This window comes from Vipera berus (genome assembly GCF_964194415.1).
Source record: "Vipera berus genome assembly, chromosome: 7".
NCBI classification, from domain to species: Eukaryota; Metazoa; Chordata; class Lepidosauria; order Squamata; family Viperidae; genus Vipera; species Vipera berus.
In genome coordinates, this window is record NC_138209.1 from 46,275,354 (window position 1) to 46,397,249 (window position 121,896).

The 121,896-nt window shown below is 39.3% G+C and overlaps 2 protein-coding genes across 4 annotated transcripts; both read left to right on the plus strand.

Annotated features, from left to right (window-relative positions):
* The first annotated feature begins 44,494 nt into the window (after window positions 1-44,494).
* On the plus strand, window positions 44,495-82,579 carry ACSL1 (acyl-CoA synthetase long chain family member 1). 3 transcript variants are annotated; one of them, XM_081333085.1, is made up of 21 exons: window positions 44,495-44,714; window positions 52,902-53,130; window positions 57,097-57,211; window positions 57,548-57,612; window positions 58,852-58,953; window positions 62,498-62,597; window positions 63,288-63,466; window positions 64,305-64,337; window positions 64,430-64,481; window positions 65,194-65,267; window positions 67,493-67,570; window positions 71,069-71,203; window positions 71,637-71,771; window positions 73,831-73,926; window positions 74,716-74,788; window positions 76,631-76,719; window positions 77,461-77,577; window positions 78,937-79,080; window positions 79,362-79,463; window positions 80,919-80,990; window positions 81,404-82,579. In XM_081333085.1, the coding sequence occupies exons 2-21, from the start codon at window positions 52,921-52,923 to the stop codon at window positions 81,542-81,544; spliced, it is 2,112 nt and encodes a 703-aa protein (XP_081189211.1). In that variant the 5' UTR covers window positions 44,495-44,714; window positions 52,902-52,920; the 3' UTR covers window positions 81,545-82,579. The 3 variants fall into 3 exon arrangements, with proteins under 3 accessions (XP_081189211.1, XP_081189209.1, XP_081189210.1); XM_081333083.1 differs by lacking the exon at window positions 67,493-67,570 and adding an exon at window positions 67,622-67,699; XM_081333084.1 differs by lacking the exons at window positions 44,495-44,714; window positions 67,493-67,570 and adding exons at window positions 44,790-45,525; window positions 67,622-67,699.
* An 18,730-nt stretch (window positions 82,580-101,309) lies between these two features.
* CENPU (centromere protein U) lies at window positions 101,310-121,677 on the plus strand. Its single transcript, XM_081333171.1, has 12 exons — window positions 101,310-101,387; window positions 102,133-102,184; window positions 103,628-103,745; window positions 104,231-104,372; window positions 107,576-107,639; window positions 111,414-111,483; window positions 112,057-112,156; window positions 112,794-112,872; window positions 113,420-113,467; window positions 117,238-117,299; window positions 118,093-118,243; window positions 120,953-121,677. The coding sequence occupies exons 2-12, from the start codon at window positions 102,140-102,142 to the stop codon at window positions 121,073-121,075; spliced, it is 1,002 nt and encodes a 333-aa protein (XP_081189297.1). The 5' UTR covers window positions 101,310-101,387; window positions 102,133-102,139; the 3' UTR covers window positions 121,076-121,677.
* Window positions 121,678-121,896: the final 219 nt, after the last annotated feature.

Sequence of the window (121,896 nt, forward strand, 5' to 3'; positions counted from 1 at the left end):
AGAACATTCTGCAAATGGATACATTGTATCCATTGATGGGAAGCAAAACTGCAAGACTGTAAAAAGAAGTGTCTTCCACACTTTAGACTGGCTGAATCGACAGGCTTAAACTAAATAAACACAAAACCCCACAAGATTTGCATTCTCCTCCTTCCCCAGGACTAGGCTTGACCCTGTCCACCACCCAGAAAACCAGATAGGGACAATCAGAATACAAAAAGACATATTATTAAACTAATCAAATTCCCCACCAGGCATCTCAATCACAAAGGTCCAGAAGGGTATAAAAATAATTTTACTCACTCTTCTGATCAGCCAGCTGACCTGGAACCAACGCTGTTGTCACTGCAGTTTTCTGGCTTCTGAAAAAAACCTCCTTTCCGGCAGCTTCCCAGTTTCTCGTTTCCTTCATCAGCACCAATTGCATTGTCCCGGCTGGAAGGAATGAACCAGAGATTTTTTTTCCTTCCTACAATTTGGCAACCACGAAGGGACTCACACCTAAGCCAGCCAATTGACCAGGAACGGTTGAGTCACTATTCTGCCAGCAACAGACCCCTTTTGTCTGTGGGTGAGCTTCCTAGACCCTGCCCAGGTGATATAGGGTAGTAAAGGGAGTTTTTGAGGCTTGTGCTTGACAGCTGCTCGGAAAGGAGGTGAGTGCCACTGAATTTAAAATTCTGGAAACCCCGGGGGGAGTGAGAGGATATGTGTGTGAGAGTGAGTGAGAAGGCTCTCCCCTCCCAATTGCAGCTGGATCCTACAGCCTCTGTGCCATTCCTAGCAGCATCCAGACCTGTTGCTAGTCCCACAGGACTGACAGGCACTGGAAAGCAAGGGGGTTTGGTCGGAGCATGGGTCGGAGCAAAGTCAGGAGCCAAGTGAGTGATGGAAGGAGAAAGAGTGTGGGGTATTTTTAACAGGGGTCCTGGCTGAGGTTGCTAGGCAAAGTCCTATCCAAGGAGGTGCCCGTACACTAGGAGAGCAGAGATCCTCACAAACCCCATTTTGGTCTATAAACCAATAGCCAGGATGTTGTCTAGGAAGGAAGTGCCCTTACTCTGAGAGGGAACCAGAGTCCTCCCAGAGTTCCTTTTTTTTTGGTCTGAAAACTGACATGCAGGGTGGGAAGCTTATAAAGAAGTTTGGCCACAAGGGAGACCCAGCAGAGCCAATTGAATCTCTATATCAGAATTAGGGAGACATGGCAAGCTTGAGGGTCTTGCCAGGATTCCCACGAGGAGACTTGCTCAATGCTTGGGATGAGAGGTGATTGCTAGTCCTGGCTGGTATGATGAAGAAATGAGCAAGGAAATTATGCTGGGAATGGACTTTGCTTAGAGACGAAACTAGAAAAAACATTTGGCCTGAAAACGGTACTTTCAAATATCAAACACTGAAGACACTTAGACCCAAGTTAAAACCCATCCAGATACCATACTGGTACTGCTGAGCTAAGCTTTCTGAACCTAGGGACCCTAACCCAAGTGAACCATGAATTAGCACCGACACTCTCTCCCAACCTGATAGTATAGAGCCAAAACGTATGGCCTCCTTGTTAAGCAAACCTGTGCCTGGGTGAGGGAGGGACCAACTCGAGTACATCCTGATCCATATGCCCTTCTCCCCATCCAATTTAGTGATTTGGAAGAAAGACACACACACCCCTTTTAAATCAGATCCCCAATCACTAATACCCTAAAAATCGGTCATAGATAGTCATAACCCGTCGTGGGGAGATATGACCCAATTACTCCATGTCTTTCTCACAATGGATGAGCTTTCAAAATTATTTGAGAAAACTGAGGAAATTGCTAGGTAACCAATAATAATGCCAGGGCAGGTAGCCCCCATAAGAGTCGCTGGCCTCTAAACTGCCCAGATTGGGACCACAACAATACCAATCACTGGTATACCAATAATTGTGCCAAGGATAATTTATCAGCAGCTTTATAGGAGATAGGGTGGAAACCCCTCAATTGGTCTGAGTTTCAATGAATGACACAGAGGGGAAAAAATGCCTGATGCTTTCTGGATTCATCTCCTGGAAGCAGGAGTGGTGTATGCCCATCTAGACTTAAATTGCCCCAAGGACCAGAGGACTTAGCCTCTCCTTTTGTTGACCAGTCAGCCAGCAATATCAGACAGCATTTCCATAGGATCATCTCAAATTGGTCCACTTTGGAGATTTTGGAGTTGTGCAGGATTGCAATCTTCGTCTTCGACCAAAGATAGAAACTGAGAGAAGAAGAGAAGGAAAGAAAAGAGAGAGAAAGAGAGAGTGGGGGGAGGATGGCAGACAGAAAAGACTTGCAGGCATTCGCAGTCCTACATAGTGAAAGGAGACAGCCAAGCCACTGGTCTTTTGACAGGTGGCCGAAATGCCGGTGATGTGAGGAAGAGCGATGCCTGAAACAAGATGCTGGCATTGCCACAGGTGCTGCAGGGAGGGACACTTTAGATGGCAATATAAAGTAAATCTCTCAGGATTTCGAGATCCCAGCAACCCAAGAGCCCCATTTCCAAGAGAGTGCCCTGCCCCATAGAGGGCTAGGAGAGACCATAAAAGACCCTAGTGGCTGCCGTTTGAAGATGAATTTCAGATATCCTGACTAGAAAGGGAGCCAGCAGAATTTCAAGCCAAGCCACCTTCACTGGCCTTGACATTCCCTTGAGGAATGGCCTTGAAGGCAAACCCCTTCTCATGCTCACTACAGGTGGGAGAACATATGAGTGCCTATATATTATATATTAATATTAGTATTTTATGATTCAATACATTTATCGTGTGTTGCAACGGATGTACTATATGCATCTATCTGGCTGACGATCTTAATTGGGGCTTATTTTGGGGGTAGGACCTATATTACGAGCATCCTGAAAAATCATGCTAGGGCTTATTGTCTGGTTAGGTCTTATTTTGGGGAAAATACAGTAGGAGTGCCAGGGCTCACAGCACACAATTCTAGGAATATAAACAGCCTGCCATGCACCCTGGCTAAGAGTCTGAACTCTACCTCCCAAGCATTGGATGCCCTAAACCAGACATGTCAAACACAAGGCCCGGGGGCCGGATCCGGCCCGTGAAGTGGTTTCATGTGGCCCGCAAAGCCATCCTGGAAACAGTGAGGGAACGGCCCCCAGTGCCTTGGCCCTGGCCCAGAGACCCTCCTTCTGCCAGAGACCCTCAGATCTGTCCCACTCCTGCCCAGGCCCCCATAGGCACCCTTGATGCGAACGATGTAGAGCTGGCCACGCCCACCCAGTAGGCCATACGCACTCTAGCCACGCCCACCCTGGCCATATCCACCCGGCCCCATGAGGGCAACCGCAATGCTGATGCAGCCCTCAATGAAATTGAGTTTGACACCCCTGCCCTAAACAGAGAACTGAGACAGGTCAGAGAAACAACACTCAAAAATTGAGTAGCCATCAATTGCTTGTTACTGAGACATAATCACGGCTGTGAATTTCACAGTATCTGTTGTTTTGACTGAAAACTTGGAACTCGTAGAAAACAGCATCAGACATCTAAAAGACCTAGCACAGGATATCAGGTATGGCAAATTTCCCTTTGATTTATCTTGACTCTTCTCTTGGCTACCAAAGCTCCATTGGTTAAAAATTCTTATCTTAGGGGCAGTCATAGCAATCCTTTGGGGACTTTTCCTCTGCTGCCTTTGTCAATGTATTCCCCTGTGCCTCAGCTGTCAAAGAACTTGCCTCTCGACCATGTCAAAACCTAAGAAGAAGGCAAACCAGGTCTCTTTAATGATGAGCCAAATAGATAGCAGGTACCAAATCTATTCAGATGCAGCCTACGTTGTGCAAAATACACATATTTTTGGAGAATATATGTATTTGCACACAATGGGGGAATTGTAGAAAGAATTTTAAGAGACAGCCCCCCAATTCCATAGTCCTAGAAAAATAAGAAGGAAAAAGAATCATTCACAAAGGCTAAAGCCCTGCTCATAGCCAAGCGGAATAGCCTCAGTCAACCCAATAAGAACATTCTGCAAATGGATGTGTTGTGTCCATTGATGGGGATCAAAACTGCAAGAATGTAACAAGAAGTGGCTTTGGCACTTTAGACTGTGGCAGGCTGAACTGACAGGATAAACAGAAAACCCCATAAGATTTGCATCCTCCTCCTTCCCCAAGACTAGGCTTGACCCTGTCGACCACCCAGAAAACCAGATAGGGACAATCAGAATATCAAAAGACACATTGTTAAACTAATCAAATTCCCCACCAGGCATCTCAATCACAAAGGTCCAGAAGGGTATGAAATCATTCTACTCACTCTTCCGATTAGCCAGCAGACCCAGAACCCAATGCTGTTGTCACTGCAGTTTTCTGGCTTCCAAAAAAATCCCTCCTTTCTTGTAGTTTGCTTCCCAGGTTCTCATTTCGTTCATCAGCGCTGATTGCATTGTCTTAGCTGGAAGGAACAAACCAGAGTTTTTTTTTCTTCCTACACTTTGCTGTCCTCCAACACAACATGACATATGTGTCAGTTGAATAATAGTAGCAGACACAAGTCAAATTAACTTGGCTGGAGGTGGATTGATTTTAGCAAGTTATGGCAGCCTAATTATTTGTGATTTATACAATAAGCTACAATTGAAGCCATAGTTTCAACTAAAACCCAATTACAGGGTGCTTTTATACTAAAGTTGAAGTATAATCAAGGTAGTCTGATAAAGTGAGCAGATTCAAGTGATGTTAAATAAACAAAACTTTCTGTAGACTTTTTATGGATTCATTTCAAACAGGTTGAAAAATGACATGTCTGCTGGCATTTTTTTATGAGCAAGCAGGGCTGCATTAAAGTCTGTCCTTGCATTAAAACTCCCAATTGAATTGCATGGAGATCAAGTAAACATTCAGTGGAATTGTTAATTCACCCAAATACCTGGAGATCTGCACAGTCAGACTTTTATTGAATATACATTTGGAGATTTTTTTTCTCAACTTCTTCTTGTGGTATTATATTAGTATAGATATACAGGTAGCCCTCAACTTATAACCATTTGTTTAGTGATCATTCAAAGTTACAATGGCAGTGAAAAAAGTGACTTATGCCCATTTTTCACACTTATGACTGTTGCAGCATCCCAATGGTCACATGATCAAAATTCAGACACTTGGCAACTGGCTCATATCTATGACTGTTGCAATGTTTCAGGGTCATGTGATTACCTTTTGAAAACTTCTGACAAAGTCAATGGGGAAGACAGATTCACTTAACACAGACATGTCAAACACAAGGCTCGGGGGCCGGATGTGGCCTGCGAAATGGTTTCATGTGGCCCACGAAGCCATCCTGGAACCAGTGAGGGAATGGCCCCCGCTGCCTTGGCCCAGGCTGGCCGGGACCCAATGTACAATTTTGTGGTGGTCATCTATGCTGAAAAACATTCAGTCTTAGCTCCACAAGGCCGTCTGGAAACAGTGAGGGACTGGCTCCTGCCACATCGGCACTGCCCCCTGGGTGCACGCTGGGGAGGTATCACCCCTTGTGAGGAATGAAGAAATGCACCATTGCCTGGAAGTGGCCAGCACATGGCCCTGCCTACTTCGGGCAGGCTAGGACCTGGGCAGAATTGTGCTTCTCTTCAGATTTGTGCCACCCGGCTCAGCCTCTCGGCACTGTGAGGAGAGTGCCCCACTGCATGCCAAAACCGGGCAGGCTGGGAGCTGGGCAGCATTGCACAGGTAACATTGACTCACACTGCTCATGGCATCTCCTCCCCGAGAGCCCACCAAGTTGGATATGTGAAGTAGGCAAGGGCCATGTGCTGGCCACTTCCAGGCAATGGTGCATTTCTTCATTCCTCACAAAGGATGACACTTCCTCAGCTGCGTTTCTTGCCTATTTTTCTCCCTCCTTTTTCTGAAATATTTTCCCACCACTCTGTTCTAGGAAGGAAGGAAGGAAGGAAGGAAGGAAGGAAGGAAGGAAGGAAGGAAGGAAGGAAGGAAGGAAGGGAGGGAGGGAGGGTGGGTCTGAGGGAAAGTCCTTCCACAGTCCTGCCCTGCTGCCCTTTCACCATCCCCATGCCCCCTCCTCCTGGCCTATCCTGGGTGGGTCTCCCATCCTATTGCTAAGGAAGCTTTGGATACAAAGCCAGGTCTCCTCACATGGAGAGGGAGTGGGCCGCCCTCTTGACTTTGCCCTTGTACCCATCATGAGCAACCTGGCTTAGGAGAGCAAGCATAGCAGCAGCAGCCTTGAGGAGGAAGCAAGTGCAGCTGGGTGCCCCCTTGGGGAAGTGGGGCTGGGCTTAGTGCTGCGGGTGCTTGAGGGCTGGGCTGGGCATTTAACCTCTGCACCACCGTCCAGCCCCCTACCGCATGGCCTGAGAGGAACAGTGAGGCTCCTCCAGTGGACCATGCCTTGGCACTTGCCCCAGTCCGATCTCCTTCTGCCAGAGACCTTCAGATCTGTCTCACTCCTGCCCAAGCCCCCATAGGCACCCTTGATGCGAACAATGTAGAGCTGGCCATGCCCACCCAGTAGGCCACATGCACTCCAGCCACGCCCACTCAGTAGGCCATGCCCACCCCGGCCACACCCATCCGCCCCCCCAAGGGCAACCACAATGCTGATGCAGCCCTCAATGAAACTGAGTTTGACACCCCTGACTTAACAAGTATGTTACTAACTTAACAACTGCAGTGATTCACTTAACAACTGTGGTAAGAAAGATTGTAAAATGGAGTAAAACTTAATAATTGGCTTAGCAACAGAAATTTTGGGCTCAGTTGTGGTTGTAAGTTGAGGATTACCTGTACTATAAGCAGAGCACCCAAAAATGAACAGAAGAGTGTCATCTTGCCATTTCAGTTGCGGCATATTAATAATGACCCCAAATAGCAGACCCTGAAATTACAGATTATAAACAGAATTATACCGAGTTTATACTTAACAGTCAGCACTGTTCTCTTCTGAGAGTTGATTCCACAAATATACCTAGCCAGTGGTGGGATTCAGCTGATTCGCACCACTTTGGCAGAACTGGTAGCTTTGTTGCCCAGGCCCAGAATGGACTTCCGGAAGTGGCATCCTCACAGAGAACCGGTTGTTCACATATTTGAATCCCACCACTGTACCTAGCCCTTCAAGAAGTCTGAATCTTGTGTACTGTATCTTTAGACCATCTAGGGGTGACATGATAGCAGTGTTCCAGTATCTACGGAGCTGCCACAATCTATTTTCCAAAGCACTTGACGGCAGGACAAGAAGAAATGGATGGAAACTAAGCAACCTAGAACTAAGGAGAAATTTCCTGACAGTTAGAACAATTAATCAGTGGAATGACTTGCCTCCAGAAGTTGTGGGTGCTCCAACACTGGAGGTTTTTAAGAAGAGATTGGACAACAATTTGTCTGAAATGGTATAGGGCAGGGGTGTCAAACTCAATTTCATTGAGGGCTGCATCAGCATTGCGGTTGCCCTCAAGGGGCTGGGTGGGTATGGCCTGGGTGGGCGTGGCCTACTGGGTGGGCGTGGCTAGAGTGCGTATGGCCTATTGGGTGGGCATGGCCAGCTCTACATTGTTCGCATCAAGGGTGCCTATGGGGGTCTGGGCAGGAGTGGGACAGATCTGAGGGTCTCTGGCAGGAGGAGGGTCTCTGGGCCAGGGCCAAGGCAGTGGGGGCCGTTCCCTCACTGTTTCCAGGATGGCTTCGCGGGCCACATGAAACCACTTCACGGGCCGGATCCGGCCCCCGGGCCTTGTGTTTGACATGTCTGGTATAGGGTTTTCTGCCTGAATAGCGGACTGAAGTAGGAAACCTCCAAGGTCCCTTCCAACTCTGTTATTCTGTTATCTTCTCCAGCCAATCCACCCAATTCATTTATCCCCAGAGAAACTTCTGATGGCCTCCCATTTCTGTGACATGCACAGAAACCAGAGGTGCTAAATTACTATGGCAACAGCTTTACCTTGGAATAGTGTCCTGCTTGAAATGAAATAGGCACCTACAGACATTATTGAAAACATACTTTTTCCACAGGATTTATAATAATGAATGTGCTATGATTTGGGGTTTTTTATGACTTTATAGTTATGGGATTTTAATATTTTATCATGGGTATTTTATTGTTTATGTTACTTTAAACTGCTGACAGTTTACCTGTTTAAGGCAAGTAATACATCTAATAAATAAAAAAGCAAATAAAGTAATATAATGCTTGCTATGAAATAATTCAACCTATTTATTGCTTTTCATAATATGAAGGTGTTCTAATTTGTTTGGACAGAATTCCCAACTTACATTGTTAGGAATGGCAAGGTTCTTGTTTAAACATTGTTCTTTTCATCAGTGGGATAAAATAACTTGAAGCTTTGACTCATAACTATAAAGAGAACAAGAATGAATCTGGATATGCTGGTACTTGAAGGAAGAGTGTGATACCTATAGTATATGGGATTCTCTATCTATAAAAAATCAAGACTACTTAAACACATACAGCACATTCAAAGCAATATAATTTAATGTAAAGACTACAAGCATTGGAAGAAACTTTAGAGCAATTTCTCTCATACCCCTAAGTGTTAATTTTTTTTGTTTAATTGCATAATTAAGTATATTAATGCAGTTAGTTTATAATAGATGAAACAAAGCTATGATAATAAGCTTGCTGATAAAATACATAAAGGAATCCACGGTAGAAGGCCTTTTATCTGTTTGTTTCAACTGAGTTATAAAACCCACATTCATCTTTAATCCTCAGAAAGTTGCACAACCTCTTGCTACATAACAGAAGATTAACTTAGAAGAGTGGCAACGGTTATGCAAACTCTCCTACTGTTGTTGAAATACATGCCAGTTAAAAGAGTAGGTTGCTCGTAATACTTGCTTCTCAAAGCCGTAGTGGAAGTCTAGGATGCCATAGATCAGGCTGAACATAGTATTTTGGTGTTCCAATGCATTGCTATAATTTGCACAGGCAAATTAAAACTAGGTTTCTAAGTTATAGAGGCCTCCTGTTCAACATTTATGTTACAAAAATTGGGGGTTTGCTTCTCTGTGAAAGAACCATCATGAACCATCATGCTGTCATTTTTTTTATTAAAGAGTTTTACAAAAACAAGATTTTACAATATATCCCCAAATCCCCCCCACCCCAAACCCGCCCACTTCCCCCCCCCCACTTCCCAGAGCTAAATACAGGATTATAGTTATAATAATCATATTCTAAATAAGAATTATACATAATATACAATTAACAAAATTCATAATGTGCTTTAACTCCCCTTTAACATAAATACATACAAAGTACCAACAATCAATAACAATATCCCTCTAAAATCTACTCATAAGCTAAATGGAACTTTTTAGTCCCATATTTATTCTGAATATAATCTATCCATCTCCTCCAAACTAAAATATATCTTTCCTGTGAATGATCTTTCAAGTAAGCAGAAATCTTAGACATTTCTGCAAGATTCGAAACTTTAAGCACCCATTCTTCTATAGTAGGCAAACTATCCTTCTTCCAATATCGTCCCACCAGTAACCGTGCTGTTGTTATCATATTCAACATCAAATTGGTTTCTTTAACATCACAATCTACAACAATACCTAATAAAAACAATTGCGGAGAAAACTTTATCTTTCTCTTAAAAATCTTTTCAATGTTCCACCAAATTTTAATCCAAAAAGCTTTTATATTTCTACAAGTCCACCACATATGAAAATAGGTGGCTTCTAAACTACCACATCTCCAACATTTAGACTGTAATTTAGGATACATGTTAGACAACTTCTTGGGATCCAGATGCCATCTATAAAACATTTTATAAAAATTTTCTCTTAAGTTTTGAGCCTGAGTAAATTTAACATTTCTGACCCAAATTATCTCCCAAGTGTCCAGCGAAATTGGTTCCTGAATATTTTGTGCCCACTTTATCATACAATCTTTAACTAATTCCGTTTCCGAATCCAATTCAATTAAAGCATTATATATCCTCTTTATATGTGCACAATTTAAGTCTCTAATTTGCTTTACTAAATTTTGATCTATAATTGTGATGCCAACCTTTTGATCTAACTTCCACCTAGCTTTCAATTGGGTATATTGAAACCAAGAGTGACATGTTTTCTTGTCTTAACTCATCTAATGATTTAAGTTGCCAATCATTCCCTTCCAATCTAAGTAATTCCTTATAAGAAACCATATCCAAACTCACTCCCATAGATACGCCCTCTATCGCGTGTCCAGGAATTCCCCAAATCGGTATTTTATAATTTAACTTATAATAATACTTTCATTTTTCATTTTTAATACAAGTGCTTATATGCAACTGCAAACAGCAAACATCAGCTTTAAAAAGGCATCACCTCTTCTATCTCACACTGGAGAAATGCTTTTTCTAAGAAAAAAATCCTATGAAATATATTTTTATCATCAGACAGCCAAGAAAATATGGTTCTTTCATTAGATAATACTGCCTTAAAGGTTTTTCCCACCAGAAATATACTGGTAGTCTTTGACTGACAACCATAACTGAGCCCAGAATGAAAGCAGGACTTCCTATAGAATCCTGAAGGTGAAATGACAAAAAGGTTTTAGACTGAGAAGCTTTTTCTCCTGAAAACTGTGTAACAAGGTAATATATGTAGTGAACATATTGAATTGTTTCAAAGTTAAGGTTGATGTTTGTACAATACCAATTAGCTCTGAGCAACTGAATAATTATAATTATTTTTGTTTCTATGTACATCAGGCTAATTCTGCTGATTGCCGATTGCCAGCAATTTGGCACTTTGAATCTCACCAGGCTCAAGGTTGACTCAGCCTTCCATCCTTCCAAGGTCGGTAAAATGAGGAACGAGATTATTGGGGGCAACAGGCTGACTCTGTAAACCAGTTAGAGAAGGCTGCAAAGCACTGTGAAGCGGTATACAAGTCTAAGTGCTATTGCTATCGCTATCTGACATATGAATTGAGCAATCAATTAAAACACTTCTAATTCATTTAGAAAGTACAGTGGGTCGAAGTTCAGAAAGTAATCCAACTCTTATGACAGCACTATAAAGGAGATAAATTTTGACAACTTACTTATAGGATAAAACTTTTATATTTATTGAAGTTATGCTTGGGTTTTCCCCATTCACAATAGGTACAAAAATCCCAGAGATTCAGGCCGGAATCCGAGAGTTTAGGGTGACACCCAGCTTGATAGGCTGTTCCGTACTGGCATATAAGGCCAACTGCAATCCTGGTATGGAGTTGGTAAGAGGAAGCTTCTTGCTTATCCTTGTGCAGTTATTAAGAACTTTGCCTTTTGCCTGTTTACAGATGATTACTTTTTGCACCAAAAAATTTATTTTAAGCCATATCCTAAGGTGGAGAGTCCAGCCATCCAATCACCATTGACATTGTCTTGACTTTAACATTTATTACCAAGTATGTACCCCTTATCAGCCCAGTAGAGCATGTGCTTTATTTTATAATCCCATGTAATTTGATCTGAATCAAACAAGAAACAGCATTTCTGAAGGTGTTGAGACCCTTCAAGTACTAGTTACAGACTCTGACCTCCACATATCGTAAGTACAATTTCCAAGGTTTCTAGGAAGGGTAAGGAACAGGAGTAAATTAAAACCTGTAATTCTGCCTTTTATTCTAGAGTGACTCACACTCATGTTTAGACTTACCACGCAGATGACATCACTATCACACCCTCAGCATGGTAAAGGACAATGTTTTTAGTCTTTTCTTCAGATATTAGGGAATTGGATTATATTCTACAAATATGTACATTAAGCTCAATACACTACTTTTATAGCCTAACTTTTTTTATTTGAACTCCAGGAAAAACTAGCAAGATTGTTATGGTTTCAACGCTGATAAAGATTTGGGAGTTTATTAGGGAAACAACCGGTTGTAATTCCTTTATTATCAGGGAAAAGGCTTAGCCAGTTTGCCACTGCCCAGGAAAGCAGTTAAAAAGAAACTGAAGAATTTTCTGTCAAATATACATTGGGATATATTAGTTTAAAGAGGAAATAGCGAATTTGCTGAAATTCCTGTAACTCCATCTTCATTTTCTTCTCTATAAATGTTGTGGAATCTTGAAACTCTGTGGAAATTATATTTGGAAAAGAATCATTTTTAAGTTGAGTGGCTGCCAGTTACCCAGGGGGCTAAAAAAAACAGGTCGGGCTGTATCGGGACCTTTAGGGATCCGTCTTGCTTCCCTAAACAATCTGCCATATTTTCCTGAGACAGTAATATATGGCATGAAGGAAGTAGCACTGTAATTTGAAGCTGTTTCTTTACAGATAATTTCAGGCCAACATCCTGAAAAGTTCAGATGTTTATTCTATCCCCAACTGGAATTCCTCCTTCCACTCATCCTGAAGCTGCTAATATTCTTAGTGAGAAAAAAATAAAGGTGCTATTTTTACCCCAATATAAATGTGGATTTTTAAAATGTAATGATACTCTTAGCAGTTTGTGTTAGGGAACATTTAAAAGAGAAAATATCCTAAGGGGAAAAAAAGATGTGCTAGCATCACATCTGTAATTAAGGTCAATCCTCTGCAACCAGTTTATCTTTTTAATTGGTTGAAAATGCTGAAGGGAAATTCCAGTTTGGTTACAACTTACTTTTGTGGTAAATAGAAACAAATGATCATAAATGTATTGGTCACGGCTTGGGCACACTTTATAGAAAAGCTAACAAAGAGCAACTGTAGGTGAAGAAGTACGGAGAGAAATGTAAATTGTCTCAGCTGGGAACAATCCAGCCAAAGTGATTTTTGTAGCTTCCATTGAACAATGGCAGTCTGTTTAAAATTTACCCACATTTCGAATTTTCTCCCAGAGTTTTCAAGAAGCTATCTATTTAGGCAATGTTTGACATGAAAAATAAGAGGTTTTTCCCCCCTAATAATTTATAAAATAAGATAGGTTAGAGCTAGAAGGCCTATAATCTGATCTGTAAATTCTGAGTCTCTCTATGCTGGCAATTAGCACAGAATGTGGTTACTCACTGAAATAGAGCAGGCAATTTTATATATCATCTCAGGCAATCTTGTTTCCAACCATAAGCTGAAGAACTTGACTTTCCAGCAATGTCAAGTCATTTTTCAACCAGGGAGATTAAATGAAATTAGACGTCCATTTGCTTAGTACAATGTCAGCCATTTGGAATTGTTATTATTGACACAGAGTCCTCAAGAAAGAAAGAGAAATGGAAACCTGAAGACACAATATTCAGCTTCTCAAAGCAGATAATTAGATAACTGATTGAAATTTGGAAACTTTTTGGGGTACAGTTAAATAAAATTGTGAGAATCATATTTGACATTGCAGGAAAGTCATGTAAAATAGTTTTGTTTGCAGGTATTTATTGGTAAATGTATATTTTCTATACTAAAATGTTATCAGTTGATGATTCTGCAGGCTTTTCTGGGTAGAACATCAATTAGTCTAACTTGATCTGGTGTCACTGAGCACTATTATGATCCCTTTGATGCCCATTGGCTGAGCTAAGGGGAGACTGGCATTGTGGCACTATTGTGCTACCTTTCCTGAAGAGATCTTCTGCAGTTGAGCTGATTAACGTCTATTTCTGCTATTGCTATAACACAGATCACAACATTTCCCTTTTGAAAGGTACATTGCTGATGATCTGCACCCTTACTCATCATTTCCTAGATTCTTGTTTTATCTCATCTCCCTCAACTGGTAGAATGCTGCTTCAATTTTTGTGAATCCTTTGAATTGCCAGTATTTCTATATATAACATGATCTGTTCTCCATATAAGATTAGATAAAAAGAATCCATTTAAACAAAGGAGTCAAAAACTTTGTAGTTCTTCATTGATTGAGGAAAATGACTCAAGGTTACATATTTGGGAATGGCAAAATATGTAAAACTCTAGTATTATCCATTCATTTGAAAGGAAAATTAAGAATCAGGTGCTTCATCAATGGGATGATAATCAGGTGTGAGTGTGGGAGGTCCTTTTCTATTAAAAGAACAGAATTTTATTCAATACCAGATTGTGATCCTTCACCACAAAGGTATGTGGAAATGTGCATTAGTTTGAACAGATTTCTGAGGACTCTGAAAAACAGTTGTTGATGTTCACCAGGCTGGTAAAGGTTACAAAATTATTTCTAAAGATTTTAGACTCCACCAGACTATTGTAAGGCATATCATGTACTTTAAAAAAAAATCTTCCATTCAATCATGTTTGATCACTGGAGACTATCTGAATAGGTCCCTGCCATTTTTTTGGCAAGGTTTTTCAGAAGTGGTTTGTCATTGCCTCTTTCCTAGGGCTGAGAGAAAGTGACTGGCCCAAGGTCACACTGCTGGGTTTGTGCTCACAGCAGTACTAGAACTCATAGTCTCCTGGTTTCTAGCATGCTATCTTAACCACTACAACCAACTGGCTCCCAGTTCACAGACAAATGGAGGCAAATCAACACCTTTGTTACTCTCCTCAAGAGTGGTTGACCAACCAAGATCATATCGCGAAGAAGGCATGTAATGTTCTGGGGGTGCCAAAAAAACCCTGAGATTAAAGAGCTAAAGGCCTCTGTTGCATTGGCTAATGTCAGTGTCCATGAGACCACCATCAAGAGAATCCTGAACAACAATGGTATGAATGGCAGGATTGCAAGAAGGCCACTACTCTCCAAACGAACACTGATGCCCATCTATATTCTATGAAAGGTATTGGAAGGCTATTGGAAGTGGATGGATGAGAGCAAAATAGAACTTTTGGGTTTTAATGAAAAGCATTATGTCTGGCAAAAGGCCAGCAATGAATTCCAATATAACAACCTTATCCCATCTGTGAAACATGGTGTTTGCATGGTTTCAGCCTGCTTTGCTCTTTCTAGACAAAGAAAGCTTGCCATTATTTATTGAAATATGAATTCTGAATTTAACCAGTAAATTCTACAGGTTAGAATGTCAGGGTATCTATCCATGAACTAAAGCTCAAAAGAAAATGGGTTCTTCGGTAAGACAATGACTCCAAAACACAAGTTGTGCAACCGAAGAATGGATAAAGCAAAAGGAAGTCAATGGTTTGGAATGACCAAATTTATGTCCTAACTTTAATCCTATAGAAATGTTGTGGAAGGAACTGAAGCAGGCAAGGAATGAGTTGAGGCTCTTCTGTAAGAAGGAATGAGCTAAAAGTATCCCAAGCCAATGTGCCCAATGGATCAATAGTTATCGGAAATAGATGCAGTTATTGCTGCCCAAAGGAGACAAACCAGTTCCTGAAAAAAAAGATTTTATATATTTTTGTCACACAGAGATAAGAAGCTTTGAATCATTTTCTTCAATCAATCAACAAGCATAATGTTTTGATTCATTTGTTTAATTGGGTTCTCATTATCTAATTTTAGGATGTGTAGAGAATAGATTAGGTTTTAGGTCATATTTATATAGAAGTATTGAAGTATGAGCAGTGCGGTGGCCTAGAGGTGAAGATGCTTGCCTCCTACTTGGAAGGTGAAAGTTCAATCCTAGGCAGCGACAGATGTTTATCGGGGCCCAAAGAGAAAATATCTGCTGCGAATTCGTAGGCATCAGGAAGGACATCCAACTCAGGTCGATTCAGTTACCCCAACTCCACCCCAAAGCAAAGGATTACAGGGTCATAAAAAGAAAAAAAAATGAAGATTCAAAGTGGTTCATAAACTTTTATGCAGCACTGTGGATTAGAACATACAGTAAATAAACCTAAATGGAAGACCATTTTGGCATCTATATTTCTATATCTCAAAATGTTTCAATTACAATTGATTCAACAGTTATGAATCAATGTCAAGGAAACAACCACATGGATTTTTTCAGGGAGAAATTGATGGATTCGCTAATTGGTGTTATTGTTGGAGATCTAGTACTCAGGGTGAAACTTTTCTTCATGAGGAAAGAAGAGGAGGAGGAGGAGGAGGAGGAGGAGGAGGAGGAGGAGGAGGAGGAGGAGGAGGAAGAAAACATTCTTCCACACAAAAAAATGCAGTTGTGTAATCACCCTCTCTTATTGATAAAATTTTATGTAGGGTAAAATAATGTCTTCTTCCAACTGCAGCTCATGCATATTTTCTCATTTTCGTCTTTTTCATATTACAAACACACACATTAAAAAGGGAAAGCGGAAGCACCACCCGCCTTTTTCTTAATGTTACTAGTAGCTCCCATCTGGAGGCAAATTTTCTCAACCATTCCACAAAGTAAAGGAGAGACAAAAGTGAACTTTTAATTGGACAGAAAAATAAAGCAAATTAAAAACTGTTCCAGGAAACAGATGCAGTTGGAAGATATTTTAAATGCTGTGTTTTCTTTTAACTTTACATATAAACATAAGCACATATTCAGAAACACAACTTCACTGTGAAATGTTTGATCTGATCCTATTGTAACCCAGAAATGCACAGACTTTTTCAGCTGAGAACCTCACTTGGTCTCCGAATAGCAACCCAGGAGGAATGCACTCCAAAAAGGGAGAGTGGCCAAGATATACATAAGGGAAGAAATAGTACAAATGTGAGTTAATTAAATTAAAATCAAAGTAAATATGCTAATATGATTTATCCCTGTCTAAATATTTTCCATTTTCATCTTAACAAGGAAGCTATATTGGGAAGGCACAGGCATCTTTTGAACACTCAAATTACATACAGATAGTCTTTGACATGGCCATAATTGGGACCAGAATTTCTTAGCAAAGGGACCGTTTAATGAGTTGTGCATGATTTTATAACCTTTTTTGCCATGGTTGTTAGGTGAATATTGTAAGCATTGTAAATATTGTTAAGTGCATAATGTTAAGCAGTGCTTTTTTTGTAAAAGAAAAAGGTGCCGGAACTCACACATGTCATACAACCCGCCTTGCCTACCCTACAAGGTTCCATCCAAAAAAGGTGGCGGAACTCCGTTCTGGGTGTTCTATGAGAAAAAAAGCCCTGATGTTAAGTGAATTATGCAGTCATTAAACAAATCTGGCTTCCCCTATTGACTTTCCTTGTTAGAAGCTGGCTGGGAAGTTTGCAAATGAAAATCACATGACCCCAGGATGGTACAGCCATCATAAATATATGCTGGTTGACAAACACCTAAATTTTGATAATGTGATCATGGGGATGCTGCCATTGTCATAAGTGCAAGGATCCGTTGTAAGTAACTTTTTCAGTGCCACTGTAATTTTGAATAAATGGTTGTAAGTCAAGGGCTATTTGTACTTCTTTGCAAAGAGGTTATTAATTGATCAAGGAACCACCTGATTCCTACATCCAGTTACTCTAGAACTTATCTAAAAATTGCTTTGCTTCATATTTTACCTTTCTTCTGATTTGACTTCTTTCTTGCTTCTCCATCTTACCAAAGATGGGATGTTCTCACAAAATAGCTGGTATGATGGGTATGATCTGTTACAAAACACCTGTTCCCCAGTGGGCAGGCTGTTAAAATTATACCCTGCTCTGCTTTTTATCCACTCCAACTCACATGTATTTGATACATACTGTAGATCAGTGGCTCCCAACCTTTCCTATACCCCGCACCCCTAGAACGCTTCTGATATATTCTCGCATTCCTTACAAAAGTTCAAAATAACGGCAACGAATTATGCATATACACTATAATTTTGAAAACCCAAGTTTTCGCACTCCCTGGAACATTGTCTCGCACCCCCAGTTGGGAACCTCTGCCATTGGTGTATGTAAATATAATATTTTATATATATATTTCCAAACAAAGTACTGAAATCTTGGCATTCAATCATTTTTATTTTCTAGAATTATCTGTTGTTTCCTATGTAGAGTCCAAATCATTATTTAAAAAATTATGCTAGAGGCTGGCCTGGTATCTTAATTCCTTCCTTAATTCCTTATTCTGTGTGGGTAGTAAGATAAAGAGGGGAAAGGGGCATTAGCCTGAAACAAAAGTAAAAAATAAAGACCTCAAGATGCAAGAAGGGAGTAAGCTAATAGAAGAGTTGCAAACACTGAAATTGCAACAAAACCTTTGGTCAAAATTCAGAAATGTTGTAACTTATCTGGAAAAGAAAATGTAATGTTGCTGAGTTGAGGGGAGAGAATGGAGGGGAGAGAAACATTTTCCAGAAAGGATTCCTATAAAATCCCAAAGGTGCTTTTTCAAAAGGCAAGTGAACTGTTTTTTCCTTGAAGATGTTTCACTTCTCATCCATGAAGCTTCTTCAGTTCTGAATGAATGGTGGAGAATGGAAGGATTTATATTCCTTGCAGTTATCTGATCGTTAGTCTTTCTGAAACTTGTTGAGGCCACTTGGAAGTTTATCTGTGCCCTCAATGTCACCTGAATAGTGCAAATGGGTGTGGAGCCTTTTTGGAACTGCTGAAAGGACTGTGTTGTAAACAGGAAATAGGTGGTGTCCTATCCCTACCCCTCTGCTGAGAAAGGGCAGTCTTAATGTAGATGGCCTCTTTGATTCCACTTTCAAACCAGTGGTCTCTGCCTTTTGCTGCCTTCAGAACCTCCAAGGATATGATTTTCTGACTGAAAATGCCCTATCCCAATCCATTTCCATTCGCTAATGCCTAAGATGTCAATTTACAGCTGTCTCCTTTTATCTTTCATCATATTGTGTTCATGATTCTTTCATTGCTAGTATAATTCTGTCTTTGTAGCTTCAGATTTTATTCTCCCGTATGGCAACACCAGCAACTATATATCTGAAGGCTTTAATCTAGCGATGTCATGGACACCATTAGTACTCAGCTGTTCCTCAATAGCAAGTTGAGTGCATCTGACCTGAGGGATCCTTCATCTGGCACTATATTGTCACTCATTTTATATTTTTTACATACAAGAGTGGTTTACCATTGGCTACTACTACACAGTATGAACTGATGCCTTTGCCATTGTCACTAAAATGATCTGCCTCTGGCCTCTTTCTATATTGCTGCTTTGCAGTATAAGTGCCTGCTTGCTTTAGCTGGACAGCTAGAATCACCTTCACACCTTGGGTGACCCTGCTGGATTATATATTTTTGGCATATGCTCTGGACATTCTATACACACACACACACACACACACACACACCCTGCTACAATGAAGCATCACAGAATGATGTGGAGAATAATTCCATAACATATCAATAAAAAATACAAATCTTTTTTAATATAGTTGCTGATGGCTGCAAAGACAAACTAAGAAAAAAGGGGGGAAAGACATAATACCAACAATAACTGATTCTAAATTTAAACTTGTAGAATATGCAGTAATGGTGCATTTTAGCAGCAGGCATAAATAGTAGAATTTTAACTAAATTTAAGCAAGAATGGCTTCCATATATTTTATATATTATGTATAAGCTTTCAAAACCATATGATGAATTTTTGTATATATCTTACTGCACAATTACTTCAGTTAAGTGAATCATATGGCTCTTAAGTGAACCTGCCTTCCCCCATTAACTTTGTTGATGGGAAGCCAGCTCGGAGGGTTACAAATGGCAATCACATGGCCCCAGAACAGTGCAGTTGTCATAAATACACATTAGTTGTCAAGCACCCAAATTTTGATCACCTGACTATGCTGCAGTGGTGTGAAAAACAGTGCCATTATAACTTTGAACAGTCTCTTAACAAATGGTTGTAAGTTGAGACAAGCTGTATTTATTTACATTGTTTTTAGGACTGCTTTTCTCTTTTTGCTTATCTTTTCTGCTATTTTTACAGTTATAAATAATATAGTGGACATGTTGCATTAAGTTCAAAATTTCACATTCCTTTTTGTCTTTGATATCATGAAAACAATTCAATCTGCTTGGTGTCTCTTATTTATTTTATATTAAGCATTAATTAGATAAACTCAGTCATTATTGTCCATCTATGAATTCTGTCTTTTTGGAAACATATTTCTACGTTTAAATTTTAAAAGTACATTAAAAAAGAGTGGACCATTTAGATAACCTCTCTACAAAGAAAAGTTATATCATCAGAAAATTAATACGAAAAGAACGTCCAAAATACTGAATAGTTAAAAATGGTCCTGATAAGGCCATCAATTCATTCCCCATTTCCTCTTTCATGTGACAGACTCTATCACCATCTGCATGTTTATTCTTAAAAAAAATGCAAATTCACATGCAAATCAGCTCTATTGATATAAGTGGCAGAAGCATAGAGGTGTGAACTTGTGTCATTGTACAAATCATCTTCCAGTTAATTCCTTACCCACAGCTTTAGAAGGTATGACTTCTATAAACGATGTTAGGATCCCAGTGTGATCATTCTTCCCACTAACACTGATCTATTTCTGAAGTATGGTGCATATGATTGTGTTCAGATAGACACTCAAAATCAGAATGGAATAATTTCAGAAAGAGAAGTTTTGGTCTTGTGGCTAAGGCACCAGAATAAAACCAGGAGACTTTGAGTTCTAGTCCCATTTTAGGCATGAAAACTGGCTGGGTAATTTTGGGCCAGTGACACTCTTTCAGCCCAACTCACAGAGGAAAGCAGAAGGAAGAAGGAGTATCAGGTATATTAGCCATCTAATTATTTATAAAAAATAATAAAGGCAGGATTAAAAGAAATCAAAACTAAAAAGAAGGCACTTTCAGAAAGCCACTTTGTGCTGCTGCTCCAGGATCAGCACATATCTTTCCCTCCCATGTCTCCTTCTCACTACTGTTCTTTGACAGCCTGTCAATTAACTCTCTGCTTACTGTATTGCTGCACCAAAAGTTTTTGCAATGGTAACAAGGCTGATGGAGAGCTTCCCTTTCAGGGAATTCTCACTATGTTGTTATTTGGGTTCCCATAGTATCATAGTATCTTAATATATCCCATATATTAGGACTGCTTTGAAACCACTGACTGGAGTGTATTTGAAGAACAAGATCTAAATTCATATACAGATGCCGTACTCTCTTATATTAGAACATGCACTGATAGTGTAACAATGGATAAGTGCATTAGAGTTTACGGGAACTGTAAACCCTGGATGACTGCAGAGATACGAACACTCCTGAGAGCCCGGGATTCTGCCTTTAAGGCAGGGGACAGGGATAGATACAGAGAGGCCAGGACAAATCTCAGAAGAGGCATTAGGATGGCATAACAACAATACAAACAAAAGGTGGAGAACCATTTAGTGAACAACGATCCGAGGCAAGTATGGAAGGGACTGCAGCACTTAACCAACTATAAGGGCAGCACGAGGAGCATGGCGAACACCGATGCCTCATTGGCTGCGGAGCTGAATATCTTCTTCGCCCGCTACGAGGTTAAAAGACCAGACCCCATAGCCTTTGCTGGCTGGCCTTCTGACTCTCAGCCACTCACCCTGTGTGAACACCAAGTGAGAGCTGTATTGAAGGCTGTGAATCCCAGCAAAGCCACAGGCCCAGATGGGGTGCTGGGGATAGTGGTCAGGAATTGTGCCGATCAATTAGCAGGGGTCCTGACAAGGATTTTTAACATCTCCTTGCAAACGGCATGTGTACCATCATGCTTGAAAGCAGCTACCATTGTCCCAGTCCCCAAGAAAACTGCAGTTGAGTGCCTGAATGACTACAGACCTATTGCATTAACGTCTGTAGTCGTGAAATGCTTCGAAAGATTGGTTCTCCAACATCTCAGGACATGCCTCCCACTGGACTTTGATAAACATCAATTTGCCTACAGGGGAAATAGGTTGACAGACGATGCCATAGCTACTGCTTTACACTCTGTAGCAAGTCATCTCGAGAAACCTGGAAGTTACGTCAGGATGCTTTTTGTTGACTACAGCTTGGCTTTCAACACCATTTTGCCGAGCATTCTCATCGAGAAGCTGACTGACTTGAAATTCTCCCCCACCATCTGCGATTGGATTCAAGACTTTCTTAGGGATCGGTTACAAACAGTGAGGGTTGGGTCTGCTTTGTCCACCCCCCTGAAGCTTTGCACCGGCACGCCACAGGGCTGTGTGCTTAGCCCCTACCTGTACTCTTTATACACTTATGATTGTGTATCATCTAACCCATCCACTGCGATAATCAAGTTCGCAGATGATACAACTGTGGTGGGTCTTATTACAGGTGGGGATGAGACAGCATATAGGGCGGAGGTACAAAAACTATCCATATGGTGTAGTAACAACAACTTGCACCTAAACATCGGCAAGACGAAAGAGATGGTGTTAGACTTCCGGAGAAAAAAGGAGGAACCTGCCCCACTTTACATCGGGGAGGAATGTGTAGAGAGAGTTTCCTCCTTTAAATTTCTGGGAGTCTACCTCTGTGAAGATCTGACCTGGAAAGTTAACACAACCCAGGTGGCTAGAAAGGCCCAACAGAGGCTTCACTTTCTTAGGGTCTTGCGGAAGAACAGGGTAGAACAACAGCTAATGACCCTCTTTTACCGGTCTACTATAGAGAGCGTCCTCTCATATGGTATTGTGGTTTGGTATGCTGGTCTGACAGCCGCGGATAGGAAAGTATTACAGAGGGTAGTGAGCACAGCACAAGACATTGTGGGCTGTTCCCTGACACCACTGGATGACATCGCCAGGGCTCATTGCCTTGGAAGAGTGAGGAAGATTCTCAGGGATGACTCACACCCATCCGGTAGGAGATATAGGAATATAGCCAACAGGCTAAAAAATAGCTTTTATCCGTGGGCTGTTAGGCTTTTAAATGAGACATAATCTTATGCAGAATTAACTTGGGAGGCCGGTGTGTGGTGTAGTTGGTTCACATGGTGTGGTAGGATGGAGGGTTTGTTGTCACTGTGTGTTGGGGGGAGAGAGCACGGGGGGAGGCTCAGCTAATCTCAATGTACACATGTTATACTTTGACAATAAAGGTTTATTATTACAGATTCCCCTCTTGAGGCTAACAGACCAAAATGCTGCATGATCTTTTCATCTCTTTTTAAAATGGAGCACTAATAACCTGTGGTTTGTTGTTCTTCCGTACAAGTGTTTCAAATCCCAGAAAAGCAAATATAGGGCATGTCAAGGGTGAAATTTGGAACTGGGACGTTCACTGGATGTTGATTTATGTGCATGTCTATTGGCCAGCTGGGAAGCAGCCCTGATCAACTCAGCTGAAGATCTCAGAGTTTTGAGTGGGTTGACACTGAGGAAAGTTTAATATGAATAAGGGTTCATAGAGGGTTCAAGAGACAATTGTGGCTGACCCCTCTTTGCTTCAGTGACATTCCCCTGGCCACGATTTTTAAGCCTGGACACAGTATTATGCTCAAATAGCAGGCAGTAGACATTACTTTGCTTCTTCTCTCTTAAATACAGTATTCCAAAGACTGCAAGTTTTCAGTCTTCTTACAACTATCACAGGTAGTCCTTGACTTACAACCACAATTAAGCCCAAAATTTTTGTTGCTAAGCAAGACAGTTGTCACGTTTTGCCCCATTTTACAACTTTTCTTGCTACAGTTGTTAAGTGAATCACTGCAGTTGTTAAGTTAGTAACACGGTTAAGTGAATCTGGCTTCCCATTGACTTTGTCAGAAGGTTGCCAAAGGTGATCACATGATCCCGGGACACTGCAACCGTCATAAGTATGAACCAGTTGCAGTGGCGTAGCGTGGGTTGTCAGCACCCGGGGCAAGGCAAGTAATTTGCACCCCCCCCTCCACAGTGGGCGGCGACACAGCGGCTCGGATCGGATTCGCACAGCCAGCACTGCAGTGAGAGAGAGTGAGTGAGCCAGGCAGGGGCAGAGAGCTGCGAGTGCGAGCGCGCCCCCCCAGATGTTGCGCCCAGTGCGGCCGGCCCCCCCTGCACCCCCCACGCTACACCACTGACCAGTTGTGAAGCGTCTGAATTTTGATCATGTGACCATGGGGAAATTGCAACAGTCATAAGTTTCAAAAACTGTTATAATTATTATTAATATTAATAATTATTCATAAGTCACTTTTTTCAGTGCTGTTGTAACTTCAAACTGTCACTAAATGAATGATTGAGTATTACCTGTGTTAGCTAGAACAATGAATGGATTGATTTCATGGGATGGCTGGAATATATTTCAAAAACATTTTTTTTTACCTGCACATGGTCTTAAACATATATTTAATATTTATTTATTTCTATTAAGTGCATAATCAGATCAAATCCAAGAGTCCAGTAAAGAGACATTTAATTGAATTGTTAGTCAATTCCTACTTTTTTAGTGCACTGATATCTTGAGCAGATAAGCAAAATTATTTTTCTGAGAGGAAGATACTGGGAGTCGTAGAAAAACAGGTATTGACAAATATTCTTGAATAGTGAACACAGAGACAGAAATATAAAAAGTCGGTGCTGTATGCAATCACCAATTGTACAGTCTGCTTTAAAAGTCTCATATTTTCAAAGGGTATATTTATGGTCATCTCAAAGGATACCATGGTCGATGGTATCGAAAGCTGCCGAGAGGTCTAATAGGACTAGGACAGAGGAATATCCCCTGTCCCGGGCCCTCCAGAGATCATACATCAGAGCGACCAATGCCGTCTCCGTGCTGTACCCGGGCCTGAAACCCGATTGGCACGGGTCTAGATAATCCGCTTCATCCAGGACCAGAGGGAGCTGATGCGCCACCACACTCTCAACAACCTTCGCAAGAAAGCGAAGGTTGGAGACCGGACGAAAGTTATTTAATACAGCTGGGTCCAAGGCCGGCTTCTTGAGGAGAGGTCTCACCACCGCCTCCTTCAAGGCGGCGGGGAAGTGACCCTCACTCAAAGAAGCAGATATAACCGCTTGGAACCAGCCTCGTGTCCCCTCCCAAGCTGCATAAACCAGCCAGGAAGGGCACGGGTCCAATAAACATGTTGTGGAGCTCAATCTCCCCATAATCCTGTCCACTTCCTTCGGAGTCACAGGATCAAACTCCTCCCCGATGACATTGACAAGACCGCCCGTGTCCTGTTCGTCAGACTCTGCCCAGTTGGAGTCCAGGCCGGTCCGAATCCGAGCGACTTGACTTTTCCTCCAAGCCCAAGTTGTGTGTCTTGCTAAGGTTAAAGTTACTTAACTTTTTAGATATCAGGGTAACAGCTGATGTAGTCCAAAAAGTACAAAATGGGGAAGAAGCAAAGAATCTTTGAGATTAAAAAGATAAAGACTTGCTTCATGAATCCATCCATAGGGAAGGATTGTTTGCAACAATTCAGAACAGTTCTACTGACCTCATTCAGCTTTTCCCCCCCAATTTTCCTGTCTACCCTGTAGCTCTGGGAATTCCTTCTAGTCTCTTTCTAAGATTTTACCTTTTTTAGTTTTTTTAAGATCAGCCAAAGTTGGCTATATATTGTCATTTAGCTAGGCTACATATTTAAATTAAGTTACTTATAGCATTATCAGAAACAGAACTTGTTAAAGATTGTATGATAAAATGGGCCCAGAATATTCAAGAATCAATAACGATGGATACTTGGGAAACAATCTGGGTCAGAAATGTAAAATTTACACAGGCACAAAATTTAAGAGAGAATTTTTATAAGATGTTTTATAGATGGCATTTAGATACTAAGAAATTGGCATGTATGTATCCAAATTATCAGCCTAAATGCTGGAGGTGTGGTTGTGATGATGCAACGTATTATCATATATGGTGGAGTTGTAAAAAAGTTAAAGCTTTTTGGATTAAAATTTGGTGGAATATGCAGAAGATATTTAAGAAAAAGATAAAGTTTTCTCCACAATTATTTTTTCTGGGTATTACTATAGACTGTACTGCTATAGAAACTAAATTGATGCTGAATTTAATAACGGCAGCAAGACTTTTGGTAGCGCAATATTGGAAGAAGGAGGATTTGCCTACTATAGAAGAATGGACTTTAAAAGTTTCAAACCTGGCAGAAATGGCAAAAATTTCAGCGTATTTGAAAGATCATTCGCAACAAAGATATATCTTGGAATGGAGAAGATGGATTATTATATTCCAAATAAATATGGGACTAAAAAGTTTCATTTAGCATTTGAATAAGTATTAGATTTATTATTTAGTTACTTTTAAGGAGAGTTAAAGTGCAATAGGATTTAAAGTGTTATTATAGCTAGTTAGCATATTATGGTTTAAGATTGTTAGGGTCAATACCCTGTATTATGCTCTGGGAAGTCATGAGGGGAGGGAGGGGAAACTGGGTGGGGGTGGGGGAGGGTTGGGTTTTATGTTTAAAATGTATCTGTAAAACTTTTTAATAAAAAAAGTTACTTATAGCATTACATGGTGAAGAGGCATTAAAAGACTATTTCAAATTTACAACATATCTAGTTCATCCTGCATTGCCTGCACAAAGCATATTGCTTTGTTTATTTTATCATTATGAGAGAAAATTGACAAAACCCAAACTATCTAGTTAGTAAACAGATGGTCTTGCTCTCCAAGCTGAGTTTGCTAACCTTTCAGTAACATTCTGCGTAAGAAGGATGGAATGTTGCTGCATGTTTGAGGATTCAAAAATAGATCTGCATGTGTGCTCGACTTTCAAAGACAGGTTAAGGAAATTTAGGGAATGAAAAAGAACTCCAGGAAGATCTCTAGAGTTTGATCCACTTTTAGGTTTGATTCCTGGCTTTGGTTAACACAAAGGAAGATAGTTCAAAAAATATTTGTGTTTGCAAATAAATCCTGGATTTTTTGTATAACAATATTCAGAAGAGTCAAGGTCATTTTTAATCATCTCGCAGAAAATTGTTGTAGCTTGTTGGAAAATAATCTCCATTTTCCTTGCAGTATACTTAGCTGATTCTAGTTATTTTTATACTGCATTTTGCTTGTTTCAATGTTTATGACTAAAAGGTAAAGAAGAAGGCATTTAGTTTGTCCATCCATCCCATTCAGCTGGAAGAGTTTCAACTGAAGACCTATCTCCTCTCCTAAAGTCTCCTCCTTTGAAAGCTGTTCCTCTAATTCCTCCAAATGCCTTTCTCTTTGGCTGGTGATGAAACTGTTCTCTATTAGAACAACCTTCAGGAACTGGTTGTTCCCTCTGTGTCAAAAGAAAAATATGCAGGATAGGAAAAGCCAACGGAGCATCTGAAGTTGCTTCAGGTAGGAAGTGCCTTCAAGTGTCAGGTGCTCAATATTTAGCTAAACAGCCAATTCTTTCCCACCTGGGGAAGGTGCAAGATAGGTGAAGCCAAAAATCAATTTGAAAATACATTTCCCTTCTTTTCAAGCACTGTTGCTTAGTTCTTAACCTACCCCAAATCTTTCTTCTTTTGAAAAAAAACAGGTAAATTGTTTAGTTACCTTTAATAAATGTGCACTTACATTATAAAAGGACTATACAGTGGTTTTATCTAGACCACAGGTCTGCAACCCGCGGCTCCAGAGCCGCATGCGGCTCTTTCAGCCGACTCCTGCGGCTCCCAGTCCTCTGCCATGTGCAGTCCAAAAAAAAAAAGTGGGACTAAAAAAGTTCAACCAATCAATTCAAATATGCAGGGTAGGTGCATATCTCGCCTTGGCTCCACTCTTCAAACCCTGTTCTGCGCATGCGCACATGTACGTGCATGCACACACATTTTTTGCGGCTCCCAGTTTTTCCTTTTGTGAGGGAACCGGTTCCAAGTGGCTCTTTCACTGTTTCAGGTTGCTGACCCCTGATCTAGACCAATAGTTTTCTCTAGGAGAAAAGGGGGTGATTTCAAGAAGTTTATTCAAGGGGAAAAAATTAGCACATTTGCTTATTTAGAATTACTACAGGGGATAAAATTTGAGATTTGCCACAGAGGAAGTCTGCAAGCAATTGAGCTTGCTTATGCACACGCAATAATATCAACTTTGAGTGCAGAAAAAAACTACAAGGAAAGAGAATAGAAAGAAATGGATAAAGGCAGTTGTCTAACTAAAACTGGCAACTTAAAATTTGTGGACTTTAACTCCTAGAATTCCTGACCAACATGTGAATTGAAGTCTACACATCTTAAAGTTGCCAAGTTTAGAAAACGCTGTTCTAGATGCAGGCTGCATTAGTCTTTTGCTGGAGCTCCTATTTCTACCACCAAATATTCATAGTCCATGTATTTATACAGTAGTTATTCAGCAATCATTAAGGATTTAGATTCAGTTAATTCTTAAAGTTAGCAAAGAAGCTAGTCTGCCCTTTAATATCGATTATGAAATTTGAAGTAACTTCACTTCATTTTAAACAAAAGCAACAAAAATGGATAGGCACCAATTTCAAAATGTTGATGTGTTTTTTTATTTATATACAGAAAGTCTCATTTGGACAAGCAGTGTGTGGGTCATCCAAAGTTCACAGAAGTTTTCGTGAAAATGGAATTGAAAGATTGAGCTGAATTTGGGGAAAGAGAGGAAACTTGAACTGAATTAAGGGTATATAAATGTTTCATAGAAAAGGGATCCCTGAAAGAACACACCTATCCCTCTGATACATCAATATCTCTGGATTCTGAGGCACCAAGTTTACATACGTACAATTTTGTGTGCGGCTCCAAGAATCATCAAAAATTCACTGCCAAATTTTAATGGAAAGAATAAATACATGAAGAGGAATAAAAGTAACAGTATTTATTATAAAAATAATATACGTTTAATTCTTGTCCTAGCTGACAAGTTCAGGTTTTGGTGCTACTACTCCAAAGTCAAGCATGGTCCTCGACTGAAAAATATTGACCTAAACAACAACAAGAAGATTTCATTTTGATGTATGCCAATTGGTGTACATTCAAAGTGACAAAGTTGTTGTTGTTATTGTTATTATTAAGAAGAAAGCAACAACAGATGAAATTGCCTGATTCCATTGCTTCACAAAGTGCAGTATTTTCTGCAATTTCTGCCAGCATCTGCCAGAAGAGAAGAAAGAAATATATTAAGAATAACGTAAATACTTGATTTCTGACTTCTGCCATCTTTGGTCTCCAACCGTTTTCAGTTTGAATGTGATCTTTAAGATACTCTGTATGGTGCTATGTCTTTTCAATAATTTTATGATTTTTTGCATAAACACACACACACACACACAAACACACAGAGTATAGATACATACACATACGTGATCTAATAGGTAGTTTTGATTCTGTATAAGCATTTCAAATTTTTAATTTTTTTTAATATCCCTTCTTTGTTTTCAGGTCAGATCTTATGCTTCCAATAATTTGTAGGTACATCAGTCATGGAATGTTCTGTCTTTATTAAATAGTTCTGGGATTCAGTGGTGGGATTCAGCTGGTTTGCACCACTTCGGCAGAACTGGTAGCTAATTTTTTGTTGCCCTGGCCCAGAATGGACTTCCAGAAGCGGCATCCACACAGAGAACCGGTTGTTCACATATTTGAATCCCACCACTGTTCATAGGATCTGAGTGGACAATATTTGTACATGTAATTATAATCTTACTATAATTATCTCCAATATGAAAATCATGTCACCAACTAGAACCAAGATACAGAGTACATTTGAGTTACATTACCTGCATTAGTGAAGTTCCTAACAACCTCTCATAGGCTCTCTCTGTTTGCTTCCTTTTTAAGCAAATGTTCCTTTCTGTAGGCTTTACAATAAAGGTCTATTTCTGGCTCATTATATGGAAACTTCTTTGGGATGAAATGTATTATTTGATTATGCCATGGAGATAGCAGTGTGGCTACAGTGCTGTTTGCACTGTCACCTGAATGGCAAGAAAAAGATAACCAATTGTTGTATAACCTTAACACCAGCAGCACACTTTTGCTTTAGTAACCCTTAGCAAGATAAAGTTGCAACTAACACACTTTGTCTTCTCCAGAATGATGCAAATCTTATCCACCCTAATTTTTGTGCCCTATACTTTTGGGACAACCTGTTTGCACAGCACTTGTCTACCAAGCTTCTTTAGCAAGGACATTTCTATGTAGCTTTGTCAACTTGAGAGTTATTTAGGATTGCATGCCCATCTTACCAATTAAATATAGAACATAATGTTGGAATAGAATGTGGAGCAAGAAGTACAGCCTAAAAAAGCTTTTAACTTCTGTCATTGGTTTCCAAAGTTATATTATTGTGTCTTTGCTGGTGGTTGACCTTACCTGGGCTCAGCAGCTAAGCAGGCTGGGGCCTGGTTAGTACTTGGGTAGGAGACCTCCAAAGAACATTATTAGGTAGGGAAAAAAGTTGAAAAAGCATGCCAGAAGGCCAAGAGAAATAATTTCCCTGTTGCTGCCAAGAAAACTACATGGCCACGCAGAAGTGAAGTTTAACTTGAAGGAGATTTTAGCTTTATCTGTAGCATTTTTTTATACCGTGGGACAGCAAACCTGCAATTTAATTCCTCTTGCTATAACTACCTCAGGTATGAAGAACGAAGTTTGGGTCTGAATACCACACCAAAATAATAAAGTCTACTAAATCTGAAGTTATCTGAGTGATTCATGTATATATTATTTGCATCAACTTATGTCATTTCTGTATTTACCTAAATTGACTTAAGCATGAAAAATTCAAATTTAATGAACATCCAGCATTAATGCTCACTCCTTATCCCAACTGTTTACTAAGCTTTTATTGTTATTTTTCACTGTCATAATTTTATATATTTTATTTCATAGTTAAAACATAGTCTACATGGTAAACAATTTGGGGGTTATATTGAATGTTCTTTACTTCGCTTTACAAAATAAGGAACAAAGAGAGATCACGATAAAATTAATATAACTTAATTTGTTAGGAACTTTTGAGAAAATAATTTTGTAACAAATGATGTAAAATATCATATTTTAATAATAATAATAATAATAATAATAATAATAATAATAATAATAATAATAATAATAATAAGAAGAAGAAGAAGAAGAAGAAGAAGTAGTAGTAGTAGTAGTAGTAGTAGTAGTTGGAAGGGACCTTGGAGGTCATCTAGTCCAACCCCCTGCTCAGGCAGGAAACCCTATACCATTTCAGGCAAATGGCTGTCCAGTCTCTTCTTAAAAACTTCCATTGTTGGAGCATTCACCACTTCTGGAGGCAGGCTGTTCCACTGGTTAATTGTTCTAACTGTCAGGAAGTTTCTCCTTAGTTCTAGGTTGCTTCTCTCCTTGACTAGTTTCCATCCGTTGCTTCTTGTCCTGCTTTCAGGTGCTTTGGAGAATAGCTTGACTCCCTCTTCTTTGTGGCAGCCCCTGAGATATTGGAACACTGCTATCATGTCACCCCTCACCCTTCTCTTCGTTAAACTACACATACCCAATTCCAGCAACCGTTCCCTATATGTTCTAGCCGCCAGTCTTCCAATGAAGCTCATTTTCAGTAGCAAGTATTTTCACATGTCATGAAGATCATTTATTTATTTACTTAGTAATTCAATTTAGGCTCCATCTAGTTCCAACAGACTCTGGGCAGCTCACAATATATTACCATAAAAAAATCTAATTCAAACCAAAACAAATTGCGATCTGGTCGTTAAACAGAGACATAGACAACATGTCAACACAACACAGATATAGTGCATCCAATAGGGGCTGCACAACTGATCCTCTGAACAGACTTCCAATTCAGGAAGACATGCAAGTGAAAAGCCAAAAGGAGCTGTGCAAAGGCCCCCTTGACCACAGCTGCCATGTGCTCTTCGAGCAGAAGTGAGCCCAAGAAGACTCCCACACTGCACACCACTTTTGAATGCCAAAATGCTACCCCATCCAAGAGGATCGCCCAAAGCAATTATGTAACGTAGAACTGAAAATGGGGAAAATGAAAAAAGCAAATGACGATCGTCTGAAACTACCTATTTTGTTCCCATTAGTTTTGCCAGTGTGATTTATTTATTTTTGAACATTTTTGCTGCATTTGGATTGTTCTTTTGGAAATGACATTGAGGGTGGAAGTCAGACTAAACTTTTAAGATAGGTTTGTAAGACTTGGGGAAGTTACCAAATTGCTTCTATTCCATTTGTTTCACTTTACTGCTGTACAATATATCTTCTGATTTTATGTCATAGGGCATAATTCAGAGAACAGTTATAAAAAACTTCCGCTCTTGTTCACATGGATTTATTTTCTTGAAAATATACTCAGGATTGGAATTTGCAACTGTAACATCTAAAACAGAGGTGTCCAACCTGTGGCCCACAAGCTGTGTGCGGCTCTAGACAGCTAATAACATGGCCACACAAGACAATACAAATATTTAAAAATAAAAAAGGTTGTCATTTATATAACCTAATTATATTATATATTTTATATGTGGCCCAAAACAATTCTTCACTCAGTGCAACTCAGGCAACTGTGATCTAAATAAAGGGGTTATATTTTTTTTCCTCTGGTAAGCACATTTTGCATTGTCAGCTTTTTGGTGTTAATTTTCTGCATATGAAACAAATTTTTGTAGTGAGACCTTAGCAGAACTAAAGTTTTCTCCATCATACTCAACAGGCTGCCTACAGCAAAGTCTTCTTGGGGTAAGCAAAGCAACAATCAATCAACAGAACCAAAACTAACAAGTATGCCTATCTCTGTTTTGCTGTAGATTTCTAATGCATGTTAACTATCTTTTCACACTACAGTCTATATGCAGTTTTCAATTTTTGAAACTCATGCCTCATATTTTATCTATCATCCATCTATCTATCTATCTATCTATCTATCTATCTATCTATCTATCTATCTATCTATCTATCTATCTATCTACCTACCTAATTTCTTAACCACCCATTTCTGTCACAGAGGGACTATATTACAATAAATATATAAAAGCAACTCAGTTTTCAATAACAAATAAAACCTTTCATATATAGAATCATATTAATTAATCAGTACTGTATTTCTATTGGATCATTTAACAGGCAGCAATGAGCACATAATATCAGTCCCATGAACATCAGTCTCTTTCTTTTCCCCAAAGCACAACCATCTCCTTGGCTGTGTTTTCAGTCTCTCCCCTAATCCCATAAGTATATAAAATGTAGCCTAAAAATAATACAGAAACAAGCCCAGGGCTTTCCCTGAATCCTAAGCAGAAACTAGCAATTAAAAAACTGCATGTTTGTAACTCCATGATGGAGTAGTTCCAAGGTATGGAAGTCAGTGGAATTTAAGCAGCCTAATGTTATAAGCAATTTGGCAATTCCTGACTATCCATCCATGCAATTGATCAAATGATAAACAAAGGGTTCACCCATATTTCATTTGAAATGTGATGACATTCTTTGAGCTTGAAGGTGCACAGGCATGTTTGGTTCTCAAACATCTTTCTGATACTTTTTCCTTTGGTTGTTCTGATATTATACTATAGAACAAGTAGGGATTCTAATAAAAGAATGATGGTAATATACAAAGAAATGTGCAATATTGGAAAGAGAAATATTTTGTATTAGTATGCATAAGGACCAGCTCTAGACATTTTGGCGCGCTAGGCAAAGTCATGTTAGGGTGCCCCATATGGTTTGGCTCATCTTCCATTTTTTTGAGGAATTTCAAAAAGATGCCCTCTTTTCTTTCTTTTTTTCTTTCTTCTTTCTTTCTTTCTTTCTTTCTCTTTCTTTCTTTCTTTCTTTTTCTTTCTTTCTTTCTTTCTTTCTTTCTTTCTTTCTTTCTTTCTTTCTTTCTTTCTTTCTTTCTTTCTTTCTCTTTCTCTCTCTCTCTCTCTCTCTCTCTCTCTCTCTCTCTTTCTTTCTTCATTGATTTTTTGAGCCTTAAGCTTTTGATTTTTAGTCTCGGACATATTCACCCCATTTACAGCGAATCACAGGAATGTTAATAACATCAGCACCCATTGTTGTCATATGGCAACAATTCTGTGAAATTTTATTTAACCCTTGAATGTTTCATTGTGGCACAGAGTGTGCCACAACTACTTTTCTTTGTACAACTTTAATAAGTTGATAATCACACAACTCATTTACTCAGGATCTGCCTAGCAGACTTTGTATTGATTCAGTACAATTATCAATTTTCTGAGGCCCAGAATAATAGTTTCTTTTTTGTGACTTGCAATATCTGGCTAGTGTACTGCTCACAACCACTCCACCAACTTTGTGGATTACCTCTTTTGAAAAATATAGAAAGAAAAGTTTCTAGAGCAACAAGAAAAGTTTAACAAATTTTATACATGCATTGTGTGTTTCTGAAGTTTTATTTATTTATTTATTTATTTTTAATTCAATTTATATCCCGCCCTTCTCCGAAGACTCAGGGCGGCTTACAAGCTATACATGCATTGTGTGTTTCTGAAGTCTTTTCCATTTTGGCACCCCCTAGAATTTGGCATCCTGACTAATTGCCTGGGATCCCCAGGTCTATAACTAGCCCTGTAGGCATCCTTTCCTAATACCACCATTTGTTCAGATAATCACGAATCATGGATGTACGTCCATAACACCTTAAATTACCAGCATTTAACACAGTAGAGAAATCAAAGTTATAAACACAAATACTGTATGCTGACTAATGGCTAACTCAACCTGTGATGTATTAAATGAAGTCAGGTACTTAGGTGATGTATTATAGTTCCATACTGAACTATAAAGAAAGCCTTCTGGCTTGGTTCACACACCATGCATTAAACTACAAACTAGCTGGTAACATTTTAGTCTGGCATGTATCTGGCCCAAAAAATCAACTGAACAAGGAGAGGAATGGGAGTGCCTTTTAACTACCATAAGAATCCTTCAGGAAAGGCTCAGGTATAGAATAGAATAATAACTTTATTGTCACTTTGAATGTACACTAATCAGCGTACATTAAAATGAAGTTTCATTGCATTCAGTTCTCAAAACCTCCAATATACACTACATAAATATAACAAAAATAGATAAATACAGAATTGTGTACATACCCACATATATAGCAGGGATAACGATGAACCATAATTCTTATATATGAACATATATCAGAAATAGTTTTCTGGAGAAATTTAATTTGCTATTTATTGAAATATATTATATTTACTATTAGTTAGAATGTTAGAGCAGAATAGATAGTAGAGGGTGCAAATCTGCACAAGTTCTTATTATTTTTATTAAAGCAACTGTATTATCTTGGTTCTTGTTATCCTAGCTGCTTTGCAAGCTAGTCCCACTCATACCTCCACAGAATTCTGTTTTAGCAATCCAAACCAAGAATTTCTGCTTTGCTTGCATGTTCTGAGTTAGTTTTTCTGAAGGAGCCTTGCATACCCTTAATAAATAAGGTGGGAAACTTAAGGGAAGGAAGAGACTCTTCATCTTTTGTAATGGGGCAAAAGAAGAATGTTGGGGGGGGGGGGGAAGAGAAGCAGCTTGCCTACTTTTGCTGTACATGACTTTAAGCCAGTCATGTTTCTGCTTAACTTACCAAACAAGATTATTTTGAGAAGAAAATGGGCAGTTCAGCTGCCTTAGAGAAAAGGAAGCACTGAAATAAAAATACAACACACATCCACATACACCCATCTTCATGTTGTGAGAATTATGCATTCATATAGGAGCAAGTCCCATTGGATGTAAAAATTCTAATACATTATGTCAACCTCTAAAAAAAGGGAACCTTCTGAATGTTGTTTAATGACAATAAATGTTTATTTTTCTCTTGGAAATTGCATTTTATTAACAGGAAGTTATGATGAGAATGTTTACTTTTGCTTTTGGCATGTGACCCTTTTTCTAAATTCTTTGTTATTGATACCTTAGTAACCACTGTCTTGTTTGGTTTGGCAAGCAGAAATAAACTTTGATTGGTTACGGTGTAATTGTTTAAATGAAGTGGTCATTTAGTCCTTAAGGAAGTAAGAGAGAATTTTATTATTAATGTTTGAAGCAGAAAGTTTACCTTCATGTGGAACTAGAAGCACTGCAGCAAAAAGTGGGGGGAGAGGTGTTTCCTCCCGTTGATCGGGCGCGCAACTTAGGCGTCCTCCTGGATGCACGACTCAGTTTAGAAGATCATGTTGGAGTCGGGGCCAGGGGGGCATTTGCACAGGTTCGCCTGGTCCGCCAGTTGCGACCCTATCTGGACCAAGATGCTTTACGTATGGTCACTCATGCGCTCGTCACCTCCCAGGTAGATTACTGCAATGCTCTCTACATGGGGCTGCCCTTGAAGACCACCTGGAGGCTTCAGCTGGTGCAGAATGCGGCCGCGCGGGTTGTGATGGGAGCATCCCAATACTCCCATATTACACCCCTCCTGCGTGAGCTGCATTGGCTACCGGTTGCCCTCCAGGTAAGATTCAAGGTGCCGGTTCTTACCTATAAAGCCCTACATGGCTTAGGCCCGGGATATTTGCAGGACCGTCTGCGGCCAGGAACGTTTTCCCATCATCCTGTGCGCTCACACAGAGAGGGCCTGCTCAGGGTGCCGTCGGCCAATGTCGGCTGGCGACTCCCAGGGGGAGGGCTTTCTCTGTTGGGGCACCTGCTTGGTGGAATCAACTCCCCTGGGAGCTCCGGATGGCCCCAGACCTTTGGTCCTTTCGCTGTGACCTTAAGACATATCTTTTCCAACAGGCCAACCTGGACTGATGATAATGGGGTTTTTAATTATGATTTTAAATGTTTTTTATTGGTTTTAGTGGGACTTTGACACAATTTAATTCTTTTTTAATATTTGTATTTATTTGTATTTTATTGTTGTTAGCTGCCCTGAGTCCTTCGGGAGATAGGGCGGCATACAAGTCTCATTATAAATAAATAAATAAATAAATAAATAAATAAATAAATAAATAAATAAATAAATAGGACCATATGCAAAACAAGATGGCTGTTATGCCAGTAAGACCCATCTGTTTTATACATGCACTGACATTGCATTAACATGTCCAAAGGATGGTCTTCAGTTCTACTTCCACAAACATCACCTTGGCACAACTGACCTAGGATCACATTGCCAACATGCAATGGATAATATAAAATATAAGTCATCCTTTGTAAGTTCACAACTTGGTTATTACAACAAATAAATTGGGCAAAATTTGAGAATAAGGGCTTTCCACACCTTCAAATCAGTGCCATCAAGGGTGGGGCAGGGGTTTCTGCAAGGAATCATGGGAGATCTTTTAAATTTGGGGCGAATATTTGACTCCCTTGGAAAAAAATATTAAATAAAAATATCACACTGTGAGCATAGTGGCTAGTAAGAATGTGGAGAGAATGCCAAGTTAGAAACTGCTTGCAGAAGACTGGTTTGGTCCACAGGAGTGAAAGAATTAAGGAAGGGGGCTCACCCAAGAAATGCTGTTGGGAGAGTACATGACGAACCTCTGAGGAAGAGAAGGCTCGTGCAATGTTGCCTCGTGACATTAATTGTTCCTGTATCTCTGGATCCCTTGCTTGCTGCAACTATTAGGAAAGAGAAGGTGAAAGAATCAGGATGTTTTTGTTTCTGTGGACCATAAAGCAAAGGGTTTTTTTGTTTTTGTCTTCCCCTCCTCCACCTTCTGTTACTAGAGAGCCTCCATTAACAAACTGGCAGAACACTTTGGATTTGAGGAGACTTGAACAAAGAAAATCATGCACTTGTGTAGTACTGTACAAGATTGTGTGGATATGCTTTAGGCTGCTTAGAGTTTTGGCAAAACAGGTATGACAACATTATCAAGCAAGGGCAGCATGAACTGTTCTAGTTGTCATAAATTCCCCGAGTAGACTTTGGGAAAAGTAAATAATAGAGAAGTCTGAAACTAGAGAAAAGTAAGCCTTTAAGAAGAAAATTACTAACAGGTGGCTCAGTGGGTTAGGACGCTGAGCTTGTCGATCAGAAGATCGGCAGTTTGGTGGGTCAAATCCCAAGTGCCACGTAGCAGAGTGAGCGCCTGTTACTCGTCCCAGCTTCTGCCAACCTAGCAGTTCGAAAGCACGTAAAAATGCAAGTAGAAAAATAGGGACCACTACGGTGGGAAGGTAACAGCGTTCCGTGCCCCTTTGGTGTCTAGTCATGCCAGCCACATGACCACGGAGACATCCTCGGACAAGTGCTGGCTTTTCGGCTTGGAAACGGAGATGAGCACCGGCCCCTAGAGTTGGAAACGACTAGCACGCATATGTGGGGTAACCTTTACCTTTACCTTATAAGCCAAAAGGAAAGAACATGTATTGTCACATTGGTATTAGTGTCATTGCAACCCTTTTAAAATTATGTACGAGAACTCTGAATAGTGATGTAATAAATCCTCTAACCTATTTCATAACTTGTGCTCTAGCAGAAAGTTGCAACTGGAAACATTTCATTTTCATGTCCATATCATGCAATAATTACACTATTTTTAAAAAAGGCAGTAAGATTTTCCACTAAGATATCAGGTTGTGGATCTGTATCTGGCTCTATCACCTGGTCAGGAAATCAGGGAAATCTGCAGGGATTTGTGTACATATGTGTATATACATTTATCATTATGATAAATGTCCACAAATTCATTTCCTTTTGGTTCATAGGTATGAAGTTGGGAGTCTCATGGGTGTGGCATGATTCTTTAATATAAGAACAGACACTGATTTGGGAAACAAATGTTATTCCTGAGCTATGTATGCTACTTTATGAGTTCACAAAGCACAGTTGGCTGTATGTCTATCACATGCATGTTACTGCAATTCGTTGTTAGACAATTATGGACAACACACAAAATAGATGAATGGTGGGTGGAAAGAGAGAGAGAGAGAGAGGATGAGACCAGAAACAATTGGCAAACTATACGTTAAATGAAGCATAAGGAAGACTGAACACTGTCCTTTCCTGAAGCTGTTGCTCAAACAGCAAGTTGTGGCTCTTGTTTTTTTTTTGGTCAATGAATGGGGCCAGAACTTTTGTGAATGGTCAGAGATCTTTACCCTTCAACTTTCCAATAGCACAGTAACTGTTAGAAGAAGTTGAATATTTTTCTATCTCTCCAGGATGGTTGAAACAAGCTTGTGCAGGCACTCCATTTCTTTACCAAGATTTATGATGCATCATCAGATGCCAGCCCCAGTAGGTAGACCAGACAATTAAATAAACTCCACAAGATATCTACAACTTTTATTGAGATTGGCTATAATCAGATTGCAAGTCTGATTTTGCTGTACTTCCTTCTCCTTCAGTGTGCTTCCTTCCTTCAGTGAATTAAGGAAGTATCTGTTTGTTTCTGAATGTTATGTGGACATTCTGGATTTTTTAAAAAAATGCTTCATTGCCTTAGCAATGGAATCTGCATATCTCCATCAAGATCATCTTCCTTATTCTCTACATCAGGTTACATCAGCTTCTACCATACTAGGATTGAACCTGGCTGTCTGATGAGAGAACACCTTGGGGACGTTTCTTAAGAGCCCCTTTTTTCTCTGACATGGGTGACAGGCCATCCCTGTAACTATCCCCTACTTTGGAACCGATTACACTAGAAGACTGTAAAGCTCCCTGCTTTGCAGTTTTTAGAAGAGCTTTAAAGGCATCTTTATTTCACTGGGCCTTTAACCCTAGATAAGATTTATTGGTGTCTTTCTTGGGGAATGTTTATTTTTAGCGTGGGTTTTTTAAAAGTAATTTTGATGTGTTTTATTGTTGCTTTTATTCATCTTTTGTAATCCACCAGGATTCTTTTGAGTTGAGCAAGTATTAAATCCTATAAAATAAGGGAAGAAAAGGAGGGAGGGAAGAGGTTACATTAATTCCAGCAACTGAACTACTTTCCTTCTAAAATTCTAAAATAAATCAATATATCCCCAAAATGTATTTGGTGTGGAAACATTTGTTTTCTTTATACCGGTAATTGCCTTCCTATGAACCTGCCAAACCAATCAATCTCTTCACCGATAATGGAAGAGCTTAAAACTAGTTGTTTACAAAGCAGAGTCCTGAACCTTGACCAGTCTGGGAGCCAGCAATTATACATCTTTCACTGGGCACATAAGAACCCAGAATGGTCTCTTTAATATTAAATATTCTCACAAACTATAACTGCATGTGAGGATCTCGGAGACAGGAGGGAAATCAGCAGACTGGACAACTGGCATATAAAATATGTCTCAACTCACAGAAGGGGGATGGAGCCCGTAATGGAATGTATGTCTGGCCTTGGGGAACAAGGGGAAGAGATGCTGACAATCAGCATCAACAATCAGATAAGAGACAGGAGCCCCCAGTGGCTTAATGATCAGAGAAAGAAACTTAGGAAGGACCTGCCCTAATGGATCAGGCAGTTAAAAGTGGTGGTGGGAAGTTTGTAAGTTCAGATGTGCAAGATTCTGTTAACATATCCTTACAATTAATAGAATTAGCTCATCTAGTCGTATTTCCTGTCTGGTTTACTTGGGAGGTTGAAAGAGTAGGAAACATTTCAGAAGACACTCTCCCTAGTTTTCCACACAGTAAAAAGAAAGGAGAAGACAAATGCTTTTAGTCTTGCTTGCAAGACTGTTAATGTAACCTTAACAATAAAGACAGGTAGTACTCTTGGTTGTGCATCTTGTATGGACTATCTTGCAGTGTTAACATTAGTAGGCATCAATAGACTTTTGAGAGCATATTATGGGTACTCTCACAAAGTGACCATGTAACTACAACCAGAGAGCATTCATTAATGGCTTCATTTTAGTGCAGCGAGAAGCATTCAAGTGGTTTTCAGTGGCAATTCATATTTGACCGCCTTGCAATAATTCATATACTAGGTCATCCAGGCATAAGTAATTGTAACAAAATGACTCTTAGTTCAGGAAAGTATTAGCAGATGGATATCTGAGGCGGCTTTCCTGCCCATACTGCTACCTCTTCTTCAAGCAGGAGCTGTGAGTCGAGGAAGATACTCCAATTGCTCACCAGTTTTCCATGGGAAAGAAAGCATGAGCATCTCTGGCACCACAAAAAGCTACGAGGTCATAGCCACTTGGTCTTTTCAGGCTTTAGTTTAAATTTGTTCTTCCTCCTTCAGATATAAACAGACTCTAGGCACAGCATACTGATGATATCTGACCCACTGTTGACTGATGACCATATAGATGTTAAACAGGAGCAATGAGACTGTAAAACCCTGAGGCACCTCTAAAACCAGAGATTTTAAACTGGACTTTTCTGCACCTGACAACTGTGGCAGGAATCATCTGTAGAAAAGAGATACACCACAACAGGGTCTGTGGAGATTCTCTGTCATCCAGATCATGCTTGTCCCAAAGGTGCTTTTTGGGGAGGTAACTGGACTTTCTTGGGGTTTTTTTTTCTTTGAAGATATTTCACTTCTCATTCAAAAAGCTTCTTCAGCTCTGACTGGATGGTGGGGAATGGAAGGATTTATATTCCTTGCAGACAGCTGGTCATTTGCATTCTTTTAGAGAGTCGTTGAGGCCATTTGGAAGTTTACCTGTGTCCACAGGGTCACCTGAGTAGTGCAAATGTGTGTGGAGCCTTCTTGGCTGCAGGATGTTTTCTGCCCTGTGTCCCTTCACTGTTGAAGACAGGCGCAGGCTGTTGGGGATGAGTCTATGTTGTCTGCATCTCAAACTGAAGCGCAAATGATTCCTGTAGTCTGCAAGAAAGTCCAGTTGACTCCCGAAGAAGTACCTTTGGGGCACCACAACATTGTTCCACCAAACCCACGGCTGGTCCATAAAACAATCATGATAAAGTATCAAAAGTCACCAAGAGATGAAGAAGATAGTCGTCACACCACCCCCAGCCCAGCTTTGCTGTCATCAAGTAATTATCAAATGTCACTCAACTCCAAACAGTGCAACTGTGGCTTTTTGAGGAGGGAGTGTACTTCCTTCTCATTTAAAGTATTTATTTATTTTATTTATTTATTTGACTTGTATACCGCCCTTCTCCCTAAGGACTCAGGGCGGTGAACAGTGACATAAATAACAGAATGCACAAATAGTTATCTTAAAACAATAATTAAAACAGAACCCGTCAGACCAGACCAGATTGCTTAAACAGATATGTTTTTAGGTCACATCGGAAGGAGCGAAGGTCGGGAGCCATCCGGAGCTCAACCAGTAAACGGTTCCATAGGTCAGGCGCGCTCACAGAGAACGCCCTCCCTCTGGGAGCCACCAGACGGCATTCTCCGAACGGCGGCACCCTTAGGAGGCCCTCTCTGTGGGAGCGCACTGGACGGAGGGACGTTGACGCTGGCAGCAGGTGATTCCTAAGGTACTCCGGACCCATGCAGGCAGTAGGCAGAAACACCCCTCTTTTAAGGATGAAATTGCTCCAATCACCTACCAAGGGGGTGTCTTGGAAGGGACAAAGCGTTAGGAGGGACAAAGATCCCATAAACAAGTGGCCAGATCCTGTATGTATGTCCCTTTGAGTTAATTTTGGATTCTTGATTGCTGACTGGACAAGTCTCATCAGTTTCTTGACAAGGTATTTCAGAAGCGGTTTGCATTTCTTTTTTTCTAGGGCTGAGAGTGACTAGCCCAAGGTCATCCAGTTGATTTTGTGCCTAAGGCAGGACTGTAATTCTAGCCTGGTGCCTCAACCACTACACTGGCTTTCCATGTGCATCCTATCCACTTCCTAAAAAGTCCCAGAATCAAACATGAGGTAACAGGATTAAACCATTTTTGGCCAGGTTGACAGTATCTGCCCAGTCAAGGTCTGAGTTAGGGTGGATCTGAGCAAGTTTATCTGCAAAATGCCCAGAATATTTCTAACAGTAGCTAGTAGCTGTAGATATTCTTGTAACTCCTCCCTCCTCCCCAGCAAGAAACAGGCCACTTTAAACAGAGCCTCCAATTGGCTACCTGCAAATGCAAGAATAATTGCACTTTGTGCCTCTGTTGCCAAATATAACCCCTAATATGGGTTCATGTACATGCTCAGTTGAGTTTGCTCTTCACTTTTTTCCAGCAATGCTCTAGCTGTCATCTCCCAAATCGCCTAAAAAAAGTATCAGAGAGCTCCCAAGGATTGATAACATATAAAATTAAAAATAATTCAAGTCAAGGTTCTCATCAGACAGCTAGTCCAGGCAGAGACTAAGGCCTCAGATGACCTGTCTAGCTGAACAGCCTAACAAATCACTGGGGGAAAAAAAAATCTCACATTCCCTCTGAAACCCAGTCCGGTCCATTAGCCACCTGGGATGGACCGATGGAATAGGTTCTACCTCCATACAGGGTGGGAGTGGGGAATGGAGCAAGGTGAAAACCATGAGAAACGACTGATGGTAATATTCTATACCTTCAGATCAAGTCACTCTGTCCTGAAATTAAAAAACAGGTCTACCGTGTGACCACTTATGTCTGTTGGCCCTTAATAACTTGGTCAGGTCCATGGTTGCTATTGTAGTCATGAATCCCAACCCTATCTTAAACATCTATGCATATGAAGTCTGCAGCCCTTCCTTTTCTGGTATCTATCAACAGTGTCCTTTGCTTTGTATTTTATCACTCAGGATGAAGGGTCAGCCTGGAGTCACAATACTTGATGTTGGGTTATTAGCTGAAAAAGAATCTCTGACTAAGAAATGTAAAGAATTCTAGAAGTTAGAAATAACAAAAAAAAATCTGGATACATATGAGAGGCCCTAGGCAGAATATACAGGAATTACTCCTACTCCTATCTGATTAAACTTGTAACTCAGTCTCAATGTCAAAACATCTCAAAACTGCAGGATTTTAAAATCTACCCGATATACATTTCACAGGAAATCACCTTCTAGAGCAGTAAATACCCACATCTTTTAAACTGTTTTCATATAAAATGTTAAAAACGAAATAGTTCAAGCATTCTTGCAAACCTTTGCAACTTACTTTTCTGCAACTTTCATTGATTTCCACTACTCTTACTTTCCTAACAGCCAGCTGTTAGAATGTGTGCACGTGCAAATATGTGGGAAGGCAAACTCTGTTAAATTCAATGAGACCTGCTTCTAAATAAATGTCTCTATTGAGGAAATGGAGTAACCAGCACAACAGGGTTGCACGCTGTAAAGAAAACGTTGTGTTCTCCCCCGGGGCAGGCTGAGACTGAATGCATCTTTTCAGTATGCTTTGAAATAAGAATAATCTTGCTTGTTAGTATTTGTCCCCTCTATTTATAAGCCTGTATCTTAACATAAGAGGAACTTCAGGGATGTATTTAGGATTGCCTTGCCCATCTTTCCCGAGCCTATGTGCAAAAAAAAGAGGGGTTGCGATGACCGGGGTACCCTCACTTCCAGGCTTTGAATTCAGCCAAAGCATATAATTCTGCAACTTGCTTTTTTCGACCGAATTCATTCACGAGAACAAGCGATGCGATAGGACAGATCCAAGAAGGGAACGGATTGATTTCTGGCGTCGTCATGCACTTCCTATGCACGACAGCGTGCGCTTCCCTCAATTGCCAGACCAGTTCATTGGTCCGAGGCCGTCAAAACTACCGTGCGGCCCCGAGCACGTTCCGAGCGCTCGCCAACTCAGAGATCACGTGCGGTGCCCCTCGCTTCTCGGACTGAGACCGCCCGGACCGACTTCCGACGTTCCGCCGCGTCGCGCGATTATCTGCCCTTGGCATTGCGTGGTTTTCGCCCTCCTCCTCCCCTCCTATTGGTGCGAACGCCGAGGAGCGCACGCCAACCGGCTCGCTTGGCTTTTAACTGGTCCTAGTGTCTCTCTCGTGTCCCTGCGCTTACTGGAAAGGCGGGCCTGGCGCTACGCAAGACACTCAGCCGCGCCGCCTCCGCTCCGTGCGCTGTTTTCTTTCCCACTCTTGGTGTTGTTGGTTTTTTTTTTGCCCTCCCTTTACGGGCGACTTAAATAGGAGTGCCGGACGCTCCCGCAGCAGACCGCTTGGGCTGCATAAGTGGTGGCTGCCCGCTGACTTGAGCCCAGGGAAAGGTGCCCGGGAGGAGACAGGACGAAGAGGAAAGCAGGTGGGTGAGCCAGCCAGACTGTCATGACACCACCACCACCACCCGGCTTCTGGAGGGCAGCGGGGATTTTCCCGCTTCTTCACTAGCTGCTGCCCGCCTTGCCTGCCCGGGCAGACTGTAATCTTTCCTCCCTTCTTCCGACCAGCCTAACCTGCCTGGCCGGCGCCGCAGTTGCACCGCTGCATCTGTCTGCGCCCGGAAAAGGGGGCGGGGAGCCGGGAGAGTAAAGGAAAGGAGCCGCACGTCAGGGAGCCGGGAGCATAAAGGTGGGGCCTCCCACTTCCCTAGGCCGCTTTGGAGAGGCGCTTTCTCTCTCTGGCCCCTCGGATCAGACAAGGGCTGCGATAGGATCTTTTCTAGGTCCGTATTGGCTGGATGCAGCCTATCAGCGAGGGCAGGAAATGCGTTCTTTGGCAGCGATGGTTTCCTTTGGGTTCAACTGAGCCCCCCTTTTGGGGCTGGGGGGGATTGTCTGGGACAATTGGATTTCGGAGAGATAAAAGGCACAAAGGTTTGCAATGGGGAGGTGGAAGTGCTTTGGTTTTTGTTTTGGTGAACGCACCTATGGCTGCATGGGGACCCTGGATTACAGGAGAATTGTTAGATGGGATCGGTGTTTCCTCCGCGGCATTTGGAAGGAACATTATTTGTCTTTCACTCAAAAACTTGATATTTAGGCCTGTAACAAGGACTGAGTCAAATGTGCTCACCTCTGCTCTAAATTCGTTCTATCTGAATTTGTCAAGGGAATTATATTGCTTTGGCTGGCTTAAATCACCTCTGTTTGATGGAGCAGTTCTGCAATGACAAGGTAATTTGCAGTTATGGCACTTTGCCTATGAACTCCTAGGCAAGACCTCCACTATTGTCTTGTAATGTCTCTCTGTTTTCCACTGCTTTTTCCATCCCTTTTGAAGCTTCTGGAAGTACCTGGTGCTTTTAATAAAGTTGCAGTTTAAATGATGGTGCTTTTTTTTGTCTATATGTCTCCAGAAGTTAAATTGCTCCAGAAATTATCCCAATCTCTGGAGCAGATTGCAGAACCTATTTAAATTGTTGTTGCTGCTGCTGCTGCTACTAATGTGGCTGTAATTAACCAAGCCTGTTGCTTCTTCTGCAGCTATCAACATTGGCATTTTCTTCTTCAGGAGAAAAGGTTGGAGTTTTATTCCATTGCTCAAAATATCACCGTATTGGATGCTACTGTTCAGGATCAGCCAGATCACATTTAACATTTATTAATGATGCCTGGTCTTGGCTATGGTTTTAGCATATCATTTTAGTTTGAGGGCCAGATTCTAGTCATGGAATTAAAAACAGAGAAAGCTCCTCTTCTGGAGTAGTAGCTGGACAAAGAAAAGGAAACAAGGAGTAGAAATACATGGTGAATTCTTCCAGTGGCAGATTAAACCAATAACTTTTCTATTAATGCTTCATAAATCAAGAGGAACTCTCTAATTCTGAGAACCGGGATTCAGATTGCAAACATTGTAAGGTTCAGTTTAATGAAGCATGTACAAATGCTCACTGGAGCAAAAATTAATCTCCTTTCACATAAAGCTTCTGAATTAGTGACAAGCATCCAGAAAAAAGATCTTAAATTTATGGTTGAGCACTACAGTATGCATTTGCTGTGGATAAAAATGCTATCACGACCTCTTTATGCCAAAACATGATGTAAAGGCTTGCTTTAAACATAAGATGCAAGTATGTAAAGGCAGAGTTTTTGTCATTGTACATATGTCATCATTTTGATGCAGTCTTGGTTTGCTGGAGATGTTTGTGCTTCTGCATGGGGTATCATTAAATAGGAATATAAATACATTTACCAATACTTGCTGATATAATCATACCCAGAATGTGTGTGTGTGAGAGAGAGAGGGGGGCGAGAGGGAGAGAGAGAAAAGACCCATCAAAAGTGCAGAAGACAACCACATTTCATCTAGGAATTTAAAAAGGCTGAATAGAGACAGGACAGTAATGGGTATAACTATGCATGATGTGGAAGGGTTTTTTTTGGTAATACTAAAACCCATGGTCCTCCAAAGTTGAGAGTTTGAAAAGGAAATACTTTTCACACAGCTACATTTGATTTATGGAATTTCCTATCCCAAAGTAAAGTGACAGTCACCCAAATTTTAATTTATTTTATTCATGGAGAAAACTGCTATCGAAGGATACTAACAATGAGTACTAACTATACATTAACTCTAGTTTTGGATAAAACATATACTAATACACCATGTAAAGTTCTAATGTCTGGCTCAGGATTGCCTTTACAGGCAAGTCTATTTGGTCATACTAATGGCCTTTTTGTGGTTTCCAATATACCAATTTCTCAAGGTTTTGACATTAACACTCTGAAACTCATGTTTGTTTGCCTTTTATGAAGTGCTGGTTAAATAGTGGCTTCTGAGAACAGAATTTGTGGCCTAATTATCTGTTGTTCTGAAGCAGTGCAGAGCCAGCAATTAATTGTGATGTTTGCTCAACCACTTAAACCTCCTTATTAAGGTGCAACATGTTAGACTTACTATTACATTTGGAAGTGTCATTAAAAACAAATAATGGGTTAGATCTAGGTTATGAATCGGTAGGAAGATGAGACAATGTAAATTATACCTTGTCTGTCAAGCCTACCTCAAAGAAATAAAACTTGCTTCCAGGAAGGCAAAATCTTAGAAAGAAAAGCTTGTTTATAGGTGGATTTTATAGTTACGTGGTATTTATAAAATCATATTGTTTGAAGGGGCAGTTAAACCATTAGTCCATCCAAGTCTAAATAAAGAATTTATGACAGATGGTCATCCATCCTCTGCTTAAATACATCCAGAAGATAAGAACTTGTCATCTATCTAAGTATGAATATGGCTGTCCCATCATCAAATTATTCCTACTGTTTGGAAGTTTTCCAAAAGGTTCAAGAAGAATCTGTCTTCCGCTTTGTATGGATCCAGAAAAGAAATCCATAGAGAAAATAACTTCTCTGAATGCAACTATAGCAATGTTTTATTTCTCAAATGAAGCCATCATAATGCTCTTCTCATAGGCTAAGATGCTATTTTAATAATTATTTTCAATTACAAAGGAATACAAATGTGCAACGTGTTTCATTAATTTTTTTTGCTGTTGTAGAATGCCCCCTGATTAAAATATGGTTAATGCTTCTTAGAAACTACCTAGTCTGTTGTATATTGATTAATAAGTGGACCCATGTTTGTCTAATTCAAGCAACAACATAATTATAATAATGCTCAGTGCGCCGTTGAAAGAATTTAAAAAGAAGTGCAAGAATGCAGATGTTTCTGTTTAAACCTTCTTTGAAAAGTTAAGTAGGATTTCATAAAAAATTTGCTGGAGTTGGTGATGTGAAATGTTGTTCAGGTATATGTTAGCAACACATTCAAAATAACCCATATTGTGATTTTGGCTTTTCTGAATGGTTTTCTTTTAGAGGTTTCAGGAGTTAAAAATATGATGCCAACAGAGTGACACAGCAGAGTGTCTTTTAACTCTAAAATTTAGTTCAGTGCCTCCTCAGGAAGTTACATAGCAGACATCTGATCACATGGAGGGCATATTTTGTATTTCCTATATTTAACAAGAGGAACTAATGGTCAACTCTGATATGTGCCTCTGCCCGGCCACTAAAAATTTCGTGCAGTATCAAACTCTTTTTTTTAATGTTTCTAGATTCATTCCTGCTTGATGCTGTGCATGAAAAGGGGCAGGGAGGCCTTTCTCTTACTATTGCTAACTGATAGTATGTCAGTGAATTTAAACAATTTAAGCAGTCACCAACGCCTAGCAATATTTAACCGATCAATTGACTCCCTACTTTAATTATATTATGGCAACCTCAACAAAGTAACTTTTTAGTCACATAAATATTTTTTTAAAAATCTCCTCACACTGGGGCAACTGCAAAAAATGTCTCTGCTAATCAAACAAAAAGTGGCCAATGTCCATGAGACCTCCAGGCTGAGGGACCGAAGAACCTGGTAGGTTGTTTTGCCCCATGTTGGCATGAATTGAACATCACCTTTGATTGACTTGGCAGTACTTTTAAAATAACATTTGATAGCTTTCCTCATCTATGTCCCAGTTTGAGCTATTAAGCAAAACTGCCCCAGGATTGGGCTGTTAAGTAATTGTCTTGCAGTATGCCATTTAAGAATAATGGAAAAGTTTCCTCTTTCAGCTGACGTGTCCCTAAATTAGCTTGATATCTGTCAACTCCTCCACAAAACCTAATTTAAGATAGATTTTTCAGATATTGACATCTCCACTTTTTTAAAAAATGGAGAGGAATTAATGCAATGCTATGTATTAACTTGAATGGCATATCTTTCACCCCAACCGGAAAGTAATGAATGAATAGCGTGGTTGCTAAAACCGTCATACTTAGCATGGGGCGGAGCTGATTTCTAGAACAATGCTCCTGATTAAACAAGCCCTTATAGATTTTTCCCCCCTTCAACTTGATCAGCAGAGCAAGAAGGAGAAAAGCCATTGGCTCCTCTGGGGTAGCACTATACTGAAGAAGTTGGCAGTTGCCCTCGAATGATGTCTGCCTACTGCCAGACAATAGAAGAGCATTCTGCCCTCTGTAAATAGATGATTGTACTTGGCAAAGGAGGAGGAGGAGCTTGGAATGGGTACACTGAGTCAACTTGGATGAGGGTTGTTAAGCTGAGCGCAGCTGAAAAGACCACATCTTGGCTGATTCAGTATTTTGCTTAGGCGTGTGTCAAGGGGCTTTTTTTGGCTAGAAGCATGGTATTCACTGAACTAGCTGAGCAAGATATACGAGACAGGATCAGAGCTCCCTGTACATAGCTCTTTCACCAACAGTTTTCTGAAGTTAAAAGTTTGGGTAAACCGATAATGATTTATTTGCTGAATTCAAGTTATAGCTATGAATGTATAATCAAAAGTTTATCTCACTCAGCATTTAGGAATTTGCTGCTTGGACAACAGTATTAAAAGGTATTGATCTGGTTCACATATAATGCTAAACCATACTATGCCCTTGGTTTTGACTTAGACACATGAATCCACATCTCTGTGGTGGAATTTTAAGTGGTTGCGAATAAAAACACTGCATCATAATGCCTTTAGAACAGCCATATAATAGCTATTGACTCAATATCTAATGTGAGCTTCTCTTATGTACTATGTGTTTGTGTTTTTGATGTTTGTGTGAAAGTAAGAGGTTAGATTAGATTACCCAGTTTTTCACAATCTGTTGCCCACTGGATTTTTGGATCCTGGCTGTGCTGGCTGCATACTCTGGGAAAAGAAGTTTGGCCACTCAATCATAGAAAAATTAAGAGCCATGTCTGTTCACATTAAAACATGATGTTCTTTAAACCATTCCTGTTGGATAACATTTAGGGTTTTTTTATTCTTTTCCTACCAATTTAATGGCCTCGCTTGCAGAAATAATCGTAAGGTACAACTACTTGGCATGACTGGAAAAGCGCTGAATAAATTTGACTGAGCAAAATGTTATCTTTTATTATCACATTTTTAAGTGGTTCACAGGCAGGTTTATGCTTTAATGTATGGAAATATGTACTGAAACAGTAAACAGCATTAGTGCAAATAGGATTTTGTTACAGTGAGGAACATATAAATTACTCAGAAAATTTATTGCAGTGGAGTTTAAGTTAACTGGTCTAGCAAAAATGGTGTAACTTGGGTATGATTTAGCCTGAAGGCTAAGAAGAAAGATATTTTACCCAGAACATTAAAGACAAAGGGAAATGGAAAGAACCAAAATTTACATGTCATATTACTAATCATCGATAACTAGAGATAAGACTTTAAAAAGTTGAAACAAGGGTATGGTTATGCGCCTTTAAATATTAACTAAAGGTTCATTTTCAGCCCCAGGTCTGATAGAGCTAACATTAATTGATATATATAGCAAGGGGGAACTCAAGCCTATGGGATAAGATCAAGCAGTGGTGGTTCTTAAGCAAAGGATCCTTGATAAAGAATCACAGTCAGAATATAGTAAACTTTTGCTTAGCTTACAATTTTGTAAAGCGGCATTGTATCTAGATCAACTCTCAACAAATTTCTAAGAGGATTTACATAACAATAGTTCAATATTGCTAAGCACATTGGTTTGTGCTTAAATTGTACGCCTCCCTGAGTCTTCGGAGAAGGGCGGGATATAAATGGGATTAAAATAAAATAAAAAATAAAATATTATACCATCAGAGCTGGAGGGAAAATTTCATAAAACTCCATATTTGGAAAGGCTTTGCTCTTGCAGTGATGGTAATCCTGAAACACAAACTCATTGTTTTATTCTATTTTCTTATTGAGACATATGCAAAGAGTTCCTGAGACCTGTTGTAATCCAATTTTGGGATGGACTGAAACATTTTAAATACAATTTCTACTAGCAGACCCAAAGATAACTCTTGCCCCTGCAGTGCATAGCTTGTAAAACGTGTATATTGCTGATAACAAGGACAATTGCAGATCTTCTATCTTGTATGCTTTATTTTAGTCTGTATGTTCTATCTTGTAGCTTGTAGCTCCACAGTGTAGGGTTTTTTAATAGGTTTCATTCAGTCTGAGTCACTGACCTGAAATAAAGAATTGGTAACGATTTGGTAATCATTGGCATATATGTCATGCTTTTGAATGATAAAAGGATGGCGGTCTGTAATCCTCACCAACAATTCCAAAGCAGATCAGTTTTTTCCCTGTGTTGCAGAGGAGGAAGGATCTCAGTTTTGTGAGAAGATTCTGAAAGGTTGTTCCAGGAGAACTGGGTAAATTCTAGTTGCAATCACTCTCATGGATTAATATGGTGATACATAGGTGGTCTGCTCCCCAGCTTAAACTCAGGACCCAATCCAGAGAAAGAGGCTGCAAGATTTTAGAGGCTGTAAGCATGTAGGTAACTATGGAAAATAGATAGATATTATCCTTTTTACAGTTGTTTTCAAAACATCTTCTGCCTTAGTAGATCAAAACTGTCTATATCTGATCTTTCCAAATTTTGTTTGGGAATAGGAATAAGCTGTTGATGGACAGTAATGAATGTTGCTGCCAGTTGTGTGTTTCTGAGGTGAACATTGTTTCTTTGCACGCCATGTTCTGTGGGGCATGCAGTGGGATGGCCTCAGACTCTTGTTTCCATTGGCCCACCTTGTCTCAAAGCTAAGTATGCATTTTGTCTGCTGGTAAACTTTGGCCTAGTGGGCAACAAATGTAAGGGTGAGCATGTGACGGATGTTCTGAGAGATCTTGGCAGCAGAGCGAAACATAAGCTGAACAGACGCACCAGGTCTTTAAAAAGAATTTTTAAAAATCTTTGCTCTTTTTTTTCTCCTTATCTCAGTTGGAGATTTAAAGAGACAAGTAGAAGAAATTCCTTCAGTGTTCTGTTGTCAGGGTGTCAAGTCATGTATAAAGACATCTTTTTATATATTGGATTGCAGGCGAAGTATCATTGGATTCCTTTAAGCTCATAATTTAAAGAAAATGCATTGCTACTTTCAAGGAGCTTGAGAGAACTTTTTTTTACTATTTTAAGGCAATATGTCCTTCAGCCTACAACTAGATACAAAAATTGCAAACAAATATATGTTCAAAACACAGGAGGGTATATCTATTAAAGTATGTCATTTGGCAATCTGTTTTTAAAAGTTTTGCCATAGAAAGATACTTTTCACTGTTAGATAGAATATACAGGCAGTCGTTGACTTAAGATCATAATTGAGCCTGGATTAATGGCTATAAATTGTGTCAGTAGTTAAGTGGGTCACACGTGATCATACTCAATTTTATGATCTTTTTGCAGCAATCATTAAATGAAAATGTTATACCCAATGGGTATTTTTTAATACCAAAAAAGCTGCTTTTTGACAAAAAACATAAATTATAGTCATGTGACCCCAGGACATTGCAAATAGCTGTAAATGTGTACCGGTTATTAAATGCCTCAAATGTGACCACGTGACTGGGGGGGAGGACGTCTCTCGGAACTTTGAAAGTGGGTTGTAAGTAGTTCTGGGGAGGTCCATTGTAACTTCAAATGGTCAGTAAGTGACTGGGCATAAGTCAAGGATTACCTGTAGATGTTTCTAACCTGGTATGGTGTTGGAAGATAGATCCTTCCCCTCAGGGATTGGGCTCACCTCTTGTCTTTTCTTTCAACAGATTACAGGAGACTGAATAAATGCAGCCTATCACAATGCAAGCCCATGAATTGTTTCGGCATCTGCGAATGCCAGAATTCGGCGATGTAAGACAATATGTACGTACTCTTCCAACAAACACACTGATGGGGTTTGGTGCTTTTGCAGCCCTGACAACTTACTGGTATGCTACAAGACCTAAAGCACTGAAACCACCATGTGACTTAGCTATGCAGTCTGTAGAAATAGAGGTAAGCAGCCATGTATTTCTATTTCTTTGATTACTTATTTCATAAAAAGTTCTGCCTTGGTAGTTTTAGGAACAGTTATCCTTTACAAAAAAAGAGCTTTAGATTAAGTTTTTAAGATAAATGAATCTATTTATTTATAAAATGTTATTTTGAAACTGATTAAAGAGCGCAGTTTACTGCAATACTTTACATCAACCTTTAAAGAAACAGCATGGCTGGCTGGGGAATTCTAGGGAGTTGAAAGCTCTGAGACTGAGAAACAGTGTTTTGTATCTTGTGTTTAGCGTGAGTAACAGAACCTGAATCTTCTTAGCCGACTGTAAGAGATTACAGTGTAAAATCTTGTAGAATATGGACAGTAGAGTTTGTAGGAGGATAGACCTAACTGTGGGAGAACCCTGATTCAAAGTGCATCTTGTTTGAAGCTTAAACCATCTACTCCCAAACTCCTTAGGCCAGGCATGTAAAACTCGTGATGTCGTGTGACGTATCATGACTTTTTCCCCATTGCTGGCAATGGGGTGGTGGGTGCGGTTTCAGTACGATGCATCCGGCCCGTGGGCCGGCAGTTTGACATGCCTGCCTTAGGCAGTCTTAGAGGTTGCAAACATTTTTTTCTCCTAAAGCATAACTAGATTTGGGGGAAAAAGGTCAAGCTGATAAAGAATGGCTAAACTACAGTTCCCCCTGCCCTCTTCAGACTATTGCAGACATGAGCTATGATTAAACTTTGCATTATTTTCTTCGTTTGAGTAGAATTCTAGGACTCTAGATATGTCATTTAAATTCTTACAACCAGGCAAAATACAATCCCACTTACTATCTTCTGTCTTGCCATGTAATGAAGAACATTTGCTGATTAACTCAGACAAACATTGGCCATTATAAGAAATAAATGACATGTAGTGAATAGCATATAGTTGGATATTCTACAACCACATTCATAGTGAGTTGTAGCTGGTAACTTAACTGAACCCTCATGAGATTTAATGATGCATCTGTTATACATGTGGAAGCCTCCTTCATAAAGTCTTTTTCAATGAAGGATATTTGCATGTAAAAGTGTCCAGATTGCACATTGAAGCTCATGAAAAAATACAGTATTTGATCCAAGTTTCTATTTTTGCACAAATAAGCAAATAACATTAAGCTAATTATTTCACATGCACAACATTAAAAATTATTGAGAAATATATTAGTGGACAGCTGTCATAAGATCAACCATTAATTAGTACTATTCCAACAATGCATTCAAGCCTAAGTAACTATTTTTTTGGTCAGGCAAAAAAGATATTTGTATTTGTTGTGATAAAGTAGTTAGCAGTTCTTTCTGGAAATCCCTTGGTGCTCAGTTTTCAAATAATTGATCTGGCCTTATATTGATTTGCAAGTGCAGAGTTCAAAGTAGATATTGCTTAATTTCACAACATTCTTCATGACCCCACAGATTTGGCTGACCTTGGGTAAATTTGCACTTCCCATCTCTCTGAGCCAGAGGATTTGAACTTCACAAATGACTGCAGAGGCTGTGGGGGGAGGGGGGGGTGTCTTCAAAAATTGTGTTTCTAGAACAACAGCTAACCTTTATTATAAATTAGGCCGCCTTTTAAATTTATGAGATAGACAACAACAGAATTCTCTCATGCAGGTACTCATAGAACACACATGCACACATAATATCTTGCCTTCAAGACAGCGAGAATACCCTGGAAATGGAGATTTCCTAACATGTTTTCCTCTGGCGTTAAGAAGGGACCAAACCTTTCCATTTTGGTGTCCACAGTCTCAGCTTCATGTGATGCTTAGCTCATGAACTGTCATTGATTCCTAGCTTGTATATTTTTTCCAAAGTGGCTAAAAGACACTAGGATCTGCTTATTAAATATAATAGTGCTGCAGGTATATGAACTACAAATTTAAAACTATTGCTTTATAAATGTAGGTTGTTTATAGCTAAACTTATAAGCCAATATATATAATTGGAATGTTTGTTTGGAAAATATTTCATAGATAAAAATAAGTTGGGGTTACGATTTCATTTTCTCCCTCTATATTATATATAGATGAGAAGCCATGCTTTCAAAATTTCTATTATATGCACTCTCTGCTGTTACAGAAATCCTGGCCTTCTGTCCCATTTGCTAACGAAGGAGCAGATAGGAAAGTTTTCTGTATTTCTCATCTTTCCATCCTGTGCTGTGCAGGGTTTCCAGTTATGACACTGTTTTTAACAGAGTCAGACGGGCAGTTTTGTTAACAATAACTGCTAATACTAATTGATACTCTTTCATAACTTAGTAAGCAATGGCTACATTTGGCAATGTGTTAGAAACATCAGATTGCCAGAGATATGGCTGAAATGTGAGGCTGATAATCCATGTGTCATTGGCTAGGCTGAAATGATCTGCCCAAATCAACAAGAATATTGTCCAGCCAGATGCAGTACCATGTCTTCCTCTAACATAGACAGATGTTCCCAGAATTGTTTTCTCTTCAGAAGTGCACCTGCAATAGAACTTATGTGCAATTACTGGTGTTGTTATCCAGACCCTAACTTCTCAGTGAAGACTCTGACTAATAACTTTGTGATTCCACCTTCCACCTTGCCCATTGCTGGTATACTAGACATGGGGAAAAGACAGCTATTGTGTAATTTGCAGAATGGGAACTGGCAGAATTTCCAGAAATATGATTGGGAATTCCCTGGTTCAAGAGTTTTTAATGAACTTGCTACAGCATTTCCCAAAACATGGGGAATGTTTATGATCTTGTCTTCTACCTTCAGCATTTTGATACAAGCTATGAATACATTACTCAACATCCAATAATGCTGAGGATATATTTAAGTAACAATGGAAAAGCACAGAAGGAAATCAAAGATGAGGGAACACAAAGGAACAAAAATATGGATGTAGGTTTAATGAAACTCAAGATGATCATAGAAATATATATTTATATTTCCTTCTGTTTAATCATGTCCGACTGACAGAGACTGCCTGGACAGGTCCCTGCAGCATTCTTGGCAATTTATTTCAGAAGTGGTTTGCCATTGTTTCTTTTCTAGGGCTGAGAAAATGTGATAGGTAGTAAAAAAATTAAAGGAAAAAGAGAAAAAAACAGCCTTTTCTTCTTAAAGCTACAATAGCATAAAATGTAAGATATGTAGTAGAGTAAAAGAGTAATAGTGTAAATAAAAAGTTTACACTATTTAAATTTACATTAGTTAAGCTTATTTTAAAAATTAACAGAAATAATTCTACTCCTGAGCTTATGTTTCCATTCATCTAGAACGGGGTGTCAAACTGGTGGCCCGTGGGCTGGATGCATCACACGCAGGCCACGCCTCCCCTGGCTCCGTAAAGGCAAAAAACACGGCAATACGTCACAATATGTCATGTGATGTGATCGAGTTTGATACCTGTGCTATAGAACATTCAGTCAAATTAAATTATTGACACTAAGTATTGTGATTTGCAGCTTTAATGCAGCTTTAACACAAGCTGTAAATGATTTCCCTTGAAACTGAGCTAGAAACAAATTGAAAATAGTATGTTCATATGTTCATTTGAATCTCAAATACTTTGGCCATCTAATGAGAAGAAAGGACTCACTGGAGAAGAGCCTAATGCTGGGAAAGATGGAGGGCAAGAGAAGAAGGGGGCGACAGAGAATGAGGTGGCTGGATGGAGTCACTGAAGCAGTAGGCGTGAGCTTAAATGGACTCCAGAAGATGGTAGAGGACAGGTAGGCCTGGAGGAAGGTTGTCCATGGGGTCGCGATGGGTCGGACACGACTTTGCAGCTAACAACAACAACATGTTCATATGTGTATGTCTAATTTTTACATTTTGTTCATTGACACATTTCCTAATTTGATAAGAAATTAACATAGTTTGTTGTGCATGATGACAGAAAGTTGTACAGAGGTTGTGCAGAAATGTTTTGTGTTTTACTTCATTTCATACAGGATGGAGAGCATGCCAGACGCTCTGCACTACTTGATAGTGACGAGCCATTTGTTTACTATTATGATGATGTGAGAACGGCTTATGAAATCTTCCAAAGGGGCATGCACGTGTCAAGTGAGTATTGATCATTTGGAAAGGAAGAATAATTCTGAAAGGAGCATATCTCATAGATATTCATGGAGCCATACCAGTTAGCAAGATATGAACATCCATATACTGGTTCCAATCACTAGATACTGAAACTGAAAATCATAGGACTTGAGAATTAACATTTGAAGTTAGATCACTTATGAATCCTGCATATATAGGAATCTAGCAACATGAATTTGAATTTTAGTATTCTAATATAAAAATCCAGAACTGAGCTGTTTAGTCATTGAATATTGCTTGGTAGTTTATTTTACTTATTTTTAAATTTTATTTATCATTTTGAACTTTAACTCTCTACAGACAACGGACCTTGTTTGGGTGCAAGGCAACCAAATCAGCCATACGAATGGATTTCTTACAAGGAGGTAAGTGGGTAGGCAAATGTGTATGTGGTTGCAATGCAATGATAGATTAGATGTATTCCATCAAAGCAAATAAAGTGTTAATTTGACCTTTTCTTTTATGCAAAATAACTGGAAAGCTGAGGGAACTCAGAGACTCCCCCCAGGGAAAGAGAGGGGAGATGCTTCCTAGAATTGGATAGCTTCAAAAGAAGAAAAGAAATGGAGATAAAAATGAAGAGCATCGGCAGTAGTTCTTGCCATGAATTAATTATACTGTAAATAAGAACAAAGGGATAGTTTTTATTTATTTATTTTTGGGTGCCTTCAAGCCAGCCTTGACTCCTGGCAACTCCCTGTAGTTTTCCTGCAAGATTTCAGAAGTGGTTTGTCACTGCCTGTTTCCAAGGGCTGAGAGAGTCTAACCCAAGATCACATAGCTGGCTTTGTGCCTAAGGCAGAGGAGAACTCAGGGCCTCCTGGTTTCTAGAGCTTGATGTTTTAACTACTACACCTGACTGGCTTTCCTTTTTGATAATATTGTATACCTTTTTTTAAGGAAAAAAAATCCATTCTCACACAGTATCGCTATAAATCAAACCTTAATGGTTCCTAATCAACTAATATTCTGAGTGAATGATAGAATATACTAGTTATCTATAACCTAAAATATTGGGAGTACCAGGAAAACTTCAACTTTAATGAAACATCAGTGTTGTGAACTGTGCCTGCAATTAGTGCAGGTTCGAGTCCCACCAGGCTCAAGGTTGACTCAGCCTTCCATCCTTCCGAGGTAGGTAAAATGAGGACCCAGATTGTTGGGGGCAATTAAGCTGACTTTGTAATAATGCCGCTTGGGGTGTGTGTGAAAGCCCTAATAAGCAGGCATATACATAGAATGAAGGCTACTGCTAAGCTTGTAAGCCGCCCTGAGTCTTCGGAGAAGGGCGGGATATAAATGGAATTAAAATAAATAAAAAATAAATAAATAAATCAATTAGAGAAGGCACAGAAGCAAAACTTAATTCAAACATGATTGGGATCCAAACACTGCACACCTGTTCATCAACATTTCATTTAGGCATCTCCTTTCTTAATAAGAATATCATCCTATTGTAATGTATTAGCAGGTTTATAAAGTACGGTATGTTCAGGGATTCAACATTATTGAATGAAATTACAAGGAACTTTCAGAATCATAAATATTGAACCGTATTAATACAGGCATTTGTGTTTCCTCTTACCCTTATCCCCACCACCCAGGTTGCAGAAAAAGCAGAATGTGTTGGTTCAGCCCTTCTTAATAGAGGCGTCAAGCCATCTCCTGACCAGTTCATAGGAATCTTCTCCCAGAACAGACCTGAGGTAATCAAAGTTCATTAATCTAATAAATCCTTTTAAAAAAGAATGTTTAAAAATAGAGCTGTTGTATTCAGTAAAATGTTCCCAGCTGTGGAGAATCTGTCCTGATAGGCATGATTCCTGTCCTCGGCTTAGTAATGCTTGAGATTCTTTTACTTTCCCTTGAAAGATACAGCTTCGCTTATCTAGTCATAGGTAGTATTTCTGTAAGTTGCCCATAATTCTGCTTTTAATTGAACCTCAGAAATCATGGCAGTATGAAACTAGTGATAAATTAGTGCAATTAATTACTGTTATTTCTGACAGGTCTTTAGAAACAGTGGATAGTTATTGTTGTTTTTAATATTATATGTTATAGATAGGCCACTTTAGTTTTGAGATTGCAGTTCACAAAATTGAGTTTTAACTATGATAGTTAAGATGTTTTGCATATATAAATACTGGTTCAGAGGTTTTTTTTGTAAAAATTCATATGTATTTGTGAATTTAATTTTCATAAGAAATCTTCACTAAGTCTTCAAGATACAGAAGGATCATGACAGACTTGAACATAGGGCGCTAGCTAACAAAATGAAATTCAATGGTGAAAAAAGTAAGGTTCTACATTTAGGCAAGAAAAACCAAATGCACAAGTACAGTATAGGTGGTACCTTGCTCAATACTAGCAACTGTGAGAGGGATCTTGGAGTCCTAGTGGACAATCACTTAAATATGAGCCAGCAGTGTGCTGCAGTTGCCAAAAAAGCCAACACAGTGCTAGGCTGCATTAACAGAGGGATAGAATCAAGATCACGTGAAGTGTTAATACCACTTTACAATGCCTTGGTAAGGCCACACTTGGAATACTGCATCCAGTTTTGATCACCACAATGTAAAAAAGATGTTGAGACTCTAGAAAGAATACAGAGAAGAGCAACAAAGATGATCAAGGGACTGGAGGCTAAAACATATAAGGAACGGCTTCTGGAATTGGGTATGCCTAGTCTAATGAAGAGAAGGACAAGGGGAGACATGATAGCAGTGTTCCAATATCTCAGGGGCTGCCACAAAGAAGAGGGAGTCAAGCTATTCTCCAAAGCACCTGAAGGCAGTGGAACAACCTGCCTCCAGAAGCGGTGAATGCTCCAACACTGGAAGTTTTTAAGAAGAAACTGGACAGCCATTTGTCTGAAATGGTATAGGGTTTCCTGCCCGAGCAGGGGGTTGGACTAGATGACCTCCAAGGTGCCTTACAACATCATCATCAACAACAACAACCTGATCCAAGAAAATAACTGTGAAAGTTATCAAATGTTCCTAGCCTCTTCACTTAGTGACATTTAGTTTGCTGTCATATTATCCCTTGTTTGATCAGCTTTACCTAGAAGTTTATAATGTTGGAAATATATATTCATGGCAAAAGAATATGTAGTTTTCATTACAATATGTTACTTGGTTAGGAACCTAGATTCCTATAATAAAACAGATCTCAGTCTTGAATACAAAGAAGTAGTCTACTTATGCTCTACTCTGTGCAGGAAGTTTGATACAATGGCTATTTACCCATAGTTTTATACATACCTTTTCTTTCTAATTCCCTTGTACTCCATGTTCAGTAATCTACATGCCTAAATTTAATCTAGTAATCTACATCCATGTCTTCAGCCGCTTTGTGGGCTATAGTGTAAGTCTTTTATGCCCTAACACATAATGACATTGTAGATTTGAGCTATGTCACTATGTACAATAATTATCCAATCTAAAGAATATTTTTTTTAAAATGTACACCCATTTAAAGTGCTAAAGTTATTGTATTAAATGGCTAAGTGGTAAACAAAGTGTAAAAACTTAGTTCAGATATCCTGTACTCTTAACTAGCACTAACACTTAGAGATATACTGCTATATAGAGTGCTTTTACAGTCCTCTCTAAGCAGTTTACAGAGTCTGCATATTATCCTCAACAATCTGGGTCAGGGGAAGGCAACCTTGGCTCTTTTATGACTCTTGGACTTCAACTCCGTCCTGAGCCAGCCATGCTGAGGGGAAAGAGAGAGGTTTCCAAGCTGAGCCATGCTGACTCAGGAATTCTGGGAGTTGAAGTCCACTAGTCATAAAAGAGCCAAGGTTGCCTACCCGTGATCTGGGTCCTCATTTTACCAACCTCGGAAGGCTGAGTCAACCTTGAGCCAGTCAGAACTGAACTCCTGATAGTTGGCTAAATTAGCCTGCAATACAACATTTTAACCACTGCACCACTCATGACTAATAGGAATAGTGTCACTTGAGAATCCTCATCTCTGAAAGAAAATAGCTAATAATATCAGAGTTGTCTGTCTACATAGATTTTTGCAGAGGAGAGGCAAGTAATAATACATACAAATGTCACAAGAGAAATCATATGGTTTAAATACTTGTGTCTGACATTGGGGCTCAAATATGAAAGAACAGGTTTTATATTATTAGATTTTATTAGATTAGATTTTATTTATTTGTATTCCACCCTTATTATTTTTACAAATAACTCCAGGCATTACACCTTCTTTTCCTATTTTTCCCACAATAACAATACTGTGAGAGGTTGGGCTGAGAGAGAGTGACTGACATGGAAGTCATCCAGATGGCTATTATGATGGTTTAACCATTTTTACATAATTGTCATTCCAAACTTCCTGTGAAGTAATACTTTCTAATATAATTTAGGTTATGGTGCTAATTATTTTGAAAGCTGCTATAGCAATAAAACTAGGATTGATTTGTCTCTACCACCATTAAAAGTAACTATTGTCAATCAGTATAGAAAATCTGGCTATCTCTGGTTTAGAATAGCTTGATACAAGAAGCACTTTTAATAAAATTCCTTTAGGTAAGTCATACTAGTCTGCAAAAAGAGAGAGAGATTTGGATCTAAAGAAAAATCTAAACTAAGATTACTGTATGCAGATTCATCCAGACTCTTACCTTGATTGGACGGTATGACAAGGTAACTAATTATAGAATCCAACCTATTTCTGGTTACTAGTGAATGCTTATGGTAGTTAATGGCATGATGCTTCTCAAGTTTTTTATTTTTATATGTATCCTTTATAGCTTAGTACATTTATTTAAAAAAACTATATAAGTAAACATATGTCTAGGAAGTCCCAAAGGTGCTTTTCAAAAGGCAACTTCTCCAACTTCAGAGCTGCTTGGATGAGAAATGAAACATCTTCAGAGAAAAACAAGAAAGTCCAGTTGCCTCTTGAAAAAGCACCCAGATGACCATGAATCTCCGTAGACATTTAGATATGTCTAGGAAACGCAAATAATAAACATGCTTCATTTGCATCTTTCCCAAATGTACTATACTGGTTCTTTTTTTTTTTAAAAAAAAGGAAGTTTTTATGTGATTGTAGAAAAACAATATTTTTCATGGATGGAATTTCCCATACTGCCTTTGTGAAAAAAGCTTTGTTGAAAAATAGAGCAGCCAATACTTTCAAGACATTGTGAAAATATGATCATAGTGGAACTGCTAATAGTGTTAAGCTTTGCAAATAAGTCCTGATTTCTTTGTGCTCCTCTTGCAGTGGGTTATCATTGAACAAGGATGCTACACGTACTCGATGGTGGTTGTGCCACTCTACGACACTCTTGGAGTGGATGCTATCACTTATATTTTAAATAAAGGTAGATTCTGAAAGCTTCAGTTTACTGAACAAACTCCTCGTGCTCTGATGAGTCTGAACATCATTGAATATAGAAACATAGAAAACTGACAGCAGGAAAAAAAACCCAGTGGTCCATCAAATCTGTCCTTTGAGTTTTTTTCTTTGTTCTTGTTTTCTTTTAAATGTATTTATTATTTTTATTTTTTTATATTTATAAAATAATAAATATAAATGGTAGACATGCGTTTATCCCAAGCATGTTTAACTTAACTTATGACTGATTCACTACCTCCACTGGAAGTTGGTTCCAAACTTCCACTATTCTCTGTGAAGTGATACTTTCTAATACAGTATAATATAGGTTATAATGCTAATTATTTTGAAAGCTGCTATAGCAATAAATCTAGGATTTATTTGTCTCTACTACCATTAAGATTAACTATAGTAAATCAGTATAGAAAATCTGGCTGGTTTAGAATAACTTGATACAAGAAGCACTTTTAATAAAATTCCATTAGGTAAGTCATACTAGTCTGCAAAAAGAGAAAGATTTGGATCTAAAGAAATACAGTATGCAGATTACTCCAGATTTTGATTACAGACCTTGATTGGACAGTATGGCAAGGTAACTCACTCTCTAATTATAGAATCCAACCTATTTCTGATTACTTAGTTTTGAATTAATATCCCTTTTTTCTTTTTGATTTAGCTGATATAACAGTGGTCTTCTGTGATAAATCAGAGAAAGCTAAACTACTTCTGGATAACACTGAGAAAGGAGAAATATCAGTCCTTAAAACAATTGTGATAATGGATCCTTTTGACAAAGACCTTGTGGCCCGTGGAAAAAAATGTGGTGTAGATATCATCAGCATGAAAGAAATTGAGGTAAATAAAACAAATTTTATTGTGAGACATCCTAACTTGAAATAAGAAAGCACGAGGTTTTAGGCTGTTGCAAAACACTGATCTTCTGTCCAACTGAATAAATTCTAAATTGGACTTTACATAAAAAACCTCTCAAAAGTCCTAAGGATTTTTCTTGATATTGCACAACATATAGATGACCTTTAACATTTAAACAGCTGGTCCTTGAAGCAGAGCATGATGGGGGGGGGGTAAGGCCCAAGATTGTGGGACCCTATGAGGTGGAAGCAGGCCCAAATCTTGTGGGCACTCAGCGGGGCAGGATGAGGTATAAAATAGGCAATTGGTTGTAATGGTGGGCAGATTATCAAGCACCCATATTTTTTCACATATCTACGGAGGTGCTGCAGTGGCCCTAACTTCAGCTATAGGTCATAAATCCATTCAGTGCCATTGTAATTTTGAATGGTCACTGAATGAACTGTAGTAAGTTGAGGACTACCCTCTATGACCAATATGCTAGTTCCTTTCCATTTTGGGGGGGGGGGGAAAGCCACTTGATAAGAATTCAAATAAATTGATTAAATGTCACTAGATATATAATGGGTAATTTCTATGATTTGAAGTCTGATGATTTGGAGGATGAGAAATGGTCTCAGAATATGTAAAATGGTGGTTTATGAATTTTATGAATTAAGAATTAGGAGTTTAAAAGTTTTTAAACTGTATTCTCTACCATCAAGCACTGCCTACTTGTCTAAACAAAATTCAGTGCAACTTTTGAAACAATATACATGAAAGGTTTGGGAATCATGAAGGTGATTTTAGCTCCTATCTAATCTGCTTTTTTCCCCCAAAGGCATCAGGAAGAGCCCACAAACACAAACCTGTTGTAAGTACCATATAGCTTCTATATACATAATGGGTATTTTACTATGCTGATTTAAAAAGAAGGATACTAGGGATTTTTCTCTCTCTTTTTAGCTTCCAGAAACAGAAGATCTAGCTATAATCTGTTTCACCAGTGGAACTACAGGTATGCCTGTCTTGGAATTGATATTGGAGACAAAAAGAATGATAAAGTTATTTTTAACAGCTGAAATGCTAAAGTAGACTATCAACATTGCTGTAGATACCACTAGATTCTAAACATGCATTCATATTTGGAGATCCCCGTTATACCATAATGTAGAAGAAGCATTTTATTATTCTAAAATTAATTTTACAATTGTAACAGCTATAAAACATTATGGATTCATTACATAATGTTTTTAAGCTCTTGCTTATATGAACAGGTAGTCTTTGACTTACAACCACAGTTGTGACCATAATTTCTGTTGTTAACCAATGCTGTTATTAAGTGAGTCGCACTCAGTTTTGTGACCATTTTTGCCATAGTTGTTAAGTGAATCACTACAGTTGTTAAGAGAATCACATGTTAATTAAGTAAATCTGGCTTCCCCAATTGATTTTTCTTGTCGGAAGCTGGCTGGGAAAGTCACAAATTGCAATCTCATGACTTTGGGATCTGCAACCATCTTAAATACATAACGGTTACCAAGCACCCAAGTTTTGATCACATGACTATGGGGAGGCTGTGATGGTTGTAAGGGTGAGGATTGGTTATAAGTCAGTTTTTTAATGCCACTGTAACTTTAAATGAGTGGTTATAAGTCGAGGACCACTTGTACAAGAATTCTCACGAGTCCATTTAGAAATTTCAAATCTTTACACCTTTTTTCTCATAGGATGTCCTAAGGGAGCCATGCTTACTCATCGAAATATAGTGAGCAATATGTCTGCATTTGTGAAAGCAACAGAGGTAAAGGTTGCTGATTTGGATTTGAGATCTTGGAGTGTAATTCATTTGGAAAAGAAGTAATTAATCTTTTGCAGAAGTAAATTTATCTCAGTTTTAGCAACGGATGTGATCAATTTATTGGAGACCAAAAACTGCAGCTTTCACTTCTAATTCTGCAGTTAAGTTTAGAAAAAAATATCTGTATGTTTCATTTTATTAGTGCTGAAATCTTAAAATGTTAGATCAGTACCAGAGGGACTGCTAGGTTTTATAATGTTTCCTATCCAAGCGATTGACTTAAATTAAAAATGAGATAGAACGTATAATACATACAGCATAAAACTGTTGATATCCTTTAAAAACTTGATATTTCTATTGTACTAGTGTTCTGGTGTTTAATGTGGTGTTTCAGTAATCTTTACAAAAAGCTGGAATGTTAGAATTTCAGCATTACTAAGTGAAGTATGGAGGTACTTAGAATAGCTTGCCTAACATGAAAGCAAATGAAATTTAGGCTGTTTGGTTTGCTTGCTTAACTGTCTTCTTCCTAGCATGGAGTGAGAGGTTTAAAAGTTAAAACTAATAGGAAATTCTTGGCAAAAAGGACATCTTAGCATGTTATAAACATCTCTTGATTGTCTTATAAGAAAGTATACAAATTTTACGTAACCACTGAACGGGAGTTGAGCTAAATACAGGCTTGATTTGCAGTCCAACACAAAAATTCTGCTTTCTGGAAATCATGTTTTATTGTTTCTGGTGTCTCTGGTGCAACTTTGTCTCTGCTGTTATCTGATTTTATTTTATTTATTTATTTATTTATTTAATTTCTATACTGCCCTTCTCCCGAAGGACTCAGGGCGGTGTACAGGGCAATAAAATGCAATAAAAAATACAATATACAAAAGTTAAGATAAGAATTAAATAGAATAGCCCAATTGCAGTAAAAGTTAATTAAGATTACAATTAAAATACCCCAAACCCATCAGACCAGGCCGGCTTGTTCAAATAGGTGAGTTTTCAGGTCACGGCGGAAGGAGCGAAGGTCAGGAGCACATAGATCATACTTTGATGAATTATTTATTTATTATTTATTTATTAATTTGGTTTATATACCGCCCTATTCCCGAAGGACTCAGGGCGGTTTACAGGGCAGAATTTAAAAACAATACAATATAAAATTAAGATAAAATTAAATTAAGTATAGCCCCAAAAAGTCAAAATCACAATTTAAAATCATTAAAATCCCTCAGTTCAGGCCGGATAGCTCAAAGAGCCAGGTTTTTAGGTCCCGGCGAAACGAACGAAGGTCGGGGGCAGTCCGGAGTTCCGTTGGCAGTTGATTCCATAGAGCAGGCGCGGCCACAGAGAACGCCCTCCCCCTGGGGATCACCCGCCGGCAATCCTTGACCGGCGGTACCCTGAGGAGGCCCTCCCTGTGGGAGCGCACAGGACGATGGGAAATTGACACTGGCAGCAGGTGCTCCCTCAGATAATCTGGGCCCATGCCATTTAGGGCTTTATAGGTCATCACCAGCAATTATGTGGATTGCCTATCTTTATGTGCTTAAATTCTTGCTGATTTTATCTTGTTTGCAACTCGGAAGCCAAATTGATTTTTCTAAAACGATAATCAGAGAACAGCTTGAAGTTTCTTAACCAGTCTTTTACAATCCAGTATCCTCCCACATTTCAGCGTCTAGCTTCTAAAATTACAAACAACATCCCAGTGTATCTGAAGGACCATCCACATAAAGATTTAGGTACTAAATGCTTCATACCCTATATGACAAGATATTTGGTCTTGAAGCAAAAGATGTTGTAATCTAAACAGTTCGTTATCTATAAAAGAGAAGCACATATGTTGCACGTTCATTTTGAATATGAGACATAAATATAAGCATAATCGTATTTATTAGAATATTAATGCTGAAATTTGCTTCTCCAATTTAGAGGTATAATGCATTGACTTAATACAGTTCTGCAATATCTTTTTAATCTTAATATTTGGCTTAGGTTGGATTTTCAAAGCACATGGCCATATAATTTTAGAAAAGACAGAACATTACTCTGAGTGGCTTAATGGACTAATCTGGGCTTATTTCCCATTCTTTCTAATGGCTTTGGTGATCATGTATATTGATTCTGTTTAGCTTGGCTTGGATATGGCAACCTTTTCTTTTAAAAAATATTCTTTTGTAATTGGTTTCTTTTTCCCTTCTACTTTCTGGTCCTTCTGATTACAGAAAGCAGTTTTTCCTTCTCCTGAAGACACTTTAATCTCCTTTTTACCCCTGGCTCACATGTTTGAAAGAATTGTCGAGGTAGGCATTTGTATTTTTAATGTAAGTTTTAAGTAGTTTCATCTTTTGCAGAGTGGATATATAACAAGCCCCAGTGACACACACATTTCATTTTTGCCTCTTGCACATATGTTTGAAAGAATAGTCGAGGTAAGTAAAACAATATATGCTGGCCTACTTACAACAAGTAAATCTGTCTTAGACTCACATGATTTAATGAGTTTTTCTTAATGTTAGTTCTCCAAATAAAATTGGGAATACGGTATACTATTCCCATTAAATCCAAATCCATTTTCTGCCTTTGAAGTTGAATGAATGACTAAGGAATAATTGCTCTTTCTTAGCACAACCATTTTATAGGGCTGTGGATAAACGTGCTGAAGAAAATTTTATGCATGCTCTCTTTAGCTCCTGCAGGAAAGGTAGGATATAAATGTAAAAAATGGGAATAGTTCTGTCAGTATATCATTGGTTAGGAATTATAGTTGCCCCAACAATACATAGGAACTTAGAGCTAGAACCTTTTTAACCTGTTAGTGAATCAGGAAAGATGTGGTATTAGTGTGTGCTACCTTGAGATCCCAAAGGAAGGAGAAATAAATATAAACATGTCTAATATATATATTGATGAATAACATGCCAAATGTTAAATTGGCAACATCTTACTTTGTTAATGAATATCTGTTTATCTTGCAAGGCTAGGGAGCTTTTGGCAAACAGGCCTCCATTAAAAGTATTTCTGTTAATTTATAACAAGTGTAAATCCTTGTAATATGTTACAGATTGCAGGTAAAGAGGGTTGGCAGTGAAACACTTCCACACTTCATATTCTTCAGCCCAACCTTCTTTGCGGTAGTGAAAAATTCAGTGACTCTGCAGTGTTATTTCAGCTTGTAATTATAGTCAATGATAGTTATAGATAGGGTTCACTTCCTGATTTGTGCTTGGTTTGGGTTATGATGCTTACCCCAATCATTATAGTTGCTATAATTGCAGTATATGAACTCAGACAGGTTTCACTGAACATAAAATACTCTTATGCTAACCTTACACCTTATGCTAACTCCCTAAGCTGAACCCAATTTTGGGGGTGTATTTTGGCACATAAAATTCTAGGCTTATTCACCAGTAATTTAGGCAAACATGTGTCCCAGGATAGTGTTGCAGGATCCAATCTGAGTCAGTCATCAGGACCAGAGGTTTACTCTTCCACGTTTTTGAATTCAGACTGGAGGCCAACCTCAGGGAACTTCTCTCTCTTCAGAATGCTCTCTCCATAGTGATTGCTGTAACATATATTGCTTTCCTGTCTTGAAATTGGCTAAAACACAGTGGAGCTATTATTAGTTAAAATAAAATGAAGCCTGCTCATGAGACATAGATACCAGGGATAAGCAACTAATGACTTCAGATAATTGCCTGCAGCATTCAGAATTCTGATTATTTGCCACCCTGGCTGAGGTTTATGAAATGTCTGATGTCCTTAATCAAATGTTTTAAACAGAAACAGAAAATTCATTACAAATTAGGGAACGATCGTAATCTGCCAGTTTATTTTAGCTCTCTGATATCACAAGATGATTATTCTTCTGTATTCTGCAGGAGGAAGAAATGATATGGTTATAAATATGGTGTTATCTATAAACATAGTATTAGCTAACCAGGCAGGTGACTAGCTGCTTCAGGGATGAAGACAGTTAAGGTGGGTGTGTTTGAAGTTACAAGTAGAGTGAATATAAAAAGTCTACACACCTTGGTTAAAATGCCAGTTTTTTGAGATTTAAAAAAACAGATCAAGATAAATCAGAATTTTTTCCATCTTTAATATAACATATAAACTGTACAGTTCAGTTGAAAAACAAACTGAAATCTCTTACAGAACAAAATATCACTAAAAATGTACCATAACGTGGTTGCATAAGTGTGTACACCCTTAAACTAATACTTTGCTGAAGCACCTTTTGATTTGATGACAGCTGTCAGCAGAAGCCTATCAACTTGGCATATCTTGCCTTGGGAATCTTTGCCCACTTCCTTGCAAAAGATCTCCAAGGGCTCTTCAGGTCGCCCCACAGATTTTCAATTGGATTCAGGTCTGAGCTCTGGCTGGGCCATTCTGAAACTTTGACCTTCATCTGGTGAAGCTGTTTTTTGTTGATTTTGGAGTATGCCTTGAATTATAGTCATGTTGAAATCTGAATTCATCTTCAGCCTTTTAGCAGAGGCCTGAAGGTTTTATGCAAAACTGACTGATATTTGGAACTGTTCATAATTCCTTCCACCTTGACAAAGCTGCAGTTGCAGCTGAAGAAAACCAGCCCCAAAGCATAATGCTGCCGCCACCATGCTTCACTGTGGGTATAGTGTGCCTTTGGTGATGCACAGTGTTGCTTTTTTGCCAAACATACTTTTTGGAATTATGGCATGAAAGTTCAACTTTGATCTCATCAGACTAACATATTTTCCCACATGCTTTTCTCAGACTCATGTGGGTTTTTGGCAAAATGTAGCTGGACTTGGATGTTTTTCTTTGAAAGAAAAGCCTTCCATCTTGCCACCTTACCCCCCAGCCCAGACATATGAAGAGTACAAATTGTTATTACCAGAAATCCCTGCATCTCCTTTAACATTGCTGTAGGTCTCTTGGCAACCTGTTGGACCAGTTTTCTTGTTTTCCCATCAATTTTGGAGGGACATCCCATTCTTGGTAATGTCACTATTGTGCCATATTTTCTCTACTTGGTGATCACTGTCCACTCTGTTTCAGGGTGTGTACTCTCTACTATTTAACCAGTTTGAATGTGATTAGCTAATTCTGAACACAGCCACATCCCTACTTATGAGATAGTACGCACATCCATGTTATTGTACATTATTATTTCTCCTAAAAAATTAGTTTGTTTTTCAATTGAATTGTAGAGTTACCGTGTTATATTAAAGGTGGAAAAAAATTCTGAAGTGATTTATTTTGGTCTGATTTTTTTACATCTCAAAAACCAGGCATTTTAACAGGGGTGTATTAAATCCACTGTATCTTAAGCAAAGGAGTGACTTAAAAAAAGTCACCTACTAAGGAAATAATGTGCTGCCCGATGGATAGCTTATATCAAAATCAATTAAAAGGCATTGTTCAGCTTTGCCTCCTAGTAAATTTTCTGTAAGTAGAAAAAAGCCAGTTGTAAGGGTGGAAGCTAATGAACTGAAAAAAAGGAATAGAATCAGAAATAAAAGTCATGGAATCAGGCAGTCTAAATTTAAGTAATACTACTACTAGGCAAATATAATTCCAAGAATATGTCAAAGTGGCTGGAGAACAAAAGCTTTGTCTGTATGCTCCCTAACGGTATAAAACAGATTGTGCTAATATGTGATGCAAAAGGGAATGCTGATAACTTGGACTGCAGTGATAAAATAAATCAACTGCTCCTCCAATTTCTGCCCTTTTTTTAAAAAAAAAAGCCAATCAAATTTTATTTGCCTTGGTTTATTTTGGATTCTCTCTTTCTCTCTTGTCCGTAGTGTGTGATTCTTTGCCATGGGGCTCGGATTGGATTTTTCCAGGGAGACATCAGGCTACTCATGGATGACTTAAAAACTTTGCAGCCTACAGTGTTCCCAGTGGTGCCAAGATTGTTGAACAGAATGTTTGATAAAGTAAGTCTGTGTGAAACTGAACAGAACAAGCACCCTTGCTTTCCATGACATTTTGGAAAATCACTTTTTATGCTTTGGGAATCTAATGGTAGCAAATAGAGCATATTTTTACACATAAAAGCAAAGCTCGCATTTGTATCTAGGAGGTGAAACCGCAGCAGCAGTCACTCAATGTTGCAGCAGCTTTAAGATCTCTCCCAGATGTTATTTGTATTTGCATATAACCACAAAATTATGTCTACTGCAGCCTACGGTAGAGGGGATGAAGAGTGGGGCTTCATCAAAGGATTATAATGACTCCAGTGATTAGCGATGGAGAATAGGGAGCATGAGCCCTCAGGCATTTGTTCAATTAATGGTAATGGCAGAAGATAGTGACAAATATATTCATTTCTTTCTATTGCATCTTGAGGAAAATTGTGCTCTTTTGCAGATCTTTCAACAAGCAAATACTTCATTTAAGCGGTGGATATTGGATTTTGCTACCAAGAGGAAAGAGGCAGAACTTAGAAGTGGTATTATTAGAAATAACAGCCTATGGGATAAAATTATTTTCCGCAAAGTACAGGTAACCTGATTGCTGGTGATTTTGAGAGTCGACTTGTTCTCTGGAAGTTCTTGATTCCAATATTTTTTAAAACAATCTGTGGGTATGAATTTAGGACTATTGTTTATTAAATCATTGATCCATCCAGATTAGCATGTTTTCTATTGCTAGGTTTCAGGTGGAGATTTTCTTTTAGAGGGCAATGTATTGTCCTCCAGATGTGGTTGACTAGTAGCTCCCATGAACCTTTATGATAGACCTGTGTATGCATCCTAAGACATCTCTTATTTAATCTTATATGGAGGTAATAAGAACTGAATCTAGGACTCTTTACATGTAGAGTGCACACTTACCTATTTGATTATATCCTTTTCATATAACACAAGAATTCAGATAACATAACATACAGGTAGTCCTTCACTTACAGTCATTCATTTAGTGAGCATTTAAAGTTACAACGGCACTGAAAAAAGTGACTTATGACTGTTTTTCACAGTTATGACCATTGCAGCATTCACGTGGTCACAATTTAGGTGCTTGGCAACTGGCATGTATTTATGACAGTTGCACTGTCCCAGCATCACGTGATCACCTTTTGTGACCTTTTGACAAGCAAAGTCAATGGGGACACCAGATTCATTCTTAACAGCTGTGTTACTAACTTAACAACTACAGTGATTCACTTAACAACTTTGGCAAGAAAGGTTGTAAAATGGGACAAAACTCACTGTCTTCCTTAGCAGTGGAAATTTTGGGCTCAATTGTGATCGTACGTCAAGGACTATCTAGTATAATCCTTCAAAATTATTTTGAATTTAGATTGTGCCTGAAGTTAATATTGGAATGCTTTTTTGTAGAAAAATCTTTATTTGCCTATAGAAGACTCAAAGTAGATTTCCAATGGCTAAGTATGTTTGGTGTGTGAGGTCATTCTGATAGGCAGTAGCATCTCACAGAGCCAGAAATAGCAGTTTAACCGTGGCATCTTTCACATAGTGACTCAACACGTTTGTAACTGCTGGTGCTTGTAAACTAGTGATTCTAATTTCACCCCAGCTTCTGCCAACCTAGCAGTTCGAAAGCACAAAAAAATGCAAGTAGAAAAATAGGGACCACTCCGGTGGGAAGGTAACAGCGTTCCGTGCGCCTTTGGCGTCTAGTCATGCTGGCCACATGACCACGGAGATGTCCTCAGACAAATGCTGGCTCTTCAGCTTTGAAATGGAGATGAGCACCGGCCCCTAGAGTTGGAAACGACTAGCACGCATGTGCGGGGGAACCTTTACCTTTTAGTGAAGCAAGGTAATTGTGGTCTTTTATGCAGATCCATAGCTCTTTTCTTAATTTAGATGTTACATTTTTAAAAAAAATCTGAAAAATTACCTCTGTTCTGAACCCATAGTATTAGTTTTTAATTATCTGAGCCACTCAAAGCAAAGGCTTCCAGGTTGTCCTATATGACAATCCATAAGTTGACTGTGTTGCACATGTGAGAAGTTTTGCTTTGCAGCGATCAGCATATGTAACAACTATATAGGAGTGGTATGGAATGTCTGTATGAGGAAAACAGAGCCACGAAAAGGAAACATTAATCATGTATTATGTATATTTGCATATGATACAGACTGATGCAAATGTGATTGCCTTCCTGTTAGGACAGTAAAATTCATTATCATGTAGATGGAATAGGTTGTCTCTTCTTCTTCTTCCTGGTATAGGATTGCCAGGTGAGGCCTAATGTGGTCTTTCCTAATACACATGCCTGGTTTAGAAAGATTATTTAACAATATCATGGCCTGTGTTGTTAGTTTTAGATGAAGTAGTTTTAGATGAAGTAGCAGGGCAAAATGTACCCGGTAGGAAGCCCTGAAACAAATGCTCCTTGAATGAATAGTCTATTCATTCATGTGACTCTAAGCTGCCTTTAAATGCACATACTTGGAAAGAGTTCAAGGGATTTGGATTGTTGAATATTCTTCCAAGTATGATCCAAGTTCCACTCCCCATAGACTTTTGGCTTCCCTGTGGTTGTTGAAGTGACTATATTTGGGGTTGGTTTGTTTGTTTTCCCTTTCCTTAGGCAAATCTGGGAGGAAAAGTCAAACTAATGATTACAGGAGCAGCTCCTGTTTCTGCAAATGTATTGACCTTCCTAAGAGCAGCTCTTGGTTGTCAGGTGAGCTTGGACTGTAACTAGAATTGAAAATATATTTTTCATTACATTTCATTGCATTACAAATGTCATGTTCTATTTATTATCTTGAGGTTAGGGTTAGGGAATTGAATTAACTTGTTTACAAAGCACATATATGATTAACTGAGCACAGGAAGGGACTGAAGACCATGAAATATCAAACAGTATTGAAAACTGGATTGTGAAAAAAATGGTATTATTTTCTCTCCAAGTAACATGTGAAGCTTCTCTTAGTTATTTGGATTGTGCCCATCTAACAATCCTTTGCCTAAAATACAAAATCAGTTATATAAATAAGACTTTAGCTTATAAATCAAGATTCAAGAATTGTTACCATACATAAATGCAGTCTGTTTCAGACTGGAATTACATATAGGAAACTCAGCTACAAGGGTTATAAGTTTTGCAATGTACCATTGGTATGTCTGTGACCAGAAATAATTTATTCTTGACCTGTGTCAATAGGCAAGTCCCATTTGAAATATTAAAATACAAGATTAATGTTAGGTCAAGACTTAGATGGCATTTCTATGATTAAATTAAACAAACATTCTTGGAAAATTCCAAATTTAAAATAGGTAATTGTTTAACTAAATACATTATTACTCATAGGATAGTGTGTGTGTTAAAAATTAAATTGGAAAACCAAGGATGAAAAGAAGTTCTACATTTGTTCAAGAATTTTGTATAAGATGTCTTGAGAAAGGGCAAAATATAATTCCCATTGGGTGGGAAAAGCTTTAGGACTGATCTTTATGTTCTGCTTCACAGTTTTATGAAGGCTATGGACAAACAGAATGCACAGCTGGATGTTCTCTAACAGTACCTGGTGACTGGACTGCTGGTAGGGCTTCTTTAATTTGTTAAGTCTTGCAGAGTTTAAATCAGGGCAGACAAAATATTTATGGAGAAACTTCAGTGGTAAAATTAATCACAAATGAGAAGCCATTCAGAATAAATGTCCAGAGCAATTTGTATTTACATATACTTGACTAGATTAATTATATCATACAGTTTGGCATGATGGTGCAAGCTTTGCAATACTGGGTCTGTCTTTACTGGTTACTATGTGTATTAGCTGAAGATGGTGGGCAGTATAGCCCATTAATTTTGGGAATTATCAGGGCTGAAGATCACAAGTAAATTGAACTAAATTACTTGTCCACATGTACTTGCCCTAAAAAATGTGGCATTTCATTATTTTAAAAGGAAGTGGAAGAGAAAGGAGGTGATTTCTTCCAATCACCCAGTTTATTCTCTGGAGATGTTTTTTCTCCATTTTTCTGCACCAGCGGTTCGAGTCCTAGCTGAGCATGGCAGGGGAGCTCCTGTCACTTGCCTCAGTTTCTGTCCACCCAGCAGTTTGAAAGCACTTTGTATGTGAATAGATAAATAGGTACCACTTTGGTAGGAAGACTACCCAGAGCTTCCTGCAGATAGTCAGATCCTGCTGGCGCTGGACCTTCCTGGATGTGACACCCATTTGTGAGGCAATTTCAGTGGAGAGAAAAGTTCCCAGATGATGTTGCAGGATGCTGTTCGTATTTCTTTCTGGTGTGGTGCACCTTGGAAAACACACGAGTGTGAACAGAATAGGCTAGCAATCTTAGGCAGCCAAACAACTGCCCTGTATTAGCATTGTTGTCTCCTGGCTAATGTAACATGGCCATTTGCTTAATAAATAAATAAATAACCTGTTGGATTAATACTGAGTATATACAGATGCTGGTCTACTCTCCGTCATGGAAATTTACTGTCTCCTTTTTTTTTTGGTCCAGTCAGTCACACTCTGCTTAACCTACATCATAGACACTGTGAGAGTAAAATGAAGGAAAAATTCCTGCTTAAGTTGTCTTTGGCTTCTAGGGAAAAGGTGGCATATAACTTTAGCCAATAAAAACAATAATAGAAATAAGAATGTTACAGAGAAAAGTTAATAAGAACTAGCAGCAAGAACATTATGATACAGCAGTTCCTATGGGTGAAATGCTGCATGCTAGCAGAACTACCCTCAAGTCCTATTCAGTTCAAGTTCAGTTTAGCACCATATGAAGAACATAGATTTGCCTGATACGATTCTTAGAAATGGACTTTAGAACTAGCATAAAAAAATAAAAACTTTTGTTTGTATGTACCAATAGAATTGTGTTCCAGGAGTGGAAACATTAACACAACTTGGAGAGACTGTGGTCAAATTTAAAAATTCAATTACATTCAGTGTATGGTAAAAATATTACTCAATTATATATTAAAATAATTAATTTTAAAAATAATTGTATTGTTTATTAATTACCTTTATTCAGAGTGACTCTTTTTTTTTAAATCCCATTTATATCCCGCCCTTCTCCGAAGACTCAGGGCGGCTTACAATTTAAAGCACAAACCAATGTGCTTAGCAATAGCCTTCATTCTATGTATATGCCTGCTTATTAGGGCTTTCGCCCCCCACCCCAAGCGGCATTATTACAAAGTCAGCTTAATTGCCCCCAACAATCTGGGTCCTCATTTTACCTACCTCGGAAGGATGGAAGGCTGAGTCAACCTTGAGCCTGGTGGGATGCGAACCTGCACTAATTGCAGGCAGCTGGTGTTACTTAAGGAGGCATTAGCCCACTGCTCCACCAAGGCTCTGGGTGGCATATGATTAAAAACAACCTAAAACAAAATATTATTATTCCACCAATAGGTCACGTTGGTTCCCCAATGCCTTGTAATATCATAAAGCTGGTTGACGTAGAAGAAATGAATTATTTTGCTGCCAAAGGAGAGGGTGAGGTAAGTTGTGCTATCTGAACTTTAAGGCTTGGCTTTTCCAGCACTTAACCTTCCATTCATTGGCTTGAATTGGCAGAAGATGTCAAACACAATTCAGCTCGATTAGAAACTATCTTGTAGGCAAAAATTAAGTCTTAACACAATAATTGATTGTCTGCTACAGAGCAACAGATGTAGAATCTTCATTCATTGTTTGAGTATGAGAGAGAGAGAGAGAGAGAGAGAGAGAGAGAGAGAGAGAGAGAGAGAGAGAGAGAGAGAGAAAGGCAGAGACATCCGGAGATTAAACTCAGTTTTTTCCTCCTGCATTTTTGAGGTTACAGACATTTAGTAGTTTATCAGGTGTCAGCCTTGAGCAGTTGCAGTGTGTTTATATCATGGTCCTTTCTAGCTGTGAAGTGTTGGTATCTGGTTCACCATTTCAATTCTTACATGTAGAACTTTAAGTTCAAAATGTGCCCAAATGTCAGAAAATGCCTTTGTTTCAAATTGCACATTTTAAATGTTAAGTAAGTACATTCTGTGTTCTACAAGAATCAGTTCCAACAATAATTTAAAGGTATTGTGATTTTGATCAGCATTATTTGCCAAAACATTAGCAAATTTCTTTAAAATAGTAAGTGAGCTTAAAAAGTATCAGTTGGTATAGTAAATGAACATTATTTCCATTCTTACATAAATTAGTAGGAAAATCTTTTTTATGGAAGGGTGTTTTTTAAGCACAGTCCACTTCTGTTCCAGATTTGTGTAAAAGGAGCAAATGTGTTTAAAGGCTATCTGAAAGATCCTGAAAAAACAGCAGAGGTTCTTGACAAAGACGGCTGGGTACATACTGGAGATATTGGGAAGTGGTTACCGGTAAGCCAATTTGCAATCAAGTGTATTTTGTGAACAGAGAAAAGAGATTCCTTTAATCAGTGGGTTACTTCACTATTTTAATGCCAGAACTTTTCTGTTGCAAGCTTGAATATTTCTGTGACATTCCATCTATTGATCATTTATAGTGCAAGTGTCTTGTAAAACATGGTACCATCAACTGCCTTGTCAGTTTTTTCCGTAGTATAAACACTGCAGCTTAGACATCAGATTCCTAGCAGTGCTGAATATAATTGTCCAATCTTTTCTCAGTATTATGTGCTTCATTAGAAAACTGGGCTCACAATAAAAATTCAGCATGCTTTCATGCTGTTGTCCCATTATTTAATATCATTAGGGCCTTCATATACACACAAGTACTGTGATAGTGCTAACAGGATGTGGAAAAAGGCTACCTTATAGACCTGGACATAAGCAAAAAGCCTATTTTCACTGTGTATTTTTCTTGTGCTGTAGCTAAGTTGGAAGTGAGTCTGTTCAGTCACAGAAAAACTGTTGAAAGTTTGTATGTGCATTGCCAGTCCCAGATCAGCATAAGCTGGTGTGATGGAAGGCACCATAGTAGATATTTATTGTAAACATTTATAACAATTTCCTTGGTAAATTACTTTCAAGACAATTGAACATTTCTTTTCCTATCAGAAGATCATACAGGTAGTCCTCGACTTACAACACAACTGAGTTCAAAGTTTCTATTGTAAGCAAGGCACTTGTTAAATGAGGTGCCATTTTAAGACCTTTATGCCACAGCTATGAAACGAATCACTACTGTTATTAGTGAATAATGCAGTTGTTAAGCGAATCTGGCTTCCCCCACTGACTGTTTGTCGGAAGCCAGCTGGGAAAGTTACAAATACTGATCACATGACCCTGGGACAGTAAAACTGTCATAAATACATGCCAGCTGTCAAGTGCTCAAATTTTGATCACGAAATCATGGGGATTCTGCAGTAGTTGTAAGTGTGAAAACGGGTCATCAGTCACTTTTTTCAGTGAACTGTCACTAAATGAATGGTTGTAAGTCGAGGACTACCTGAATAAGATTATAAGAGCACAACGAAATGGGCAGTAAACAAATTTGATGTATGCATAAATAAATGTTTTATGTTTTCCTATCTTGGTGTCAAAATACAACTACCATGGGCTGTGGGCCGTTGAAATAACTTACAGAGACAGTCTACTTGTACTGTTCAAACAAATTATTTCTTAGTGGTAATCTTGGCTTTTAATTGAATGTTCTTCAGAATTTATCTTGCACTCGGCTCTCATTGATTATGAGATAACGTAAAGCATGAGCCTTTTATGAATTGAAGTAAGTTTCTTTTTCTACTGGTTTTATAGAATGGTACCCTGAAGATAATTGATAGGAAAAAAAACATATTCAAACTTGCACAAGGAGAATATATAGCACCAGAAAAAATAGAGAATATATATATGAGGAGTGAGCCTGTTGCCCAGGTGTTTGTCCATGGTGAAAGTTTGCAGGTAAGTATTTGTTTCTAAGAATGTCTTAGAAATGTCTAAAGTGAATAAAAACATTTTTTCAAGAATAAATGTTCTTCTGCTGTGAAGATAGACCAAAGAAAGAGATTGATCTGATCTGCAAGGGGCGGTCTTCCACAGCTTTGGTACTTCAACACAGAACTTTTGTTTTCTGTTGCGGCAAAAGGTGCAACTTGGCTTCACCCTTTGCCAATAAAACTTTTGGGAAGTGGCTGATCCAGTAATAACAGTTTAAGTATTTATTTGTTCTTATCTGGCTTCAGGCTTTCCTAATAGGAATTGTGGTACCAGATCCAGACATATTGGTAATCTGGGCTAAGAAAAAAGGCCTGGGAGGCTCTTATGAAGAATTGTGCAAAAACAAAGTAGGTGTTTTTTTCTGATTACAATCCCTAGTAGTATGTGTAAGCTTGCTTGTTTTTAAAGCTTTATTTATCCATGTAGTTTCCAGTAGGAGATGATCAGGCTGAGCCCAAGGGAGGGGTCAAATGCATCATCAGTCTCAACTCCCATTGTGCCCACAAGGGATCTAAGACCAGCCCACCTTGAATTCTGTTGACTCTTATCTACCACCAATTTGCTTTGACCATTAGTAGTTCAGATTCTTATAGAGAATTTCAGCTTGCAATAAACCCTTTATATTCATTTGAACTGTTTGGATTTCCTGTTTTCACAGTTAAAAGATTACATTCATACATATGCATCTATCATATGATTGTGTTTTAGTAATCATTATGCAAAGCACAAAAAAATAGTAAGCAAAAGAAATTGGCACACCATCTTGCCTCTGAAGATGCCAGCCATGGTTGCCAATGAAATGTCAGGAAACCTGTTATTAAAGGAAAAAGGAAATAAAATATAATTAAGTTCAAGTAATATGAGAAACCCACGAAGCAGAGAACGGGTCAATCACTTAAAACATAAAACAACTTAAATAAGGAGTCAACTCATGTTTTGCGTTGGTTTCATTATAATTGCAACGCTGGTGAATTTGCATAGTCAGAACAAAAAACTCAGTACAGTCCCCGTTATTAACCTACAGTGTTGTTAAAATATTGGCAAAATAATTATTCTTAACCTTCTTGAGTGACCCACAGGCTAGGGTTGGGTCATTTTTGTGCCTTCTAGTCTTGCTATCATGGTGTAGACTTACCTAACTTGTGTGTAGAGGTTGTATAGCAAAGAAATAAATCATTGCCTGATTTTTTTGCAAAGGTATCTTCTAATTAGCCTTTTTAAGTTAAATAAGTGCAATGAACCTTATTTATTATTTGTGGTCTACAAAATATAATATAATTAAGTGTCAGGACCCACCTCAATCCACATCTTAGGAAATAAGAACTCTTGGATGCAAGTTTAGTCCAAAAGGAAAATGTTTACTAGGATGGAATCGATTGTGGGAATACAAGACGGAATCTGAGAAAAGTTACATTTCAATCCTATATAAACCATTCCCATTCCAGCCCCTCCCCTCATCCATTTGGTCAGGCTGTCGTCAGTTGCTAGGTGTCAGGTCCTTCCATGGGAAAGGGAACTCTCCTTGGTTTTATGGTTATTGCTTTCCTTTTCAGTTGTAAATGAAGATACAATCCAGACCTGTCTGTCCCCCCTCCCTTCCCCAGTAAAACATCCCCTGTTGTTTGAAAATCGCTTTAGTAACCATCCTCTCCCCCCCCCCCCCTCGGAGAGATGGCAGAATCCCCAGAAATAGCACGTTGTTCTACCTATACAATTATGAAATGTGATATAAATGGATTCTGACATTAAGACTCATATTGTTGTCATATTGTTCTGTAACACTATTCTCTGAATCCCAACAGGATATAAAAAAATACATTCTGGAAGATATGTTGAAGATAGGAAAGGAATTTGGCTTGAAGTCATTTGAACAGGTGAGAATCTCAAATGTTTGCCTACTATTAGCCTGCCTGTACCATAACTTTCTACCTCATTGTCATTTTGGGCTCTAGAGTTACAAACATTAACTGGCTAATTACAATGAAATTAGCAAGATCTAATCTTTAAGGAAAAAATTAACCTACCCTTGCATTAAGACTAGGATTTTATTTTTAAAGGAAAGAGAGAAAATTGTTTTTTCTTAAAAAGAGGGGTGATTGGTTCAATAAACAGTCTATTTAATTCAGGACCCATATTAAATCCTTACTGATACGGAGCATCATTACTGCTTAAAATAAACTGGTTCAGATAATGATTTCTGTTCTTTCACAGTCTAATTGCAATGAATGTGTAACATTGTTGTAAACAAAAAATTTGCAAAGTCTGATTTAACCTCCATTTTTTTCAGATCAGAGGCATTGCCCTTCACTCTGAAATGTTCTCTGTTGAGAATGGCCTGCTAACACCAACCTTAAAGGCAAAGAGACCTGAGCTACGCAAATATTTCAGCTCTCAAATAGAAGAACTCTATGCTAATGTCCAGATGTAAAACTATTAGAGAGAATGGCATTTGCTATTAACCATCATATCTATGAACAGACTATAACAAATATGTGGAAGGAAACAGTGCAATCATTAACTTCTACACAAAGGGGTATTCAACATAGGAAAACTGAAGAAAATTTGAACTCTGCCTTACTGTCCACTTGTGTCGCAGACCATTTTTTTACAGTGACATACAATTTCCTCAATGCGCCTTAAAACTGTATATGTTATCTATGTGATTTGTAAGTTATTTAAGACTTCAGCCAAAAATGTGACTCTCAAGGCATATAAAGGGATATGTGTGTTGCTACCACATTCAGTTGTTTTTATTACATTGTACAGCTGGTAATCATTTTCCAAAATATTTGATATATGGAGATTTTTATTGCATCACAACAAAGGAACACTGATAGGAAACTGAACCTTATTTGTGGTTGGATGTAAAATTTGGGCAGAATCTTGGCTGCCTATGTTATCAACTGATTTTTTTCAAAGCTTTATTTAATGTTGTATTAATGCAATGAACCACAGAATAAATAATCATATATTTTAGCTTTAGAATTTGGCAGAGACTCCAGATAAAACTTCCTATATAATCCAAGATGTCAGCTTCATGAGCTACAGGGATAGTTGGGCCATAGTGGCATCATGTTATAAAATACACATGGTTGTGGATGGAATTTCAGTACGTAATGGGACTAAGGCATGTTCATACATTGCCAACCATTAGATTGCCTCAGCAGTACAGCTTAATCTTGATCATTTAATTTACTGGGTCTTGTACAAAGTTACCTTCTGCTTCTTACTCACTGAGCAAAGAATATTGAGAATTTGATAGGATACAAAATTAGCCATGCTTCTGTAACAGACAGGGAATGGACTGTAATGTGTGTGTGTGTGTGTGTGTGTGTGTGTGTGTGTGTGTATTGGAATGGGGAAGGATGCTTGAACCTTGAACATACCTACCTTTTACCTGTGTGTGTGTGTGTGTGTGTGTGTGTGTGTGTGTGTGTGTGTGTGTGTGTATATATATATATATATATATATATATATATATATATATATATATATATATATATATATATATATATGTATACGTATACGTATATGTATGCATGTATATATATGTATATATATATGTATGTATATATATATGTGTTATATATATATATATATATATATATATATATATATATATATATATATATATATATATATATATATATATATATATATATATATATATATGTATACATACACACACACACACATATATATATATGTATATGTATATGTATATTGGAATGGGGAAGGATGCTTGAACATACCTTTTACCTGCATCTGTATATTTTTCTGAGGGATGGATAGAATTGAAATGCCTTGTAGTAACCCATGTTTGAGTTTTCCCATAAAACAGTAATTAATTTGTGTTAAATATATGTAAACAAGCACAATGAAGTTTGCACTAAAGAGTGTGATTATAATGCACTACCCAGTTGCATAATTTCATACATGGGTGTCCTTATTGCATACCATTGTTCAAACCCATATTCTTAAAGTATTAAATCACTTGTTATATTGGAGTTCAAAAGTATGCTTAGTGTTGGCTATTTCTATATTTTATAAACAAAAATTTCCATCCAAAAAAACTCCACAAGGAAGCCAAAATAAATATTTCTGCATTTAATTTGAGTAAATGTTTTTATACTGCAATTTTAAAAAGTCACTATGCGCTCATACTTAAAAAAAAATATTGCCTGATTATTCTTATTTGTTTCCCATTCTTTTTGTCTGGACCTTTATGACTATTTTATGTCCCAGTTGGTACAGAAAGCAAGAGGATGGCAAATCAGCCAATAAATCATAGTTTCCCACACAGCTTTATCATAAAGAAATAATTTTGACACATTAGCGAAATAGAATTTTCTGATCTTAACCAGTTTTCGCTTTCTGGCACTGGATTACAACCTTAGTATTCCTAGGCAGTAACCCTATTCTTGTGACAGTGGGAATGAAGAATTTTTAATCTAAATACATCTCAAGAGCTTAATATTGGGAAAAGCTCGTCTTAATAACTTTAGAAACTAGCAAACCTGAACTTGGATAAAAGCAGTTCCATAGGGGAACAAAAATATTCCACTGACCTATAGTTTATTACTGAAACAGAAAGAAATCAACTCTTTAGTGAAAGGGTTGTTTCTGGAGTAATTCTATAGTGGGCAAAACAAGCTTGTTGCTTGTAGAAAATGTAAACAATTATACTCAAAGGCATATGTAGATGGCATACAACAAATGCAGTGTTGTACTGATATGATACAAGCCCTACCTCTTTTATAGACATATCACAAAATCATACATACAAAAGGATGGACACAGCAGTGCAATGTTGCTATTGTCATTCTGATGTCTCATTTTAAATTGGTTTGTACTATTCTAAGGTTTTAATAGCATTATTCTCTAGAAGTTGTATCTGTAATTACGGTTGATAAAAATGGGTGATGTTAAAAATTCAGTTCATTCAAAAGCTTTTATGGCAAGTAAAACAAGGCCTTTATAATTTAGAAAGTCAATTCAGCAGAAAATCAGCTAAACATTAATGCATATGTACATAGATGTATGTATGTATGTATATTTTTAGTTCAGATGATGGAACTGATGCTTTTTTTTAATGGTAAGGAATTGTTAGATATTCAGTATAGACATCAGAACAAAAGGAGACACCTTACCCCAATAACAATTATTAAATAGTGCTACACTAATTAGGGTATCACTATAACATCTTACACTTCTGGAGCATTGCTGAGACTACATATTTTCATGGTCTCATTTCCACCTTCTTATGGTAGAATATTTTGTAATTTAGCTGCCACCCAAGTTTCTTCAACTACTTTTGAGTAAAGTTTGGTAAAATATTGTAATGCACAGTCCCTCCTTGGCCTAGAAACTCCATTTTTCTTGAAACTTGGGCTTGGATTGATAGAAAATTTAAACCACCCAACTTAACTTAGAGGCTGACGCGGTTATTCTGGGAGTTGATGTCCACGAGTCCTAAAGTTGCCAAGGTTGGACTTAGTTTAATTAATGTATATTGCGAATTTCAGAGGCAGTCTCAGCTTGTAACCAGCATATGGGCCTATCTTATTTGGTTACACCAGGGGTCAGCAACCTGAAACAGTGAAAGAGCCACTCGGAACCGGTTCCCTCACAAAAGGAAAAACTGGGAGCTGCAAAAAATGTTTGCACATGCACGTACATGCGCAGAACAGGGTTTGACTGAAGCGTGGAGCCAAGGCGAGATATGCACCTACCCTGCATATTTGAATTGATTGAACTTTTTTAGTCTCACTTTTTTTTTTGGACTGCACATGGCAGAGGACTGGGAGCCGCAGGAGATGGCTGAAAGAGCCGCATGCGGCTCCGGAGCCGCGGTTTGCAGACCTGTGGGTTACACCAACCATACTAAGCAGTAGTATCACATATTTTGAAATCATACAAGGCTGATTGCACATAAACATATCTACTTCAATTCCATTGCCCTCTCTAATTTCAATATGAACTAGGAACTAATGCTTCCATGTAAGTATCACTTTTACTGAATTGAAATGGGGAACCTGGGGCATTCATTGTCTTGTATTTTAATTTTTTTATTAGGTATTTCAAACGGAAATTAAATAGGAAAAACTATATTAGTATTAAATGCATATGAATAAATGAATGAATGAATGGTTGAACCAAGAAGGGATTCGGAAATGTCATGGCGGTTATACTTCCCCAATATATCATTAGTTATTTAGTAATGAGTAACTGAATACATTATATGACTAAAATTGCTATTAAGCTTAAACAAAGTGTGAATATCAATAAGCATAATCCAAAAAGTATAAATCCATGATTTATAATTTACAATAAATTCTGCTCATGTTAGCAAAAGTGTTCTGTTTTGGAAATCTTGTAAAATATAGAAGTATTGACTTAGGCATAGAGAAACTCTACTTTTGGTTGTATTACAGATAATTAATGATGTACAACTGCCATATTGGCTAGAGGCATAGGACGTTGTAGTCCGGACTATAGTCCAATGTCTCTGCATTAAACTAAGCTCTATGTGAATATATAAGACAAAGAGAATAAGCCAGTTTAGTGTAGTGGTAAAGATCCTGGCCTAGCAACCAGGAGACTGAGTTCTAGTCCTGACTTAGGCATGAAAGCTGGCTGAGCAACCTGGGGCCAGTCACTCACTCTCAGCCCCACCAACCTCACAGGATAGTTGTGCCTTGAATTACTTACGAAGTTGGGATAAAAATATTACAATAAGTGTATATGATGCACATAGTCCCAGGCTGGTGCCTATGTGTATTGTTTTATATTGAAAGTGTTCCATGCCTTGTGTTAATATAATCTCAAGATAAAATACCCACTGTTAGGATCATGAGATATTTTGTTCCTTATTTAGAGCTCACATCAGCCAAAGTGTAGATGTGAGCTTGTAGCTTTTTAATAACTGCAACAGGAGATGAAAGGTTTAGGCCTTTAGTGGGTTTTTTTAAAAGCCCACCATTATTATTTTATAAATAATAGCTTATACTCCTTTCTCCGATTTTTTGCACAACAACCTGTGAGGTGGTTTGGGCTGAGAGTGAGTGACTGGCTCAAAGTGACCCAGCTGGCTTCATGCCTGAGGCAGGACTAGAACTCACAGTCTCCTAGTTTCTAGCCTGATGCCTAAACTACTACACCATATTTCTGCCATATGAATGCTTTTATTCTTTTGAGAAAATAGCAATTACTTATACTTCTTGAAAGAAGTGCCTGTTATCTTGTAATACTGCTAAGCTTGTAAGCCGCCCTGAGTCTTCGGAGAAGGGCGGGATATAAATGGAATTAAAATAAATAAATAAATAAATAAATAAATAAATAAATAAATAAATAAATAAATAAATAAATAAAATAATTACACCATTTTCAGCTTGGGAAGGGAATATTTTCCATCTAATAAAAGCTAAACAGTTACTGTTATGTATTGGGCTCATTAGTAATACCACGTGGGTTGCTGGAGCAGTTAACGGTTCTCCAGCAACCCAGACTACAAGTCTCCAGTGCTGCAATTGGCTATCCCTAGGTGGCAATGATTGCTTCAAACCTATTGGCTGCTGCCTAGGGGCTAGACCAGGGGTCGGCAACCTAAAAAAGGAAAAGAGCCACTGGGAACCGGTTCCATCACAAATTAAAAAAAGTGGGAGCCGCGTGCGTGTGTCCATGCACGCGCATGCGTAAAAAATGTTTTGCGCATGCGCAAAACGGTTTTTTGCGCATGCGCGGACGCACGCGGTTGCCAATTTTTTTTAAAGTGAGATGGAACCGGTTCCCGGTTGCCCGACGGCGACGGCCCGTGTGCAAAGCTGCCGCTTTCAGCAGCTTTGCAGACGGGCCGCGGCAGCTTCCTCAAAGAGCAGCGCCCCTGCCCATTCTGAGAGGTGCGCGCGCACCTCTCCGAACGACCGGAGGTGCGCGCGCACCTCCCCAAACCTTTGGAGAGGTGCGCGCGTACCTCCGCGCGAACGGGCAGAGGTGCCGCCCTTTGAGGAAGCTGTCGCGGCCCGTCTGCAAAGCTGCCGAAAGCGGCAGCTTCGTAGACGGGCCGCGACAGCTTCCTCAAAGAGCGGCACCTCTGCCCGTTCGCGCGGAGGTACGCGCGCACCTCTCCAAAGGTTTGGGGAGGTGCACGCACACTTCCGGTCGTTCGGAGAGGTGCGCGCGCACCTCTCAGAATGGGCAGGGGCGCTGCTCTTTGAGGAAGCTGTCGCGGCCCATCTGCAAAGCTGCCGAAAGCGGCAGCTTCGGAGACGGGCCGCTACAGCTTCCTCAAAGAGCGGCACCTCTGCCCGTTCGCGCAGAGGTACGCACGCACCTCTCCAAAGGTTTGGGGAGGTGCGCGCGCACTTCCGGTCGTTCGGAGGTGCGCGCGCACCTCTCAGAATGGGCAGGGGCGCTGCTCTTTGAGGAAGCTGCCGCGGCCCGTCTGCAAAGCTGCCAAAAGCGGCAGCTTCGTAGACGGGCCGCGACAGCTTCCTCAAAGAGCGGCACCTCTGCCCGTTCGCGCGGAGGTACACGCGCACCTCTCCAAAGGTTTGGGGAGGTGCGCGCGCACTTCCGGTCGTTCGGAGAGGTGCGCGCGCACCTCTCAGAATGGGCAGGGGCGCTGCTCTTTGAGGAAGCTGCCGCGGCCCATCTGCAAAGCTGCCGAAAGCGGCAGCTTCGGAGACGGGCCGCTACAGCTTCCTCAAAGAGCGGCACCTCTGCCCGTTCGCGCGGAGGTACGCGCGCACCTCTCCAAGGGTTTGGGGAGGTGCGCGCGCACCTCTCCAAACGGGCAGTGCCACTCTCCATTTGGAGAGGTGCACGTGCACCACTGCCCGTTCAAAGAGGTGCGTGCGCACCGGGCGGCTGGGAGCCGCAGGAGACGGCTCAAAGAGCCGCATGCGGCTCCGGAGCCGCGGGTTGCCGACCCGTGGGCTAGACTATATATTGCGGCTAGTTAAAGCCATTTGTTCAGTTCAGATTCTGCAAGCAATAAACCATGAGTTTTCCTGAGCTCACTTGCCTCGTCTTCATTCCTGCGCCAAAGAACCCGCTACACAACACTGGTGATGAAGGTGGGATCCTGTTTCCCTGAAAAAGAGCTGAAGTCTACGAGGGGAAGGCAGCGCACGCCAGAGGGAAAAGGCATTTCACCCCCTTCAAGGTTGGCTAGCAAGGTACGCTAGCGACCTCGTGCTCAGTGGACTCATTCCCTGAGCCTGGGAAGCAGGATTGGAAGAAACTGCAGGAACCAGCTAAGACAGAATGCCGAAGGTTGGGAGAATTTGAGAATTCGACGTGAAGCACCCAGAGGAATGGCCATCTTATTTGTCCCAGGTAGAAAACTACCTCTGGGCAAACCAGATTGCGGAAGAAGGACTGAAGGCCACAATGCTACTCTGCCTGTGCGGTCCAGCAACCTTTGATTTGGCCGAGCACCTCTTTGCTCTGACACCGATAGAAGTGGTCTCCTATGCAGAACTCAAAAAGGAGCTAACCAGACATTTCCAGCCCAAGATGTCTGAAATGGCTTGGCGGTTCAAGTTCAACCAGAGAGTGCAGCAACCCGGCGAATCAGCTTCAGAATTCATAGCAAGCCTGAGGCAAGCTGCACGTCTTTGCAAATTTTCAAACTTAGAAGAGCGACTACAAGACCGGCTTGTCTGCGGCCTACAGGACCGAACGCTTCAGCAGAGACTCTTTGCCAGACCAAACTTAACGTTTTCAGAAGCACAAGACGAAGTAATGGCCGCCGAAGCTGCCGGGGGTGCAGTTCAAACAGTACAGCCTGCCAAAATGACAAAGCATGAAGGAACACCAAACACACTGAAGAATCTTCCGAGGAAGAAGAGCCTGAAATCAACATACTCCAAAAGCAACTCAACATGAAACGCCACAACAGCCAGCAGCAAGAGAACACTTACAAGACAGTTCTCTTACCTAGATGTAAAGGGTGCGGTGGCAACCATTGTCACGCCAATTGCAGATTCCAATCAGCCATGTGCAGAGCTTGTGGCAGAACAGGCCACATTGCAGCAGTTTGCAGAGCCCGCCAGAGGGACCAGCCACCCAAACACCAGTCGGAAGAACCGGCTAGGAGAGGTACTGGGGCCCAGGGTCCAGTTAGTGTGGGGTTCTTCAGAAGCCATAGAAGCATGTGCTGTACCAGCGCCTGACGCCCCCTCAAACCTAAACTCAGATTCTTGGTAGAGCTACAAGGAATTCCATATAAGATGGAATTGGACTGTGGCTCTGCAGTCTCCATTATTTCTCAAGACACTTTTAACTTACGTGTGTAGGCGCAGTAACAATTGGGCCAAACTAAGGCCCTTAGACATAATCCTAACTGACTTTCAAAATGCTCAAGTTAAAGTTAAGGGAGAAGCCACTTTGACGGTAAAATTTAAGGGTTTTTTTGGGCACCTGGATGTCATAGTAGTAGGGGGCCAGAGAACGAGTTTCATTGGACTCGATTGGTTTGATGCCTTAGGTATTCAGATTACTGGTATAAACCGGACACAAACTGCAGACCTCGCGTCAGTATGCGAGGACTATGCAGATTTTTTTTTATTGAAAGAGTTTTTCAGTACATTTTATCTTTAACAAAACAAAACCCCTCCCAACCCCCCCTTCCCAACCCACCCCAACCCCCCTCCCTCCCCTTCCCCCCTCCCCGACTTCCCAGAGCTAAATACAAGGTATAAAAGTAAAAACAATCATAATCTACCATATGCTAACAACAATAAGTTATTAAGTCTATCGCACTTTAACTCTTGTAAAATGACTACAAGCAATATAAATATCACATCAATACTTATTCAAATGCTAAATGAAACTTTTTAGTCCCATATTTATTCTGGATGTAATCAATCCATTTTTTCCACTCCACAATATATCGCTGTTGCGAATGGTCTTTCAAATACGCCGAGATCTTTGCCATTTCCGCCAGGTTAGAAACTTTTAAAGTCCATTCTTCTATAGTCGGCAGTTCTTCCTTCTTCCAGTATTGCCCTACTAAAAGTCTTGCTGCCGTAATTAAGTTCAACATCAACTTAGTGTCCACAACAGTAGTATCAGTAATAATGCCCAGTAAAAACAATTGCGGACAAAACTTTATCCTTTTCTTAAATATCTTCTGCATATTCCACCAGATTTTAATCCAAAATGCTTTAACCTTTTTACAGGTCCACCATATATGAAAATACGTTGCATCTTCACCACCACACCTCCAACATTTAGGCTGGTAGTTCGGATACATACTTGCTAATTTTTTAGGATCTAAATGCCATCTATAAAACATTTTATAAAAGTTCTCTCTTAAGTTTTGAGCTTGCGTAAATTTTACATTTCTCACCCAAATCTTTTCCCAAGTATCCATTGTAATAACTTCTTGAAAATTCTGAGCCCACTTTATCATACAATCTTTAACAAGTTCTGTCTCTGAATCAATTTCTATCAGTGCAAGATATATCCGTTTGATATGTGCTTGACCCTGATTTCTAATTTGCTTTACCAAATTTTCATCAATCATTGAAAAACCAATTTTCTGATCTTCTTTCCACCTGGCCTGTAGTTGCCCATACTGAAACCAGGTTTGAACAATCTTTTCTCCTCGTAAGAGATTATACGGCTTCAAATGCCATACATTCCTTTCCAAACTTAAAATTTCCTTATATGTAGTCACATCATGTTTAAACCCAACATTTATATTTTCTATTGCGTGTTTTACCTGTTGCAGTACCCTCATTAATCTGTTAGCTAAAACCTTAGCAAATATCTTGTAGTCCGTATTCAAAAGTGATATTGGTCTATAGTTTCTTGCTTGAGTGACATCCTGATCTTCCTTCGGAATCAAAGAAATAAAAGCAGTTTTCCAAGACTGAGGCACCCCTCCTCCCATTTGAATTGTCTGAAACAATTCCCTTAATGTCTTTATCATCTCAAACTGTAAATTTTTATAATACACAGCAGTCAGCCCATCCGTCCCTGGCGCTTTGCCCACTTTCAATTGTTTAATTGCTAAAAGAATTTCTTCCTCAGTTATCAGTTATCAATTGATTCATCTCTTCCTTTTGTTCTTGTGTAAGAACCGGAATACTAGCATTCCTCAAATATACATCAATATCTGCTTCGTTAATCTTATCTCTAGCATATAATTTAGAATAAAAATCAACAAAAGTTTCCTTAATAAGGTTCTGTTGATACACTACCTTACCCTTGTGTTCTATTTTATCTATATTAGAAGCCCTTTGCTTCTTCCTTAACAAATAAGCTAACCATCTACCTGGTTTATTGGTATTACAAAAAGTATTATGTCTAGCAAATCATAATTTAGTTGCCACCTGATCAGCCATCAACTTATCAAACTGTCCCCTTAATAAATTAATAACCTCTTTAATTTTCACATCCGATGGATTCAAAATTAGGGCCTTTTCTTTTTCCCTAATTTCATTCTCTAATTCTTTCCTCCTAAATTCCAAATTACGTATATATTTGTTATTCAAATATATTAACACACCTCTCATGTAAGCTTTACTAGCATCCCAAACCATTTCCATAGAAGTACCCTTATTCATATTGGTTTCAAAAAAAAACCTTCATCTGTTTTTTACATTCTTCCACATTTTCCTGATTTCTAAACAGGTTCTCATTTAGACGCCAGGAGCGCCTATCTCTATTATCCTTATCAATCTCTAGCCAGACTGGACTATGGTCAGAAATAGTTCTTGGACAGATCTTTATCTTCTTAATCCTAGAAAAGAAATCATTGGTAATTAATATAAAGTCAATCCTAGAAAAAGATTGATGTCTATCAGAAAAAAAGTATAATCCTTTTCTTGCAAATTCCTTTCTCTCCAAATATCTCACAGCTCCAAATCATCCTTCATCTCAAAAAAGGATTTAGGCAATTTAGCATGACTTGGAGTACTTCTAAAAGAACCACTCTTGTCCATTTGTACATCCAAGACACCATTCCAGTCTCCCATAAAAATAAAAGATTTATAATCCAACTGAGTAATCTTGCTGTGTAATAAACTATAAAAGTCTGCTTGTTGTTGATTAGGAGCATATAATCCAAACAGAAGCGTTTTTTTGCCTTCTATTAACAAATCTATTATAACGTATCTTCCTTGTTTATCTGCTTCAATTAACTCCGCTGTCAAAGTATTCTTAATATAAACAACCACTCCATTCTTCTTATTCATTGCAGAAGCAATAAATTGTGTACCCAGTCTTGAATTTAATAAGTACTTTTGGTCCGTGACTCTAATATGTGTTTCTTGTAAGCAAATAACATCAATCTTAAATTGTTTTAAATATTTAAAGATTTTCTTTCTCTTCTGTGGTGAATTTAAGCCATTAACATTCCAAGTTAAAAGCTTAGTCGCCATCCTTAGCGACCCGAAGCTTTTGGAGCGCTTCTTCCAGAATCCCCTTTACATTCTTAGGTCGCGCCCCTCCCACAGCTTTGCTATAGGTACGCTTTGGAGGTTCCATGACTTTCTGCTGGTCTTGTTCTTGCTCTCATCTCATTCGTCTCAAAGCAGCACGCGTCATCCTCTGGTCTCTAGCTTCTTCCGATGATACTGAAATTTGATCCACTCCTGTAGCTTTCTCATCTGTCTGCGTTGTTCCTTCAGCACCTTGAGGCTCTCCCTCGCCATTCTTCTTTGTAGATTCCAAAAGTGGTATGGGGGTTGCTTTTAAAACATTACTATAAAAATCACGTGCCTGCATCACTGTAGTAAGACGATGTCTCATGCCTTCATGCATCACCACCATACCCACTGGTATCTCCCATCTGAACTTAATATCACGTCGCCTGAGCTCTTGTGCTAAAAAAGCAAACTCCTTTCTTCTCCTTAAAATTCTTGGAGGGATCTCTTTTAAAACCAAGACTTCTTGCTCAGCAATTACAAATTTAGTGTTGTAGGAGGCTTGAATGACTTCATTTCTAATTGCTCTCTTTGTAAAATAAACCACCACATCTCTGGGTAGTTTCCTTTGTCTTGCAATCCACGAATTGACATGGAAAATTTTATCTATGTCTTCCACAATTCCATCTGCTGGCCGCCCCAGCACCCCTTCCAGAGCCTCAGAGACTATTTCCTTCAAATTTTCTTTAGGATTCTCTTTTAAGCCCCTGATCCTTACAGCAAACTCCATCTCGTGATACTGCACCAAGATCAAGTCACTGTCGATTTTATCCACCACATTCTCAGTCTCTGACATTTTTGCATCTAATCTGATATTATTTTGGCTGAGATCTTCCACTCTTTCATCCAAACGCTCGATACATATAGCCATGCCTTGACATGCAAGCAAAATGTCCGCCCTTATTTCTGTTAACTTCTCATCCAGCTTTTCATCCATAACCTCAGCTAGTTTTTCTGTTAACTTCTCATCCAGCTTTTCATCTATAATCTCAGCTAATTGCTGCGATTGCTTTTCCAAAGCTTCTTGCATCACATTCTGCAAATCTTTAACTGTCAGGGCTGGCGTAGGTGCAGGTGCAGGGGGCAATAAAGCTTGCAACGAAGACTGCTGCACCGGGGAAGCCCCCGCGCTTCTAAGGACTTTAGAAGATTTAGCCGCCATTTTCACCCACTATTGCCTGCTACGCACTTTCACTTTCAAAGTCTGCAAAGTCCATTGAGCTAAAGATCAAAAGTCCACTTTCACCTGAATCTCCTGTATCGCTCTGCCTGCATCCTCATTCTCCAGAGTTCTTTCCTGCTGGCAGGGATGGTTGCGAACGCCCTGTTCTGCTCCTAAAAGCCCGGAGCAGAAACGCCGCACAGCCCGGAGCAAACCCAGGCTTTGGGGGGGCTCAATCCTTCAGCCGCCAAAACTTTAAGTTCTGGCAGCCCCGGAGAGCTCTACCCCTACCTGGGTACTCGCCCCCTCCTCTTCTCCCGAGGAGGGGGCTTCCGAACCGCCGAAACAGCTGTTTTTGGCAATTCTACGAAGCCGCGGGGCTGACAGCCTGGAAATGGCTGTCTCCGGCGACGCCTTGCCACCCGGAAGTCCTGACTATGCAGATGTTTTTGATTCAGCCCTAGGAACATACACAGGCCTGCCTATCTCATTTAAGCTAGATCCCAACGTAGTTCCAATCAGGGTTAAGCCTCGTAGGGTCCCCTTTGCCTTAAAACATAAAATTGATTCAGAAATTGATAAGCTTGTAGAACAGGGCGTTTTACAGCCTGTTGATGGTGGGGAGTGGGAAACTCCTATAGTCACTCCACTTAAAGCCAATTCGCATTTGCGCTGACTATAAATGCGCTCTAAATAAAGCCCTCAAGCAACACGCTTACCTGGTCCCAGTGGTCAACCACATTTTAGCCTCCTTGCAAGGGGGTACTATTTTTGCTAAACTTGATTTAGCACAGGCCTATCAGCAATTGCCGGTTGATGAAGCCACAGCTGCGGCTCAGACGATCATGACTCACAGGGGGGCTTTCAAAGTTAAACGCTTACAGTTTGGAGTCAGTGTTGCACCTGGCATTTTCCAGGGGATCATGGAGCGTACATTTAAGGGTATTCAGGGTGTCTGCCCTTATTTTGATGTTCTTATTGCAGGGGAATCCCCAGAAGTGCTAGCCAGTAGGCTCAGGGCTGTTTTGCAGAGGCTTCGCAAAACAGGCCTCAAATTAAAAAAGAGCAAGTGTAGTATTGGGGTTCCTTCAACAGAATTCCTGGGTTTCCAAATTAATGCTAATGGCATTCACCCTGCCGATTCTAAAGTGAAGGCCATTAAAATGGCTCCTAGGCCCAAATCCAAAGGAGAGCTACAAGCATTCTTGGGCCTCCTAAATTTTTATCACACATTTCTACCTCATAAGGCTGCAATAGCAGAGCCCCTCCACAGGCTTCTAGATAAGAAAGCTCCATGGAAATGGCATAACTTACATGAAAAAAGTTTCCAGGACTTAAAAGCACTATTGTCAGAAAAGTCCACAAAGAGTCTAAACCAGTATGTCTTGCATGCGATGCATCTCCCTATAGGGTGGGGGCAGTTTTAAGTCACGTAGAAAAAAATGGAACACAGGTTCCTATAGCATTTTACTCAAGGACATTGCCCTCTGCTGAGCACAACTATGCTCAGATTGACAAAGAGGCCCTAGCCATCGTTGCTGGAATAAAAAAAATCCATGACTATTTATATGGTAGGGACTTCACGGTCTTTACAGTCCACAAACCTCTGTTGGGACTTTTCACAACAGACAAACAAACCCCCCACATACTTTCTCCAAGAATGCTGAGATGGTCTATTTTTCTATCTGTATACACTTTTAAATTGATTCACAAACCAGGCAAAGAAATGGGCCATGCTGATGGCCTCATCAGACTTCCACTGCCACCAATGGAACCAGATCCGGCTCCAGCTGCTAAAATACTGTCCATACAGGACCTACCTGAATTTCCCCTCCATGTGGGGGACATAGCTGCTGAAACTGCCACAGATAGAACATTTAGTAGAGTATTGTCATGGGTATACACAAGCTGGTTGGATAAAAGCCCAGGTTCGAATTTCAGAACTATTTTGTCAGAAGGCATGAGTTATCTGCCCACAAGGGGTGCATTTTATGGGCAAACAGAGTCATAATTCCCACTTCCCTAAGAGACAGGGTTTTACAGTCATTACATGAAGGCCATCCAGGCATTGTCAGAATGAAAGCTTTAGCTAGAAGCTACCTTTGGTGGCCTGGCCTTGATAAGGACATTGAGGCACAAGTCCATGGTTGTTATACATGCCAGCAATCGAGGCCTGAAGTGCCACAGGCTCCAGTTCACAGGTGGGAGGAAACGCACACTCCCTGGTCTAGGATTCACATAGACTACGCTGGGCCCTTTCAGGGACAGCTCTTCTTTATAGTAGTGGATAGCCACTCCAAATGGCTGGAAGTAATTCCAGTTCCTAACATAACTACTGCTAGGACCATCCAGGTGCTGAGAAAACTCTTTGCCACACATGGGCTGCCAGATGTCTTAGTTTCAGACAATGGGGCCCAATTCACTGCTGCTGAATTTCAGGCCTTCCTTAGAGCTAATCTCATCAGACATGCAACGTCTGCGCCTTTTCATCCGTCTTCTAATGGTCAAGCTGAACGCATGGTGAGGACAATGAAGGAATCACTCAAGTGCATTGTAGCAAGTGACTGGCATCACAGATTGGCAGATTTTCTACTCTGCCAGCATTCTATGCCCTGCACTGCTACAGGCAAAAGTCCTGCAGAACTACGTTGGGGGAGGCGTTTGATCACTAAACTGGACAGGTTGCATCCAGATACAGTGGCAGCAGAAGCCTCTCGACCAAAACCCCCAAGGGGGCTGCAAGTGGGCGATTGTGTATGGGCCAGAAACTATGGACATGGGAATCTGTGGGTTCCTGGTCAAATTACCAAAGCATCCGGGCCCCTGTCTTATGAAGTGGGTTGGAGGCAGGGCGAGTTGTCAGACGCCACATTGATCAACTCAGAAAACGGTTTCCAGAACAGCCACTAAGTGAGGACTGCATCATAAGTCCCTCCCAAGGTCCTCAAAATTGCTGCCAAGCCAGTCCTCACATGGACTCTCAGGGTTTTTCCTTCATAACTGAGGAGGAACCAGAGGGAGAAGTGGGGAGTCCAGGAATGTAACATGGATCCCCTGAAGGAGCAAGCCGACCGGACTTCAGCAACTGCTGTGCCTACTCTGCTGATCAGTCTGACTCTGGGGTGGGCCAACCTGGAGAGGCCAGCCAGAGAGCATCTAATCCCCTTGACTCAGGAGCACCAAGGGACACAGGTCTACCCAGCCCACTGGGTAAGCTGGTAGACCACAAAGTGACTGGAACTCCAAGACACTAGGGCACACAAGCCTCCTTCATATCTTGCTGATTACATTGTAAAATAAAGAGCTATAATATTGTTGTATTGCAACTTGCCACTGTATTACAGGAACTAGTGTTATGATGTTAACTGTCTGGCGTGCTGTCAATGAAGGCCTATTCATTCAGGTGCTATGATGTTAACTGTCTAGTGTGCTGTCAATGAAGCCTATTCATTCAGATGTTGTTTATTAACACTATAACCTATATGGGTTTTTCTCTATTACTATTATTTAATGTTGTTTTGATAAGGAGTCTTGATATTTGCATTAAGACTAACTTGTGTTATAATATTGTCTGATCTAAGAGGGGAGGGGTGTTATGTATTGGGCTCATTAGTAATACCACGTGGGTTGCTGGAGCAGCTAACGGCTCTCTAGCAACCCAGACTACAAGTCTCCAGTGCTGCAATTGGCTATCCCTAGGCCGCAATGGTTGCTTCAAACCTATTGGCTGCCGCCTAGGGGCTAGACTATATATTGCGGCTAGTTAAAGCCATTTGTTCAGTTCAGATTCTGCAAGCAATAAACCATGAGTTTTCCTGAGCTCACTTGCCTCATCTTCATTCCTGCGCCAAAGAACCCGCTACACAACACTTACCCTAATAGAGACATCAATTCAAAGACAATATGCCATACACCAAATTCTACAGAAAGGAAAAACAGGCTGCAGAGCAGCAGATACAGTTGTAAAAATATATGCTGTCATCAGTGGGGGGTTTTTTTGTAAGAAAAAAGATGCCGGAACTCAGGCCAGGACATTCCTTGATCGGCAACCTTTCACCCCCTCCAGAGCCGGACTGCCATGCTAAGGTGGATGGGATGGGTGGCATAGTCCTGGTCCCCCTCCGCCATTTCGGAGCTAGAGGGGAGTGATGGTGAACGGCTCTGCTGCCGCTGTGCACTGCTGGAGGGGCTTTCTTTAAGCTTCGCCCCGCAGATCACCTGCCAGGGTACAGCCGCCACCTCCTTGTCCTCCACCAACTCTCCTGTGGCTTGCGCCATGACCGGGGGGCACAAGCCTCCCCCACTGCCTCCCTCCGCCAGTCCTTTTGTCACCTGTCCCACGGAGAATGGCGAACACAGCAGCTTTGCACAGGGATGCAGAGCAGAGAACAGCACTTACTTGCTGCCCTGCATTGCCCCACATCTCCCTTCTCCCTTCTGGAAATGGCAGCCCCGTTTCCTGCTGCTTCTCCTTCCGGTGCAACTCCTCCCTCTTCCCGAAAGCATTTCTTTGCTTTCCAGCTCTGACGTGTTTCTCTTCTGCTGCAGGGAAACGGAGTTTGTGGGACTAAAAATTCCGTCAGACCTTCCAGCTCCTTGTGAGATCTTTTTTTTTCCCCACAAGAAGTTGGAAGGTCTGGCTGAACTTTTTTTAGTTCCATAAATTCCATTGAAAAAAGGTGTCGGAACACTGTTCTGTGCATTCTATGACAAAAAAAGCCCTGGCTGTCATTAATGCTCTAATTGCCTTCTTGGTGAATCAGGTTTACATACAGTATGAATGCATTCACAACATTCCAGATTGATTTAGAAAGAAAATAGTAAAAGGGATTGCAGGAAACAGATTCTGTACCACTTCCCTCTCACTAATGTTAATGGAGATATTTCTGGATAGTAGATGTTATGTACAGAGGGGATGTCACACACAGATAAGCCACTATCACCACCAGGTGGCAGGGTGCCTTGTCAGGATTGGCAGGGCATCCTCTGGCGGAAAATCCGGATATTGGGATTGGTGCAATGTATACCTGGCTAGGTATATAAAAGGGTAGTTGCCCTTGTTCTCCCAGTCTGTGCTGAATCAATAAAGTGTGCTATGTGAACCCTGTTGTCCTGAGTGGCCATGCGGTCCAGAACTCACGATCTAACAGTAGAGTCTTCCATTAATAAGAATACAGAATAACTAAGAGTCTTTTTCTTATAGAATTGTCCAGCAGAACAGCATTCCTCAATATTGACAGCTTTCAGATGTGAGGTCTCCAACTTTAGCTGGGGATTTCTGGGAACTGGGAGTCCATACATATAAAAGGTGCCAAACTAGAGGTGAGAAAGGTGAATATGCAGTAGAATACATAAATAGTACAGGATTTTCTATAGCTTTTTGAATTTATCAAATATGCCCCACAATTGCCCATTGACATTTGAGCCTAAATAGTTTATATATTTTAAATCTCTAGTTTTGTATCTGATTTGAAGTGATTACAAATGCTGGAGAAGTCTTATGGCCTCCTGATCAATTTCTAAATTGGCCACATTGCAATTATGGCAGCCTGAAAATGTAGATGGTTGTTTGGGAATTGCATATATTTTTGTATTGTATATCTTCTCTATAATCCTTCTTCATCATAATTGTTCATACTGCAACAGAGGTCCCCAACCTTTGGGGAACAAGGGGCTGGTTCTGTGGAGAGAGGTTTTTCCATGGACCGTAGGGTGCATGGTTTCGTGTGCTGCCTGCATCCTGCGGATGGGTCTTGGCTTGTTGTGCGGACCAGTTGCTGGCATGCCGCAGCCTGGTACTAATTCATGGACTTGGAATTGGAGACGCCTGTACTACAAAACAATTGCAATAGGAAATGCAATACATTTGATAGGAAATACCTCTGCAGGTGGGAAGGGTTGGTGAGAATATCCTGTAAAAAACTTCCTATACTGAAATAATAATAATAATAATAATAATAATAATAATAATAATAATAATAATAATAATAATAATAATAATAATAATAATAATAATAATTTTATTTGTATACCGCCCTTCTCCCGAAGGACTCAGGGCGGTGAACAGGGCAATACATGTTAAAAGACAAAAATACAAAAATTAAAAGAGATTAAACAAGGTGCCCAAGAACTATAACAATAGGTTAAAATACATTGAACAGTAATAAAACCCGACCCCATCCCATCAGGCCAGGCCAGCTTATTCGAACAAATAAGTCTTTAGATCGCACTGGAAGGAGCGAAGGTCGGGCGCCATCCGGAGCTCAACCGGAAGATGGTTCCATAAATCCGGGGCGCCCACAGAGAACGCCCTCCCCCTGGGGGCCACCAGTCGGCATTCTTTGACCGGTGGCACCCTCTCTGTGGGAGCGTACTGGGCGGAGGGAAGTTGATGCCGGCCGCAGGTGCTCCCTAAGGTATTAATACAATTAATACAATTGGCCTTTTTGCATTTTGAATATCATCCTTCAGGGTAAGATACGTGAGCAACTTAGGAGCAGAATCAAGCATGGATTTGTTGAATAAGCCACGATCACTAGATTCACATACTGTGCTAGACTATAAACCATGTACTATAAATAAAATGGGTGGATTCAAACAAAACACTAAACCAGAAAGAAACAAATAATAGATTATGGTTTAACGGGATGCATGAATCTAGTGAAAACAGATGAATATTTAGATTTTTCAAACAGGTTCTGTAAACTTCTAAATATAATTGCATGGAAAAGAGGAGAGAAATTACCATACCAAGTGATTTACTTTGAATAACGTATTTTCTTTTTGTGTTGATAGAACAAAAATAAATACTAGAAGAATTCAGATGTTCTCGTGTCTTTTTCATTACAGATGTTGTCTAAAATTTGAAATGAGGCACCATGGGGATATGTTTTTTAATTAAATACTTAAGCAAAATCAGAATATATCTGTAATTGTTTGCAATATATTTCTAGGTTTTTCTTGAATATGGAAAAAATGCTTTCGCGGAAGAACTACAAATTTCGACTGTTCTCCTCCATGCCACCCCTTGACATGCCTCCCTCTCCTTGCCAGTCTCCAAAGCCGCTAGCAGCTACAGTACAATGTATCAGTTTCCAGACAAAAGCAGGTAAAAATTACAGGACAATTTCTTCGTAATACCCGTATTGTCTATCTTCTGGCCTTTAGATGGCGCTCTTCCTTTATTCTCGCAGCTACGCGTGGTAACAGATTTACACTTCAAAAATTTAACTCACAGACAATGGACTAAACTATCTACTAAAGAAAAAGGGGGTGTCCCTTCAGAAAAAAAAACTTATTAATATTCTTTCGCCCCTTTTTGCGAACTGAAATTTTATATAGAATAGTGAGAAGTAACTTACAGATGTCATAACGAACAGGTTTACTGATGCTAAGCTCAATTTTTCCTCTCCCCCGCTTTCGAATACGCAATGGGACGTGCTGGCAGTAAGTTTTGAGTTTCGGCGCGAAAAAAAACCCAGTTTGTAGTCAGGAAGTTAAGCCTGCCCGTCTTCTCCCCCCCCCCCGCCTTCACGTTTTATTCCTCCCTCCCTCACGAGGCGGCGCGCTTCTGAACCTTGGGAAGGAGTGCGCGAGGCACAGGTGGGGGAAGGGCGGGAGGCCTCCCGACTGCGGCAGTAGCATTTCGGCGTTGAGAAGCTCCGGCCTGTGTAAGGATTTATCTATATATATATAAAAAAACATCAAATTTAGGAACCGTCCCTCTCCCCACAGAGGAAGCAGTGGTAGTTGGGGGACGGAGGCGAGTGGCCATGCCTGCTTTTTATTTATTTGATTTTAGTCCGCCTTTATAAGTAATGCAAGGCTGTGACCATACCTAATGCTACTCCCTCCTATTTTCTCCACAACAACCCTGTGAGGTGAATTAGCGGAAAGAGAGTGACTGGCCCAAAGTCACCCAGCGGTTTTTTTTCGTGCCTAGGGCTGGACTAGAACCTAGTCTCTTGCTTTCTAGGCCAGCACCTTAACCACTAAATCAAATTGGCTCTTTTCAGGGTGGTAGGGGAAGAAATCTCCTTTAGGCTTCTCGGGTGGGGCTTTCTTGCACTTGCCTTTCTCCGTTCAAGGAGAGAGTGGGTCAGTTCAAAGCAAAAACCCTACTTTAACGGAGCCCACCCCACGCCTTTGAAGTTTGGGTGAAAATTAGCTGGGTTGGTGTCTTGGGAGTGCGTGCTTCTTCCTCCTTTTCCATTAGGATTTGAGTGTGGGAGTAGGGAAGAATCAGGCACCTGACCTGGCTTTTTGCTTGGTCAGGCTTAAATTAGAGGTTACTATGGACATAGCCAAGTTAATTTGGGAGCTAGTTTTTGGACAAGGTTAATGCCTGGAATACAAAAGAAGAAAAGGGGATTGATTCCATCTAAGATTGTTTTCCTCTTTTGTTTGTTTCTCTAGTAACAAGATGTCAAAGAGAAAAGCAACAAAAGTTTTCAAAAAGAAACTGGCAGTAAGTGGCATTTTGTTTTAAAGTGCGTAGGTATTTACCCCTTCTTTTTAATGTAGAAACCTTGAGTTGATTCGGGTGTAGGAATTCTATAAATTTATTTAATTCTTGAGCCATTTAGTTTTGCAATGACTTTCTAAACATAAAAAATTAGATCATCAATTTTTGTGATGTAGTTGAAGTAGGGCTGTTCACTACTTAGTACTTTGTCTTCAAATTGTTTGCATGTGAACATTAATGCAATTACATGTTTCTCTGGAATTATACAGCAGCTATAGAAAACCACTCCATGGTTTTTTTTAAATAATTTCCAATAATTTTATTAGGGATTATATTAAACAAGTAGAACTTACACAACTACAAAATATATTAAAGAAAATAAAAAAACAACTTCATGGTTTCAGGAATAGATGCAGCAGCTCTAAAATATTAATAGGTGTTGTGTGCAAAGCTCTAGATGGTAGTACTACATATGGCCCCTGCTAACGTTTTCTTAATTTAATTTGAACTTATTACTTATCTTAAATATTTAACTTTCTGAAGAGCTTGGACAACGTGTTTTTTAACATTGCTATGCTAAATTCAGGACTTTTTAACATCTTTCGTTCTGGATGGAGTTATATTACCTCAGATAGACCCAGTGTGCAACTTGGGGGTTCTCCTAGATTTGCAATTCCTGCTCAAAGAGCAGGTGACAGTCGTGGCTTTGAGACCCTTTGTGCAACTTTGGATTGTGTGGCAGCTGGTCCTTTTCTGCTTTGGAAGTCCCTGCATTCAGTCACTCAAGCCCTGGTCACCTAACACTTGGACTATTGCAACATGCTGTACATAGGTCTACTACTCTACTTGAAGAGTATTTGGAAATTACAGCTGGCACAGAATGCAGTCTTGGGGCCGCTAAGGTGACCTGTATCACCAGTTGCCAGTTTGCTTCTAGGTACAATTCAAGATGTTGGTTATCACTTTAAAGCCTTCCATGGCATGGATTCAGGTTGCCTAAAGAACCATCTTAACACCAATGGGATTGCCCACCCCACTTACCCAGTAGAAAGGGAATGCTATCAGTCAAGGAAATCTGGCTGGCTGGGTCCAAGAAAAAAGCATTTTCTGCTGTGGTTCCTAGCCTTTATAACATCATGACCTCTGAGATGAGATCTATAGCCACCCTTTTGGCCTTCCAAAAGTATCTGAAGACTTGGCTGTGCTAACTGGCATGGAAGCCCAATGGGGGCATATAATTCTTGAGGTGGTTAACAGACCATGAGAAGACACCCCCCCATGCATCCTGCTCCCTCTCCCCATCTTTGTGAATGTTAAGCTAATTTAATATTACTATTTATTGGTTTGATGCTTTAATGTTTTATCACTTTTTGAATAATTGCCTAAAGTTACCTGCAGGTGAAATGGGTAGCACATAAACTGAATAAATAATCTGTTTCTTTGCAGGGGTGTCAAGCCAAGCCAGACTCTCATGGTAAACTGTTTTCATCTGAGGAGCTTGATGTCTCAAGTATTTTGAAAATTCCTGGAACCGGAAAAACAGAGGAAACTAATGACTTATATGGTTAGTTATTGTCTGTAACATTTTAAAGATGTTCATACATAGTTATTAGAATTGTCTGCTTTCTGATTGGCACAGTGGATAGCCATCTGCTCTCTGAATTATTATTTTTTGCTTTTACATCTCATCAGCATAAACATTTTCTTCCATTAATTTGTCCTAATGCCTACTCTTGAATCCTGACAGCTATGCCAGGTATATTACACTGAGGGCTAAAAATTCTATTCTCACTTTCATATGACCAGGCATTGCTATTTGCTCAATGTCTAGTGAACCAAACTAGGTTAGAACCCTAGAAAATAAGTTACCAAACACTTTTATACAAGGCTTATTGCATCTTGGTGTTTTTCCCCCTCTTTCTAATATCTTCCTCTTGAGTGAAACTGCTTCGTGCACTTCACACAGAAACTATTGTTTTGAGATTTTCCGTGATAAGACACGTAGGTTCTTTTAAATTGTTATAGTTAATTAGTACTTTTTCATTGTAGATCATCCTTTACATAGCACTGCTCTGTCTGTGTATGAGGAGGAAGAAAAGGCTGATAATGGAAACGATCAATATTCAACACTGAATGAGTCTACCAGCAATTTCTCTGGTCCAGTGTCCCCAAAGAAAAATGCAAAGAAAAGGTATTCCAAAAATAAGTTTATTTTTTCTAGACTGATTTTCTATGTGTATATGAATTTATTAGTGTGTCCAACTTAATCCAGCTATTAACCATTTATATAACTTCATTGAAGCTATGTCATCCAAATAGAGAAGGTATGTTTTGAGCACATCCAATACTTCATTCTAAAATTCCTAGTAAAGTACAAATATCAATTAAAGAATCAGTTATATTCTTTATTTTTGGTGCTTTTGAATCGGCTTTGAGTTTGGTCTCTAAATAGATAAGACTTCTTAGCAACATGTTTTCTTTATAATCGTTTCTTCTCTGTATGTTCCAAATCTACTGCTTTTTCTTTAAAACATTTGTACTTTTCGAGTAGGACAGGATCCAAGTTTTGTAATGACTTGCACATCTCTCATTAGCATAACTTTTCTTAAATTACAATTGTGAAGGCACTAAAGTCTTGCTTCACCTTTTGTACTTCCTCTGTATCATCACTACCAAATATTTAGTTCTTACAATAGAGTCCCAAAGATGGCATTTCTGGCTAACTTCGTGAGGACTTGATTTTCTCACAAAAGTCAGAAGATTTTGGACTCTGCATGCCAGCATTTTGTAACACCTTGAAGACTTGGATTTGTTCCTGGGCATGGGAGTCAGATGGTTAGTTAGAGCTGAGACATAGTTGTTCTGATAGTTCTGAATTTTTTTAATCTGGGTTGTCCTTTTATATTCTTTTTTATGTGTATTTGTACATTTTTATATGACATTAGCTCCCCAAAGTTATTGGTGCTCTCTGAGCTTGGTGGTTTTCTTGCAGACTTTTCATTACCAAACTAGGTAACATCAGTGCTAGGAGGAAGAGGAGTTTGGTCTTATTTTTATATACCGTATTTTCCGGCGTATAAGATGACTTTTTAACCCATGAAAATCTTCTCAAAAGTCAGGTGTCATCTTATACGCCCAGTCATCTTATACGCCAGAAAATACGGGTAGTCTTATACGGTGAGTATAGCCCAAGCCCTATACCCGTATTTTTCAGACCATAAGACGCACTTTTTTCCCCCAAAAGTAGGGGGGAAAACGAGGGTGCGTCTTATGGTCCGAAGCTGATCCGTATGGCCAGCCCCAACCTCCGCAAGTGGAAAGCAAGGGAGATTGCCAGGAGCGCGAATCGGCACGTGCTGAGAAATGCCGATCTCACGCTCCTGCAATCTCCCTCCCTCGGTTTCAGCTTCCCTTGCTACAAGAGAAAGCAGGCTGAAACGGAGTGAGGGAGATTGCCAGGAATGCGAATCGGTTGATCTCGTGCTGCTGCAATCTCCCTCATTTCAGCCTGCTTTCTCTTGTAGCAAGGGAAGCTGAAACCGAGGGAGGGAGATTGCAGGAGCATGAGATCGGCCGATTCGTGTTCCTGGAAATCTCCCTTCCTCCATTTCAGCTTGCTTTCTGCAAGAGAAAACCGGGCCGCAGGGCCGCCTCCGCAGGTACTGCTCTAACGTGGAGAGGGAAGGACAAACAGGGAGGGAAGGAAGGAAAGAAGCAATGGACAATGGGAGGGGGAGGGAGGGAGAGAAATAGAGAGAGAGGGAGAGAGAGAAGGAGAAAGGGAGGGAGAGAAAGAGAGAGAAGGAGAAAGAAAGGGAGAGAAATAGAGGGAGAGAGAGAAAGGGAGAGGGAGAAAAGGAGAGAGACGGAGAAAAAGGGAGGGAAATAAAGGGAGAGAGGGAGAAATAGAGGGAAAGAAAAATAGAGGGAGAGAAAGGGAGACAGGAGGAAGAAAGGGAGGGAAATGGAGAGAGAGAAAGGGAGAGGGAAAGAGGGAGAGAAAGAAAGAGAAAGGGAGAGAGAGACAAGGAGAAAGAGGGAAGGAAATAGAGGGAGAGAGAGAAAGGGAGAAAGGGAAAGAGAAAAATAGGGAGAGAAAGAGGGAGAGAGAGAGAAGGAGAAAGAAAGGGAGGGAAATAGAGGGAGAGGGAGAAATAGAGGGAAAGAGAAAAATAGAGGGAGAGAAAGGGAGAGAGAGACAAGGAGAAAGAAAGAGGGAGGGAAATAGAGGGAGAGAGAAAAATAGGGAGAGAAAGAAGGAGAGAGGAGAAAGAAAGAGGGAGGGGGAGAGAAAGAAGGAGAGAGAGAAATTAAATTAGTAACATGATTGTTAAGTGAATCTGGTTTCCCCACTAACAGCTTGTCAGAAGGTTGCAAAAGGCGATCCCATGACCCTGGAACAATGTGACCATCATAAATATGAATCAATTGCCAAGCATCCGAATGTAAATCACATGACCCTAGGGATGCTGCAATGGTCATAAGTGTGAAAAATGGTCATAAGTCACTTTTTTCAGTGCCATCGTAACTTTGAACAGTCACTAAGTGAATCATTGTAAGCCAAGGACTACCTGTACTTTATCATTTTTTTCCTTTTTGGGGGGGTGTCAAGTTTTTGACCCCTTGCTGGGCGACTGGTGGTACTCGGACATTGCCTTGTCCTAAAAGTGGTACAATGGATGAAAAGGTTGAAAAGCCCTGTTTTAGTATACCGGTACTATTTAGTTCAGAATATTTTTTTTCTTGTTTTCCTGCTCTAAAAACTGGGTGCGTCTTATGGTCAGGTACGTCTTATGGTCCGAAAAAGACGGTAATTTAACAGGAAAAGTAGGGGGTCGTCTTATACGCCGGAAAAAACGGTACTAGTGCAGAGGTCCCCAGCTCCCAAGCTGTGGCCTACTACTAGGTTGCCAGATGGTAGGTGTGACTTTCGCTTACCTTCGGACCATAAGACGCACCTCGTTTTTCCACCCACTTTTGGGAGGGGAAAAGTGCATCTTATGGTCCGAAAAATATGGTATGTTCTATCTGTCCATTTGAGTCTAATTGCTATGTAATCCAACCCTTACAATTAATAATGTACTTCTATATTTGTTTGTTGAGTATAACTAAATTTAATCCCTGATGAATGCACATTTGTGACCATATTTTCTTTTTTTTTCAGTATGATATATGTACCATTGAATTTCCACATTTTATCACTACTAATTATGTTGCTTACTTCTTGTTATTTTTAACTGTAAATCTTTATCTGGAATAACATACAGATCTCTTTGGCCCATCAGTGAAATTATTAAGTCAATATAATGCTGCAGAAAAGGATTCTAACAAGTTTCCATTCCAGTGTTTAAAATTCCATGATAAAATATACTGTAGTATTTTTATGTTTACCAGAAAACCTCACATTCTGAAAACAATGAGAACTGAAGATACAGAAGAAGCTTCAATAAAGAACGTGGTAAGTAAAAGGTTTAGATCAGGGGTGTCATCCAGAAGCGTGCCCATCCCATTGCTGGCAATGGCAAAACAGTCCCGATACCTCTCACGATGTCACGTGACGTCGCGAGTTTGACATGTCTGGTTTAGATAATACTTTTTCCTTTTTATTGGGAGTAAAATACAATCTGTTATAGGCAGATGTTTTGAAACATATAATTACATTTATTTTCAATCTCAGTTGTATATATACTTCGATAAAATTTAAAATTACATGACTCAAAACTACAAGCAAAACCAATTTACCGGTAATCATTTTTAAGTTGAAATTTCTTATACCGTATATACATGAGTATAAGCCGACTCGGATATAAGCCGAGACCCCTAATTTTACCCCAAAAAAACTGGAAAAAGTTATTGACTCGAGTATAAGCCGAGTATAAGTATAAGCTTGGCCCCTTCTTAGCAACATATCTATATTCTGTGCCACGACGAGCCGCTCGTTGACTCTGGCAGCATCCCGGAGCTGGCTCGGCCACGGTTCACAGGGTCCGCTCATCAGGCTGCCAGGCTTCCTGGCAGCACATCCCGCAGGGAAGGTCTGCTAGGGAGGCGGCAGTCAAGCGTTGTTTCCCTCCTCGTGCGTGTGTGTGTGTGTGTGTGAGACCTGCGGGAACGGCTGGTAGAGGTGGCGGCAGTCCGGCGTTGTTTCTCCCCCTCGTGCGTGTGTGTGTGTGTCAGACCCACGGGAATGGCTGGTAGGGAAGCGGCATTCCGGCATTCCCCCCCTTCCTGTGTGTCGAGCCCACGGGGCTTGACACACAGAAAAACGCAAATGCCGGACTGCCGCCACCTTTACTAGCCATTCCTGCGGGTCTGACACACACACACACACACACACACGCACGAGGGGGAGAAACAACGCTGGACTGCCGCCACCTCTGCCAGCCCTGCAAGCCTCTGCCGCTTCTCCAACGTGGAGATTTCCAGAGGTATTGGACTTCCAAGGAGACGCAGACTGCAGGGCAAGTCGGCCGAGTGCCTTGGCGACATTCCGGCAAGGCAAAAGGCACAAAGGGGGCAGGGGTCCCTCAGGCCGGCTGGGGAGGGGGAAAGCGCGTGCTCTCGGCTGGCTTAACCCAGTTCCATTTTGCAAGGCAAAAAGGAGCCGGGAGAGGGAAGCAGGGAGGAGCTCTCCGCCCACCCTCTCTCCCGCCTTTCATTCCCCGCGTTGAACAGCGCGAGTACACACGCTACGTGACTGGAGACGCATCCCTCCCTCCGGCCAGCTTGTTCTGCTCTCGCTCCGTCCGTACAAAACAACTGTTATCCAGCTTTATTTACTCCTGCCCGAGCCAGCAGGGCTTATGTTCTCCTCTTCTCCCCCTCCCCCTCACTGGAGCGCTGCCTGCCGCCTTTATTCCCCCCCGCCCCCTCCGCAGAACAAAGGAATGCGAGGCGCCGAGGCAGCGCCCTCCAACCAGCCCCTTCCAGCGCGCGCGCTTCTCGCCCAGTCATAACAACCAACGCCTTAAGGACTGCTGCGAGTCCTCCGGCTCCCTTCTCCGGTCGCCGCGGCCGCCGTCGCCCTCCGCCCCGGCAGAGGCTTGCAGGGCTGGCAGAGGTGGCGGCAGTCCAGCGTTGTTTCTCCCCCTCGTGTGTGTGTGTGTGTGTGTGTGTCAGACCCGCAGGAATGGCTAGTAAAGGTGGCGGCAGTCCGGCATTTGCGTTTCTCTGTGTGTCAAGCCCCGTGGGCTCGACACACAGGAAGGGGGGGAATGCCGGAATGCCGCTTCCCTACCAGCCATTCCCGTGGGTCTGACACACAAACGCACGCACGAGGGGGAGAAACAACGCTGGACTGCCGCCAGCTCTGCAAGGCTCTGCCGCTCCCTTCTCTCAGCAGCCTGGCCCGAACGAAGGGACAGTTCTTTTTTTTTGTTCACTGGAGTATAAGCTGAAGTGGATTTTTTCAGCCCAAAAAGTGGGCTGAAAAATTCGGCTTATACTCAAGTATATACGGTAATTTGTTATTTTTGTAATTGTTTTTTAAAACATACTGTTTTTTATGCTCGAAATCTGATAGATTCCCTGCAGTGAAATATTATCTATCATGTCATTTGTTGACTGTATGTGGTATTATGTACCATTTCCTTGCAGTCACCATGTGTTACAGCCTATTTCTGTTTTTAATGTTTACGTGTCCTGATAGTGCTAATCTGAATAGTCTCATATTTTCCTGAATCCATGAATGATAAAATAGTTTTTATGAGCTGAAAGCCATAGGTTTTTAATTATGAATCTAAATACTTCTAGACCCTGTTACAGTGTCTATTGTACAGGTGTTGTTAGTAATATAATTAGGATACTATTGTATAGGTTACTTATGTTTATATGCTCAACAAAGATAGCTACTTAAAGAGATTCAGTTTTAATTATAATAAATTATAAGCAGTAGTTCTGTTATATAATCCATTTCTTATTCTACATGATTTTCTGCATATTTTATATACATTTCATATAACTTAAAGAGTTTTTCTTATACTAGTAGAAATTAGTGAATATATAAAAATGATTAAAATAATTCCTAAATAATTTTCAACACAGGTGAGCAAAATTTACATACATTGCAGGAATCTTCAAATTGTATGATCATTAAGAAATACTTAGAATGTAAGATATAAAATTAAATAATAGATTTTGGCAAAATTACAAATTCTACTTTAAATACCATTAATTAAAAAACATACAATTTAGTTTTCCTGCATGTTTTTTTAACTTGGCAGCTAATATGAAAAAAATGGGTCTTGCAATATTTTATATATCCTAGGAAATTAAACAATTAGTATTTGCTAGCAGGTAATTGGTATAGGAAATCACATTGATTAAAAAATAGACAAAGATTCTTAAAGAATCCTTTAATAGTATTTTATTAATATCTCTTTACCTTTATTTCAGCATAGTAATTCCTAATAATTACCTTTATAAAAAATAATTTCTTAGAAACCTTTCTACTTTCTAGGAGAGGCCGTATTTAATTGGTTTTAATGTTTTGCTGATCACTATATATTTAAATGTTTTTTGTAAAAATGCACTGTCCCATATCAGTTATAAAACTCTTATAAAAATGAAACAATTAGCACATACTTCAGTGATTATTAAAAACCATATTATTAAAAGTGGCCACTAGTTGTAAAAATATTTTTTAAAATTTATTTTTGCTGCTGTGCAGCTATAGAGTATTCAAAGTTAATGGGGTGTTGTTACAAAGAAGTACATATGTGTAGTCTGATAGTGTATTCCTTGTATTTAATTGTTATGACAATTAACTAAAATTTTAAGCAGTGTACATCTAGACCAGGGGTGTCAAACTCAATTTCACTGAGGGCCGCATCAGCATTGTGGTTGCCCTCAGGGGGCCGGGTGGGCGTGGCCTATTGGGTGGGCATGGCTAGAATGCGTATGGCCTACTGGGTGGGCGTGGCCAGCTCTACATCGTTGGCATCAAGGGTGCCTATGGGGGGCCTGGGCAGGAGTGGGACAGATGAGGGTTTCTGGCAGAAGGAGGGTCTCTGGGCCAGGGCCAAGGCAGTGGGGGCCGTTCCCTCACTGTTTCCAGGATGGCTTCGCGGGCCGCATGAAACCACTTTGCGGGCCGCATCCGGCCCCCGGGCCTTGTGTTTGACATGTCTGATCTAGACAAAGTTTATAGTTTGACTAAGTTTGACAAAGCTGTGCCTGCCAAATGAAATAACGTAAGTTGCTAACAACTAATATGTTAAATTTGACCTAACAGATACCCAAGAAAAAGGCTCAATCCCATGTAAATAAGAATGTTTTACCAGAAATGGAGACACATTGTCCAGGTAAATCGTTTTTCCTCTCTTCTGGGCTCTAGAATGATTTTTCACTTCTGTGTGTAGTATCAGACCTGTTGATCTTGATTTTTATACTAACTGAGTAAAACTTTAGGACTTAGCATTTCATATACATCAGTTTAGGGACCCGGTGGTTCAGTGGGTTAGGACGCTGAGCTTGTCGATCAGAAGGTCAGCAGTTTGGCGGGTCGAATCCCGAGTGCTGCGTAACAGAGTGAGCGCCTGTTACTCATCCCAGCTTCTGCCAACCTAGCAGTTCTAAAGCATGTAAAAATGCAAGTAGAAAAATAGGGACCACTACGGTGGGAAGGTAACAGCGTTCCGTGCGCCTTTGGTGTCTAGTCATGCCGGCCACATGACCACGGAGACGTCCTCAGACAAGCTTCGGCTTTGAAATGGAGATGAGCACCGGCCCCTAGAGTTGGAAATGACTAGCACACATGTGCAGGGGAACCTTTACCTTTTATACATCCATTTAAATTGTGTATCTTTGGGAAGCTTAGATAAGTTTGGACCCATAATAACCAAATGTATTAATAATCTATTTTTCACTTCATTTAGTTTCAAAAAAAGTTCCAAAGCAGCCAACAAAAGTTACCAGACATGTTACCAACGAAAAAGTTGTTTTGAAGGAGCTCGAAAAGATAACAGCAGAATTCAAGTAAGCATCTTTGTTTTTTTGATTGAGAATTTCCTTATGACTGGAAACTGCTATGGTGTTAAATGTCCCTTATAATTCAATCTGCTTTTTCGCTTTTCTAAATTGGAATCAGTGCTGTTGTGCTGTTTGGAGATATTGTAAAAACATAATAAAAGTACTACTTTAAATAATAGGGTTTTTTTCTGAAAAAATATGTCATAGCAAATTGTTATATTTAAAATAATATTTTTATCATCATTACTCTGGATGCTGAAGAGGGTTTAAGCAGGCTTGGGCCTCATCACTACTTTGATAGGAGACTGTCAAAGAATATCAGGACTGCATGAAAGCTGGGAAATTTGAAAAAAAAACACCAAAAGGCAGCAGGAGTTACGTGATATCAGAATTATTGTAGGAAACACGTTGACTAGCAGCAAAAGTACGAACCCAAGAATGATAATTTAAAACTTTTCAGCATTATAAGTTATAATATTTTTTAACAGGAAAATGTTAGGTATTTGGCATTGCTGTCTAAGTATCAACCATTAGTAGGATAAAATTCAGTGACAAGAATTTGCACCACTGCATGCACAAATTAGTTTAATGTGTTCCTTTAAGCATAGATTTATCATGATATATATTGTATATATTGTTTCAGAAAAGAAGTGGAACAGGAGAAGCATAAAAAAGTAATTGATAAATTTCATACCAGGCTCAAAGATGAACTCACTGACATTGTACGTACAGTTTTTGACTGAGGAAAATTCTATATTTTGCAAGCATTAAAGGGGCGGTAATTAAAGACGAATCACCAAAATAACCTACAGACCCTTTAGTAGAAAAGGAATGATAATTAAATGTATCTGGGAGGGGGAACAAGTAGAGTGCTTGGGAATTTTATACAACAGGTCATTGGTCATTGGAACAGTCCATGATATAACACTGTGTATGTTAGAATAACAAACTGAAAATTTGGAAAGCATCCAGGAAGGAGAAAAACTAGGTAATGAAAAAAGTCAGTTGCAGTGTTTTTCTTTTTATGTGTAACAATTCTCTTAATTACCCATACTGTCTTCTGCTCCTATGCATTAGAATCTGAAAAAGGATAAAATTAGATATGTATATGTAAAAATCCAAAAACATTTAAAATTATTATTTCTTGAATTAAATAACCTTAGATTCTGGTTATTAGAAAATATGAATTTTACTAATTTCAATCTTAGGTATTGTAATTATTTACCAAGAAGTTATGCCATATTGTTAATTTGTGAATATTTTAATTAGTCTGCAGATGCTGAGAAACTGAAAAATACAAAATTGAAACAAACAAAGGTAAACTGGCCAGTGTATCTTTTAAACTGTTTAGATTTTCTTCCTATAGATTAAAACTAGCTTTTAGTGGATAATATTTAAAGGAATAGGTTGTAATAATATGAAATTTCATTAATTCAGATTAGGAGCTAGACTAAATATATTCTATCTGTGACTTTAATACAAATTGAAGGTTTTATGCATACTAATTTGCTCAGTTCTATATGTGTAAACAGGTAGTCCTCAACTTATGACCACAATTGAGTCCAAAATTTCTGTTGCTAAATGAAACATTTGTTAAGGGAGTTTTGCCCCATTTTATGACCTTTCTTGCCACAGTTGTTAAGTGAATCACTGCAATTGTTAACAACAATTGTTAAGTGAATCTGGCTTCCCCATTGACGTTGCTTATCAGAAGGTCACAAAAGTGATCACATGACCCCAGGACATTGCAACCATTATAAATATGAGTCAATTACCAAGCATCGAATTTTGATCACGTGATCATGGTGATGTGTGTGAAAAACAGTCATGTCACTTTTTTCAGTGCCGTTGTAACTTCGAAGAGTCAATAAATGACTTCTTGTAGGATGAGGACTACCTGTACTCACATTTTATAAAATTCTGTTGATTCCAGAAAGGGATATTTTTCACTCAGTGGTCACACTTAGATTTTGAAATACTCTGCCTATGAAAACTCACTTAGTTTTACCAATAATCCTTAGTAATCAGCTTCAATGTGAATATTTTAAGGAATGCTACTGTTAGTGATTTTAATAAAGTTGATGAATTGTTATCTATGACTTTGGCTTTATATGATGTTAAGCACAGTGTGGTATATTTTTATTATATTTAGAATTATGCACATGTAGGTTGTAATATTATTTTTCTTTATTATTAGACAATATATAAATATTTGAAATAAATATCCCCATTTCATAAGTAATTAAATTATAGTTGAAGGGATTTTCAGTGGTAAGGATATCTACAGTTGATTAAGTTGATCAAGGAAGAGTACCGTATTGAAATTATGTTCTAAATACTTCCTGCTTCTTCACAAGATTCTAACTTGGATTAAATTTTTAATAAGCAATATGTCTATATAGGTAGTCCTGAGATACGACTGTAATGGATCCTGCTCATCACAATCGTAAAACGTGACTGACTCATGTTTAGAAACGTTTTTGCTGTTGTCATTAACCAAATCACTGCTGTCATTAAGCAAACAGCATAGGCATTAAGTGAACCAGTGGTTTACTATGGGTACAGTTTTACTGAAAACTAAAAATAAATGTAGTTTTTGGCAAAATTGTTGTAAAACATGATCACTTGACCGGGAGTGCTGAAAATGGCTGTAAATATGGGCTGGTTGCTGAGCTCCTGAAGTGCAGTCACATGAGTCTGCAAGGAAGCATCGGAACTTTGAATTTGCATCATAAATACCCTTAAATAGATCTGTTGGAATTTCTAATGGTGGCTAAGCAACTAGTTGTAAGTCAAGACTACCTGTATTTTAAAGAAGTAATAGCAGCGATGATATGCATTATCAAAAGGTAAAACTATTAAGGCACTTCCGGTTTTGTGTCGGGGTGAGATGGGACGCAGGAAGACAGAGCTGTGCCTTCTGCACCCGATTTTCCCTGCTGGGGGCCCTGAAAAGGGCCTAAAGTCACCCTGAAGAGGCGTTGAAGGAGGGGTGCTTTGTCAATCATGGAGAGATGGTGGTTTCTCCATTCAATCCAAGGAAAGTCCTCTAAACTGGCAGGGGAAAGACCAGCCACATCTTTGCAGCCGGCCATTAGCTGCTGACAACGGAAGAACAAAAGCTTTAATTAAAGCACACCGTAAATAGCATGTTTGGACTGGGTGAGAATACTGATCCTTTCTTTACTATTTTACAACTTGAATTTCCTGGGAAAGGCTCCCAAGAAGCTTAAAACCTCCGGATGTGAACGGAAGCAGTGTTTAAATTTTTTTATGGGGGACAGAAATATACGATCCTGAAGTGAAAAGTAATACAAAGTTAGCGTTTTGATAAATCTGAGAACTGAGATAAATTGTTAAGATTTTCTCTTTGGAAAAAAAATATTGAGGTGAAATATAAGAAATCAACCCTTTGTTTAAGAGTGGAAAATGGACTTTGAATGACATCTAGTGGTAGATCTGAGTACAGCACTATAACTAGGTCCTTGGCTGTTTGGTGAATTTCAGCCTAAGGAAAAATAGCTGGCAATAAAGGAAAATATTTTGGCATATTTATCACCCTGACCTTCTTGGACTATAAATACCTACTGTGCTTGGACCTTTAGTCTCCAACTAGTGAGAGAGAAAGAAAAATTTGAATAGGTCTCACAGGGAGGTTGAACATTTTGAACACTCGGAACATTGTGGATTACAACCTTGCCTGACTGATAATTTTCAGGATACTTGAGACAAAGGATTACTATAAAATATTGCTATTAGGACTGGATTATAAAGGCAATATATAAAGACCAGAAAACTAGAGGAAATCCTGTTCCACTCTTACTGAGACTGGTGATACTGGAGGATTTCTAGGAATGATACCTCAAGAAAAAACAAATCTTTCAGAAGGAAATACTCTATGCTATAACAAATTCATCAAACAATTCTTGCACGCACAGAGGACATAAAAAGAAACCATTACGAGACTAAAAATAATCTAGATGATATAAAGGACCAAATCTCCAAACTGAAGCTACAACTGGAAAGCTCCCAGACAACGAGTACAAAGTATGAACAAATAAAACAGAAATCAGAAGGTGAAGCAGAAGAAATAGACCTAGAGATGGAGGAAATAGGGAAAGGGAAATATGGACTGCCATAGACAAAATACTTCAAGACCTACCTATAACAATGAAAATACAAAAGACCCTTTACTCCTTTCTTCAAAATGCACCTGATGACAAGGAAGAAGATTCAAGAAAATGGAACATAGAGTGGGCAGGGGAAATGTCTAGGCCGTGGATGGGCGGAATTCCTCCCCAAAAGTACTCTACCTAAACTGTCTTTCTCATGCCAAGCAGCTTGCACAAAAATGGAAAGAAAATTCTTGGGCGATTTAATTGCCTTGGCCTGGAAAGCTCCTTGGCAAAGAAAGAAAGAAAGTGAAAGTTAAACTTAAAAAACAGGATTAGATCTATCAGAGGGGGCACTATCTGTTTAACATACTGGTTTGAATATGATTAAAAGAACGGATGACCCTTAGATATAACTAGATTTTTATAACGGAAGATATGATTTAGAATTAAAATAGCATTATTTCCCCTTCTTTTGATATGGGAAATTTGAAAATAAGAGGAGGATTGGCATGAATAAAAAAAGTTTAGCTATATAAATGTAATTAATATTGAGAAAATCGTAAGTGACAAAGATACTTTAAATATTGATGGGAAATCAAACCTTAACAAGAGCATGAAAAACAGGATATTGACTTATGACTTGATATTATTGTTACCTCTATAATATTAGTAAAATACAATCAAGATGTCTGTATCCAATTTTGTATACATCAATAGCACTGAGATTTGTAATTGTTTAATGAGGGGAAAAGGGGAAAAATATGGGGAAGAAAGGAAGATCAAAGAAAAAAAATACTGGATTGTGCAGTACTGAATAGACTTATATTGAAGAAGATAATGTTAAATATGTGAACCCAGACAACATGTTTACTAAGATATAAATATTGTAATTTTAAAAAGATTAACAAAACTTATTTTTAAAAAGGTAAAACTATTAAGGATTTTCATATTTAATATTTTCTGGCATTTCAGATGGTCAGAAAGACAAATAAGAAAAGAAAACGTTTAATAGAAATTAAAGAAGAGCTATTTAGGTATGTTAATAACTTTGCAATTACCATAAGTTTTTAGATACGGTTATCACTGAATCCTACCTACAATCTTGTTTTGTGCCAATCCAGTGATATGTTCATTTTCCCTGCTCCAGCACATATTTCAGTAGCTCCAACTGACTGGTATTTATTTCAGATGTCCTATAACAACTATGCTGCATTAAATCAGATGCATCAGAGAACTGAAGCTGCACCTTTATGAATGTGGTAAAGATTTTTTCAAAACTAAATGTGGAGCATTACTTAAATTCCGGGTGCTTCCTCCAAATAGGTTTCAAACAGTATAAATAGTTTTTCATCTGGCAAGATTCATTCCTTTCCATTGTAAGCAGTATTTTTGCTTTTCAAAAATTAACACAAACATAAGAATAGTAGGTCTCAGAGAGATTAATTTAAATTCCACACATACACCCCAACTATCTGAAATTGCACTACTAACATAGAGTATCTCACACTGCAAAACACCCAGGACATCTGTCCTGTCCCTTCTAGTGTCACCAAGAGTATCCTATGTTCTTCAACCAATGAAAGAAAAAAAAATGCTACCAAAGAGTTGTTCACCCTGACTTAAAAAGCAGGTTTGCAATTAGATTTTATATTGATGCAGTAAGTCGATGTACCCCCTTATTTTTATCAGGGCTGAATCAAATACTGATTACCCTATTTCTTTGTGATAGTTTAGCTTATCATTCTACTCCTTCAGTTATGTAAAGTTTTCTGTAAAATAAAAGGAAACCTTAACAAAACATAATGCTCAAACATTTATTTTTGCTAGAAAGGAACCAGAACTGAAGAAACTAAAGAACGAATACAGCAAACTGCAAGAAAAAATATCCTGTCTCAGGAATGCAGCTCAGTTTATTAAAGATTTAAAGAGTCTTCAGCAAATGAAGGATGAAAAGGAAAACTCACAAAAAAAACTAGTAGTAAGTAACTATTTAATGGCTTAGCACACTGGAAGAATCACAGCTATAGCTACTGCTCCTTATCTTTTAAATACTAACCCTTGCATATTTCAGATAACATAAATACAGATAATTGTATTGTTCCTAGGAGATGCAATTTTTCCAGGTATTTAGGATGTGCTTCAACAGAGACTTATTTGAGTGAAAAAAGGTAATCATGCCATGATTCTCCATCCCTGGCATCATTTTCAAGTACATATAGTACTCAGCTTATGTCAGTTTTTTCACAAAGTTACAGTGGCACTGAAAAAGATGGACTTAACAATTGTCCTAGTTCTGGATGTTGCAGTGACCCCACAGGTGCCAACTCATGACTATGATGTTGCAATGAGCCACTCACAAGATTGCCATTTGCAGTTTTCCCTACTGGCTTCTGACAAGCAAAATCAATGGAGAGATTAGCAGGGTAGGTCACAAGTAACCCCCCTTAGGTTGCTCCCCTATATTTTTCTCCCAAAAAGAAGGGATCTCATACTCAGTAGCACCCCTTGCCCATCTGCACTTCACATCTCCTCCATAGCCTCAAGTAGCACCTGACCCTATGGCACCCTTTCCTGGGACTCCCACTTCTTCCTGCTTAATGATCCATGCACCCTGGGGCTATGACAGCAACTGGGATTGATGTCGCCCTTTATAAGGGCATCACTTAGCAACATTAATTTCTATCCCCATTGCTATCATAACTCAAGAACTACCTGTATCCGAAAAAATAACCCTTTTTAATGTAAATGGTACACATTTCAGTATTCAGTATTGAAATTTATGCACTCCTTCGTAAGATCCATGCAGTACGACTCTCAAAGCAACCTTTATTTTCATATAACCATCTGTTCTATATAATAATATGTTTTACAATATCCTTGTGGGAATATATAGTATTGATATAATCATATTTGATGTGGAAAAGTAAGTGGCATATTGATTATTTTTGTGGTTAGCTTTTAAGTTTTATTAGTCTTAGATAAATGTAAAATTCTTCATCTCATTTCATTCGAGTACAATAGTGTTTTCATAGATGGAGTGCAGTAACTTTTTATTTCTGGTGTATAAATCTCTAAGTGCAGTGTCTTATGTTATTTTAGGTTCCTTAAAAATGGTTGTTGAGGAATTAGTGGGAGAGCTAGTGGGAGAGAGAAAAAATTGACTTTTGAATACGTCTGGCTGCAGGGAGGTTGAACATTTTGAACACTCGGAACATTGTGGATTACAACCTTGCCTGACTGATAATTTTCAGGATACTTGAGACAAAGGATTACTATAAAATATTGCTATTAGGACTGGATTATAAAAGCTATATTTAAAGACCAGAAAACTAGAGGAAATCCTGTTCCACTCTTACTGAGACTGGTGATACTGGAGGATTTCTAGGAATGATGCCTCAAAAAACAAAAACAAATATCAGCTCCCAGACGACTACAAAATATGAACAAATAAACCAAAATAAGATGAAGGAGAAGAAATGGATCTAGTGATGGAGGAGATAGGAAAAGGGAAATAGGGACTGCCATATACAAATAAAATACTGCGAGGCCTACTTATAACGATGAAAATATAAAAGATCCCTTACTTCCTTCTCCAAAATACACCTGATAAGGAAGATTTGAGAAAACAGAACATAGAGCCGGCAGGGGAAATGTCTAGGGAATGTGGATGGGCAGAGTTCCAAACCCCCCCGCCCCCAAAAAAAATACTCTTATCTAAGTTGCCTTTCTTATGCCAAGCAGCTTGCACAAAAATAGAAATAAAACTTTTGGGCAATTTAATGGCCTTGGCCTGAAAAGCTACTTGGCAAAGAAAGAAAGCGACAGTTAGACTTAAAAAAACCAGAAGATTTGATTTATCAGCAGGCATTATTAATATGCCTATTTGAATATGATTAAAAGAATGGATGACCCTTAGATATAACTAGGTCTTTATAATGGAAGATATGATTTAGAATTAAAATAGCATTCTTTTTTCCTTTTGATATGGGAAATTTGAAAAAAAGAGGATTGATATGAAAAATGTTTAGCTATGTAAACATAATATTGAGAAAATCATCTGATAAAGATACTATAAATATTGATGGGAAATCAAACTTTAATAAGAGCATGAAAAACAGAATATTGATTTATGAATTGGTATTGTTATCTCTATAATATTAGTAAAATACGAAGATGACTATATTTAACTTTGTATACATCAATAGTACTAAGAATTGTAATTGTTCAATGAGGGGAAAAGGGAAAAAATATGTGGAAAAAAGGAAGATCAAGTAAAAAAATTGTGGAGTGTACAGTACTGAATAGATCTATATTGAAGAAGTTAATGTTAAATATGTAAGCCCAAACAACATGTTTACTAAGTTCTAAAGATTGTAATTTTAAAAAATCAATTATATCTATCTGTATGTATGTATGTGTATGTATATGTATATGTGTGTGTGTGTGTGTGTGTGTGTGTGTGTGTGTGTATATATATATATATATATATATATATATATATATATATATATATAAAATAGGGCATTAAGGTGATAGAAGGAACATACGCAAAGACGGATTGTAGGCAAGGGAATGTTAATTCAGAAGCAAGTAATAAACTAGGTCCAAACATTAGGAATTTCTAACATAGGCATAGTATTTTATAAGCTTTTAAAGTATGTCTTGTTTTTCTCTTCCTGTTCCATAGTATGGCATTTCCAGTCTTCCTGCACTTCTGATGGAGTCACGAAGAATTTTAGGAGCAGAAAGTCACTTGCAAAATATCAACACAAAATTACAGGAAAGTTTGGAATTGCAAAAAACTAAGTAGTCATACTAAAGATTATATTCTGTGTTATCAGATGTACAATGTATTAAAATATAAAGTTGAAGTTGAAGTAGGAAAACTAAATAATTGGAGTTTATTTTCAGTGATCTAAACACCATAAATTCCTTTTGGCATGCTTACTGGTATATTTAGATACGATTATCTCAAAAATAAAAATCTTGTTTGGCAAAGAAGAAATAATGAGGCAACAAAACAGACCATTGGATCATAAATATAGAATTTAAATAGATTTACTTTGTGTGAGAACAAGTGATCTTTAAACTATTCTTTCATGAAAGTAGACTTTCCAACAGAGAAATAATCTTGCTATTATATAGTTGCAGTAAGGTTTTCATCTGGCAAGGCATGTGTAGCTGCATGTTGAGTACATATATGCTGCTTTCCAAGAAAGAAGATGGTTGTTGAGAAATTAAAACTTAGAGTTTATGCTTCTAGTTGTCAGCTCTAAATATATCACATTACTATTTATGTATTTGCATTACTATTTACATATTTAGCAATTCAATAAAATCCTTTTCTGAAATCCTAAGTCATATTTCTAGCACCTAGTTACTTCTAAACTCTAGTTGTCTTTATTCTTCATCAACCACAGTAAACATACGAAATGTAAGTTGCAGCTGAGAAGCCCAACAAAGCAAAACACCAGAGACATTGTGTTCGCTAATGTAACTTTATTAGCCATTAGCAAACCAATAAGGTAGAAAGGAAGCTAGCTCTGAGAATATGGCGGGAAACAGATAATTAAAAGAGTAAAACTTTTCCCTCCCCTCTGTGACAGTTCAGGTCACATTGTCCAATTAATC

Bases quoted from the DNA above. Each gene is read 5' to 3' on its own strand.
- CENPU (XM_081333171.1), top strand. From the start codon at position 102,140: ATGTCAAAGAGAAAAGCAACAAAAGTTTTCAAAAAGAAACTGGCA. The intron at 111,484-112,056 runs GTAAATCGTTTT...CACTTCATTTAG, and splicing joins AATGGAGACACATTGTCCAG to TTTCAAAAAAAGTTCCAAAG. The intron at 112,873-113,419 runs GTACGTACAGTT...TATTTTAATTAG, and splicing joins AAGATGAACTCACTGACATT to TCTGCAGATGCTGAGAAACT.
- ACSL1 (XM_081333085.1), top strand. From the start codon at position 52,921: ATGCAGCCTATCACAATGCAAGCCCATGAATTGTTTCGGCATCTGCGA. The intron at 65,268-67,492 runs GTAAAGGTTGCT...TTCTGATTACAG, and splicing joins CATTTGTGAAAGCAACAGAG to AAAGCAGTTTTTCCTTCTCC. The intron at 67,571-71,068 runs GTAGGCATTTGT...TCTTGTCCGTAG, and splicing joins TGTTTGAAAGAATTGTCGAG to TGTGTGATTCTTTGCCATGG.